This window comes from Serinus canaria (assembly GCF_022539315.1).
Source record: "Serinus canaria isolate serCan28SL12 chromosome 7 unlocalized genomic scaffold, serCan2020 HiC_scaffold_29, whole genome shotgun sequence".
Classification (NCBI taxonomy): Eukaryota; Metazoa; Chordata; class Aves; order Passeriformes; family Fringillidae; genus Serinus; species Serinus canaria.
In genome coordinates, this window is record NW_026108147.1 from 4104150 (window position 1) to 4245000 (window position 140851).

At 49.2% G+C, this 140851-nt stretch overlaps 1 protein-coding gene and 4 long non-coding RNA genes across 7 annotated transcripts; all 5 read left to right on the forward strand.

Annotated features, from left to right (window-relative positions):
• The first annotated feature begins 22279 nt into the window (after window positions 1–22279).
• Window positions 22280–33432, forward strand: SPP2 (secreted phosphoprotein 2). Of its 2 annotated transcripts, none has more exons than XM_018911895.3 (7): window positions 22280–22452; window positions 22548–22672; window positions 24006–24128; window positions 25202–25312; window positions 27058–27112; window positions 27607–27723; window positions 33174–33432. In XM_018911895.3, exons 1-6 carry the CDS (start codon window positions 22404–22406, stop codon window positions 27705–27707), a joined length of 564 nt encoding a protein of 187 aa, XP_018767440.1. In that variant the 5' UTR covers window positions 22280–22403; the 3' UTR covers window positions 27708–27723; window positions 33174–33432. The 2 variants fall into 2 exon arrangements, with proteins under 2 accessions (XP_018767440.1, XP_018767441.1); XM_018911896.3 differs by having other exon boundaries at window positions 22287–22452; window positions 33171–33432.
• A 10146-nt stretch (window positions 33433–43578) lies between these two features.
• Window positions 43579–48455, forward strand: LOC127061113 (uncharacterized). The gene is made up of 3 exons (XR_007780585.1): window positions 43579–43643; window positions 43724–43914; window positions 48371–48455. It is a non-coding gene; the product is annotated as an uncharacterized LOC127061113 (long non-coding RNA).
• A 9141-nt stretch (window positions 48456–57596) lies between these two features.
• LOC108961753 (uncharacterized) lies at window positions 57597–77021 on the forward strand. The gene is made up of 4 exons (XR_001990111.3): window positions 57597–57744; window positions 57837–57949; window positions 75599–75855; window positions 76764–77021. It is a non-coding gene; the product is annotated as an uncharacterized LOC108961753 (long non-coding RNA).
• A 144-nt stretch (window positions 77022–77165) lies between these two features.
• On the forward strand, window positions 77166–115874 carry LOC108961733 (uncharacterized). 2 transcript variants are annotated; one of them, XR_007780583.1, is made up of 8 exons: window positions 77166–77550; window positions 82141–82225; window positions 82545–82683; window positions 90231–90356; window positions 91642–91843; window positions 97822–98010; window positions 104434–104568; window positions 114601–115874. It is a non-coding gene; the product is annotated as an uncharacterized LOC108961733 (long non-coding RNA). The 2 variants fall into 2 exon arrangements; XR_007780584.1 differs by lacking the exon at window positions 114601–115874 and adding an exon at window positions 105597–106017.
• Window positions 115875–124231: 8357 nt separating this feature from the next.
• On the forward strand, window positions 124232–125950 carry LOC115484659 (uncharacterized). The gene is made up of 2 exons (XR_003945366.2): window positions 124232–125010; window positions 125534–125950. It is a non-coding gene; the product is annotated as an uncharacterized LOC115484659 (long non-coding RNA).
• Window positions 125951–140851: the final 14901 nt, after the last annotated feature.

The following is a 140851-nucleotide window of genomic DNA, read 5'->3' on the forward strand; positions in this document are numbered from 1 at the left end:
TCATTGGAAAGCTGTGCCTTTCTTACTCTCTCTCCTACATTATGGAAAAGAATCATTTGCCCCGCCTCTTCTATTCTAGGCTCCGGTCACTGCGTGTCTGGCTGTGGCAGTTTATGTCCAAACAAACATCGTCCCTGCTGAGCATGGCAATGGATGGCCACAAATCGGGAGGTTCCCCTGTGAACATCAAGGCAGACACATGGGGATGTGCAGTGGATAGGGATTACTCTGGGACGAGAAGCTGTTCTCTCTCTCTGATTATGGTGCTGATGTCTGAAAACTAGGCAAGAAAACAGCACTCCATAGTATAAGGCCTATGAGCAGGTATTTGTTTATTCAATGCTGGGAGTGAGGGGCATTGCTCCACTACAGTCACTCATCCATTCTTTGCACAGGTCTAGCTTTTATATGTTTTTTTCTTCATGTTCACAATATACTTTCCTCACCTTCATACTGCAACATATTTTCTAATCACACCATGATACAAGCCCTTATAGCACATGCGCGGTTTCTGCACAAGGTGGTCATCAGCCTCCTGCTTGTCATTTTGGATGAAGGCTCATAAGTCTTCCTTGGGCCTGGACTCTCCACACCTGCTTCTTGTGCGCGCTCTATAGGATTGTCTGCTCAAATAGCCAGTGGTTAGCTTTTGCAGTTAGCTAGTTATGCTAAATTTGCTGATTTCTAAAAGTTGCTTCATTCACATGCCGTGTTACAAAGCAGATACTCCTTTCTGCACAGCTACAGCTTTTTGTAGCTCAAGCATTATCTCATTGCATGGGCATCAAGTCCGCCCTTTCTTTTATCCTTTGCAAATTCTTTGGCAATATAGTCTTGTTGTGGTCTCAAAATGTTTACCTGCTTCGATCCTGTATCTCATTTTATTTTGCTTCCATTCGTTATATGTGGTGGCAGTTTTTTTTACAATACCATATGAAACATTGGCTCATCATGCGGGTTCCTAAGATTGGAATTCCAATTCTTAAAATTTCTACAAAAAGTTGTGCAGGACAGTTCAGATTAGATAGCCAAGATGTCATGCCTTGGGTTACTTCAGGGAATACTTTTGCCTGTTGCCAAATGGCAAGAATATCCATTGCTATTTGCCCTGATTGATCTATATAAGTGCAACAACTGTTGTTAATTAGAATACAAACTCCTCCCACTTGGCTGTTACCATATCTAACACCCTGAGGTTTTGAAAGACTACTTCTTTTAGTGAGTCTGTTTCTGTTTGTAGTCTTCCTAAGGCATCTGCTGTTGAATTAGCAATCAGTTCTATTTCAGCTGAGGTGTTTGAAATGGCCTTTTCCAGTTGTGCAATTCCTAAATTTGGGAGCAACGCCCTCACAAAACTGTGAAAACTGTTGCTGTATCACACCACTGGGTTACTGGGTGTTTTCTTAGTGAGCCTGTTCTTCCACAGTCCTTGAATAATACCTGTCATTTCATGAGTTTGATTTATAACTGTAACTAAGGGATAAGGGATCCCATGGTACATTGGCCAGTCCAGTCACTTGCTAATTGTTTTAATGCTACTCCATTCCAACAAAGGTACCAAGATGCATCAGGAAGATGGCAGTTGGTGTTAATTGTCACTGACTTGTTTCCCATATATCTGTCAAAAAGACAGTTTTTCCACTGATCACTCATTGGCTGAGTGCCACTGACCCACCCAGCTGTGTTACTGGAAAAGCTGCCGGGATTTGTTCCAGACTTGTTCAGCCCTGGGTATCTGTGACTGACTCCTTGAAAGGTAGTAATTGGAAAAGGGGCTTTCCCAAGCAGATCCTGCCTGTCTACATTGAGCACTAGCATTGTGGAAGCTGTAGGGGTTCAAATCTGACCAACTGCTTGATGGTAGCCCTGTTAAGGGAAGGTTGCATTGTTGCACCTCTCCACAAATTCTGCAATCCCTGAGTCCTGGATAATTAGCTATGGTTCCTATTACGCAGGTGTTAACATAAAAGGCACTGACAGTATAACCAATGAAAAAGACAATGAAATACAATATGAACTTAATGGTTTAGGTTTGAATTTCAGTTTTAGTCCATGATCTCCAACAGGTTTGGTCATCCAGGGTTTAGTTGGTGATTTCTTGAATCAAGAAGATTGAAGGGGTGTAGTGAATCCAGGCAGGTCTTTCCTTTACTCAAACAGATAAAGGTAGTCAGGAGCACTTGGAACAGTCCGTCCCACTTTTCCTGCAGAGGATCACCTGTAAAATTCTTAACATACACCCAGCCACCCGGATCAATTGTACTGATTGTTGGCTCTATTCCTTTCTTGTCTTCTAATCTTAAAGGGTATTGCTTTCTGACTACTGGCCTAACTCTTGTCTGTAGCTCAATTCTAACAGGGTCTGCTCGTTTTGATTTTCCTGGGCTCTCAGTATCCCATACTCTTGGGTACACCTGATTCAATACTTGCTCTATAAATAGTTATTATTGTTTGTTGGTCTTGTGTCAATGCTAAGTCCTAATGCTAAAACCAATTTGTCTTCAGGAACATTAAATTTCATTTTTCTTTATATAAACTGAACTGTCGCTTCTAAATTTTCAAGCAAATCCCTGCCTAGGACAGATTTGGGTGAGTTTGGTAAACAAAGAAACTGATATATTCCCATTTTCTTGATTTTTCATTTAAGTGGCTTCAGGGAGAAGGCATTTTCTGGCTGGCCAGTGACTCCTATTACTCGAAGATAGTTTTCACTTTTGGGTATCAGTGCTTGATTCAAGAGTGAAAATGTGTCTCCAGTATTTACTGAAAATTCAACTTATCATTCTTTAGCTGTATTTTAACCAGTGGGCCTGCTAGGGTAAGCATGGCCAGCCTCGGTCATTTCTTATCATCTAGAGTGACTACAAGAGTTTTGTGTACTTCGTCTGCTAACTCTGGGCACTGGCATTTCCAGTGTCCTTCTTTCTTACACTATGCACATTGATTTGGCCCCAGCTTGGTCTGTGACTGGTTTGAACCTCCTCTGCCTCTGGTATTTTCGTCCCTGCCTCTGCTTCATCCACACCCACATCCTCTCCCTGGTGCTGATCCAGAGCTGCCACCATGGCTGTAGGGAGTTCTTTTTCTCTGTCTTTATTATCATACACCTTCTATGCTTTTTTCATTAATGCCTTTAAGTCTCTCTTTATAGGCTCGCTCAGCTTCTGAAGTTTCTGCCTGACATCTGGGCTAGATTGCCCTAACATCAGGGAAACAAACTGCTGCTTTCCCATATCCAAAGAGGGATCCAGGGCTGTGTGTTTATGTGCATCTGCTCACAGCCTGTCCACAAAGTCAGTGGGTGACTCATGCTGTCCCTGTGTAACATTATATATTACTGACCAATTTATTGCTTTTGGAATGCCATTTTTTAATTCAAATTTGACTAGTTCCTTGTATCTGGTTAACATTGCACAGCTGCCTGCATCATTTGGGTCCCAAAAGGGGTTTACAATAGGAAACAATGCTCCACTGTACCTTGCAAGGCTCCACTAGCAATTTGTCCCTGCACATGGGCTCTGGCTATCTTTATCACCAACTCTTTTTCTGGTTTTCTTAGCTCTGTCAACATGAAATCAGCATCACCTCAATCTGGGTCTTCATTCTTGACTATGAACTCAAATCTTTTTGCTACTTTTGCTAGAGTTTTCTCTATAAATTTTAAGTTTTTCTTGCCAACGATTCAGGTCACTAGTAGAAAAGCAGATGTTCATGGCTTCTCCTGGGGGACCCAGTACTTGCCATAAGGGGGTGACTAAAGGCAAAGCTTTTATGGTTTTATTCCTTGTGTTGGTTGTCACTGGGGTCTCTGAAATTGTCGCCTCACCAGGATTATTCATCTCATTCTCACTGCCATTCAGGTTTAATTCAGGGGGTGGAGAGGTTGGGTGAGGGGCAGTGTACCCAAGCTGGCCTGGGGTAACTTGGCTGTAAGTCCTGGACATATAGAACACAATCTTCCTTGTGCTTTTTAGCCAATTTCAAACTCTGCCCTATGCTACATGCTGAACAACATCTCTTTATTTTCTGCCTGTTATCTCTTTCCAAAATTAGGACTAAAGGTCCTGTGGGGCCAAATGAAAGCCACATTCTTTCTACCACTCAGGTTTATTCTTCAGGGTAAAAAAACATGTCTGCATGTATCACTTGATCACATTTTTCTTCTTTTCTTAAAAACAACATCAACTGTAACAATGTATGAGAATATAAAGTTCCATTAGGGGGTCACTTTTCACTGCTTTCTAGTTGATACCAAGGCTACCATTGGGTAGGGTATTTAATCAGATTACCTTTCTTTGAAAAATTACTCTCTGGGATTCCTCCCAAATCTTTCTCCTGTGCTGAAATACATTCTAGTAGACTCTTTTTAATAACATCTTTACTTCTTGTGTTATTCATTCTTAATGTTATCTAAATTTCCAGACTTATGAGTATGTATTAGTACTTCTCTTTTCTTTATCTTTATCCCCTGTATACTACACTTAACACACACTGGGTGTCTCTGAGTCACTCAGCACCAATATTCTTTTTTATAGTCCTAACAAGCACTGAAAACAAAAGGATTACACATTCCACACAATCGACAAGGAACTGGGGTATGATTGGACATAAAACGAGTTTCTTAAACACTGCCTGAAGTAATACTCAGGAGTATATACTCATGTATACCTAGAGTTCACAACCCTTGACTTTTTATGTAGTATCTAAAAGCTTGGGTGACTGCTCAATGTTGTTCAAACACTTCTCAAACTCAGACGAGCTTGGTGCTGTGCCCATTTCCCTGGGGTGCTGCAGTTCATGTTTATTTATCAGTTATCACATAATAGTTTGTTTTAATGTACCCTGTGTTTTCCCCAAGTTGGTTTACCCCTAGGTTTTGCCCTCCCTCAAAGTTGTCCCTCATGCCATTCCCCACTCCTTGTTCCAGCTCCTTCCCTGCCCATCAAGCTTTTTGTTCCTGAGCATTCCCTGTCAGTTTTGCCTTGGACCAATCCCTGACTGCACCCCCCTTTGGAATTCCCCTGTTCCTGGAAGCCCCACTAGCCCATGTGACCTACCCTCTCCTCCCATCTGTCCTAATTCGTCCCAAGCAACTGATGTATTCCCCTTGCTCCTCCCCTGCAGATTCCTTATTGGTCATTTGTATCCACCTCCTGAGTTGTACCCCTATAAAATCCCGTGCACAGAGGTGCTCGCGGCTCTCTGCTTCTGAATCCTTCCCCTGGAATAAACCTTTGCCTGTGGAAATCGAGGATCCTCCTCCTTCTCTTTTGCCTGGTCTGTGCCGCAGTTATTAAATCCTGAACCACTGAGCAGTGGCTCATCAGGTTCAGCCGCAGGCAGAACCCACGCCTTGGCTGGCGCAGCGCCGGAGTTTTCCCAAGAGCCAGCCCGGGCTCTGGTGGGCTGTGCAATGGGGAACCTGTCCCAGTGCCTGACCATACCTTTTCCTGATATGGAAATGAAACTTGCCTTGTCCCAGCTCCCTGCCCTTTTCTCAAGTCCTGTCACTGGTCCCAACAGTCATGAGAGCTGCAGCAGCCCCTCTGATTCCCCTCAGGAGGATGATAAAGATGACAATGATGCTCTTTACTCTCCTCCAGGCTGAACAGTCTAAGTGGCCTCAGCTGCATCTAGGGCTTCCCCTCCAGACCACATTCCATCTTTGCAGTCCTCCTTTGCATTCTGGCTAATGGCTTCATATCTTTTTTTACTGTGGCGCCCAAAACTGCACCCGTCTGTTATGAACAAACAAGGCCAGATTTCAAAAAAGGATGAAAAAGGCTCTCGTTTATTTAAAAAAAAATAAACCAGAAGGAACAGAGGGTCCAAGATAGGCTTGGACCCCCTCACAACAGCTCAAAGTGACAACGTGTACAGAACATGCTGGGTTCTCTCCCTCACGAGCAGCTCTCTCTACTCGCAGAACAGAAAAGAGCCCCGCCCAACTGAAAACCCCTCCCTTTATAGCACACCTTGGCCCAGGATTGGTGGGATTTGGATCCTTGCCCTTATTGATGGAATTTTGGGGCCCTGATTGGCCCTTAACGGGGTTCATTCTGGGCCAGTCGTTTCCTCAGGGCGTCAAATGATTGGTTGGTGTCTTTGTACAATGACTCTTCGCCCTGGTTTGCCCATTTGGCCCCACCAAATCCTGGACCGTCCACATCAAACCCATCCACAACAAACACCCTCTTTTCCCAAAACTAACAAAACCAAGTCCATAACACATCTGCTTACAGCACTTCTCTTGGCTTCTGCTTCAGGATGCAGGCACCATAATCAGAGACACAGAACAGCTTCTCCTTCCAGAGTTATCCTTATCCTCTGCTCTTCCATGAGTCTGCTTGATGTTCACTGGGGAACCTCCCACTTTGTGTCCACCCATTGCTGTGCTCAGAAGGGACACAGTTTTGTTTGGACAAGAGCTGCCAGAGTGAGACATGCAGCAACTGAAGCCGAGGATGTCAGAGGCTGGGCAGATTCTATTTTTTCCAGAATGTGGGAAACAGAGTCAGAAAAGCACAAGGAAATTTCACAGTGTTCCTTTGCAATCTAATTGTCCTGGGAAACTCAGAAATGGATGGTGCTCTAGTGATATTGCCAACGCCTTCCATGAAAAGAATTCATTTCAGGAAGGAGCAATATCATCTGACAGAGACCAAGTGTCGCCAGCAGTTGCTGCAGGTGCTCCAGCCACCAGCCCCTGCAGGAAGGAGCACAGCCCCCAATGCACGTGGGCTTTGGCTCCCTCTGGCACAGAAGCCCCTCGGGGGCACAGGTGTTACAATGGTTTTCTGGGGTCCCAGGATGAGGGAAGAGACGAGACAGTAGACTCCATGCATCAGAAGGCTTGATTTATTATGATATGATATATATAAGATATAAAAACTATACTAAAAGAATAAAGCTAGAGATTTCACTACCAAGGCTATCCTAAGAATAGCAAAGAATGTGTTCTCCCAGCCCGAGACGCTGGGCAGGTGCCCTGTGATAGGCTCTCAACTGGAAACAGTCCGACGGGGCCAATCAGAGATTTTCCCGTGGCATTCCACAGCAGCAAATAAGAATCGTTTACAGTTGTTCCTGAGGCTCCTCAGCTCTCAGGAGAGGAAAATTCCTAAGTAAAGGATTTTTCATAAACTATGTCGGTGACATCTCACCCTTCTTATTTTAGTAAATTAAAAAGAAAATGCAATCAAAAGATAAAGCAAATGCTGGTGTGGAACCATCAGGGAAACCCTTCACCTGCAAAACACCAAATTCCCATCACATCACCAAAACAATCTTAAAATAGATGAAAATGCAAAAACAGTCCAAGGAAAGTTCATTGCTTCAAGTCCAAACCACTGAGTTTCCGGAAAAAGTCCAAACTGAAGATGTTCTTCTTTGACAGTGCTGAAAAGTCCTTTTTGGTCCTGAAACAGGCTTGCAAAATTTTCTGAGCTGCTAGCTCTTTCAACGCTTTTTATTTAATTTTAATTTTTTTTTTTTTTTTTTTTTTTTTTAAAGAGCTGTAGCAGAGAGTGGTCCACTGTGACCCCAAACAGGCAGGTCCACCTGCCTGTTTGGGGTCACCGTTTGCGGAGGCCCCGGCCCCCGTGGAGGGAACAGGGACTCCAAACCCGGCTCACAGAACGGTGGGCCAGGCCCAGGCAGGGGGAAGAAAGCCCCCAAACCCAACAGGCGCTGGCTGGGAGGCCCAGGCCCAGGGAACCGAGCCAAACGGCCCAGACCCGGCCCACGGAGCGGGCTCTGTGTTCTCTCAATCCGGCACACAGCTGCCGATATCCGGGCAGCCCGAGTGACCGAACGCTTCAGCCCCGCTGAACTGGTGCCGACCAGCAGCTGGGGAAGAGAAGCTTTCCCAGGGAACAACACCCCAGATCTGGGGGTGCTTTGTCCCCACAGCAAATGAGCGATGCGCACATTCCACTGTGTCTCCTGCCTCTGCAACGCGAACGCAAAGGACAATCCCTCTGTCTGCCCCTCGGCACCACCCCCTGCGGGCTGGGGACCGGAGGCAGAAGGCTCAGGAGCCCCCTCCCCCATGCCGCAAGGGCGCGCAGGGGGAGTCAGGCATTCCAACCCCCAGCGGGAAACCCTGAACCAGACCCAGGTCAGCCCGCGAAAAACACCGAGATTGAAAGCAAGCAGGCGGCCTGAGCCTGCGATCAGCTGCCTAGCCACACCCCCCCCACGGAGGGGCAGGCCTGAGTCCCCTTCCCCGGTCCCAGCTCCCCTCGCAGGGGCAGCCTCGGGACAGCCCGAAAAGCTCGGGGGAGGGTCCCAGGTGATTGCCGGCGCCGCGGCAGCCACCGCGGTCGGGTCCGATGACGGATCCGCTGGGAGACTCTCAAGCCCAGCCCCCTCCACCGGCGCGGCAGGCGAAGGTGAGGCCGCCGCGGTCGGAGCCCTCACTGGCTCTGCTGGAGGGTCGGACGCGGGAGGGACCGGCGCGGACGGCGTGGGACGGACCCCCGCCGGAGGCGGGCCTGCGGGAGGGGCTGCAGGTCCCGACTCCGGGACGGGCTGCCGTCGATCGTCGCTGCTGTTGAGTGTGTCGCCTAGCAACGCGGGCGAAGCCGCGGGAGGCGGTACTTTCGTCCCGGAACCACCGACAAGCTCTGTTGGAGGCATGGGTCCACCCCCGCCAGAGGTGGACCCGCGGGAGGGGCTGCAGGGGCTGGCCCCTCCTCCGGGGCGGGCAAGGGCGGGGCCCTTGGCCCCAGTTCAGGTGACAGAGCCAACCCACCTCCCCCCTGAGGGGGGGGAGGCAGGTCCGTCGGCTCCTGCTCCAAGGTTGTAGAAAAAAAACTTTCTTCTGCCGCAGGCAAAGCGTCACCCCCCTCACCCCGATTCGGGGGGGCTGGAGATTTCCGGGCAGCGGATTCGGACAGGCTTGCCTTTTTCCAGCTCCAGCGAGAAGGGAGACAAGCCCCGTGCATTTGCGATCCACTGGTATGCGAAAGCTTTACATTTCAAAACTGGGAAGAGAGTTCTGAAATGTGGGTATATCTGAGGAAAGCCGAATCCCCGGTAGAAAAGATCTCTGATAATAAATTCCATGCATTCCCAAACATATGAGTCAAAGGCATACAGCACATCAGAGAAAAAGCCATGGTGTTTTGCCCACCGGAAAAACTCATAGAAATGTGTCTTCAGAATAGGAATGCTGTCCTCATGACCCCATTTCCTCCAAAGGCCGATAAGTTTCTCCTCTGAGGGAGAGAATGGAACCTCCGCCTCCGTAGGCACTCTGGTCCATAACCGAATCTGCCTCACACGAAGGGCAGCATTTTCAGGAAGGGAACCGTAAGCAGTACCTTGCGACAGTGTCCTCTGGGCGTCAGCAGACTGCATTGTGCTGCGAAGACTCCCGGACGTCTTGTCTCGGAGACTTTTCAAAGGTTCTCTCTGTGGCCAGCCCTGGCTGTGAACTCTGCCCAATTTCAGGATCTCTGGTTCTTCAGCTTCTGGCTAGAAGCCACTTCTGTGACAATGCCCCTTTTTTCACTCAGGGTCACCATTTGTTACAATGGTTTTCTGGGGTCCCAGGATGAGGGAAGAGACGAGACAGTTGACTCCATGCATCAGAAGGCTTGATTTATTATGATATGATATATATAGGATATAAAAACTATACTAAAAGAATAAAGCTAGAGATTTCACTACCAAGGCTATCCTAAGAATAGCAAAGAATGTGTTCTCCCAGCCCGAGACGCTGGGCAGGTGCCCCGTGATAGGCTCTCAACTGGAAACAGTCCGACGGGGCCAATCAGAGATTTTCCCGTGGCATTCCACAGCAGCAGATAAGAATTGTTTACAGTTGTTCCTGAGGCTCCTCAGCTCTCAGGAGAGGAAAATTCCTAAGTAAAGGATTTTTCATAAACTATGTCGGTGAAACACAGGTCTCTGGGGCAGGATAAGAGCACCAGGGCTGCCAGGGCTCAGGGCATGGCAGGTCTGCTCTGGCAGGGACTCTGCCTCACCTGCTGATGTCAGCGCTCCCCGGGCCCCAGGGCTCAGAGCAGCATTAGTGCCCAGGCCCACCCGTTCCTTGTGCGTGTCACACCCACGGGTTTAGGATGGCCACCAGCCGGGACGTGTCCCAAGGAGGCCGTGCCACCTTCCCTAGAAGGCCCCAGGGCTGGGTCTTTCCCAGCATGGCTGCATCTGCAGCCCTGGAGGCTCCTTCTGCTGCCCTGAGCCTGCAGAGCAGGGCAGCGTTTGCTGATGCTCTGAGCCCTTCCTAAAGATCCTGTTGGGCTGGCTTAGACACCTGGGGCCAGGGATTCCTTCCAGCCTGGGCCACTTTGGGTGGGATGGGGGCGGCCCCAGGGCAGGTTGCAGTGTGTGCAAGGGCCTTTGTGAAACAGTACAGCATGGGACAGGGTGTCCAAGGGCTCTTCGTGACACGTGGTGACATAGGAGCTGGCGGTGACAAGAGCACACCACAGTGCTTTGAGCAGGCGAAGGGACAGGACGGGACAGAGCGGTGTCGTGAGAAGCCCCCGCACAGTGCGCTTGTTCGTGTCCCACCTGGAACATTTCCAAGGCATTGCTCCTGCAGCTGAGCTCAAGGCCAGAGCACGGGACTTGCTGACCTGTGGTCTTCCTGAGCTTTCTTTTCTGCAGGTGCCCTTGAGAGCAGAGTGAGGGACTTGGTGTCCCAGAGCTTTTCCAAAGCATCTCCCATCCCTGCTGCTGGTGCCCTCAAGGCCAAACCACAGTCCTTGACAGGAGTCTCCTATCCTTGTGGCAGGAGCCCTTGAGGTCGAGCGCAGGACTAGCAGTCCTGTAGCCTTCCTAAGGCTTCTGTCTGGAAGGTGCCTCCCAGGCACAACTGCAGGACTCATTAACTTAAAGTTTTTCCAAGGTATCTCTCCTGCAAATAGCCACAAATCCTGTCAGAGACATGGAGCAGAGACCACCAAGAGTGTCCAAGCTGGCCTGGGTGAAAGAGGAGAAAGAAGGCCCTGTTGATGTCCCTGCACAGGAGACTGAAGAGGTGGTGCAATTCCAGCCACCACAGGAGGGTGAGTGGCAGAGCTCGGTGACAGGAGGGGTGCCTGCAGCCACCTTGGCTGGGGCGTGTTCTCCGGCCTCTCCCGCAGCCCCTCAGCTCTGGCTGTGCTCTTTGCCAGATCCAGCCCTGGAGTGCGCACAAGAGCGGGAATCCAGCCATGGCCGTTTCCGCAGCACAGCACAGGTACCTGCAGCCACCCACAGCTGGGCTGGGCCTGCTGTCCCTGCTCAGCCGAGCACCTTGTGGGCAGCACTGCATGCAACATCCCTGGCTTCCTGCCCTTCTCCTACAGTTTGTCTGCAAATTCATAAAGAGGATTCAGGAGGAGGAGACCATGGCCATGGGCACTGGGCTTAGACCGTTCTCGCCCATCTTCCAAACCAAGACCAGTGCTGCCCTCCTGTGTATGCTGGTGGAGGAAGATTTTTACAGCCCAAAGCAAGTAAGCAGCCTGTGGGCAGGGTTTGATCCTCCCAGGAATTGCTTGCCCTCCCAAGCCACGCATGCTGGTCCCTGGGAGCCTTTGAGGCCACAAGGCAGTGTGGTGGGAAGGGAAGCACTTCTCTGGGGAAGCTGGGAACATTGCTCCCTCTGGCAGCTTTCCAAATCTCCCTGTGCCTTCTCCAGGTGCCCGCCATGGTGAGGTACATCCACCAGTGGCTCCTGGCCAATGATTCTGATGAGCACAGGCTGGACAAGCCCCTGCTGGATCTCACCGAAGCAGAGCCAAAGGATGCAGTCATGGCGCTCCTGCGTGTGGCCCCATCCTGTGACAGGTACGGGGCCCACCTGCCCAGAGGGCTCAGGGCTCCCCAGCCCATCACCCTGGACAGCCTGTCCCAGGTGTCTGACCAGCAGAGACTTCCAGGGCCCTCTGGCTGCTGCCTTTCTCAGCCCTGGCATGTCAGCCCCTGAGCCTGCTGCCATGCTCCCTCCCTGCCCCTCAGGGCTCTGTCCCCACAGGGCTGGGCTGCCTGGGCGCTGCTGGTGAGGGGCAATCAGCAGAGGCAGAACTGGCAGCCAGCTCAGCTCCCCCCAGTGCTGTGTCTGAGACCCCCTGAGACAGAGCTCTAACCCCACAGAGCTGCCATGGCCATGTGGAAGGCCATCATGGGCTCAGCCAGGACTGCAGAGCTGGCACAGCTGATCCTCCTGGACGTGCTGGGCAGCTGGCCAGAGCTCAGCACGTGCACCTCCGATGGGGACGAAACGGGTGTCTTTGCCCTGGCTGTGAGTTTCTGCAACTGGCCTTTGTTGGCCCCAAGGCCGCCTCTCCAGCAGCTCTCCCACCCTCCTTGCCCCACTGCATCTCCCTGCCTCAGGCCCTGGCCTGAAACCTGGCCCAGGGGCAGCTTCAGGCCCGCCAGGCCCCGTGCTCCCCCTGTGTCTCTCGGGGCCTCTCCCTGCCAAGCTCGGGCCCTGCCCCACGGACACCTCAGCACTGAGCGCTGTCTCGGGGGGCTTTGTCTTTTGCAGGCCACCGTGGTGATGTGGAAGATCCTCCAGGAGCCCTGTATCCCACGTATATTGAAGGTGTATTTCCCCCGGCTCTTTGTGCACCTGCTCTTCCAAGTGTTCTTCAGCACCCTGCATGTGCCAGAGGAGGTCGATATCTTCTGGATGGAGTGCCAGGAAGAGCACGGCCTTGCCACCAGTCCCAACAGGTGCTCCATCCCAGTCCTCCTGTCCCTGCCCCGTAGCCTGCGAAGGAGCCAGTGCTGCCAGTGTGACCTGCTGGGCTTTGCTCTGCACACAGGTTTGCGGTGCGGACCCTGAAGTCCCTGCTCTGCCTTCTGCGGTGTGAGGATGTGGTGCTGGCAATGGAACGGCCGGCCGGCCGGCTCCCCTTTCACCGGGCTCCCCTTTCAACCGGCCCAGCCCTGTGCGGTTCCTGTGGGCTCCTGCTGGCCGCCTCCCCTTTCACTGCCCTATGCCTTTCAGGTCCTCCAGTGCCTGGACTTGAGGGAATGCAGTGACAGTGTTCTGGAGATCATGTCACAGAACCTGCAGAGCGAGCACAGGGCGAGGCGTTACTTGGCACTCAGAGGCCTCGTAGTGCTGGGCAAGAATCCCATGATGGTGAGAAGGGGGCTGTGCCTGAAGCCGTGCAGGCAGCGTGGGGCTGGGCAACGCAATCACTTGGCCTCGCCTGGGCTTCGGGCCCTGGGGCAGCTGCTCCCAGCTCTCCTGCCTCCCGCTTCAGCTGCCCGAGTGCTTCGGGACAGGCCTTTGGCCTCTGGGCCCTGCAGCAGCAGGGTGGTGTTTCAAAACTTGTGATCCACACACAGGCTGAAAAAATGTGGAGCCTGAATGAAAGTCTTGTGGATCTCCTGGAGGAAAATGATAGCGACATGGTCAGGATGACCATTCTTCTACTCAGATACACTCTCCTGGATAGTGGTGGCCCCATACCCACCCCCATCGCCCTGCAGCTGGCTGAGGCGCTCCTACCACTCTTTGACTGCGTAAGGCTCTGTGCCCACAGTCACGGCCACTGGGTGCTGCCCGGACACTTGGTGCTCTGTGGAGATACAGCCCTGTGCCCTGGGGGGCAAGAAGCAGCTGATTCTGAGGTGTTTTGTCCTTCCTTTCACACAGGATGACAGCCAGGTGCAGCTGAGCTCCATGTGTGTCTTTCAAGAGATGCTGGACTTACTAACAGAAGATGGAAGAAAGGCCCTGAAGTCCCATGTGCGCCAGAGCCTGCTTCCACTGTCCTTCCATTGCCATGATGAGAATCAGCTTGTTGCTGAGGTGAGGACTTGTGGCCGGCTGCTGTCCCCCTGGGAGTGGGCTGGGCTGCCTCCTGCCCTGGTTACCTCTCAGGCTGCAGCTTCCTCCACGCTGTGGCACTGGGGTGTTCCTGTGCCCTGGGCTATCTGTGCATCTCTGCTGCTCTCCAGGCCTCCCGGGAAACACTGCATTCATCAGCCAGATTCCTGAAGAGGAGGGATGTCAAACAAATGCTACAGGTGGATCAGACATGGAGGTTTGGCGAAGGCCTGTTAAGAGCAATCTGGAAGCCCCAGCTTCAGGCGGGGCCAGGGCCAGCTGCAGGCAGCGTCCCGCCTAGGGGCTGAGCCCGCACCAACCCTTCCTTCCCCCCTGCCACTGTCTCCAGCTGGCAGAGGACAGCAGTCAAGCGGAAGAGCACCTGCGCCGGGCCCTGCCCTACCTGCAGAGCCCACAGGAGCCCCTGCGGGAGGCGGCCATCAGGTTCATGGGTGAGCCACGAGCCCGGGCTCCCTCCCCGGCCCGCCGCAGCTCGGCCCCATCCCTGCCTGCTGGCCTGGCAGCATCAGCCGGGCCCGGCGCCGTGGAGCCCCGGCTGGCCTCGGCACCGCTGCCGCCCTCTGGCAGCCGTGCCCTTGGGGCGGCAGCGTGCGGCCAGGACCGGGCTGAGCCCTGCCGGGCCAGCGGGCCGTGTGGGCACAGCGCCGCTGGCAGGGAGCTGTGCCGCTGGGGCCCTGACAGGCTCTGTGTTTGCAGGCATGGCTGGGCGGCACCTGAGGGGGCAGCAGCAAGAGCTCCAGCTGATCTGCAGTGGTGAGTGAGGGCAGCCGGCTGACAACGGGTGCTGCATGCCGTGCCCCGGCTGCCAAGGGCTCTCCAGTTGTGGGTAGAGCACACAAAGATTTCAGGGCCAAGTGTGCCATTTGTGGCCAGCAGGTTCAGGCTGATCCCCTGGGTCCCTGCTCCCTCCTGGCCATAGCAAGCACCAGCCGGGATGGCCTTGGCCGGGGGCCTTCCTCAGCTTTCCACAGATCCAGGATCTGACTGTGGCTCTGTTCCTCTTTCTTGCAGCCCTTGAAGAAATGGCATTTGACAGCAGTCCTGCCATCAGAAAGCTGGCAATTGAAACTGGGTTTGTTCTCCGGGCCATACAGAGAGCTCCCTACTCCACATGGCGTAAACTGCGAGATCGATTCCGCAGTGCATGGAAGAAACGGCCACGTCCCTGCAGCACTGCCTTGCTGTGCTGCTGGACCTCTGTGGAGAGCTGATCTGGAAGGCTCTCTCTCCTGAGGCCGTTTGAGCTAGCAGGGATTTTTTTTTTCATCAAGATTTTCGTTTTTGTAATTTCATTTCTGTTTCGTACATAAATAAAGAATATGTTGTAATAGACAGACTCCCAGGATCTTTCTTTTTGTGCCCGGGATCTATAGGGCACAGGGGAAGCAGGGAAATGGGTGCTTTGCTCAGCCAGCTGCCCAGGCGTGCACTGAAGGAGGGAAAATGGCCAGAATCCCCTTGGCCTTTGGTAGTTCCACTGAAGCCTTGGTGCAGCTGAAAGAGCGGCCGGGCAGGGGCTGGAGCTGCACGGATCTCAGGCATGAGAGCGGTGCCTGGAGATGGCCACAAGCCCTGTGCCAGGCAGGAAGCACCATCCGTGTCCTCCTGCCCATGTGCTGCTGGCTGTATTTCTGAGGGCTGCGAGGTGCCTCTGGATGGGGCTCCTCTGGAGCTGCTGTGGGGCTGGGGCGCTGCTGCCGGGCAGCTCGGCCGGGCTGGGGGAGACCCTGAGGAGACGGAGCCACAAATGGGATGAAGGGCTGTGTGAGCCCCGACGGGATGAGGCAGTGGGAAGGAAGCAGGGTGATGGCAGGAGGCTACAAGAGAACAGGAGGCCCCTGAGGAGCTGGGGCAGTGGGACTTCCTGAGGAATTTGGTGTCAGGTGCCACAAGCAGCCCCCAGGCAGCCGCCTTGTTCCTGGCACCAGGCTGCTCTGGCACTTCCCCAAAGTGTCTCCCAGGCCTTTGGCAGAAGCCCTCGAGGCTGGGACACCACCCCAGCAGGAGGGTGTGCACATCCCGGAGGTGCCCAGGCTGGGCTGTCTGGGGACAGGGAGGGCAGGGGGCTGCTGCCCGGGCACGCACTGGGTGCTGGCAATAAGGGGCGGGGGCAGAGGCAGGGCTGGCGGCCAGCCCGGGCCCTGGCAGCTGCCCAGGCCACGGTGCTGTGACCGAGGCCCCCTGACCCAGAGCTCTGGGCCCGCAGAGCTGCTGCCAGCATGGGGAGGGTGGCCATGTCTCCTCCAGCAGGGCTGCAGAGTCGCTGCTGCCCTGGCAGCTCTGGACCCCACAGAAACAGCACCAGAGCGGGCTCAGCACCAGCAGCACCCTGAATGGCGGCACCTGGTCAGCATCAGCCGGGATGCCAGACGGGGGGAGCCTGGGGGCACAATTGCCCCTGCTTTGGCCAAAGGCTCAGCAGAGTTGGCCACAGGCTTTCTCCTGACTTGCCAGCCTCACAGCAATGCTTGGCTGCTTCAGCTGCAGCCTGTGCCCCTGATTGACTTCCATGGCTGGGCTTGAGGGCAGACTCACCTTCCACAGGTGGCATCCCAAGGCAGCGGCATTGGTGCCATGGGGAGAGAGACACTCTGATGGGGCACCAGCCCTGCGCTGCAGCTGCCCTCCCTCTCCTCCATGCAGTCACCTTAAAGATACACGTGTCAGCTCTGAAATGAAGTCCTGGACTTGCTTGGACAAAAGAGGCACTGGATAAAAGCTGGGACTGCCAAGGCTCAGTTTTCCTCTCCACTTGGCAATCCCAGAATGCCAGAACACTTTGTGTTGCAAAGTATCATAAAGATCATCTGGTTCCCACCACCGTGCCATGGGCACAGGTGCTGTGCAGACACTGCTGTCACTAAAAGTGGAAGAACACTTTTTCACATTTACCTTTTCCTCTCCTGGATTTCAAGCTAACATGAAAAATGCAGCTGGTTATAGCTGAATTGTGTAGCTCACAGGACTTGGAATAGGAGTCTCCAGTGGCCATGGTATGCACATTCGGCCTTTGTTAGACCATCCAGATGGAGCTCAGCCCTGTGCAGCCCAGGCACAGGCAGCAGGCTGGTCCATTGCAGCATCCCAAAGTCTTTGTGGCTTCCTGTGCACCCTGAGGCTCCTGAACCCATTCTTGAATTCCCACTTTGTGCTGAGCAGGTCACTGAGAACACAGGAATCACCTCTTTGGCTCATTCTTGGGTTTGCTGCTCCTGCCTAAAGTAATCATTAGTAGTATATGCCGATTGTAAATGTACAGCTAAACACCAGGGACTTTTTCTGTAGTGTTCAAAACTACACCTTTGTGTGACTGTTCAGAGACTCTGAAATCCAGGGTGGAAACGACAGCTTTGCTATTTAAGAATCCCAGAAATGGCAGTGCCAGCAGCCAGAAATGTTGACATGTGATTCTTCAGGTCAAAGATTTGAATGCTAATGCAGCAATTACAAAACTGTTCAAAGTTGTTTTCTTTGCCAACCACTTTAAATGGCATCAGCACACTTATGGGGGACAAGGCATGACACAGGGGACAGTCCTTGGCACTTAATGGATTCAGATCTGGGAGAGAAAAGTTTTGCCCAGCTTCACCCAGGAGTTCAGGTTTTCCCAGGGCTTTCATTGACTGGTGATTGCAGGTAGCTTTCACTAAGTGCAAAAAGGATGTAACAGCAGAACTTCTGGAGAATGTGCCCTAGGGATAGGGAGAAAACCTTGAAAATGATCAGCAGGTTCTGGAAAACATTGGAAAAAAAAACCAAAAAGAGATGTAGCCCTGTGACTTTTCAGGCATGGCTCTGGGTCTGGAGGAAATATTTGCCCTGCATCAGCTACAATGTTGTGGCAATGACCCTGTAAGGTCTTTTCTTTCTGACAGGCACAGGAAGTCCTCTGGAACTTCAAATATTTGAAGTTTCAAAGGCTGAAAGCAATGAAGAGAGGCCTCTGAGATTCTGCTGCAGGCTGTGATGTTTCAGAATACCCGTCTGGGATGTGTTAATGTGGTTTTGTTTGCTTTAACCTGTGTTTTCTGTTGCTTCACTCTGAAAGTCTGTTTCCTGCAACACCAGTAGGAGTTGTGGAGGATGAGGTTGCGTCCATTGGATCCGAACTGGCAAGAGGATCAGTCACTGCACAGAATGACAGAATCATTTTAGTTCTACTTGGAAGGGGTCTCCAAGACCATTGAATCCAACCTGTGCCTGATGCCCACCTTGTCACCAGCCCAGGAAACTGTTTTCAAGTCCAAGAAAATGTCCAAGTTTTCCTTGGATGCCTCCTGGGATGGGGACTCCACACCACCCTGGGCAGCTCATTCCAATCCCTGAGCACCCTTTCCATGCAGAAATTCCTGCTGATGCCCACCCTGAGCCTGCCCTGGCCCAGCCTGAGGTCGCTCCCTCTCCTCCTGTCCCTGTTCCCTGGAGCACAGCCCGAACCCCCAGCTGTCCCCTCCTGTCAGAAGTTGTAGGAGGAGAAGGGTTCCTCTGAGCCTCCTTTTTTTTCCAGGCTGAGCCCCTTCCAACTCCCTCAGCCTCTCCTCATTTGACTTAAATGTGTGCCAGAAGGGACTTGCTTAGGACAGTGTGTGATCAGTTAGAGAAATTGGAATCTGAAAGGCTTCTTCGCCCTCCCAGGAGGTCAAGGGTTGGAGAATATTCAGCAGCCCACAGGCAGTGCCTGCATGGGTTGTATGAATTTCTGCCAATATCTCAAGGGACACACAGATGACTTAGGAAGAGAATCAAAGCTGAGACTGTTGTGTCTGTGAATTTTGAATCAGGTCTCAAATCCTCTGTTAGTCTGAGCAAAATTTAGAAGCCTTTCTCCTGCCTCTGACCAGCTGATGTCAACGTTAAGTCTCCTGCAGGTATGGTGAAGTTACTCAGAGAATCACTTTGGCTTGAAAGAGATCTGTAGGCCCATCTCCTTCTGATCTCCCCTGCCATGAGCCTTCCACTCTCCCAGGTTGCTCCAAGCCCCATCCAACCTGCCCTGGAACACTTCCCAGCATGGAGCAGCCACAGCTTCTCTGGGCAACCTGTGCCAGGGCCTCACCACCATCACAAGGAACAATTCCTTCTCAATATCCCATCTAATCCTGCTCCCTGGCAGTGGGAAGCCATTCCCCCTTGTTCTGCTGGGCCATGCCCATGGTGAAGAACTTCTCAGGGACCTTTTGGTTTTGCTGATGGCACGCCACAAAAGCTATGGGAAAACAGAGGAATGTACTGCTGTGAATTTACTTGGTTTTTATTTTATCAGAAGGGACACCATTAATTTTCATCTGTCATCTGAATGTCCATGAAACAAGAGATCAGGAATAGCTCTGTTTTCAACATACAGGCATGTGATGATGCTGGATGATTTACATTTTAGAGGAAATTACATCTTGTAATTACCAAAATTTCACTCACAAAGAGAAACTGTTGTTCCAGTTGTCTGGGAACAGAACTGACTTGATTGCTGGGAGTGAAAGGAGTCTGAAAATAGTCATCTAAGGGAGGCACTTTAATTTCCTCATTTCTTAACCAATGCCTGTTTGGTATGTAGATTAAATAGGATACAACTCCCTCTCTCTGCAGCCCCAAGCTGCCTTGGCATCTGGAAATTGCTGTTGGCAGAGTCCAAGTTTAGTCCTGAATATGCCAAGTCTCCATCTCACCTTTCATCACTTCTCTGTGTGCCATGGCACCACTCTCCACCTGGTGCTTCCTCCTTTTTGGCAAGTGCTGGAAGCTGGGCACAAAGAGAACGTGGAGAAAGTCTCAGACCTCCCCAGAAACCCAGAACTTGAGTCTGAAAATGTAAAATTGGCTCCACTGCCTAAATATACTGAAATCAGAGATTCAGGGAGCTGGGAGAGCAAACATCTCTGTTTTCCAGATGCTGTAAAGCCAGGGCTCTGCAGAGGAACTCTGATTTCATTAAACAATTTCCAAGTCACACTCAGCATTGCTACCATCCTGCTGGCAGCATTTTTAAGAGCTGCTCTAAGAGGGCAGTCTTTAAACTCTACAGTTGGATCAATATTTAAATTTTTTCTTGCACTGGCTACAACACTGTGCCTTTGTGGTGGGAAGGAATTTTATATATTCACCTCCTAGTGGTGTATTAACTGGTCCCAGCATACAAAAGGCAAATGGTTGCCTTTTTGGGGATGAAGTGGAAAGCTAAATGTTACCCAGACTGCTGCAGCAAGGTGAGAAACAAGAATCTTGGGCCTCTGAATGCCAAGGCCTTTCTGTTTGAGTGGTCTCATTCCACTGGGCAGACTTGCCTTCCTCAGTTTCTGAAACAGTAGTGCACAAAGAAGTGCAAACATCCATCCCAGAACCAAGATGGGAGGCAGAACACAAAATGCTCCTGCTCCTTTGGCAAGGAGTGTGGGGAGAAGGAAAACACTGAAAGGAGAATACTCCCTCATCTGTCACAGTCTCAGCACTCGCTTATTTCTGACAAAAGGTGCCTTGAGTTTGGAGCTCTCTGTCTCTAATTCCCAATCTTTCATAGGAAAGGAACTTGAGATATTGCTTTAAATGAGAAGGATGAGTTTTAAAAATCGAAACACATTTCTTTGATTAACATTCAGGAATCAAAATACTTTAATCACTCCATGACCCACCTTCAATAGCAAAACAAAACTACTCCTTCTTCCAAATGACGTTTGAGACACAGAAAACGTTTCAGCACAGAAAAATAATGTAAAAATATTAGAATATTGGATCACCTGAAATGCAGACACTGGTGAATGAAAATTATTACCATTTATCAACATTTTTGTGTCCGTTATAACAGTATGTACTTTATTCAATGTTGCCTTGGACTGATTGTAGAGAAACTGTGGCAGAAGCAGGTCAGAGAGCTCACCTGAAAGCTTTCCCTTGACCTGAGGCAGCCTGGTCTTGGCTCTGGCAGCAGGAAAGATGGGCAGGGCACAAAAGGCTGTTCCTGAGAGTCTCCAGCTCACTTTAAATCCTTGGCATGGTGGAGCTCTGGCATGGCCACAGCCACAGCAGAACATTCCTGGCTACAGGAGAGGGTGTCCAAAGTCGGAAAATCACCTTTTCTGACCCAGAGATGGGGCAACTGAGAGGTGTTTTAAAGACTTTTATTCCATTTTCAGTCTCATGCAAAAGATGGGACAAATAAAAGAATAGAAAGAATAATAAATACTGGAATGCTCTTCCCAGGGAGGCAGTAGAATCACCATCTCTGGATGTGTTTAAAACCACTGGCCATGGCCCTTGGTGCTATAGTCTAGCTGAGGTGTCAGGGCATTGGTTGGACTCGATGATCTTAGAGGTCTCTTCCAGCCTCATTATTCTGTGATTCTGTGATACAGATGTTATAATTCATGCCATCACAATCAGAAGCCAACTATTTCCTAATTACAAAACACTATAAGTGTTTCTTGGCCTGTCAGCTTTTTGCCACACCATGCTGTAAATGCCTTAAAACCAAAAATCTAAAATTACCCTCGTGGGTCCCACTACAATGCATCTTTCAGAGTTCTATCAGAGTATCCAGTCTTATTTGCAAAGCCACCCTTTGAAACTTGTTTCCAGTTCCATTTCCCTCTCACCAATATCTGTCCTGTTCCATGGCATTTCCAAGTCAACATTTCTCACCTCAAAGTTTTATATGGATGCACACTGTAGAGAACTCTCTGCAAATCCATTTCCCACAGTCCAAGAGCTGGGAGAGAACATCTTCAGCTGCGTGGAACAAGGAGAATGGATGTAGAGAGAGGCTGCAGCTTTTTTGCTGGGAAAAGTTTCAATCAGCATATTTGACCCCATTCCCAATGCTGAAATCCAAGCTGGCTGGCAAAAAGTGCCCACCCCTTTTCCTTTTTCTTACAAGCAGGAGGAACTTTATGGTTTCTCTTATCAAATTTGAGCCTCTTACAAGTTCTCCTGTTTGGGAAGTTCTTAAAATGGCCCCATGCCACAGAATTCAATTGCTGCAATTTGAAGGTTAATGGAGGAATTTGACTCATATGGAAGAATATTTTAATATTTTCACTATTTTCACTATTTTATAAATGTATATTTAAATAATGTATATTTTTAAAAAGTATTTCTATTTTACAATTTAAAATTGATATTTTAAATTTTAAAAATTTATTTAAATTTATATTTATTTTTTAACCAATTTTTATTGAAATATTTCATATTTTTACATATTTTCACATATCAAGACATGAAGGTCCTGTGTCCAGTGCTTGGACAGAGTTGACTGACCCCATGGAATGCTAGTGGTTAAAAGAGAACAAAATATCTAGGTTCTAGTAGCCTTTGGCTACAGACATATCAGGAATTCAGTGCTCCCCAGAGGGGAATTCAGTCCTGGGAAAAAGGCACTGCAGCCCATGGATTATCAGAGAATTACTGCTAAATGGAGAAAAGCTGACAACAAATATTTACTCTTGGATCAATTCTGTTTAAAGTGCAATGTTTGGAGCAGAGCTTGGACTCTGTGGGGAGGTCAGGCGTAGGATCAAGGCTGCATTTATATAAAGACAGAGGGATATCTTTGCTTGGAGAGGAAAAAAGACTGGGGGATTTTGGAGGACACACAATGAGGATCATAATTTTTCTCCTCACATTGAGTGTTTTCTCATGTTCAGGTAAGTTGGAGCCTTGTCCTCCTTTTTAGGGTGGTTTTGGGGGGGAAAGTATGATCCTACAGTGGATTTCTGATGGAACTGTGCCTCCCTCTCAGGGTTCCCAGTGTATGACTACGACCTCCCTGTCACAGAGGAGGCTCTCAATGCTTCCATTGCCCGGATCAATTCCCAGTCCTGGAGCAGAAACCTGTATGGTGTTGTCAGGAGCCGAGTCATGGGAGTAAGTACACAGACAACAGAGATCCTTCACCTGAAATGTGCTTTCCTGGCATGGAAAACTCTTTTTCACCCAGTCCTGGAAGCTCAGGTTTAGTTGGAGTTGGCTGATGCTGCTTGGAAGAGGGTGGGTTTGGGCCATTATCTGAAGTTACAGCTTCAGGAACCTAAATATCTTTTCTATGTGAGTTTGTAATTAAAATACTTTAGGAATTCAGATTTTTCACGCTTAGAGTAGAAGTCCTTGAGGGTGGTCCTGTAGGATTTTGTTGAAAAGTGATGTTTTGAAATACCTCCAGCAAACTGCTTTGCTTCAGGCATCAAGCATCCTGGTTCATCTGAAGCTCTTCACTGGTTAAATAGCCCCACAATTCAGGATTCTTTCTCTGATCTTTATTTATGTCATCTGTCTCTATGCACCAATTCTGGTTTCAATCTGCTAGAGTCTCAGTGCAAGCAAGAAACCCCTATCTGTTTTACCTTGTGGTGCTCAGAATTACACTGGATACTGCCCAAGTTAAGGAGGTAAAACTTCTTAATCCAAAGTTGTGATGTCCATGCTCCTGAACACCCTCAGATCCTTCCTTTCTGTTAAAACTTCTTAATCCAAAGTTGTGATGTCCATGCTCCTGAACACCCTCAGATCCTTCCTTTCTGTTAAAACTTCTTAATCCAAAGTTCTGATGTCCATGTTCCTGAAAACTCTCAGAACCTTTCTTTCTGTTATAACTTCTTAATCCAAAGTTATGACGTCCATGCTCCTGAACACCCTCAGAACCTTTCTGCTCCTGTAGGTGGCCTGTATCAAGTCTCTGTAAGAATGAATGTCAAGATGACATATGGATTTATACAATTTGGATTAAAACCCCCAAGTATTTAAAAGCAATGGGAATTTGTTGTTTGTTGGGGACTTTTTTGGGGGCATTGCTTTTTTATTTTCAAGTCTCCCATCTTGAGCTAAAGTGTCACTATAAGACACAAAATAACATGCACACGCTGCTGTTCTCAAGGTAAAAAGGGGAAGTTTATTTTCTGACTCCAACATTTATAGATTTCCAAAAGTGACAGTGGATTGGAGGGTGACAGTGCCACCTCTCCAATGACACTGGACAAACCAACAGCCCATCAAATTTCTCCTCCTCCATAAAAGATTGCAGACCAATAAGTTATTTACAGAAAGTGTGTGAGAAAGTTCGTTACAAAAATGTAAACATCAGAAGGCTTAGAAAATCTTAAAAAATCAGGGTGGCACTAAAGCACTGATTGAACTATGAGGAAAGGGAAAAGAATAATCAAAAAGGACTAATGCTGTGTTGTGTTGACCCTGCTCTCACCAGGTGGACACGTGGGACAGCGACACTTACGGGTTAGATCTGCGCTTCAGCATCCGCGAGACCGTGTGCGCCAAAGCTTCGGGGAGAGACCCCTCCACCTGTGACTTCCAAAGTGGCCCTTTCGTGGTAGGTGCCCCTGCTGGCATTGGGAACCCTCCCCTCCATGCAGGATCTTCTCAGGGGGGCTGAAGATGCTGAGAAGTGAGGAATGGCTGCCTGCTTTTGGTACAACCTGCAGCATGGAGTGGGTGTTGGGTGGGAAGGGTCAGTGGTGGGAAACTCTTCTGCCTGCTCAGTGGGGAGGGCAGGGAGCTGAAAAGAGGATTTGTGTCTGGGAGCAGTGTGAAGTGAAGGCATGTGTGCTTTTGGGGCCAAAGCCTAGAAGGAATGACTTATTCTCCAAGTTAAGAGCTGATGTTTCACTTGCTTTCACCTATCTGGGCACCACATGAAGGGTTGCCTTCCGTGTCGTGCAGATCCTCCCTCTGTGCTCACAGTGCTGATCTCTTTTGGATTTTTCACTCTCAGCCTGAAATAAAAATGCTCTTGATGCAGCTCTTGCTCTCCTCTGAGTCTGAAATCACCAGCTTTGGTGGAAACACGTTGTCTTTGAGTCTGTGCACAGAGTTGGGACTTCTCTGTGCACAGTTACTTGGGCCAAGTCACCTCTGCTCTGGAGCTAAGCAGCTCATGTTTGTGTAGATGGCACCACACAGAGTTGTTGGTTATTGCTTTGCTGCTTTCCTTTAAAAACTCAAAAGTTGGCTGCTGCAGTGTCATCCCTGTATCCTAAACTGACACCATCCCCCTCTTCTTCTTAGGGCAGTATGGTAATGTGAGGATGTGTTTTCCAAACTTGAGTGCAGGTTTTGCTGCAATTTTTTGTCCAACTGCAAAAACATCTTTAAGGGTAGTTTAACTTCCAGAGCTGGGGCTGCTGTTGGCATAGTCCTGCACTGTCCTTCTCTTTGTGCTGAGCTGTGGAAAGGAGCTGGAGGTTTACTCCTACCCCAAGCAGGCTCAGAAGTTTGTACAACAAACACATAGCTGGGGAGCCATAAAATGCTGTTGTATGATTGTTCTCAGGCTTCTTTCTCTTGGAATGGGTTTTTGAAATCCTTCTGCAGGTTCCCACCACCACTGAGGGTTGGTATTGGATGTTTGCTCTGTGAGATTGGCCCTGTTTTGTTCTGTTACAGCCCACTGCTTCCTGCAGGAGCGTTGTGGAAGTCTCTGGGGGGCTGATTGCCAACATCACCGTGCGGTGCCACCGCAGCACATTCAGCTCTGAATCCATGAGCAGCGAGGAGGTGAGGAAGGGGAAAACCCATTTTTGCTGCCTGGAGGAGTGAAAATTCTGCTTAGCCTCTTTTAAAGAGAAGTCCAGATGTCTGTGTGTGCTCCTGTTGCAGGAGGAGGTTTGGATCAGGAAAGTGGCTGCAGTTTGAAATCCAGCTGTCAGCTGTGGCACTTCCCTTTCCATCAGCTGAGGGCTCTGCCCTTGCCTGGCAGAGTGTGACACTCTGTGGCACTCTGGCACATCTGTCACCTCCAGCACTTCCTTCATGGAATAAGGGCCTGGAGAGCAGTGACTGGCACTTCCTGGACACACACACAGAGCCCTGTGGCTCTGGCTCTGTTGCCAAACCCAGCTCCCAGCTGAGCATGTCATCACAGCACAGCCCAAGGACATTTGGTCTGCTGAGATCTTTGTTCCCTTTTTGAGCTCTTTTTTGGTTTTAAGGGTCTTATTCAATGCTGACCTAACCTGGGAATTCCTACTGACTGTTTCCAAACTGGGTCCACTTTATCCACGAACTGACTCTTGAACTTGTGTGTCTGCACTTAGAACACAGCTCTACAGTGGGTGCTGTGCTTGAGGGAACACAATTTAACAAGCAAGGATATGGGGAGCTTTTATTGTTGGAAAATTCAGGGACCTAAATGAAGAAGTTGAACTGCAGAATCACAGAATGGTTTGGGTTGGAAAGGACTTTAAAGTCCATCCAGTGAAGAAGTTGAGCTGCAGAATCAAGGAATGGTTTGGGTTGGAAAGGACTTTAAAGTCCATCCAGTTCCACCCCCTACCATGGAACACCTTCCACTGTCCCAGGCTCTCCAAGCCCTGCTCAGCCTGCCCTGGAACACTTTCAGGGATCCAGAGGCAGCCACAGCTTCTCTGGGCACCCTGTGCCAGGGCCTCCCCACCCTCTCAGGGATGGATTTCTCCCCAATATCCAATCTCACCCTGCTTTCCTTCAGCTTAATGCCAGTCTTCCTTGTCCAGTCACTACAAGCCCTTGTAAAAAGTCCCTCTCCAGCCCCTTTGTAAGCAAATAGGATTCTTTGTTACTTTTCCTTGGTTTGAATTGCCAAATTAGCCCTTCATTTATTCTTTTTTTTTCCCTCAAAATCTCCATTCAGAGATGGCTAGTGAGTGCACCCCAGGCAGCCTGGCTCTGCAGAGCAGAGGGACTGCATGTGGAGCTCTGGAATGTGTAACACAGGCTGGGATGCTCAGTCAGTCCTCTGTGGCTTGACATAACCATTGTTTAACAGGGCACTCAGCACAAACTCTTGCTTTTACAAGCAGACATCTTCCCCCAAGTCTTCCTTAACCATCACTTAAAATTCAGTGCTGTTGCCATATTCCTGCTGGGGAATATATTTCCTGCAATGTTAATAAGGAATAAATGCCAAAGGGAATTACTGCACTTGAAAAGTAAAGTGTTTCCCTCTGCAGAGGGCTGCAGCAAGTGCACTGCAGCTCTTGCTGTGGAGCTGTGACTCTGCTCAGGGGATCTCAGCTTGGCTGAGGAGGTGTTGGTGCACCTGTGGTGCTGTTTGGATGGAGAAGGAATTGTGATTGACTGAGGCTGGCATCGCAGAGCACCCTGAGTTTGACGGGATCATGGAGTGCAACCCCTGGATTGCAGGAGCAGCCAAATTAAGAAGAAGGTTTGGAATTATTTAGTGACCACCTCGTGCCTGAGGGGATGGAGAGGTGGCACTTCTTGCCAGGTGAGGTTCTCAAAGAAATGTCTTTAATTTCCAGATGATGCACGTGCCCATGAGGACCCCTGACAGGTGGGGCAGCACTCACAGGGAAGGTAAGGCAGCTCTGCCATCCCGGAATGCCCTGACCTCTGTTCTCCTCTTGGAACCTCCCAAGGTCATCTGTCTGAGGGAGAAGGCACTGTGAAAGATCAGCTGCTTGCTCCTGGTCATGGGCAGCTGGTTTTTCCCTTGCAGAGGAGTGTCCAGTTTAGGGTGCACTGTCCTGCCAAGCCAGGCCGTGCTGAGGTTTATCCATTTTTTGAACTGCCAGATTTGTGCTCTCATGTGCAGTACTTGTGTGCAGAATGCAGTGCTGAATAATTTCTGTTCTAGAATCACAGAGGGGTTTGGGTTGGAAGGGATCTGAAAGATCATCTCATTCCATCCCCTGGTGTGGGCAGGGACACCTTCCACTATCCCAGGTTGTTCCAAGCCCCGTCCAGCCTGGCCCTGGACACTTGCAGGGATTCAGGGGCAGCCACAGTTTCTCTGGGCAGCAGTCAACACAAGTCTCATGCTTACAGAAGTCTCCATGTTCTTTTTTTAGATGATGCCTTTGCTCCTGAAGCCTTCCCTTCAAGAGGAAGAGGCAGCAGCCGTGGAGACTGGAACAAACCCAGCTACTTCAACCCTGACAAGATGGAATAACATGGCCTAGATGAGTGTGAGTGAGGGTTAGGGCTGAGAGAGTCAAAGAACCTACAGCTCCAGGAACACTGGGGCTGCTCCTACATCTTTCTGATCTGCACCACCAGTGGTGATGGGGTTCAGGTCAGGGTAGACTTAGGGTTGGCTTTTATTCACGCTGGGTCTGCAGGTTTTGTGGCAGGGTGGGAAATGACTGCTCAGGATGAAAGAGTTTTAGCTCCTTGGAAGACATCCCAGCTCCAGAGCTCGTGGCTGTGCCTCTCTTTTGAGTCATCCATCCTGTATGCTCCAACACACACCAGTGTCCTGGGGTACAGGCAGTGTGCAAAAGCATGCAGGAAAATCCTTCTGCAAAGTCAGAGTTTGAGTTCAGTGTAGGCTTCTAGCCTTTTAACCCTCATTTTCCTTGAGACAAGTGTGAAAAACGCCAATCACTTGGTTTTAAAATTTTAAAAGTTTAATAGTAATAAAATGGTTATAAAAATAGTAATATAATTAGAGTAATAAAAATTTGGACAATTGGGATTAGGACAATATAAGACAATAAAAACAAAGAGTTAAGGACAGTCTGGGTACCTTTTCTGGGCAAATAAGCCCCAAAAAGGACCCACCTTAACAGAGGATTAACCCTTAAAAGCCACAGCCTGTTGCATATTCATGACCTCATCCATGGTGCATCAATTCCATTCACACACAGGATTCTGGCTGGGCAGTGTCAGCTTCTGCCTCTGAATCCTGACGGCGTCTTCAGGGCTGAGTGAGGTGGGAAGAAGTTTGTTTCTTCCAATAACAGGGCAATAAATTCTCTTTCTCTGAAAGATTGAGGTGTCCTGTAGCTGCTGAGTGGGAGTACCTCATTCCTCTCTTAAAAAATAATATCTTATATAGCATAGTTTCTATTTTAACAATATATTATAACCTAAAACTCTATTTAACGCATTACTTAATGAAATTAATACAGCATCACTTCCTAACATAACACATATCATATTCATTTTAATATTTGCAAAAAGCCAATCATAAAAAATAATAAAATAGGCATTTTTCACATAAGGACAGTGAGGGCTGGAGCATGTCCAGAGAAGGGATCTGGAGGAATGGCCCTGTCTTTGTGCCACATCAAGTGCCCCAGGGCCACGCAGCTCCTCAAGCAAAAACTGAAGGGAATCTGTGAGAACCAGGGTGGGGAGGAGCACTTGGAGAATCCGTGAAGGAGATGTTTGGAAGCCAATTAACGGGAATGCTAATGAAAGGCAGCCGTGATTTATTGGAGCTGGCAGAGCCTATCCTACAGAAATCACCTTTGCTGACCTGCCTCTGCAGCTCTGTGTGGGAGCAGCTCTAATTGCTGCTGATGCTTTACCTGCCCTCTTAAGGCTTTAATCTAAAGGGAAGTGGTTTGAAAGAGTTTTAGCAACACGGGATGAGCTCATTCTTTGGCGTGCCAAGCAGGTTTGAAGTAGTTGGGAAGAGGAAATTACTTAGTGCTCTGTCTTTGTGATTAAAAAGGCTTCGGGTACATATCATTAGCAGGTCTGTGTCCCAGTGCAGTGCCAGAACTGAGTGCTCCCTGCGTGTGGAGCTCAGCTCCAGCCTGCTGCGTTGGGAACCAGGCAGTTTTAGATGGAATTTAGCACCGGTGACTCACCAAAAGCTAACACATGTTACTCATAAGCATATCCGTGGTAAACCTCGATGTGCTGGAGGAGACAAGCCTCCTGCTCTCCTGGAAACGAGATATCAAAGGAAAACCCAGGCACTCTGCTGTGTTTGTAAGAATTATTTCATTAAATCCATATGCAATTTTGGTTTATCCCCCAGCCACTAAAGCCAATAGGCCTTTTTAATCACTGCCTGTCTTCTTACAGGAATCTCTGACTTTTCTTTGCCCAAAGGCAGTGCTAGGTGTCTTTAATTCTCTGGCTCTGGAGAAGAGCTATCCCCTTTCAGCAGCACCCAGAAATGCTTTGTGTTCTTGTGCCTAACTTCTAACAAATCTCCAAACCAACAGCAAGATGTGAAACCTTCCTGAGAACAGAACGTGAAGCAAGCGGGGAGAAATTTATGGTTCTTGAAACCCAGAGCAGTTTGAAATTTAATACTTTCTGCTTGCTTTTAAAAATGGGTTGCAAGTGTCACTGATGGAGCTGTATTTCATTTTTTTTCCAAGGAGTTTCCTAGGTTTTGGACGTGTCAGAGGCAGATAGATCAGGAGATTTAAAGAGAATATCAACTCTACCCCCAAAGCCCCTTGTTTCTCTTGCTTTTATCAATTTGACTTATTAGTTGCAAAGTCTGGAGAGGAATCTTCCTGATTTTTGCTGGTATCCAGAATTAGAGGATTTCATTTGAAGCCAAAAATTAAACAGATTTTGTGTGTCTGAGGCCAGGAAAAGTTGTTCCCTGCTGGTTTTCCTGGGTTTTGGCATATGTGTGATCCTGGCTGGCATTATTACAAGCCATGCAGGGTTTGGTGGGGGCATGGGAAATGAGTGCTGAGCTCTGAAATGGCAGTAGGCTCGAGTGGCTTGGCTCAGCTGAGAAGATTTTGGGGGAGGCTGGGGAAACAGCAATTTAATAATAGAAGACTTTCATCTCTTACTGAAAGAACCTGGTGCTGACAGGCAAAGCTAGACAAGTCCAGGTAAGAAATGAAATGTGATTTTTTTTTTCTCTTACACACCAGAATGGGTAACTGACTGCTGCAAAAATTGCTCAGGCAAGTGGCTGACAGTTTTTCATGCTGGATTTTACATTTCTGAGCTAGGCCTTCTTATCTTTTTTGGCTTTAGGAATTATTTCAGGAAAATTCTGTGCCTGACTTTGTGCAAGAAGCTAGTCTAAATGAACTCACTTGTGCTTTGTAGCTCTTTTTATTTATTAGAATGTGCTAAATATTCAGGAGGGGGAAAAAAAAATCAGTGCCATTGTTATATAAAGAACATTTTCAAGTCTGCAGTCTTCAAGTCTTCAGACCCACCAGTCTGCTGGTGCCTGCAGGAATTAGAAATTGAATATGAAAAACCCCATCAATGATTAATGAGCTTACTTCAGTGACAAGTCCTAATCAGATTTTCTGGATTTATTTCCTCGTCCATCTCCAAACTGGGGAGATTGTGAAATTCCCGTGGCATGTTGTGAGGCCAGCCTTTCCCATAAATAGCTCAGGCACACAGGGAGGGACAGGAGGGGGGAAAACAAGAGCTGATCACCTGTTAACAACCTGAGCTGGAGTCTGCTGCTCTGAATTGCAAAGAGGAGCCTAAAAATGGCTCGAACTTGCCACCACCGTAATCCCCAGGGAGCAAAAGGACCCTGATGCTTTGCTGTTCCAAAATCACCTGCCTAAGGCAGCTTTTTCTTGTGCAGACCCTTAAGGGAATTATACCCGGAGTCTCCCCAGCAATGCTTCAACTCCTTGAACGGGAAAATCAAGGAGCAAGTTCCTGCCTTTGCAAAGTACAAGTAGATGGTGAATGCTGATTGTGTCTTACTCGTTAATCACACCAGGAAAGTGGTTTTTTAACAGGAAATCAGCTTCCTTCAGCATCGAGCCAAGGGGCTGTGATTTTCTCCTCGAGTTTTCTGTATTTTCCTTACAATTGCTCCCTGGCTGAGGACTCTGCCACCTGGCACAGCTCACTGCTGGCAGGAGGGGCTGGTGGCAGTCCTGATTAGCAGCACTGCACATGCACAAGTGGCATCTTTAAGTATCAGAGTGATTTTTTTTTCCAATGGAAGAGTATCAGGCAGCATTGGGCCTCTTCTCATGCCTAAGAAATCCAGGACCTGACCTTCAGAGTGAAATGGGTGCTTGTTTATCTGTCTCCTGTGAATACAACAGCAGAGCAGGCTTCACAGCTCTCCTGGGGTGTGGAAAACTGAGCTTTAATCCCCAGTGCCCTCATTAGGGAGCTGCTTGATTTCAGTTGGGGTTTTATATCCTCATCTCTTTGTTTTTGCCTCTCCCGTTCACCCACCCACTTTCTGTGGTCCTCATAAAGCTGCTTATTGCTTTCTGTGAGAGACAAAAAAAGGGGAAAAAAAGGAGAGTGAAGAAGCAGAGGGAAGGAGAATCCCTGCAGGGTGGGATCTGTTGCAGGCTGTGTGAGCTCCGTGGTGGATGAGCTTTGGGAGCAGTTTGGTGCTTGGGGAAATGTCAGGCTGCTGTTTCATCCCTCCTGGCCCTGGTGGCCGATCCTCGGTGTCACCTGGCAGCTGTGATGTGCTGTGGCAGGGGACAGCATGCTTTCATCTGTTCAGGGAGGGAAACAGAGCCAGGCAGGACCTTTGCTGCTGCAGGGGTCAGAGCGTGGCAGGGCTGGGGCAGAGGTGGTAGAGCAGAGAGGGAATTGCTGTGACAGCCTCCCAGTGCTGTGAGCAGCAGCAATTCTGGTCTTGCCCTTTGTCCTCCCCCTCTTCTCTGTTTTAAAGGATTAGACCCACAGCCACACGGAGGAAATTGTTCCTATTTAGGCAGAGCAGGAGTTTGGATGATCCCTTACACTTCACAGCCCCTTTGTCTAATTGCAGGAGAAAACCATCAGGGTTTCCTTCCCTGGAGGAACAGAAAGGGCTCTCAACCCATTGCTCAGTGCTGGGCTTTAGAAATGAGCTCATCAAAGGATCACACAGTCAGGAAGGCCCTCCCAAAGCAGGGCTGTGTGGCTGAGGTTGGAATACCGTGGGAGAGAGATCCCTCATCCTCTTTGAGCTACACACAGGAACCCTCTGGGGGGAAGGCTTTCTCCTTAAACTGAGCTGGAATTTCCTGTGTTCCCTCTGTTTCTCCTGCTGTCCCTTGGTCCCCAGCAATGGTTGCAGTGGCTGGTGTTGGCATCCCCCATCCCCAGGGCTGGGCAGGATTCAGTGGCTCCTGGACAAGCTGTTCTTAGAGAGTCACTAAATTTAATCCCTTCCACACGTGGGGACTCTCCTTTCTTGCCCGAATCTATCTCTAAAATTTTACTAACAAAATTGTCTCACAGAAAAATTTCAGGTTGCCATGGTGACCAACTTGCTGAAGACACAGTGTAGGCTACAGGGTGCTGGGGAAACTGTCACATGTTTCCTTGGAAAAGCACATCTCCCATTTCTTCTGAATGTTGTACTCTCCATTCAGATCCATTTCAGAGCAGACCATACATCAGCTTCTAGCCTCGACCATCTCTCTTTTGAGACTTGACAATACATGTTGATTTGTCTTATTTCATGGGTCTTATTTCACTGTTGTTAATTTTTCTAACAGTCTGCTTCTTTTTATTCCTTTTTTTAAACTCTAATTAGCCATTGCCACGACATTTGTGCACATATGAAATGTTTTGCATGTGCAGGTTTCTTTTTGCAAGATTCCACAGGCTGGGAAGCAAATTAATAAGCAACTTGTTGAAGCTGAATACACTTTTCCCAAGGAAGTTCTGAGACAAATTCTCAGGCATTTCTCCTTCCTCTCTGTTTTTAAAGTAGATTGGAGAATGAGAAGAGCCAAGATTCAAAGATCCAGCATGGGAAGAAAGAACCTGATGCCTTGGCCTTTCCTTTTTGGTGAAAAAACTGTTCTTCCGTGGAGTGAGAGTCTTTCCCCAAACTCCCTTTCTGCTCAGGAGGTGCTAAATACACCCTCATCCATCAATAGCCCTTCTGATGTGCTAGGTATCCCTGGGAGAACTCCACTTTAACTGTGTCCACCATCCCATAATGATGCTATTAAAACCTCATTATTCCATTTGTTCGTTCTGTGTTTCTTTCTGCTTGCTTGTAATTTTCTGTGATGCTCCCGGCTAATTATTGATTATTCAGATGAACACACCCACACTCCATTCCTGCCTCTCCGGACAGAGAAGCCTCTCCAAATCCAGAGGATGGAGTTGAAGCCCGCTAGGAATTTGGCTTTAATGGGTTCTTGGTGGCTAATGTGGAGAGCTGGGGGCTGCTAATGACGGTGATTGTCAGGTACTAATGGCTTTTGGAGGTTAGAGCACACCTCTGGAGTGTTCCTCACCTGGGGAAGGTCTCAGCACCCTGGTCCCCTTCTCTCCACCCCCTGCACAGAGCCCACCCTGCGGCTCTCCGGGAAATGGAAGGTTGCTGTGCAGCTTGGGGGTTCTTGGTTTTGTTTATTTTTTTTTTTAAGGCTTTATCATTAAAAATCAACTCATTTTTCTCTGTAAAGCCACCGTCCCACCCGATTTGACTCTCACCCATTTTCCCCTCCTGATTGCAGCGAGGTAACCTGATTTGTAGGAATTTCCACCTCAAAAGCTTGAGAAGAAGCAGTCAGAGCTACCCTCGATAACCACCGTGGTAGCAGGGAGCAGAGGCTGCTGACAAAGGTCTAACAGAGAAAGTGATGTTGATTTGCTTTGCTTGGATGAGCAGGACTGGGAATCTTCAAGGCCAGGCTGGATGGGGCTTGGAGCAGCCTGGGATGGTGGGAGGTGTCCGTGCCCATGGCAGGGGGGTGGGATGAGATGAGCTTTAAGGTCCCTTCCAACCCAAAATAGCCTGGCATCCCATGATTCCTTTGCTCTGAATGCCCTGTGCCACAGTCCTCCATGATCTGCCTCTCTTCCAAATTTTTGCTGAGCATCTTCTTTCCCAGTAGGGCTGATGTCACCCATCTGTGCTGATTTTAGCTAGAACCATGAACTCTTCATTGGACAGGAACAGCCTAGGTGCTTTCTGAAACTCCTGAGCTCAAGAGATTGTGGCTTAGGTCTTTTTATTACGTGTCCTTCTAGCCCAGGTGAGCAGAAGATCTTCGTGGCCTGATTCTCCAAGACCTGGCTTTCCTGGAAGGGATGAGGTGGATTGACAGAGGGAACAGCTCCAGCTGGGCTTGTACTCTTCCCTGTTTCACTCTTGCTTTTCCCAGTTTCCCACAGACAGTTCTCAGGGCCAGGAGCTGGATTCATCAATCCTTGTGGGCCCCTCTGACTCAGGATATTCTATGACTCTATATTTTTCTAATATGTGATAATTAAATGTTCACTTCTCTAGACACTCACACACACACACACACACACACAAAAAATCAAACCCACAAAAAACCCCACCTTTTTTGGTGTTTTCTTTTTTTCCCTTCTTTCTTCCCCCCCAGCCAAAATGATTGCAGTGTACTTTAAGCTCCTGGTGCATGAATGCAAATGCCTTCACACCTAGGAGGAGCTGATGTGGCATCTGCTGTGCAGATGTTTATCTGGCAGCAGGGAGCAATATTTCCTTTGTCCACATTACTTTCCTGAGCCCTTCCTGGTCCCAAATTGCTGACTCAAGCACTCAGTGCTCCAACATACCAATGACCCTTGCTAGGATGCTCCCTTCCAACTCCCCTGGCTGAGAGTTTGGGCTGTGTAAGCAGACCATGAGTTTTGTTGTTGGATTTTGCTTGGGGAGTGGAGATTTATGCAGCAGCAGGGACAGGGAGGGAGCTTTCCCCGCACCCTTAGAGGCACTACTTGCCCTGGAAGGAATGTGCAGAGTAGAAATTCTCTCCTCTTGCAGACTTTGAGGCTGTTCAGAAACTCTGAGGCAGCAAAAAAGGGAAAGGAGACAGCAAAGCCACAGGGGATGAGACTGAGGTCTCATCATTGCTGCATACAGGGACTTTGTTTGAGCTTTGCTGCCCGACCAGAAGGTGAAATGTTGTCACCCTATCGATGCAAAGCAGTTGTAGGATGAGGAAAGAAGTGAGAGTTTGGGTCTGTGTAGTGATTTGGGGAATGAACAGGAGCAACTGCAGCTGCCCACACGGGACAGGACACCCGGCCCCTGCCCTGACCTCCCGCACTGCAGTTTGTCCCCAGGGAAGGCTGGAAGGTGCTGACTTCCTGCTCTCTGAGAGAAGCAGTAAAACCTGCAGCCACGGCAGGATCACTCCTTTCATATTCATTTTCTCTGTTGGGTTTTTTGTACACCCCGACGCTTTTTATGCTGACAGTGTCTGGGCAGGAATTCCCATGGTGTGGGATGGATGAAGGACAACACCAGGCAGTGATACTGCAGAAAAACTGGGCTCAGTTCCCTTCTCTCCCTTCAGTCAGCACTTGTGGAACTTGTGCTCCAGGCTGCCACAGCACCTCATTTGCCAGACCCTCTTTTTGGCATCATGGCACAGATGCTCCGTGATGGACATGCCACCCCTGGAAGTGTTCAAGGCCAGGTTGCACAGTGCTTGGAGTAACCTGGTCTAGTGGAAGGTGCCCTGAGATGGTCTTTAAGGTCCCTTCCAGGCCAGTCTGTGACTCTGTGGTCACTGCCAGGCACTGGTGTGGTTTGTGCCACCACGGGACTGGCACTGATGTGTTGGTAGCCATACATCAAATTCTGCTCACATGGGCTAGCTGGGAATGGGTGCAGCTACCAGCAATAAAGAGGGGCCCAGTCCTGCATGGAACAAGCCAAAAAAAGTTCCCAAAGAGCAGAGATGATCAGCTGGATGGAGCCCAGCCCATGTCAGAGAGAAGGCTGTTGCTCATCCGGGAGGAATGTGGAGATTTCCGGGCGTACGCTCGGCTGTCAGCAACCTCAGCTCAGGCTGCTCGTCCAGCCTGACCCCTGGATGATCTCTCTGAAAGGAAGAAGAGGCATTAACTGCCAGATCCATGTCCTGATTCAGAGTGGGGAGCTGTTGGGAGCAGGACCTGAGTGATTTCACACCAGGAGCGTGGGGTTGGAGCAGGTCTGCAAGTCCAGCACGGACACTTGGGAGGGTCCCGAGGAGCCAGAGCTGGGCTGAGAGTGGGGAACATCCTCTGTGGCACAATGTACCAGGGGCTGATCCCAGGGCTGTCGAGGGTGGGGAAGATCCTCTGTGGCACAAAGAACCAGGGGCTGACCCCAGGGCTGTCGGTGAGCCTGGCTGGCCACTCCTGCTCCTGCTTCCCGCTGGTGTTGATGCCCACTAGATGTCAGAATTGAATAAATGCAAGGGGAGGCAGCAGCTCCGTTCTCAAATGATTGCCCTTTCCCTCCCTCCTTCTGATTTCTGGCCAGCTGTGTGATAAGATGACCAGATGACCTTTGTGCAAGGAGGGTCGGTGTGTTTAAGTGGTGAAGAGAACAGGGGATGCAGAGGAGAAATGACTGAGACAAAAACTCCTGGCCAGGTTGGAGTGCTTGTTTTGCCTGTGGCAGCCCAGAGCTTAAATTCTGCTCCAGGCACGAAGATGGTTTTGCTTTTTATTCCGTGGACAGTGGAATTTTCTTTCTCCTGCATGGCAGACTTATCCTTTTTGATAAAATGGCATTAAATCAGATTTCCCAGCCTTGGCTGTGCAGTGCCTTTGGTAAGAGGAAAGCTAGAGAAATAAATGCTGCTTGTCTCAGAGAGGGTTTGATTTCAGAGCTGAACTCTTCTACCTGTTCCCAGCTCTCATCTCAGCCCTTTCTCAGGAGCTCAGCTCATTCACTGCAGCTGCTAAACTTTAGCAAGAGCATCCTAATGCCTCTTAAAGATTAGGTGTGCTAATTAATGCTTCCACAACCAGGAAGAAATCTGCTGCTGTCTGACATTCACAGCTGCCACAGTGTTTGCTCCTTTCAAACCTCCTGCTGGCTTTAAAATCCTGATTTTCCCCCCCTGGTTTTTTCCCAGGACAAATTGTTGTCTCTGTCTCGTGGCACAGTGGGAATTCTCTGAAGGAAATGGAGTGCCAGCACTTGGCAATCATCACGTGCTGGAGGATTCTGAGAGGGTGGTGGTGATGTGTCTGTGGGCACTGCTTGTCCCCAGTGACAAACAAGGAGTCTGGGCTGGGAAACCAGTGTTAGAACTGGAAAGGGGAGCTTAAAACATGGATCCTAACTCCCCCAAGGAAGTAAAGCTCCTGGAAGTTATCTAGGTGTTTGTTGGAGATTAAATCAGGGGGAGATTAAGCTGGGAGAAACGTAGCCCAAGAAGGAAATTGGGATTTTGTGTTGGTCTCCAGAGACCAGACTGGTTTAGGACATTATTTATCTGTGAGACTTGAAGGAGGAGACCACCAGGAAAACCACAAAGCCTGGCAGAATCCCAGGGATTACAGGCCTTGATTAATGAGAGTTTAAAAAGAATCTTATGTGCTTGTGGAAAAGGAATTTTTTTTTTTCTGAGCAGAGGGAAGGTGATGCTGCTGGCTGAACCTCCTGATCTGGAATGAATAATGGAGAAGAAAAAAAAAACCCAGCATCCCAAATGGGAGGCTGTGGATTTAAAGAGTAGAGGAAGCCCCATAATCACATCAAGAAGAGGTCCTGTGCAGAAGAATGGGGGCCAGAAATGTTTCACCCTGGGGCTACATGCCACATGTGGGTTACTGGGATAGACTTGTTGAAACTTTCAGGTTGGAAAAGACCTTTGAAATCATCAAGTCCAACTGTCAGCCTAAAGATGTGGCAGCAAAACCCCAACAACTTTTTCTGTGCGTGTTTCAAAGGTCTTTGATTTCCTTTTGTGTTTGAATCCTGCAGGCAGTCTTGTTCAAGGGTGAGAAATCTCCATTAGGCAGGCTTGCCAGGGGCTTTGGGAGCAGATAGATTGGATAAAAAAGACAAAACAGAAAACTCTGGGGTGGTCTCTGATGCAGGGGCTGCTAAGGAATATTTTTATACCTCTCCTGCTTAGTGGAATGCTCTTCCAGGGTATTTTGAAGGGAAGAAGTTCTGACTACAGGTAATGCTAGAACTGATTGCAAAAGCCTTTGAGTTGTTTGGTTTTCTAAGCTGGTGTTTTATTAATTGCCAGCTTTTTATCCTCTTGGAGAGAACAGAAAAAAAACCCACTTGTCCATGCAATTTTTTCCAGCTTCTTGAGCTCTTTTAAAGCATTCACAGGTCCTGCTGGTGAATTCTCTGGAACAGGCCCCACACCACCTTTCCTAGCAGAGGGAAAGGGCCTCAAATACACGAGGTTTATGCAACAAGAAAGACACACCCCCCCTTTTCAAGGGTTGGAGCCGCAGATCTGTGCATCTGCAATGTGTTCAGTGAACCAAAACACAGCTTTTTGTCCTAAAAGCTTACATGCCAGAGTTTGAAAATACACCCCTTGAAGTGGAGGTGTCTGAGGAAAGACCAGGAGGGAGGGGTTGGGTGCTCTTTGGAGAGAGTGAGAGATTTCAGTTCACTGAGAGAGGATGGAACCAAAGCCTGGAGCTGAAATAACAGGCCCTGGTTTTCTGCCACGATTGTATGACTGTATCTTTCTTTAAAATGACTGTTCATTGTAGCTATTTCATCACGAAATGACTCTGTAGTTCCTCTCTGCTGTTGGGCAACAGGCCGTGTCCTGACACTTCTGCATTTCTCTCTGGCTGAAACAACTCTGCATGAAGATGCCAGCAATCCAGTCCCCCTAAAAACTCCTAGTTTTGAAGAGAATTTGCTGTTTATTGGAAACATTCCCTGGTGCCACGGTGAGCAGGAGCAGAGATTCTCAGCGTGGTGCTCGTGCCTGCCTTCCACTGACATTTGCAGTGTGGGCTCTGCTGGGGAAGGGCAGCACAGCTGGGAGCAGAGGGCTGGAATTCCACAGGGATGTGCTGGGAGGCTGGAGCCTGCCAGGGTTTGAATGTGAATGCTGCTGGTGCAGGAGGCTGCCCCTGGTTTGCATTCACAGCCACACTCTGATCCTGCAGGGCTCCAGATCTCAGGAACCTGCTTTGTAGGAGCTGGGTGGGATCTTTGGAATCCGCCCCTCTGAGCAACCAGAGAACCTGCAAGGCTCAGGTCTGGGGTTTAAAACTCGTTTTCTTTACTTGATGCCAGGGCTGTTCATTCTGTGGGACCTGGTGTGGGTGGTTTTCCTCCCATCCCCAAGCATTCCCAGACCTGCCACCCTTGGCACAGCCCAGTGGAAGGAGCTGGGCTGGTTTCACCTCGAAGCTCCCAGAGCCAAGGGCCAGTTTGCCAAAAGTTCCTCCTGCTTGTGCCTCCCCTTTGCTCCTAGAGAGAAGGAGAGACAGAAGAGATCTGTGTTTACATGGAAGAGATGCTTTTCAGCTCTCATCTAAGGGGAGACATTTCTGCCCATATGTGAGATTTGCCAAAGTGGGAAATTCACTCCTTAGCAGCCCATGACATATGGCAGAGCTCAGGAAAGGCTCAGCTGAAGGTCTTGTGAGCACTTTGCCTTGTCCTTCCTCGCATGTCTCGTCTCTTCCTCGCTGGGAGAGCAGAGAGTGATGTGACTGCTGTGCCAAAACCACACCTCCCATCCCCTAAAGTGTTAAAAATTGTGGCAACAGCTTCGTTCCAGAGCTGGTAAATGATGTTCTGAATGGCTGAGCCCAGCCTGGGCCAGAACTCCACGCCAGGCTCCCTTGCACTAATCCCAATTAATGTCACCACAGGACATGCTGCTGCATGGGGGCACAGAGCACAAATGTTCTGCCCTGATCACAGACCTGCAGGCACTTGCTAGCATGGAGTGCTGCCCACTTGGAGGTTACTTCCTCTTTTGAGTCCACTTTTAGAGGAGAATTAAACAAGTCAGCCACCATCTGGCTCCAAGGCATTGATTTTAGCACACAACAATCCCCAAAAGTCTGTCTTCCCCTCCTTTCTCCCCCCCCATCCTGCTCTTTGCTGATCAGGGACAGCCAGTTCAAGTGTGCGAGGGGAACACGAGCTGGGAACATGAAAGGCAGGGAGACAAGGCAGCTCTGAAACTAGGTTAGAGATGAAACGAGCCTGAAATTTGGCAGCTGCAGGCAAGGCTGGGTGGCCCAAGGGAAATGGCTGAAAATGATTGATGAGATAAATGATTAATGAAATAGTGAGGTTAGCCCGGCACGGGGCTGCATTTCTGTTTGGATCCAGCCAAAGACACAAGCCAAGAGGAGCTGGGTGGGTGTGAGGGATGCAGAGGAACAAGTGCAAGGGCAGCATATCCCTCAAGGCAAGGAGATCACTCAAGTCAGCCTCATGTTGGCTTTATTGCACCCCCTGGGGTCTAAAATATGCCCCCCTGTTTGGAGGGTTGACTCATCATTTGGTCCAGGATTTGCCATCTGCACAGCTCTCTCCCTGTTCAGGCAGCTCAAATAGAAAGAATTTCATTTGAATCTCATTTTACACATTGGTTTTTCTCTTACCTTCCTTGCCATCCACTGAACACCTGGGCAGAGCAGGTTTTTTTTGGGTTTCTTTTTGGTGTATCAGGAATTTTGTGTCTCCTGAGCTTCCAGGGGTTGTTTATTTGGAGATAGTAGTAACCTTGGGGTGGGAGGTGTGTGTTCAGGTCCCATTCTGCTTTTTCCTGGCAGATATTTCTTTCAGGACAGCAGGATGTTCCAATAACAGCTAATCTGTCACACTGATAGCTGTGTCAGTGGAGTCTAAATAAGAGCTCACTGTGTGTTTACCCCCTCCTCCCACCAACTCCTTGGAAGATTTTGGAACCAGGGGAGTGCTTGTGGCAACTGGTTGCATCTGCTGTTAGATTAATAGAGTCAGCCCTTGGAATGACACAACCATGCCCTGGAGGGTTTGGGGTTCTTTGCCAGCTCAGAAGACAAATGCATCATTGTGTGATTCCGTGTGATCCCTGTTGCTCAGACCCAAATGTGCTTGCAGCACACAGCAGTGCCAACTGTCCCAACCTGTCCATTAGGAGGTGGCTTGAAGAACCTTCCTCTCTGGACCCATCAGATGAACCTTTTTCTTTCCACAATGCAGGCACAGGTGTTGGCTTTCCATGGCCTAACAAGTGGCTATGCCCTCCAAAATAAAACACCAAGATTAGTGTGGGAAATAGTAAAGGTAAGAAGATTTTCAGAAAGCTGTAAAAGCAGGCCTTAGAAATAGAGAGAGCAGAGAAACTTAGAACTAGCTTCAGCTGCAAAGTCTGAAAGTAGAAAAAGTTGCAACAGTATAGCAAGGAAAGACATTAAACAATAGCTTGAGTTTTAGGCTTAGCTAAGATGGACATTAAAACTGCAGGAAAATATACTTAGCAAGATAGTAGAAGGTTTTAAGCTTAATAATGGAGCATTGTGTATTGTTAATAGAAAGAAGACAAGCAAGCATTGTGTGAAGTATGTATACTTTTAGTAATTAGCTAGAACAATTGTCTGTAAGCTTTAGCAATTGGCTAGAAAGTTTTTAAAGGGATTTCTGACAAAGAAATCTTTGGCTGCTGCTGGCTGTACGTGAGCTTTGCCATCTTCCCATTGTCTCAACCATGTGATGAGGCTGATGCTGCAAATAAAGCTCAAAGAACATACCCCAGCAGTCCTGTCCTGTTCGTGAGGAAAAGATAATCATGCCAACACAATTAGAGCAAAAGCTGCACCCAGGAGATGCTGTTTCTCCCAAAAATTACAGCATCTCCTGGTTACTCAATGCCAGCTGGCTGGGCTGGCTGGAGACTAAGTCTGGATGTGCACGTATCCATGTGTGTGTATTTATAGATATAAAAGTTTCTTCAATATCTACAGGATTTTCTTCTCCCCCTGCACTCTGCAGTTCTTCAGCTGTTGTTGATTAGGAGGATGTTGATGTATAGAAGCCATACAGTACAGAAATGCCATATTTCTTCACCTCTCCCTTTCCCTGAGTGACTGCTTTGAGAATCCTGGAAGCTGAGCTGATATTCTGAGTCACACCAGTCTGGGCTCTGTTCCTGCTTTTCCTGCTGCTAAATGGAGTCAGGGAGCTGCGCAGGGAAAACCAGCTCTGTGTCAAGGTCATTCATTTCCCCAAGGGCAATAAAATGCCATGAGGACTAAAGAGTTGGATTTTTAAGCAGTTCTGAATTTAGCCCTGTAACTATGTTGGTTACTCGCTAGGCTGGATGCAGGCTCTGGAATTACTTGGACAAAGGTTAAGGGGGAAAAAAATCCAACGTATTTCTGTGTTTTGGTCATTCTTTGCAGCTTCTTGGCAACATTAAAACCATGTTTTGGGGAGTGTGTGCTCTCTCAAGGCTGGGGTGGAGCCCTTAGGCTGCATACCACCACCCTTTGGTGGCTTTCAGGTGCTTGGCAGTCCCCTGAGCCCAAGGTCATCAACCAGTGGCTTTGGCTGACCTTCTGCAAGACCTTGACATCAGGAGATGAGGAGCTCTCAGGAAACCACAGGAGCCATCCTTTGCCTCACTCCTGCTGACAGCAAGGCTGTTGGGTGGCTCCTCCTGGGTCTCCTGGGAGCCATCACCCATCATACTTTGGCTTTGCCACGTGATGGTTAATTTGGCTTTGGGCTCTGGGATGGTTAAATGCCAGCGTGGCACAGCAGCTGTGCCTCTTTTTGGCTGAACATCAAGAGGCAGGCATCCAAATGTCAGGTTTTTGGGGTGGTTTTTTCCCTTCCTTTCTATGCCATCTAAACCTTTTTTAAATGAAGGGATTAAAACAAGAAAGCATAAATGGGATCTCTGTGTGATCATTGCGTGCTCTCCTTGAGGCTGCAGAGTTGTGTGAGCCCAGGAAAACCAGACCTTGCAGACTTTCCTTGGCTGCAGAGGTGGCTCCTGCTGAAATAACCAAAGATTTTTTTCTTCAGCTGAAGCCTCCAGGGCATGGAACACTACCAAGGGTCATGTTGGCAAAACCAGCCCCTCACAATGGATTGCTGCTGAGCTGGATGGGAAGCCTTTGAGAATAAAGATCTCTAAGATGTGTCATCCTCATGAGATGGAGAAAAAAGAGCTGCACAAGAGCCAGGTGCTCTGGTCTCTTCTGGATTGGGACTGGTTGAGATTTTGTGGTACAAGGAATTGATTTTTCTTGTTTTCATAGAAACATAAAATGGCTTGTGTTGAAAAGGACCTTGAAGAATATCCAGTTCAGGGACACCTTCCACTATCCTGGGTGGCTCCAAGCCCCATCCAGCCTCTCCTTGGGTACTGCCAGGGATCCAGGGGCAGGCACAGCTTCTCTGGGCACCCTGTGCCAGGGCCTGCCCACCCTCCCAGGGAGGAACTCCTTCCCAGTATCAAATCTAAACCTTCTTTGTGTAAGTCTAAAGCCATTACCCCAGTACCTGTCCTGGTACTCCAGGCCCTTATAAAAAGTCTCTCTCTGTCCTTCTTGCAGGTTCCCTTCAGGCACTGAAAGGCTGCAATTTCATCATCCCAGAGCCTTTTCTCCTCCAGGTGAACCCCCCCAGCTCTCCCAGTCTCTCTCCAGAGCAGAGGGCTCCATCCCTCAGATCATCCCTGTGGACTCTCTCCTCCAGCACCTCCATGTCCTTCCTGTGCTGGCAGCCCCAGAGCTCAGCACTCCAGGTGAGGTCTCACTGCTTTCCTGTAAGGTCTTGGGAGCTGAAAAGGCTCAGGAGAAATGTCACAGCCTCAGGAGAAATGTCACAGCCTTATTCCTCACCCTCAGACTGCTCTGCAGCCATTCCCTGGCTTCTGCAAGGGCACATCTTGCAGGCTCCCTGGGATGCTGGGAATACAGAGGATAACTCTCAGCTCTTGCCATGCTCTTTTCCCACCTGTCCTCCTTCCCTTCTGCTGGATGTGACACATGATTCTCAGGGTGTTGGGAATCTTGACAATTGCTGAAGTCTGTTTCAGAAGCCAGGTTGTATTTGTGATGATTTGAGGTTCCTTTGAGTCAAGTAGAGGAGAAGAAACAAATCATTAAAAAAAAAAAAAAAAAAAGATGGGCCAAAAGAAGAAAACGGTGCAGAACAAGATGAAAGGCTGAAAGGATTGACAGGGTGGTTTCATCAGCTGCTTGCTCTCACAGTAACCATATACTTTTTTATTAAAAAAAAAAAAAAACAAAGAGCAAAAATAAAAACAGAACCACAAAACCAAAAAAACCCCCCAAAAACCAAACCCCCCAAAAACCAAACCAAAACCAAACAAACAAAAAACTCCAAACCAACCCAAAAAATCCCACAAAAATCTCCACTTTTCCAAGTGTCTTCATGCTGCACCTTGTCTCCTCTTGGTGTGAGTGGAAGGCAGTGCTTGGTGCTCCTCTGCAAGTGGCAGCCAGTTTGCTGCAGGCACATTCCCAGGTAAAGGCATTGTGCAAATGTCAGAGGAGTGTCTCCAGACTTGAAAAATCAGCTGTCATTGCTTTCACCTTAATGTGAAATGAGATCCAAGGGGTGGGGAGAGGATAGGACAGCCAAAAACTGAACTCCAAGCCAAATTAGGTCTGCCTCTGAAAGCAGTTTTCTGTTCCAGAGGTCTCTCTCTCTCCACATGGGGTGGGCTGGCCTTGGGCAGCTGCCAGATGCCCTCCTGGATGCTCTCTCCCTGCTCCTCCTTGGCAGGACAGAGGGAGAAAATAAAGTGGAAAATCTCCTGGATCAAGACAAAGGCAGGGAGATCATTCATCAGTTACTGTCATGAGCAAAACAGACTTGCCTTGGGAGAAATTAATTTAATTTATTGCTAAAATTTGTGCAGCCTGGAGAGGAGGAGACTGGAGGGAGATCTGAGAGCAAAATTCAGCTTCCTCTCAAGGGACAGCCCTAATCTCTGCTCTCTGTGACAGGGACAGCACCTGAGGGAATGGCTGGAGCTGTGTCAGGGCAGGGTCAGGTGGGAGATCAGGAAAAGGTTCTTCCCCCAGAGGGTGCTGGGCACTGCCCATGCTCCCCAGGGAATGGGCACAGCCCCAGGCTGATAAAGCCCAAGGAACATTTGAACAACACTCTCAGGGATGCACAGGGTGGGGTTGTTGGAGTGTCTGTGCAGGGCCAGGGGTTGGACTCTCTGATCCTTGCAGGTCCCTTTCCAAGCCACATGATTCTGTGATTAAAATAGATTTGGATGGTGAAAAACAAAGCCAAAAATTAAACCAACACTTTCTCTCCAACCCTCTTTGCCCAAGCTGGGCTTTGCTCCTTCATTCCTAGCTCTTCTGTTCCTGTCCCATGAGGGACTGGGACTGTTTGCAGTCAGCCCATAACATCTCTCCTCTGCCATTCCTCCTTTTTCCCACTTTTCCCCAAGAAGTACTGGGCAGAGGCAACAGAGCAGCTACAGCAGTGGAGGACATGGGCCAAGACATCCAAGATCTGGGCTCTGGGCACATGGATTTATCCTTGGGGTTTTCCTTTCTAAGTCCAGTGCTGGAAACAGCACTGACCTTGTCTTGTGAAATATTTGGGGTTCAGTTGATGCCTGTGCTACTTGAGGGTGTAATGAGATTGCAAAGTTATCTCAAATTCCCACTTCCCTGTTTGTCCTGGCCTTGCAAGTGTAGTGTTTAATAAATCCTTTACAATGCTGAGCATTAAAGGCTGCTTAATAGCTTGTCACTTCAGGTTTGTGTTATTTCAGCATTTGCATAAGTGCATTCATGATTTTGGCACTTCACTGTGGTATTTGCTGGGTCCCCAGGATGAAGGAGGAATTGAGAATCTGACTCCATGTTCTTAGAAGGCTAATTTATTATTTTATCTACTGATATTATATTAAAGAATGCTATACTAAAACTATACTAAGGACTTGAGAAAGGATACAGACAGAAGGTTACAAAGAATGATAATGAAAACTCATGACTGATTCCAGAGTCCTGACACAGCTGGCTGTGATTGGTCATTAAGTCAAAACAATTCACATGGAACCAATCAAACATTCACCTGTTGGAGAAACAATGTCCAGACCACATTCCAAAACAGCAAAACAGGGAGAAGCAATCAGATAATTGTTGTTTTCATTTTTCTCTGAGGCTTCTCAGCTTCCCAGGAGAAGAAATCCTGGCAGAAGGGATTTTTCAGAAAACATGACAGTGACACTTCACTCCAAGCCACCACAGACATTTGAGCTCCTTGGCTCTCCCAGCAAGAGGAAGCAGGGCTGGGGGAAGATCACAAGGGCTGGCTTTCCTCTGGGGTGGGCAGGAATATTCTGGCAAAAATAGGCAGCTTCCAGTTGAGCCAGCCTAGAGCATCTGAAGTCTGTGGTCCTCCCACTTCTCTTTTTCTCTGGCACCTACTCCAGCAGCAGCAGCTGCTTCCTCAGCCCAGGCAGCTGAGCTCTTCTTCCAGAACAGAGAAGCCTGGGCCCAACTCATCATCTCTGCTAAATGCCCCCACGTCACGTCACTGCGAGCTGAGCTGGATGCCTCATTCAGCAAAACTCCCAAATCCCTGGAAGCTGCCAGGACTTCAGCTGGATATCTGGAGGAAAGGACCTTTCCACCCTTCTCCTGGTTTTGTTTTCCCCTGTGAAGCCATCACTTTTTTCTTGGGGAAATGTGTTTTGAGTGCCCAGCCTGCAATGTGTTGGATGTGGACCCAGCTTTTTGTTTAGAAGTTTTTTCTTGGCTACACCAGCCAGAACTGGCTGAGGTTCCTTTTCCAAGATACTTGTAAATAAGCAGGGTAACCAGGGCTGTGTAGCTGGGCTCCAGAAGAAGCTGAACTCCAAACAATGAGGCAGGAGCAGCTCACAGAGCTCCAGATGCTCCTGCCTGCTGAAAGATGATGGAATGTATGTTGAGCTCCTGGTTATATAGAAATTGTCACCTGTAACTGCACTGAAATGGTCTCTGTAATCCAGGTTCTGAATCTTAGAGGAGAACTTCTTCCCCAGGCCCCTGACTAACTGGCCATGATCTTTACAATTGTAAATAATGCTCTGTTTCCCCTTGTCCCTGTCATCTCTTCCTACCCTGCACTGCTAGTGATGTGTCAGGCCTCATCTGGATTGTTCTAAAATCCACATTAAGCATTTTTATTTGGTCTATCAATGTTAATATGTAGGTATTTTTCTTCTATGAGAGAAATTCCTTCAACTCTTCCAGTTACTGGCTTATTTCTAGGAAGCAGCCAAACATCATTGATAGAGCCCATTTGCAGTCTTGTTCTCTGATAATTCCCCCACCTTTGTAAAACCTTTCTGAGAGCTCTTTTAAAACTGCTGCTTTTATTTTTGGAGACCCTCTGCTTGAATATTGGACTTCAGAATATCTGGCTGTTGAGCCAATACCAAATCCAATACTCCACAAGTTTTGGGTGATTTGCTTTTTGTCACATGGGAAATTGACACTTCAACTTGGCAGGAGGTGTGGGGAAGGAGATTTCTTAGGATTTCTGTAGGAAAATGCTCTCTGATAATGCATAAGGAGGATGGGAACAGCTGCTGTGAGTTGGCAGTGCCCCTGGAAGCTCCTGGAGTTCAGAGAGCGAGGGCAGAGCGAGACAAGGGAAGGTGAAGCCAGCAGCTGTGGAGGATGAGAACAAGCTCAGAATACCCTTTAGTCACAGCCTGTAGTGGTGCCAAGTGGAAATGTGAGCACTCCATATCACTGGCATCCAGATAAAAAGCAGAAAGGAGGGAGCTGATGAGATGCTGGAGTTAATGGGTCATGCAGGAATGCCATAGTGGTGGATCCAGGGCAGCTCATGGGGCATTGGAATTGAAGTGAGCTGGGATTTCAGGAGCTGCTCCTCCCTGAACCTTTGAGCGTGGTCACAAAGCCATTGCTGCATTCAAGGGGCTTGGGGTGTGTGTCCTACCCTGCCTGTGCCTGTTTGCTGCTGTTTGTGTTCCCTGATTTTAAATTATTCAGGCAGAACAGGATGGCAGCTTGTTGAACCAGGAACCTGTTAGAGAGCAGGATCTGTGTGTGGAAGAGGCAAAGGGCTGCTCAAGCTGTGGGAGCTCCTTAAATGAGCTTTGTTCCTAACCTTGATACGAAGATGGGGTGGAAAAGTGGAAGTCCAAGTGTGGCCACATCCTTGACCCAGCCTTTTCCCATTTGGAACAGCCCTGCTGCAGTGCTGGCACTCCTGCACGTCCAGAAAGGCTCTGTTTCCTTACCCTGAGAATGACTTCAGCAGACACTAAAATTCACCCCATGGCACAGAAACTTGAGAAGTGAATGAGCTTAAAGGTGTGTATTTTAACCTGCCCTGCGCTCATCAGGGTGAAAAGCTGAACATTCTCTGCACGGAAGTGGGAAATTTGTTGATTGCCAGAGTCAGGAGTGGAGAAGAAGAAGCTCTCTCCCCCTCATCCTTCTGTAGCCGTCGATGACAGACTGTAAGTGTCACAGTGTGAGTGTTGGCACCTTCCACCAGGGCTGCTGGGGAGCCACATTTTCCAGCATTTAGCTCTTGTGTGACATGTGAGAGGAGAAGGGCTTTGCTGTGCTGGCAGCAGGAGCTGGGCCCTGCGGAGGGAGGGGGTCTCCACCCTTCAGCAGGAGCGGCTGACCTTGGTGGCACGAGGGGGTGGGATGTGACTCTGGAAAAGTGCCACCTGGTGAGGGTGGCAGATGGCACAGAGCATCAGGTGCTGGTCTCCTGCCTCACAGTGACAGCTTTTCCTATTCCTAGCCCTCTCACAGCAAATGTGGGCAGCAATGGATGATCTTGGGGCTGACCTATTGCACCCCCAAGAAGGTTCCTGCAGTAGCTGATCCTTCACAGCGTTCACAGTCTGTTTAAATGGTGTTTGTGTCTCAGATTTTTGGGGGTGGATGGTGATGCTGCTGGAGATCACGGAATCATTCAGCATGGAGAAGACCTTTGAAGTCCAACCACAAATGGTGTGACTTCAGCAAAGAGCTGGGACAGAGCAGGGCTGGATGCCAGAATTCCACTGGCGTTATCAAGCAGTCAGGTTGTCTGCCTTCAGCAACCTTCAGGATTATTATTTGGCCCCAAGATTAATTTTTATCTTGTAGAATGAATCAGCTGTGTCCTTAAAAAAAGCAAGCAAAGCCACAAAATCTGACTCATTGCTCTTTGGCTTCAGTCAGATCCTGGTGAGGCCAACACAAGTTCGGGGCAAAACATCACTTGGATCTACCAGTCCCTCTACACACTCCAGCTGGGAAGAAGGGGACACCGCTCCTATCCAGGGCTTCCTGCCTTCCAGGCAGGAACCTTTCTGTGAAGTGTTGAGATCATTTAGAACGTGACCATGCATACATAAGCTTCTGGCAATTCCTGTTTTACCCTTTAATAAGCTTGGTTCCCAGGAGTGTTTCTGCCACCCAGTCATGCACCAGTTTAAACTGACCTCTGCAAACCCCAGACTTGGTTCCCTGTATGGCACAGAATCACAGGATACTTTAGGTTGGAGATGACCTCCAAGACCACCAAGTCCAGCCTTGGTACCATGCAAGAAGAGCTATGACTTTTAAATGTAAATCAATGATGATGTGGTGGTGGTAGAGATGGAGTCCCAAACCTGTTTGGGTTGGAAGGAACCTTAAGGATCACCTGGTTCCAACCCCCTGCCATGGGCAGGGAATGTTTGAGGTTAATTCCCATGGGCAAACCCCACACCATGCCCTGCAGGCATTCCTGGCACCTGTCTGTGAGGAATGAGTCAAGCCAAGCTCCAGGACCTGTCATTACTCGTGCCACTGAGGAGTGACTGTCAAATGTCCTGTCACACCTACAGTCCCAATCCCACTTCAGCTTTTGGAAAGCAAACAGCTTTGTGTCACATGTAAACTCTATTTTGGGTTACGTGACTCCTGCTGGTTTTCCAGTAACTTGCAAAGAAAAAAAAGCAGAAAAAAACTTCCCTGAAGTTTCACACATTAAACTTCCCTGAAGTTTTACACATTAAACTTGACCAGGAGTTCCAAATTCAGGACCAGCTTTGCTGCCTGTCACTGCTCAGCCAAGGTGATAAAAATGCCTTTGGAGGAGGGTTTTGAAAGCTCTCTTTGCAGCAGTAATTGTGGGAACTTGGATTCTGCAGATGCTGAGCAGCCTGAAATGAGTCTTCAAATCACCTTTGGTATGGTTTGCAGCTGATTTCTGAGAGACACCGTGAAGGAAGGAGCAAAACTCAGCATCCCTGGCAGTCTGGGTGTCCCTTTAAATTATTTACCACCAAAATGACATTGTCTCATGGGCACCCCAAGGCCAGGCTGGATGGGTCTTGGAGTAACCTGATCTAGTTGAAGGTGTCCCTGCCCATGGCAAGGGTGGAACAGGAAGAGCTTTAATGTCCTTTCCAACCCAATCCATTCTGGGATTCTGGATTCCATGACTTGGGATGAGACTAATGTGGCCACCCCCTGTGTGCACCTGGAGAGTGATCCCCCACAACCCATGGAGCTGGAGGTGCTTTTCCACTTGCCAAATCCCTCTTTAATGCTCTGCCTCGCCACTCAAATTAGAGCTTTATATTAAGCACACCACTTATTAATTAGCAACAATAACCATTGCCTTGTAAGATAATTATTTTGCCTAATAACAAAACACTTGCCAGGAAGACTCCACTTTTCCAGCAGCTCCAGCTTGCCCCTGGCTTTCCTGCTGCTTCCTTTCAAAGCTGACAGCTCTCAGTGTCTTTGGAGAGGCTTTTCCTAGGCAGGGTTGTTGTCACTCTGCTCCAGTGATTGCTTTTCTGAGCTAGCACAACTCAAACTGCTCCCCAAAGGCTTTGCTCAGACCTCTTCATGCAGCTTACACCCTGTAGCTGTGGGCTATTTCAAATATGCATAAGCAATTGCTGTATTTCTGGGCTATTTATTTCCTACTCAACTGCCTGGTTTGTGATGGATTTTGTTTTTCTTTGTTGTCTTTCTCACTCTTTCTTTTTTTATTTTTAAATTTATTTGGAGGGTTTTTATATTTTTGGAGATAAATTCTCATTGGGAAGTGCAAGTGGAGAGCAGAGCTGAATTTCAATTCTGGCTTGATACGTGGGCTCTGATTGTCTAACCTGGCTGGGCTTGAGGCTGTGTCAACTGATTAAAAAGCACTAATTGAGACCTCTGTACTTAGAAAAATGTATCCTGGGACATTTTCCAGGATGTTTTAACAGCATTGCACCTTGTAGGAATAACTGCAAGACATCCTAGATTGAAAATAAGAGGTAAAACCTTTGTTATCTTACCCAAGCAGCAGCTGGGAGTGTTGCTGAGGGTTGGTAGCTCAGCTCTGGCCCTGCCTGTGCTGCCTCCCACCTGCTGGTTCCTCTGCTGAGGTTCCCTTCAAGGCCAGAAGATGCCAAGTGGGCATTTTTAGCTTCTTCATTGAACCCCTAGGAAGAGGATTTTTAAAAATTTGTATTTTAATTTGCACCTTTTCTGTGTCTTCCAGCACCAGAGCTCACACTGGGGGAACTGAAATGCAATCTCAGAGCTCTGTGCAAGGGCTGGAGCTGCCTGGGACATCTGTTAGTGCCATGGGCAGGCTCTGGAGCAGACAGGGCTGCTGACAGCAGACAGGAGAAGATCTGTCTGGACAGTGCTAATCACAGTCTCTGCCAGGCTGGCTCTGGGAGCCAGGCACAGATGGCTGCACTGCCTCCCTCCAAGTCCTTGTAGCTCGCTGGTATTTTGTGAATCTATCTCATTTTAGCACATTTTATGGCTTGTGCTCTCACCAGGCAGGGGCTGCTGGAGTTTTCCTCTGCAGTGACACCACGCTGGCTGCTCAGATTGGAGTCCTGCCATGCTGGGACAGCATTTGTTTCTCGGTGTTACCAAAAATTTGGTAAAACCAGTGGCCAGCATCTCCTGCTGTTTAAATGGCTTTTACCTGAAGGGGTTAACAGGAGAAATAGATCACTCTAGACTTGAGTAATATTTCTGTATCTCCTTTCATCCCAATCAAAAGATCACTGGGAACTTGATTAGGAGGAAATGTAATGCAGATCATTGATGAAAATACCCTCTAACTGCTTTGCATCTGGAAATGATCTGAGAAATACCATTGTTCACCGACAGCTGATTAACAGAAACTGTTCACGTAGTCATTAACATACCTGGCTGAGGCCTCTCTAATTACCAGCTGAGTTAATGCTTTCACCAGGGTGACAAAGGGGACAAGTCAGAGCTCATTTCCAGGGGCTCTGGTAACAGAAATAGAGCTGAAGGTCACCCGCAGTGTTGAGGATGTTGCTCTCACCTCAGCTGGGCACTTCGAGCTTCCCTGCTGCTAAGACTCAAAGTGGACTGTGAAGATCTCAGTCCCTGCACAACCCCCACATCTTTGTTCCCCAGGTTTATTTTAATTGCTGGGAGAACATCTCACGTCCTTCATTACTTCCCTGGTGGAAGCAGAGAGTTTTACTGGGGGAACATCTGATATCCTTCATTACTTCCCTGGTGGAAGGGAAATAATTGTGTGTTTTAGCCCAACAGCTGCTCTTTGAACATGCAGAAACGTGGAACCCCAGGCTGGTTTGGTTTAGGAGGGGCCTTGAAGAGCACCTAGCTCCAAAAAGCACAGACAAATCAGTTGTTGGTCCCTGTGTGCTGAGTGATGGATACTGGGGGCAGTGGTGTCTGTGCAGGGGCTCTCCTGGAGGTCCCAGGGAAGGTCCCAGCTGCTTCCAGTGGACTCTTCAGGAGGCAGAGTTGGGCCCATCAGCCACAGGTGGGGCAACTCTGCAAAAATGGTGTTTATGGAAGGCAAAGACTGAAGGGAGTAGTAGGGGGAGAGTTCCTGTTAGTGAAAGAGTGGTAGTGCAGAGTTTGTTGGGCTGGAAGGCTCAGTTCAAACCCAGTTCCTCCAGGAGCAGGGCTGTTTCTGCCTGTTCCCAAAGGTGTTGTTCTGTGGAGGATGATCCTCTTCCTCACCTCCAAACCACTGCTCTGCCTTTGCCAAGATAGGCCTGTGTGTGTGCATGTAAAATGAAATTAAGTCGAGAGGCTCTGCTTGCTGATTAAAATCAGTGTCTCTAAATAATTGTAATGTTAAGTGCTGCCTGTGCCCTGCAGAGCTGCCCTGCGATGTTTTCTCTTGGTTCAGCACTTAATGGGATCCTTGGGAGTGAATGTTTGAGTGGGGCTGACTCACTCTCTGAGCCCTGGAGGCTGTGGGGTGGTTGTTGCTTTTACTCCTCGTTTCACAACCCAGCTGAAGAGCAGAAAATATGCTTCAAACATGGGAGAGTTCAGTGACAAATTTCTTAAGCACCCTGTCAGGACCCCAGCAGTGCAAGCAGGAGAGCTCCTTCCTGTGCTCCACATTCATGTTTCACCCCATTATGCCCTTCAGCACTTTTTCCTGGCAATGAATGCCCTGCTGAGATGCTTGGAGAACCTCAAGGATTCTCCCAGCGTTGTAATTATTGTGGGACAAGTAAGGGATAGCTCCTGGAAAAGGAAGGATGTGGGTTATTTCATAGCTTGGCTTTTTCTCCTTTGAAAGCACTGCTTTTGCAGGCAGTTACACTGTGCTAGCAGAACAAATTTCAGTGAACAGTTGATAAAATTCATAATTAATGAGCTTTGGCTACCACAATGCTGATTCTGTTCAAAATAATCTCACATTCCATGCTTGCCTTTTTCCCAGATACAAACGAATCTGCCTTTCAGTGGAATCAAATGTCACTTAGACATATGTAGCCTGGGGAGAAAGTGCATTCTTCAGCTGTTTAGTACCTGTCCCAGTCTGTTTGCAGGGATGTGTTGATTTTGGCCTTCTGGGCACAAAGTAGGAAGAAGAGAAACTTTCTCCTCTATTCTCTCTAAAATGCTGTCTGCAGGGAAAGATGAATTTTTATGGGATGAATGCTGAAAGCATGAAATAGATGGAGATGCCTGAGTGAGCTGGCTGTATTCTTTGCTTTCCCTGTTTCCCTCTCATTGCCCTCCTCTCCCCTGGAGGGAACATCCAAGGACTTTTTCTCTGGCTGGCCTGGGGACATCTCTTTGTGAGATAGCAGTGCAAATGATGGGCTTGGAGGATGAGGAAGAAGTCACTGGGGGTGGTGGTTGTGCTTCTTCAACCAGGTGCTGCAAAGTTCCTGGCAGATATTACAGATATTTGTTTAGCTATTGATGTGCCTGTGTTGCCCCCTTCTCCCCAAAGCAACAGTTTTTTGTCCCCACAAATGGAGAAAACTGGGCTAGGAAAGAGGGAGCTGCAATGAGATGGAGTTCAAGGCCTCTTCCAGCCCAGCCTGTTCTGTGATTGTTCAGGCTGGCATCAGTGGATTAATTACCTGCAGAACATTATAAATCAGCCCTGGCTACTCAGGTAACCAGGAGAATTAAAGCTGAGTAAAGGTGATCTGGGGAAGCTTAATTGGTGGGAAATGAAGGAAAGCTCAGCAGCCAGCTGGAGTAGGTTAAGAATGGAGGTGTGATTAGATGCTCACACCTGACAAGCCAGAGCAGTAGTCATCAAACCAGCCTTAGATTAGCTCTGCCTGGCAGAGATGTTGTAGTCTATAAATTTTCATCTAATTGCATGAGATGTGGTGAGAAAGTATCCCCCAGGGATGTGTCCTGTCAGGGAGGCCACAGTGTTTTCCCTCCTCCTAGATCTTGGACACTGTGTCTCATAGGAAATTTAATATATGTCTAAGGAGGTTTAATTTTTGTAATAAATTAGAATTTTTTTTCTCAATTTTGTTTTCCTTACTGCAAACATTTGCCCTGCTGTTGGTTTGTTAAGAGAAGCTGGCTGTGAGTTTTGTGTGGTTGCCACAAAATTCAGGGTGGGGGGATGCAGGTGCCAGCTGATGCTGTGAAGACATCCATGGTCACTTAATTGCTGTGCCTGAGTCCAGGTAGGGTCAGGCCAGGACAGGGAGCTGAGCTCTCAGAGCTGGGAGGCCCTGGGGGCATCACACGTGGATCAGGGAAGTGGTGATTGGCTACAAACCCTGTTCAAAGTCAGAAACCCAGCTTTGCATGGCAGCAAAAGTGGAAAAGTAATGCTGATTTGGAGTTTTTAAAGACTTTTTAAACTTCTGGGTCTTGGAACTAGATTATCTTTAAGGTCCCTTGCAACCCAAACCATTCCAGAACATCCTGCTTTGGGATGTCAAACAAACCCAATTACTCTGAAACCCAGGAAACCTGCTTTTATTTTGCCTTTCAAATTTTCCTTTTCACCTGCTTTTTTTTTTTTTTTTTTTTTTTTTTTATCTTTATGAGCTTTAAACGATCTCTCAGGTGGAGTGGAGTGTGCAGTGTGGGCAGTGTTATGAGCATTTGGTACCTCCTACAGATTTTGGCATGTAGGCAAAGGGTTTAATATTCCTTTAGTATCCCAGTCCCTTTATAGCAGTTTGCAGGGCATGAAAGAAAATCCAACTCTGCACCAGAATTCAAAGGGGAAATAACGAATTGTGGTCTGTTTCAAATAATTAAAGCACGCAGCTATTTAGTGATCTATCAAGGGGAATGAGGGAGTAATAAGACACTCTGTCCAATTTGTTTTAGAGCTGGAGTTGGAGTGCTCTGGTATAAAATTATAACCTCTGTATTAATCACAAGAATGTTCACTGTATCTAGGTCAAATCCACACGTGAACCTCCACAAAACTTTTGCTTCATTCAGCTTTTTCATGATTACATTCTGGTGCCTTAGGGGAGGTAAAATACCTTTGATTTTAAAGAGGGGGGCATTTTTTATCCAGTTTCTCTTTAGCTTCTCCTTCCTGCCTCATTTTTTTTTTAAAGCAGCAAGGCTTTTCTTTTTAGAAAAGGAGGGAAGAAAAGGTTTGTTTTATGTATGTTTTTCACTGAAGGTTGCTCAAATTCAACCAGTTCTATTGCGCCTCTGAAGGAGCCATAAAATTTCATTACAGCTTTTCCACAGGAACCAATTTGAGTGTCCAAGGCTTGGTCTTGTGGTTTAAAGATCTCTCTCTAGAATCAGTGTGTGCCCCCCTCCCATCCCTGCGTGGCTGCCAGGTTCAGTTCATGTCTACTGAAGTATTTCTTTGGGGACTGAAACCAATTAAAACTGTGATGAATTAGAGGCTCTGCCTTTGGGTTAGCTCTAAATCTTGGCTTTGTGTGCATGAGCATCCCACTCTGCAGGTGACTGTGGGGGTTGGCTGTGCTCTTTCTTAGTCTGATTTATACAGAGAATGATGAAGAGGGAGCTCTGGGGCATCCAATAACCTGTTTTTAGCTAAAAATCTGAAGGGTAGTTGTTTTTTTAGGGTTTTGGTGCGGGTTTTGTTTCCCCCTTTTGTGGTAAATATTGCTAAAGAATCAAAGTGGCCATAAAAATAAGAAACAAATAACTCACTTTTAGCTCCTCTTTTCTCCTTTTATATTAATATCAAATTGCTCTGGAAATGAAACATCTCCTCAGGTTGGAGGCACCAGGAATAGCTCCTGCCTTGGATTTGGCAGCATTCCACCATGTGTGGTGTGACTTGCAGTGTAATGTACACATTGTTACCCAAAAATTGCCAAAAATACCCAGGGTGGGTCACACGCTCCTAGGCGTGCTCATGGCTGGGTTTTACTGAGCTTTACACAAATCCTAGAGCTGCATCTCCCATTTCTGCCAGTCAAAAGTACTGGGGCTCCAGGGCCAAGCTGGCATTGTTTGGGAGCATGGATCCTATTTCCAAATTATTCCACTGGATGGTTTGGGAGGATAGTGCTGTGTCTAGTTCTGGGCACCTCAGTTTGGGAAGGACGTTGAGATGCTTGAGGAGGGCAACAAGGCTGGTGAGGGGCTTGGAACACAAACCCTGTGAGGAATGTTTGAAGAAGCTGGGGTTGTTTAGCCTGGAGAAGAGGAGGCTCAGAGGTGACCTTATTGCTCTCTACACCTTCCTGAATGGAGGCTGTAGCCAGGTGGGGTTGGTCTCTCCCACAGGGCAGCACTGACAGAACCAGAGGACACAGTCTCCAGCTACGTCAGGGAAGGGATAGGTTGGATATAACGAAAAAATTTTTCACCAAAAGAATAATAAAGTACTGGAATGCTCTTCCCAGGGAGGCAGTAGAATCACCATCTCTGGATGTGTTTAAAAAAACACTGGACATGGCCCTTGGTGCTATAGTCTAGCTGAAGTGTCAGGGCACAGGCTGGACTCGATGATCTTAGAGGTCTCTTCCAATCTCATCATTCGGGGATTCTGTGATTCTGTTACATTAAAGCCCATTTCTTCCCAAGGTCAAGGACACCTTCCACTGTCCCAGGCTGCTCCAAGCCCCATCCAGACTGGCCTTGGACACTTCCAGGGGCAGCCACAGCTTCTCTGGGCACCCTGTGCCAGGGCCTGCCCACCCTCCCAGGGAACAATCCCTTCCCAATATCCCATCCATCCCTGCCCTCTGGCAGTGGGAGCCATTCCCTGTGTCCTGTCCCTCCATCCCTTGTCCCCAGTCCCTCTCCAGCTCTCCTGGAGCCCCTTCAGGCCCTGCAAGGGGCTCTGAGCTCTCCCTGGAGCTTCTCCTCTCCAGGTGAGCACCCCCAGCTCTCCCAGCCTGGCTCCAGAGCACAGGGGCCTGTGCTCATGTTAAAACACTGCCCTAAAACCTCTTTGTTCTTTTAGGGAGTGCAGTTTGACTCGGGATAGAAATCCATCCTGACTTGTGTTAACCTCCCTCCCTGCACCATCGTGCTGCAGCTGCTGAGCCCCACCATGAGGCCTGGTCCTTTCCCCCGGTAAGCACCGTCCTGTCCTGTCCCTGAGGGGTGGCCGGTGTCCCCAAGAGATGGCTTATGTCTTCGAGGGGTGGCCCATGTCCCTGAGAGGTGACCCATGTCCTTAAGGGATGGCCCATGTCCCCAAGGGGTGGCCTGTGCTCCTGAGAGGTGGCTCATGTCCCTGAGGGGTGGCCGGCATCCCCGAGGGATGGCCCATGTCCCCAAGGGGTGGCCCATGTTCTTGAGGGGAGGCTCATGTCCCTGAGGAACTGCTTGTGTCCCTGAAGGACTGCTCATGTGCTCCTGTCCCTGAGGGGTGGCCTGTGTCCCTGAGGGAGTGCTCCTATCCCCAAGGGGGTGGCCCATGTCCCCGAGGGGTGGCTCATGTCCCAAGGGGTGGCCTGTGTTCCTGAGGGGTGGCCATGTTCCTGAGGGATGGCCTGTGTCCCTGAGGGGTGGCTCATGTCCCTGAGGAGTGGCTCGTGTCCCTGAGGGAGTGCTCGTGTCCTTGAAGGAGTGCTCATGTCCCCAAGGGACTACTCATGTCCCTGTGGGAGTGCTCATGTCCCAGAGGGGTGGCCCGTGTCCCTGAGGGGTGGTCTGTGTCCCTGAGAGACTGCTCATGTGCTCCTATCCCCAAGGGTGGCCTGTGTCCCCAAGGGCTGGCCCGTTTCCCTGAGGAACTACTCATGTCCCTGAGGGAGTGCTCCTGTCCCCAAGGGGTGGCCTATGTCCCTGAAGGGTGGCTTGTGTCCCTGAGGGACTGTTCATGTCCCCAAGGGCTGGCCCGTGTCTCTGAGGGATGGCTTGTGTCCCTGAGGGGTGGCCTGTGTCCCCAAGGGAGTGCTCATGTCCCCGAGGGGGTCCCTCCTCTCCTCTGGAGCAGTGACACCATGGCAGGGTGGTTCTGACTGCTCCATTTTTCTGCTGAAGGCTCGATCAAACTCGACAGGACCCTGCTGCAATGGCTCCTTGCTTCCCCATGTAATTACAGGGGAACGCTGCCCGTGGAGAGCCTGGCACAGCCTTGCTGCCCTGCCCTGCTGGATCACACAGGTGGCACAGGATGCTCATCCCTTGGGTGTCCCCCGTGTCCCTGCTGGGCTGCTTCACCTGCTCCCAGTGCGGAATTCTTTGCTTTTCTCACCTGCCAGTTGCAGGTAGGGCTGCTCACCTTTCCCCCTGGGCAGCAAAACAGCCTTTGATCAGAACAGACCCTTCTGACAGCTGTAGTCTGAATAAATAACTTTGCTGCCTTTCCATTCTGATTTTGCTTTCCCTGGAGATTTGCACTCTCACCATCACCAAGAAAACACATTTATTTTTGAATGTGTAGCTAAGCTGGCAGCAATGTAACACCTTTTCAGCTCTCGCTTGGTGTAACTGCAAGAATAAATAGCTTCTTTCTCTTTCTAGTCTTGGGAATGTTTGAGCTTCCCGTGACTTTCCAGTAAAATTTGATTTAGGGGGAGTTGGAGCCACGTGTTGTTTGCATCTGACCCAAATCTAAAGGAGATTTTTATTGCTCTGGAGTGATAACTGCCAAGGGGAAATTGGAACCCCCAGAGTACAAATCCTTGTCACAGACACAAGGAAAGGCAGAGCTTGGGAAGCCAAGGGGAAATCACTGGGAAACCAAGAACTGGGGAGATGGGAATGGCCACAAGTGGCTTCATGAAGTGCAGAAGGCAAGGAAGGAGCAGCAACCTGCTGCTCTGAAAGGGCTTTGTCGTGCTGGAGGAGCAGGAACAGAGGTGCTCATAGTGGCTTTTCATTATTCAGAGGAAAAACTGGAGCTGGGGTGTCCCATCTGGGACTGGCCAGAGCCTGGGGCTGAGCCCTGGCAGCTGAAACTTTACATGACTGTGGTCAGTGGGGTGAAAACTGTGCAGCAGGGTTGGAAGAGAGGTGCCAAGAGGTGTTTCCACCTTACAGGAAGATGGTTTCAAGGTTAGTATCCAGCAGACCACCCCTTTCAGAACTTTCAGTCTCAACCCTCTCCCTGAAGTTACCTAATTCCCTAATTAATTCCCTGAAGGGCAATTAATGGTGCAAGGCTGGAAAGCCAGCACTCCCCTCTACCAGAGCCATTCCACGTGGACCACCTCTGCCTGCTGAAACAGGAGACAACTTGCCCTCTTGACTGCATTTCCTAGCAGGTTTCTGGGAATTTTTTCCCCCCTTTCTGTGGCCTCCCACGTGGAAAATAATCCTTTCAACATGCAGATGGCAGCTCCCTTCACGGAGGGGCAGGCGTGTGCAGAAGGCTGAATTTTTACTTTATTCATAGAGCATGTGTGTGTGTTGCTTGCAGGGTGTTACTCTCAGTATTATGTTAAAAATAGCTGGTGCTAAGCTTCTAATTCTTAACCTTTTTTTTTTTTTTTTCCCCTCAAGCTCCTGATTTCAGAGGCATTTGTGATTTATGATGTAAAACTTTCTTGTGGTTGAGAGAGCTGGTCTAATTTTCCATGAAATATCTACAGCTTGCTTATAAAACTGGGTTCTTGTGGTTTAAAAGATGAAAATGCTTGGGGTTTTTTATGTAAATCTGCCACAGTAGGCACTGGATTGCCATGTCCTGGTGCCTAAACCCACAGGATTCATAGAATATCTTGAGTTGGAAGAGATCCACAAAGGACCATTAGACCAGCTTTAGTTAGTCTGGAGAGAGCAGCAGTGCTGTTAGTGCATAACTGAACATTCTGGTCATGAGTGGGAAGAGTAAAATCCTCCAGTGCAGCTAAAAGATGCCATTAGTGGGGTGAAAAAAGTGCATTTTTTTATATCTCTTAGCCTTTCTCCCATTATTTGTGTGGAACAAGTGGCCTTTTGCACAGAATGCTGCAGCCCTCGTGGATGGGCTGCATTTCTGCTGCTCTGCAGGGAGAAAAGAAAGAAAAAGGAGGGGTTTGTTTGAAGCCTTCCTCCCGAGGTTGGTTCCACTTTGTCTGATGAGTATTAGGGGGCTCCTGCCCCTGCCTTTCCTTCTGCTGGAACTATGGAAAACAAAAAGAATCCCAAAGAGCAAATGGCCTGGAATGAGCTCCTCACAGGGGGGTGCTGATTCTACACTGGCCTAAAAGGGTTTGGGTTGGAAGGGACGTCAAAGCCCATCACATCCAACCCTCAGCAGTGGCCAGGGACACCTCCCACTAGCTCAGGCTGCTCCAACCTGTCCTTGGACAATTCCAGGGGTGGAGCAGACCAGAGCCTGCACATCCCTGAGGATGAGTGTGAGTGAAGGCCCTGTGGGTGACGCAGGGAGCAGTGCCTGGCACCTGCAGCAAGACCCCATGGCCCCAGTGTCATGCTTGTCCTGGGCCATGGATGGGGACACAGAACCCTCTGGAGCTGTGGCTATCATGTCAATGCACGTGTAAATTCCAGCATCATCTTCCCCATGAAGTTATTAATGAAAATCATCACCCTCATTTGGAAGCTGCCATCACTTAGTAGATTAACCTTTATCAAGCAACTTTGCTATGCCAGCTGCACAGCAAAGTAATTACTTTTAATAGAATCTGCCCTTGATTTGAAGCCACAGGGGAAGCAATTAAATTTAACAAAGGCAAAAGCCATGACTTATAAATGAAGATGGATGGCTTTTGCTATCTGTTTCATAAATTCTATTGTGTACAAGGATAAGAAAATACTCAGCTCCTCTCATGTTCTGGGGGGTTTGAAATGTGGCATTAGACTCTTGATCTCTGGGTGGATTGGATGTCATCAGAGCCAGCTCTGGGATTTGGCTTAGCATGGTTTACACATGGCTGAGTCAAAAATGACTTGCAGGGGGCTTTGAGCCCTTGAGCTCCTCAAAACCTTGACACTCATGTTCAGCATGAAGAGTTTGCTTAATGGTTTCTTGGACCACCTCATCTCTCTCCTCTGCCTCTCTGCTGGGGGAGTGTTTTGCTTGAAACCAAGATGTGCCTCAAACTGCTTTTTGTCTCTGTGAACTTGTCCAGTTCAGGCTCTACCAGTGACAAGGGGCTGAGCCATGAATGTCCCCTGTACCTGTGTGATGGCCCTGAGACAGAATCCCAGAATGGCTTTGGTTGGAAGGGACCTTAAAGATCATTTCATTCCATGGCAAGGGCACCTTCCACTATCCCAGGTTGCTCCAAGTCCCAGTGTCCAACCTGGCCTTGGACACTTCCAGGGGCAGCCACAGCTTCCCTGGGCACTCTGTGCCAGGGTCTGCCCACCCTCCTAGTGGGAAGGAACAATTCCTTCCCAGTATCCCATCCATCCCTGCTCTCTGCAGTGGGAACCATTCCCTGTGTCCCATCCCTCCACGCCAGTCCCTCTCCAGCTCTCCTGGAGCCCCTTCAGGCCCTGGAAGGAGCTCTGAGCTCTCCCTGAATCTTTTTCTTCTCCAGGTGAGCACCCCCAGCTCCTCCAGGCTGGCTCCAGAGCAGAGGGGCTCTGATCCCATTAAAACACTGCCCTAAAATACTCTGCTGTGGGGCTGGGCAGCATCGTGTGGCCCCTCCCAGACCTTGATGTCACAAGCCAAAAATACAAATGTACTTTCCTTCTTTGGTTCAAACCTGCCATTCTAGGCTTGGCTGAGGTGCAGAGAGAGCAGCTCCTCATTTTCCATCCCTCTGGACAGTGCTGCAGCTGCTCTTCTCTGTCCTGCCTTTTCCACCCCTGTGCTCACTGCCCTGAGGGATGCTGAGCTCCCAGGAATGCTGACTCTCCCGAGTGTTCCTGGAAATGCTCTGCCGGGTGAAGGGTGGGATGTGCTTGGCAAATGGGAAGTGAAAAGCAGTGACAGGCTGCGGGCTGGGGTTTCTCACAGCTGTGAGGAGCAATCCTGTGTCCTGGGTTGTGTGTCAGAGCAGTTCCTCTCCCCTTTGCAGTTTGTTGTAGCCAGGCTGTTTGGGCTCAGAGCCCTGGCTTGGCTCTCTTCCTCCACTCCAGCTGTTATCTGCTAAACCAGATCTGCTCTGTAATCAAATAGCTCTGTCTGAGACTGAAGTTTCTATTTCTTTTGTAAAGCAGAAGAAGCCAGTGATCTCTGACTGGCGTAGAGTAGCATCAAGTGTCCCAGCAGTCTTTCTGCTGATATTTTTTCCTATTTGTTCAGGCTGCTTGAGGTCTCTCCCTCAGTGTTTTCACCCTCTGGGGTGATCCCTGCATTCCAAACACTGCCCTTAAACAGCTGCTGTGCAAAAGTGCACATGCAGCATCACAGCCCCTGTGTCAGCAGATTTCCCTCTTGTGAATTGTCAGCACAAAATTCTGGATATTGGTCCCAAAGGAGGCAAATCCTTCATGGTGTCACATTTGACTTCCCGGGGTTATTTGGAGGAAAGGAGATCTAGGGAGGAAGGGGAGGGTCTGTTACTGCCATTGAGTGTCCTGAAAGGTGTGTGGAAGTCTTTGGTATATTAACTTTTAACATGATGATTCAGCCTGGAGAAGAGAAGGATCCAGAGAGAGCTCAGAGCCCCTTCCAGTGCCTGAAGGGGCTCCAGAAGAGCTGGAGAGGGACTGGGGACAGGGGATGGAGGGACAGGACACAGGGAATGGCTCCCACTGCCAGAGAGCAGGGCTGGATGGGAGATTGGGAAGGGATTCCTCCCTGTGAGGGTGGGCAGGCCCTGGCACAGAGTGCCCAGAGAAGCTGTGGCTGCCCCTGGATCCCTGGAAGTGTCCAAGGCCAGGCTGGAGCACTCTGGAACAGTGGAAGATGTCCCTGTCCATGGCAAGGGTGGCATGGGCGGCACTTTAAGGTCCCTCCTAACCCAAACCGTTCCAGTACAGTGAGTGCAGGTGGCTGAAGGCTGAGCTCACACAGAATGGGATGGAGATAAGGTGAGCTCTGCAGGGGTGGTGACCCAGCCAAGCTCCCTGGCCATGCCTGACCTTGGCTCCCCTGGGAACTGATGTTTTAGGCAGTGCAGCCAGCACAGGGAGAGGTGTGCCAGCTGCTGGGAAGGGAACAGCTCGTTAAGAGCAAATGCTCCCATGATTTGCTCGGCAGCTCTGATTGCTCTCCTGGGAGCTTTGCTCCATCTCTCCCCCGCTCCTGCCGGCAGATCCAAACCAGGGGCTTCACTGCCTGTGTGCTCCTCCTGTCACAGTGACCCCACCTGGGAGAGGCTGCTCCCTGGCTCTGGGTGCAGGACGCAGCGTTAACCTCTCCCTGGGAAAGATATCCCGTTGGTTGTGACCCTCCTGGAGGGAGGGAGCAGAGCTGAGCTTTTGTGTCGCTGCTTTTGTCTCTGCCACAAAGGCGCCGGCGTTCAGAGCCTTTCCTTTCCATCCAGGGGTTTTATTCCCCTTTAGGGAGGTGGATTGCAATGGAGGGGATGTTCTTTGGCTGGTGGAGTCAGTTGTTTCAAACACAACAGAAAAAGAGAAGCATCCAAAGCTGCTTCCACTTTCTTTTGTGGAGAAGAGTCTGTACATGTTTCTGAGCAGCTCCAGTCTGGCAGGGAGCAGCTGCCTGTGCACGTGAGAGGCCCATTAAGATTCAGTGCTGCTTCAAACCTCCCAATCTATGCTCAAAACAGCTTTCTAAAAAGCAGGAGGAGGAAAAAAAAAAAAAAAACCCAACCCCACCAACTGCATTAAAAAGCAGCTTCCAAATTAGAATTGTTTGTTTCTCTCAGGAGAAAAGGGAGCTGTTTTCCTGCATCCCTACAGAGCATCCTAATCCTGCTGCAAGTCTCTCCTGCTGCCACGTGGCTTGGTCTGCTGGGAAATTGGTTGGATGTGTGGTAGGGAAGAGATTGGAGTCACCTTACAGGCAGGAAAGGCTTAAATGTGATGTGGCTACAGGAAAAAAATGCTACAGAAATAAAGATCTTCAGCTGGGGCAGTACACTGACGTGAGAATACTGTATTTTCTGTGTGCAGTAGAAATTAATCTGGATTAATTTAAGAGAATAAACACAATGACAGTCAGTCCTTTTGGAAGCAGAGGAGCTTTGTGTTTGTTCTGGTTTAATTGGCTGACACAGAGGCTGCTCTCTGAAGGGTGTTGGTGCCCACGCTGTCTGCGGAAGCGTGTGCTCCCAGCAAACCCTTCCCTCTGCATTTGGGTTTGCCTGGGAATGGGGCAGTTCTGTTGGCACTGTTATTCGATGGAAACGGAGAGAACTGTGAGGGAGAAGGCTCCAACACCATCAGGGAGAAAAGGGAAAACAGCCCCGTGTTTGCACTCCCTTCTGCCAGGAGAACAAAGAGGGAACAAACACCACTTCACGCTGGCATTTGCCCCATGATCAGAAGCACGTCTGTGTTTTATAACCAGCTCCAGGGATTTATCACCAAGACTTCAGGATTCCCAAGGGGATTATGTGCACAGACGACAAAATTCCCTGGAGTACATAAAGTTGAAGTGGAGTTTTGAAAAGGATATAAACCTTCTTGTCTGAGGCTCTGCCAGCTTTAACTGCTTGTGCTTTGGCAGACCCATGGGTGCCTGGGGACTGCAGTGCAGAGATCCTGGCAGGGAAAACTGCTTTTGGCCAAGGTGTACATCACCTGCAAAGCCCCTAACAAAGGCAGATTCCCTCCTGGGAATGGGTTTGACAGGCAGCTCCCAGAACAGGGAGGAGGAATCGCTGATGGTGCTGCAGCACCAAATGCAGCAGAGCACTGAGGATGCAGCTCTGCACTGAAAATCTCCCCAGGGAGGGCAGGTGCACAGGTTTGCCTTTAAAAATCACCTTGCTGCAGTCTGTCTGCACTGCTGTGGCTCTGTCTTGGTGTCACTCTTGATTCTAAGTCACTTAGATTTTTTTCTAAATTATTTTTTCCCCTAGAAAAGCTTTAAATGGGTCTATATTTAGAGCAGGCTGCTTAAAGACTCTGACAGCAAATAATGATCTTAATAGGGCCCCCTGATACAGATCAGGAGTCTTCTACTTCTGATGCTCTGGAGTTTGAAACTTGAGGGTGTTTGGGTTTTGGGGATTATTTTAATTTTTCTCCCAAGTGCTGTGACCACCTTTTGATGCAGTGCAATTGAATCTGAGACAAACTGTGTCTTCTTCAGGATGGGTTTGCTACAAAAATTGCGGCACAGTGCTGGGGGAGTTGAACTTTTCACTCTCCCTAAATCTGTACCAGAGAGGAGCCAGTGGTGGAGATGCCACAGGTCCAAGCACTGCTTAGTTTGGCAACCTGGCTGAGGTGGAAAGTTCTGTAAAATGTTATGGTGGAGCAAAATTCCTCCCCATGGGATGCAGCTGGGAGTCTGCCCCAAAAGGCTCTGCCCTTTGTAGCTTCTCTCCTTCTTCCCCAAGGAATTATGGCTGGTTTGCATTTCTTACCAAATTTCAGGGTTCTGCTCTGAGCTTGGGGAAGAGAATTTCTGCCAGAAATGGTGGTTTTGGTGTCTCCTGTCAGCTCTCCCTGGATGCACTGAGCATGGTGATGCCCTCCTGCCTCCCACATCTGCTCTGGCTGGCTGTGTGGAAAGCTGCCTCCTTCCCCAAAAGCAGACTCAGTGTTCTTGGTCCTTAACAGCTCCCAGATGAGCTGGTTCTCCACTGAGGCTTCTCCTGTGGCAGCAGAATTTCTGTTTTCTATATTTAATTTTTTTCCCCTGTGCCTGTGCTCTGACACTTGCCCATCATTCCAGCCCCTGAGTTCCACGGGTTACACAGCTTCAGCTTAGCTCTGGAGCAGCACAGGCTGATTTTTTAGGAGCTTTTCTCAGTGGCCCATTAGCTGTTTGCTGTGTGGAAATAGTTGTTGAGTTAAGCTGACAACAGGAGCTTCTTGCAAACGAGGGGAAGACAAAATTGATGCTTTAAGCAGCGTTGTTGGAATGTTTATCTGCTTGAGAACATTATTGCAGCTGCTGCTGCTTTCCCAGCACACGTGGAAGGCTGCAAGAATCCCTCTGTTCTCTGCTGAGTGCTTCCCTTTGCATCTGGAAGAGGGAGATGCCATGGTGGGCAGAATTAATAGCATCAATTGTTGAATGCTGCAGTTCTAACACGGTGCAGATTATGGCATTTAAGTAGGTAGGATAAATATTAATTAAAATACGTGGTCTGAAAGACTTGGAAAATCAATTGCATTCCTCTAAGGTGCTTTCTTGTTGAGACTTTATTTTTTAATTCTTTCTAAGCCTTGCTGTCTTGCTGTGCTTGCTGAACTTCTGGGGGTTCCACGCTTCTCTAAGCAAGTGCCCCAAAAACCCCCACAGTGGTGGGGATGGGGAGCTGTGAATGTCAGGGAGGAACTTTTAACATGCCTTAAATACAGCATGGAATAGTGATGTTTAAAGATACCTCAAGGGAGATGGGAATCTGCACATCTTTTGTGCAGGATTCTCAGGGAATGAATTTGACTTGCTGCCTAAAGGCTGTAATAAGAACTTGCCTTGTCCCTGTGGCTGTTCTGAGTTGCTGGCAGAAGGCATCAGTGTAGCTGTGTGTTTATTTACCTGTCAGGCCCTGAGCAGCCAGGATGCTGATGATAAACTGCCAGGCTGAGGGTTCTGTCTGCAGGGATTGTAAACTACTCCCAGGACAAGCAGGGCAGCAGGGACAGTAGTTCAGGTTCCATCCTCTTTGCTGTCTTTCTGGTCCAATCTCCACAAAAAGCTGCTGCTCTCTTGGAATTGCTGCTCTTTGTTGCCTTGAGGGAGCTGCCACAACCAAGGATGAAGTTGACTGGGAGCAGGGATGGGAAGAGCCAGTGTTTCCCTCCCCCCCAAAAAAACCACCAAAAGGTGTGCTTGCCTCAAAACCTCCCTCTTGAAGCACCTGTTGGGCTTTCCCAAGGCTCTGCCCTTCCCACTGGGACCTTTCCAACCTCTGCCTCTTCCTCAAGGACCTGCTCAAATGTGGGTGGGCTTGTGCTTCCCAAGGGTTTAATGGGATTCCTCCAGCTGCTGTGGCTCCTGTGCTGTTTCTGAGTGCACTGGGGATGCTGTGCAATTAGCTGGCAGCTGATTGCATCTCAGGGTGTGTGTGTCACTGGTATGAGATAATTACAGCAGGGCCCTCAAACCCATCAGCTGAATCCTTCCTGCCAGGTGCCCGGGCCGAGGCGTGCTGGATGTGCTGCAGGCTCCAGGACAGCTGGACCCTGCCTCCAGAGATGAGATCAGGTGCTGGCCCTGAGCAGTGGTCACAGGAAACCTTGCTCTGCTCTTGCCTTACAGCTGGACTTTGGTCTAAATAAAAACTGAGCTTGGGTGAGCAGGGTTATGTTCCTCCTGCCAGAGGTGTTTGATCTTTCTCTTGGCAAAGCACTCTTGAAAACAACTCTTTAGGGAATCATAGGATCCTAAAGTGATCTGGGTTGGAAGGAAACCTTTAAGTTCATTTTGTTTCGTTCCACCCCTGCCATGGCAGGGACACCTTCCACTGTCCCAGGCTGCTCCAAGCCACATGCAACATGGCCTTGGACACTGCCAGGGATCCAGGGGCAGCCACAGCTGCTCTGGGCACCTGTGCCAGGGCCTGCCCACCATCACAGGGAAGGATTTCTTCCCAATATCCAGTCTAAATCTACCCTCCTTCATCTTAAAGCCATTGGGAAGGAGCCATCTTAAAGCCATAGGAAGGAGCAGGCTGTTCTTGGGAAGTTTGCTGTAGGTAAAGCTCCTTGGTGATCATTTTATGGCTCTCTGGACCTTCTACCTAAAGCCACTCTGTATCCTGAGTGGTTTTGGTTTTCTGTTCCCTCTCTGCTGTGGTTTACTTTTAGTTTTGGGGTTTTTTTTTTGCCCATTTTGTTAGTCAGTGTAGCCTTAATTGCAGCTCATGAGCAGCATGGATTTCTTGTTACCTCCTGGCTGCCCTGGTGCTGCAGCTCATGAGGCACTTGATGTGGCATTGCTGACGCCTTTAATCAGAGCTGTTACAGCCTTGACAAGCTCACTGCACTGAATCAGTTGCCTCAAGCTTTGGGGTTTCTGTGCCACAAGTCAGCTCCCAGTGACTCTGTGTTTCCACTTGAAATCCTGTGTCATCCTCTGGCTGCCCTGCAGCCTCCTGCCCAGGGCTGGTCACAGGATCCCAGCATGTCCTGGGTGGGAAGGGACCTTAAACTCATCCAATTCCCACCCCCTGGCCTGGGCTGGGACACCTCCCACTGTCCCAGGCTGCTCCAAGCCTTTCCATCCTGGCCTTGGACACTTGCAGGGATCCAGGAGCAGCCACAGCTTCTCTGGGCTCTTTCTCAATGTTACTGAAATAGAATTTAAAAAAAAATGTGAGAAAGAGATAAGAGCACTTTAAAAAATCTTATAGCTGAAAGAAATGATCATGTTCATGGACAACTTGCATCAAGCAAATTGAGTAGTCAAGTGCATGTGCAGTAACTTTTTTTCTGCAAGTGATTAGAGTAATAAACCTCCTCCTGTCATCAGCTCTTTATGTGAAGAGACAGCAGGTAGTGCTTCTGGAGGTGAACAATGCAGCACTGAACCCTGAAGCTGCATTAACAGGATCATGAGGGAAGAATAAAGAAAAAGAAGACAAAAAAGTCTCTTCTTTAAAGTCAAAGTTATTTCCAGGCCAGGAGGATGTTTAGGTTGCAGCTTTGAAGTCATCTGGTGTAATCCCCTGGACCACAGGAGGTGCAGAGCTGCTGTCACCAAGCAAAGCCTGCAGTGAGGGATCCTCAGGAGTGTTGGGGCTGAGAGAGACCTTAAGTAGGCTCCAAAATCTGCTGGGTTTGGAGTGTTGGAATCCTAGAGGCTGAGAATTTTAAACTTTCTGTGCTCAAAGGCACAGACCCACAAGAGAACACTGCATTGGCCCCGAGACTGTGGAGAAGGCTTCCAAAATTGATTGATAGCACTGAGATTACAGGTGTGTAGTTAGAAGTGTGTAATATCACAGGGTGGAAAACTTAAAGTTTGGGATTTTAGAATATAGCAATAAATATGAAGCAAGATGGAGGTTTTAGGGCAGAGGCAGGTTGTTCTTCTTCACCTTCTTCCTTCTTCTTCATGGGTTTGGGTGGCATTTTGTAATTGGATAGAAAAGTTCCCATTGCTGCTCTGTGGGATCAGCTATTGGGTTAGAAGGGAAAATAATCTGGGTGTCAGTTCTTAATTGGATGGTTTAGCTTTAAAAGACCTTGTACCAAGAGATTGCTGGCCATTTTGTGCCTTGCTGATGAAATGCTGCAGAACTCATGGCTGTGAGACTGTTTTACTGATAAGAAATAAACACCTGAGTCTGAACATGAATTACTGTCTCAAGTGCCTTCAGTCCAGACCCATGGAAACCCACATTGGAGGGCAAATGTGTTTGCCTGTGCTTGTGGTGAACCCTGTTCCAGGATGACATGGACAACATGGCCATGGCTGCTGGAAGTGCTTGGCTGAGAGACAGGATAACCTTCTCCACTACACTGTACAAGCTTGGTGCCTTTATTAGCCTTAATATCCCTTCTTAAATTTTTTTATACTCTGACATCCAGGACTTCAGCTTTCTCTTCAAGATGTTGATTCTTTGAGCTTCTGTAGTCATCTTCTCTTAAGCTGCTGCTACTTGTGTTCACTTCTGCACCTTTAAATCAGCTGGCAAGTGTCTTTTCATAAAGCTGGAGCCTCTCTCCAGATCAGCAGTATTTAGAGATTAGATACTATCTGCTGATCAGTTGACTGATAGTGTGTGGAGTGGGCTCTTTTTTTAGCTAAAGCCAGCACTTCTCTAAAAATATTCCAACTTGAGCATTAAGCATCAAAGGATTTCTGATCACTGGGATTATTTAAGCATGGCACAGTGTTATCTTGCTGGGGTTTCTCTTCAACTTCAGAGGCAGCTTCACAGGGGTGTTTGTAGTTAAAAAGTTGATGCTGCACGTGGCAAGCTCCAAGGCTGAAGCCCCCTGTGGCAGTGATGGGTTTCCCTGATCTGCTGCCCTGGATTTAGTGAAAATCTGGGAAGCTGCACATTCGTGTGGTGAATGCACAAGTCCTTCCTTCAGTGAATTTGTTTCTTGGTGGATTTTGCCCAAACTTTTGGGACAGTTATGAGTTGTGCTCAAAAAAAAGAGGACTGTCTCCTCACTGTGCTGAGGTTAAGCATGAAATGACTGAAAATTTTCTTAGCTAGAAAGTGCTTTTAGCTGACAGTCTGTATCTTGCTCATTCCTCTGTTAGAATGGCTGGGACAGTCTCATTTTGTGGGTCTGACCTGCTTTCCTGGTTCCTGGATGTGACTTTATTTGGCTCTATTTGGACATGTCTCTGTCCAACAGCCTGATCTCCTTGAGATTTTATTTAGCCTTCTCCAACAGTTTCCATTACCTGCAAATTTAATCATAGCTTTGTTTCAGTTATCATAAAACAGTTTAGTCTCAAAATATTGGCATATCAGATTTGGATAAACAACCCTCAGATTTCTTGGAAATGTCCAAGGCCAGGCTGGACAGGGCTTGGAGCAACCTGGGATAGTGGAATGAGATGAGCTTTAAAGTTCCTTCCAACCCAAACCACTTCATGATTCTGTGATTCCCTGGACATTACCCCTTCAAATGCTGGTTCCCTGTTGATAATGAAACTTTGAGAGCTATTAATAAACCAATTTAAGCTTGTTTTATAGCTTATGTTAATGCTATTATAACAAATCACCTGAAATGGTGGCACCTGACTCTGTTGCTTCCCAAGACCTCTGGTGCTCTGAACAACTGAGATCTCTCAATCCAACTTATAAATAAAACCCATATTATCCTAATGAAACCCCACATAATTAGTATCAATAAATACTGCCATCCTTTAAATATTCCTTAATTTGGTTTCACCCTGACCTCTGCAGTGCATCTAGGATTGATTATGATGGTCTGTAAAATATTGAGCTGGAGACTGGATGAAAAGTGGGAGATTTCTGTGGGGAGATAAGAGATCACTGGAGAGCTGCAAGGGTTTTAGAGGGGTGTGGAGCTGGAGCAGACTTGCCTGGTGACCTTTGAGAGGCAGCAGATGGCATGGGTGTATCTAAAAGCTGATGTGGCATCTGGGGGCACAATTTAGTGGTGGCATTGGAGGTGCTGGGGCAATGGTTGGGCTCTGATTTTAGGGGCCTTTTCCAGCCTAAGTAATTCCAAGAGGAGGTGGTTTGCTGACATTTAAGCCACAGCAAAGACTGAGATAAGATATTGTTGGGACACCCTTCCAGCTGTTTTTTTCTGTATAAAATGGAGGGGGAAAATAAATTAAAATAAATTGGAGCTTCAGTGGCCAGAAAAGTCACCTTTGTAGTGAAGACATTTGGGTGGTTCTGATGGAGATAGCAGTGAAATGTTGGGAATTAGGGCTTTGATGGAGGGCTTGAGACACAGCCCTGTCAATACTGGGGAGTTTCCCAGTGGAATTCATGGAAATGGCTGCTGGGGGTGAAAGATCTGGGAGGGTTTATGTGATGTGCCTGCTGCTGGAGCAGTTTGACTCCCAAGAAGATCCTGCATGTTATTTGAAATGAATGGCCCCCAAAAGAAGTGGAAAATCCATGACTCTTTCTTTGGAGGTGCAAAGGAGCACAGAGGATATTCCCAGGGCTGTCAGCCCCAAGGAGGTAAGGTGGAAGGCAGTGCCTGTGCCTGCCTAAACCCAGAAGAAATAATTAATCTCTGGATTATTCCTGGCATACCAGAAATAGCAAGGCTCTTGCAAAGATTCCTTAAGCTCTTGTGAAGTTGTCTGGATGTTGAATTATTGGAGTCACCCCCCCTCCCTTCCCATTGAATACAAACTAGGAATGATAGAGCTGATTTGCATCAAATCCCTCCTTGCTTTTCCTTCTCCCCTTGGTGAAGATTACACTGCTCACATCACTCACTCTGGGCTTTCATCCCCAGGCCCTTCAAAAGAGCCTTAAGAGCCTTCCTTGAATCATGGTATTTGTGGTTGTCTAGCACTTGCTTTTTTTTTTTTTTTTTTTTTTTTTTTTTTTTTTTTTTTTTTTTTTTTTTGTTTGGGGAAAATATTCTTGCCCTGACTTTTGTTAACTTCTGGTAACTTTGTTCCCTTGGCTCTGCTGGGTCTGAAATGTTCCCCTTTGAAGGCATAAGCCGGTATTTCATTAGTTTGGCATTTGCTTTGTCTGTGCATTAAAAGATTAGTGGGATTGCTTGCTCTGAAGCAGAGGCTGCCTTCCAGTTCAGCTGTCGCTCCTGATTTCCCTGCCCAGACAAAAGTCTGTGCACGGGGAGGGGGAAGCAGCTTTAGAGCCATTTTGGGTAAATTCTGACCAAAAAAAAAAAAAATTCAGATAAGACTTTGCTGGGGAAGCTTTGGAAATGTCAGTGTGGATGTCTGGCACTGCTCCCCTGGTGAGGGTTTAGTGGGGAAGGAGCTTAGTGACAATCCCAAAGCTCAGGAGCACTCACTGGAGGTACTCTCCTTCCAGGCCATGCCAGGGCTTCCCCCCCTTCCCACACAGGTTATGAGCACTGACTCTTCCTTACACATTCCAATCATGCAAATGCCTCCCAGAAGGTTTCTGTGATACCAACTAGGTCAAATTTATGCTCTGTAAATGAGCAATTCCCATTTCTCTTGTTTATTACCCAGGTTTCTCACATCAGGGTAGAGGCAATTACAGAATTTTGTCTCATCCCTCGGTGACTTGATTAATGTTGTTCTTGACATCTTGGTTTCTTTGTGCTAAATGAAGAGTCATTTGTTGTCTCTTCCATTCCTCCTCCTTCCACTCCCCTCTTTCTCCTTTCATTTTTGTTTCTCCTGTTTGAAATCTTCCCTTTTCCCTCCCACAGGCTCCCAGAGGAGCCACTAACCCAGCCTGTTCCCCATGACCCCTTTCTGCAGCAGCAGGTTGTCTGAAACTTCCTCCTTTTTTTCTTTTTTTCTTTTTCTTTTTTTCCTTGCCCAGATCACTTTCCAGGATGTTCCATGTGGGATGGGGTACCCTGCAGTGATTATCACAGAGCCATGGAATGGTTTGGGATGCAAGGGACCTTTCAGGATCATAAATCCAACCCCATCCATGAGCAGGGACACTTTCCTCTAGATCCAGAGACATCTTGACCAATATTGGAGTTCTTTCTGTTGCTTGTTGCTGTTTACAACTCAGATTTTTTTTTTCTCTTTGTAACTTAGTGGTGGAGGTTTTTTTTGGTTTTTTATAAGTTTTAATACCTGAGTTGGCTCCTGACCCAGGTGAGCTTTTAAAAGCTCCCCCTGGGTAAAATTTCTCTCTCTCTAAATGCACACAGGTAGTCAGAGCAGCCTTGATCTTAATGCACCACAGAATTATGACCAGCAACTAGGGCAGGCGTGGAAATAGGAGCTGTGCCTCCAGCCAGGGAATGCAGAGCCCAGCTGGAGGCTGCCTTGCTTGGAATGCTGGGCAGGTCTGAGTGCAGAGATGAGAATCCTGCTGAGTGATGCCTGAAGGGCCTCTCTGGTGCCCCACTGTGAGCAGGGATCACTGCCAGGCAGGGGCTGCAGATCCCTTGGTCTGCTGGTTTCCAGTTCATGTATTCCCTGTTCAGGGAAGGGCAGATTTGTGAGGGAAGGGAGGTGGAAGCATTCCCATCCAAGGTGAAAGAGCCTAACATAGCCCCTGTTAATGCATGGATTTGTTTAGGTAGATGAACATTTTCTTAAGATTTGTCTGGGGGAGATGAAAAACTCTGACAGATCCTGGCTCCAGAGCCCTCAGGAAGGGGAATATATCTCAGGCTCCATAGGGGATGAATCAGTTTTGCTGGTTTTCCCATGCAAGGAATGCTTGTCAGAAGAGAAAGACTATTTTTTGCTGATACCTGACCTTTTCTTCTGCTTGCTTTTCTCTCTGGAGCTGGAATTTTTCTAGAGTTCAGTGTCTTTGGCAGAAAACCAAATGCGGTGGGCTTGGGATGGTTGTGTAGGTCCTGTGGGCTGAAAAACTTTCAGGCAGCCCTAAAACAAACCCTTCTAGGCCTCCTGAAGATGCAGGTGAAGAGCTTGTATCCTTGAGTCTGGAATTCTGGTCCTCCACCTCAGTGGGCAAAGTGGTTCTTCCTATACCATAGAAAAGCCTGGTACAGCTGCTCTTGTCCCTCCCAAAAATTTGGGATTGGGAATCTGCAAATGCTGCTGTGCCCAGGGGATCTCTGCTCTGTTCCTGCTGTCTGAAGTAGCCATGTGCAGGGGATGGAGCCCTGGAAGGCTGCTCAAAACATGGAGTGGCTCCTTTAGTGGAGGTGCCTGGGATACTTTTTCATGGAAGACTTCATAAAAACGAAGATTTTCTCTTCTGCAAATGACTCCAGCCAGAGCAGCAGTAAGAGAATCTAGCCCCAGAGTGGAAAAATTGCTCTTTTCCCCTCAGACTTTGACAGATGGTGCAGATTAGTCTTGAGTTAATACAAGGCTTGTCAGCTGCCCTGGATCTCAACATCTGGGTGTGAATGTCAGGCACATGCACTGAGTAAGTCTGGACACCCCCTGAACTGGTTTCTTCTGAGCTAAACCCATGAATTTCAAAAGTCCCTCTCCAGATATTCCACCTCAGATTGTCCTTCTCACCAGTGGGAAAAAGTCAGTGGCTGCAATTTCTGCTTTTATGGCCTTGTGTCCATCAGAAGGCTGGAGTCAGCATCCTGCTGCATTGCAGATTCCTTGGAGATATCCCTGATCCTTTTCCAGCCTTGCTGCCTCTGGAGAGGACCCAACTAGTCCAACACAATCCCTTCTGTATCTTTAAAGTCTGTTTTTTTTCCTAGCTGGTGCTCTGGCAGTCAGAGCCTTCCTGGCACAGGGATCTGGGGACATAAATTCCAGATGAGCACCTTTGATTCCCTCAGACAATGATAATGCAGAGATGATTGACACCTACAGCTTGGGAAGAGATGTGCTCAGCACTGATCCCAGAGGATGTGCCTTTCAGCAGGAAGCAGGAGAAGCAGAGCAGATCCATGTGCAGCCCCAGGTGTGTTCCAGGAGTTCTGGGAGCTGGGAAGAGCATCTGTCTTTGAGCCAGGTACCTCTTGACTATCACCTTGTTCATGCCCACCTTGGTGTCCAGCTCCAGGCAGGATGGAGAAGCTCCAGGAGCAACACCATGTGGAATATTCTGAGTTAGAAGGATTGAAACCCAGCTTCTGGCCCTGCACAGGACACCCCCAATATTGTAAACAAGGTGCCCTGATGAAGGCAGGAATGATGAATCTGATTCCATCTTATGAGAAGGCTAATTTATTACTTTATTAACTATATTATATTAAAGAATGCTATACTGTACTAAAGAATACAGAAAGGACACTTACAGAATGCTAAAAGATAACAATGAAAACTGGTGACTCTCTCCAGAGCCCTGACACAGCCTGGCCCTGGTTGGCCAAAGAACCAAAACAACTCCCACAGAATGCAATGGAACAATCACCTGTGGGTGAACAATCTCCAAACACATTCCACATGTGAGCACAGCACAGGAGAAGCAAATGAGATAAGAATTGTTTTCCTTTTCTCTGAGGCTTCTCAGCTTCCCAGGAGAGAAACCCTGGGTGAAGGGATTTTATCAGAGAATGTGAATGCCACAACCCAAGAATTCCCACAGCGTGCCTGCAGGCCTGGGAAGGCTGTGCAGGACTGACTCAGGGCTTTATCCTGAGTCTTGAACACCAGTCCAGTGCATTTCACAGCTGAAAGAGTTGGAATAAACCAGCTCACTACAAACATGCTGCTTGTCTTAGCCATGCTTGAATAAATCCTTCCCTGACTTCCTTCTGCCTCCACTCTTCCCACAACTCCATGCAGATGAGGGGTCAGGAGCACCCCATCCCCATGGAGCTGTAATCAGCCATGAAAACCCCTCTATCAGAGCCCAAATTTCATTTTCAGCTCTCAGCTCACAGAACTTTTACCTGCCCTCACCTTGCCCTGTTGCAGGTCTGCTCCCAGAGGAGGTGGAGGACACGGCAGTGAAACTGGATGTTGTGTTCTCACCATATAAGAGAGACTAAAAATAGCTTGGAGGAGTTGTGGAAAATCCTGTGTTCCTGAAGTATCTTTTGGTGTCTCTTTATCTCAGGATAGGATGGGTTTTTTTGGTTGGGATTTTTTTTTTGTTTTGTTTTGGTTTTGTTTGGTTTGGTTTGTTTTTTGGGGAGGGGTGTTTGGTTTTTTTCTTAATTTTTAGGGTGGGTTTTTTTTGCTTTTTTGGGGGTATTTTGTTGTTTTTGGGGGGGGGTTGTTTGGGTTTTTTTGGGGGTTGGGGTTTTTGGTTTTTTTTTTTTGTGGTTTTTTGGTGTTTTTTTTTTTTTCCTTTTTTAAATTTTTGGGGTGGGGTTTTTTGTTGTTTTTTGGGGGGTTTTGTTTGGGTTCTTTGGGATGGATTGGTGGGTTTTTTGGGGGGGGGGTTGCTGTTGTATGGTTTTGTGGTTTTTTTTTGTTTTGTTGGGGTTTTTTGTTTGTTTGTTTGTTTTTTGGGTTTTTTTTCCCCTTGTTGAGAATTCTTTCTGCTGAGACCTCAGGCAATGTTGGAGCAGTGACCTCAGGGGCAGGAAATCAATCATCCCACTGAAGAAGCATTCCCAGAGCTTCAGTGGATGCAGGAATGTCCATCCCTGTTGACTATGGAGGCACAGGAGATGGGATATCCCAACATCCTGGGCTCCAGCTCTGCCTGATCACCACACCCTGCCCTTGGATCTGAGCCCTCCAGCTTTTTTCCCAGGTGACAGGGATCTAGTGCAGTGTTTTGACAGCTGAAACAGCCTGGAAATAACGAGCTGGAAGCAATGTTTTCTCTCCTGTCCTCTTCCCATTTGGAGAAGAAGATGTATCACGGAGTAGGGCAAGGCTGGGGCTGTTTGCTCAGGGCTGCTGTTTAATCAGGGAGCTCTTCCCAGGGTCCTTTCCCAGCTTTGTCACACCCTGACAGCTCTGGATATGGTTTTCCCTCTTGCCTTTGGCTCAACAGAAGGACAAGCACCCAGTAAATGTGGCTCAGGTTGGACTGGTGCAACCATTTGCATGGCAATATTTATTTTATTTTTGTTTCTAAAGTTGCTTTAATGCTTCCAGAGCTCTCTTATGCAGGGTTTTCTGCTCTGCAGCTGTAATTCTGCTGTCTTTATTTCTGTTCTACCAGGCCTGCAGCAGGATTTTCCATTTGAATGGCTGCAGTTTTAAATTCATTTATCATTTTTATGGGAGTTCAGAGATATCTCATGGAAATCATTGCCAGGGAGAGCAGGGAATTTCCCTTTACATCCATTCACACGTGGGTTTGCCTCGAGTCAACACCAAGAGTTGACAAGAACTGGAATGTAAAACTGTGTTGGCCATGGATAGCATAGTAAATGCCTGGGGAATTAGAATAATAGTAGGGAAAAAATACAGGATCTGGGATTTGTTGTGGTTCTTCCTCATGATAGCACATTTGTCTGTCTTTTCAACATCCAGATCATTTTGAGTTAGGAGGGACCTAAAAGCTCATCAGTGGACAGCAAGTGATGCTTGGCTTGTCCCACAATAATCCCCATGGAGGGAATCCTGCTGAGCTTCTCCTCTTCCAACAAAAACCTTGGGTGGGGGAGTAAAGGAAGAGGCTGGATGTGGGGAACCAAAAAGTCACTGAAAACCCCAGCCCAGTATAAGTTACAGTCCTGGAATATCCTAAAGTGGAGTTCTGAATTATCTCTGTAGGATCACAGTTGAAATATTCAGGATAACCAGGAGAAGCAGCATGACTGCCCTTTTTCTTCCTCTTCCTTTCAGTGTGACATTTCAAAGGTGTTTTGTTCCTGAAACACCCGTTCCCAAAGGGAAGATGTGTGTGTTTTGGTGTTCTCTCAGGCTGTTTTGGTTAATTGCAGAGATTGAATATCCCAGGATTTCTGTCTGGCTCAGACCCCTGTGTGTAATGGTGCAGAATGTTCTGTATCTGCACTGTGCACTTAATTCTGAGTGTCACCCTCAAAGAAAATACAAATAAGTGCAGTTACTTTGGGTGGAAAGCAGCTTTGGCTGGGGCAGGGAAGTGCCAGGTTGTGGTTTAACTCCCCCTCTGTGCAGAACAGCAGCTCAGTGATAATTCCACCCCACCCTCAGGCTGTTTCTGGCTGAGCACAGGGTTTGGGTTTTTTCATCTTTTGCTCCTGCAATCATCCAGCAGAGAGGTGGTGGATGTCCCATTCCTGGAAGTGTTCAAGGCCAGGCTGGGCTTGGGGCAACCTGGGCTAGCAGAAGGTGTCCCTGCTCATGGCAGGGGTGGATTGAGATGGGATTTAAGGTCTCTTCCTATCCAAACTATTCTGGGATTCTCTGGAGGGATCAGACTTGTGCCTTCCAAAGCAGCAATTATGTCCTGCTGCTCTTCTTCCCAATTAATGATGAGCTGATTTTCAAATGAATGAAATCGAGATCTCGCCGAGCCTGATGAAATAGCTGAGCCAAAATCACTGGGATTTGGGGTTCCTGTGTGGGATTTCTTTAACCTGCTGGGACTCCCCTGTGGCCCTGCTCCCATCTGCTGTTGGGTGCTCTGCACCACAGGGCTGTGGTGGACATGGATCCACAGCAGGTGAGCCTCAGCTGCTGGAAAGCTGCTTTGGAATGGGCTTATTCCTGGGAAATCCTGGAGCTGTGCTGCACCCGGGCCGTGTCTCAGGATGTGCCTGACTCCCTGACCCTGGGTGGCAGCTGCCCAGCCTGTGAGGAGCTGGCTCCTGGAGAGAATGCCAGCAGATGGTGCTGGACATGCAGGAACCAGGATGTGGAGAGGCAGGAAAAGCCTTTGGCCTGTGCCTCCAGCAGTGCCCGTTTGCCTGGAGTGCAGGGATGGGGCTGGAGCTGAGCTCCATCTCTTTGGGGATGGTTCTCTGCAAGTTCTTGTCTTTCCAGGAGCAGGAATCTCTCACAGAGCCACCAGCTGCATCTTGGCAATTCCTTAGGTGCCCTAAGACCTTTTGCCTGATGGAAAAAATCACTTGGAGCTTGCTTGTTTGGGTTTTTAAATTTTTTTTATTGTTGTTGTTTTTTGGGGGGGGGGGTTGTGTGGGTTTTTTTGTGTGTTGTTTTTTTGTTTGTTTTGGTTTTTTTGGTTTTGGGGAAGTTTTGATTTTTTGTGGGTTTTTTTTTTTTTGTTGTTCTGGTTTGGTTTTGGGCAGTTTTGGGGGGATTTTTTGGGGGTTTGGTTTTATTTGGAGTTTTTTTGGGGGGAGTGTTTTGTTTGTTTGTTTGGGGTTTTTTGTGTTTTGCTTGGTTTGGGTATTCATTTTTTATTTAGAGGAGTGAAAAATGAGCTGTGCTTAAAGAAGCATGAGTCAGACTGGTAGTGCAAGCAATTTGCAGGATTGTTTGCTTATCAGCAACCCAAATCTGCCCCAGCTCTGGGCTTTTTGCTGCTCTTACAAGTGTTTAGGAGTCAGATCCTGTGACTTATGCTCAGATAGTCACCCAAGACTTGAGATAATGAAGCAACCATGACAACAGCAGAGCTTTGCCTCAGAGAGGAGCCTGTGGAGCAGCTCTGGTGTAACATCTGCACAGCCACTGCTGGAGAATGTCAGGGTATTTCTGTAATCGATGACTTCCATGCAGTAATTTTGGCTGATGATCACTTATTCTGTAATATCATCCTCAGAGGGGATGATTTCACAGCAGATATTTTTCTGGGGACTATTAAGACTTTTTTCTTTTTTCTTTTTTTGCCCAGAGGCTCTGTGAAAGTGATGCTGTTGTGATGTGATCCATGCAACCACATTTATTTCTGGGACAAATCATGGGACCACAGACTGGTTTGGGTTGGAAAGGACTTTAAAACCCATTTTATTCCCCCCCCTGCCATGGGCAGGGACACCTTCCACTGTCCCAGGCTGCTCCAAGCCCCATCCAGCCTGGCCTTGGACACTTCCAGGGATCCAGAGGCAGCCACATCTTCTCTGGGCACCCTGTGCCAAGGCCTGCCCACCCTCAGAGGGAAGAATTTCTTCCTAATCCTTAGTGTATGGTGGGACAACTTTTCCAACTGCAGAACTGAGAAGTTGTTTTTGTTTCCAAAGCAATCCACTGCCCTTGTTGGGGCTATAAAATCCTTACTGTAAATTTTTCCTTTTGGAGTGTTGCGTTGTCACTTTGGGGCAGGGAGAGAGGTGTAAATGGGGGGCAGAGCCTGTGCATCAGCAATTTTTGGCTTTATAGGGCCTCAGCTTGTATCTCTTTTCCTGTCTAAGGCTGATTTCTCCAGGTCAGCTTTCCTGTCCCCACACATGTGCTTAACTTGACTACCAGTAATGGCTGATGGGACACATCCTGGTTTTTCACCCTCTGGAGTGGATTTGCCCTAGAAAGGGGCTCCTTTGTCACCCATGAAGTGTGGATGGGTGATGCCAAACCCTTTGGAGAGCCCCTTGAAGAGGGAATCACTCTTTCCTGGACACCAGTGGGATGGTGTCTTGGTTTGAAAAGCCAGGTGTCTGCTAAGGAAGGCAGGAGCCTCCCCTGAAATGGAAAATGTGAACCCCCTCCCTCCAAATTGTTATAAATTTGAAATTAAGGGGCTCTCAGGCAAAGATATGGGAGCAGGAATAACAGTTCTTTAGTAGGAAAATTAAGAATACAAATGTAATAGTACAAACAACAAAAACCAACAGTGACAGAGTCAGGATATGGCCTGAGTCCCTGTGTGCCAGGCTGTTGGTAGCAGTCCCATTAAATGGTGGCTGCAGCCCTCCTGCAGAGACAGGGGTGGCTCTGCTGGAGCAGTGATCCTGTAGAAGGATGGAGTTCTCCTCTGAAGATCCAGTGGTGGTATAGGCTGGTCTGCTCTCCCTTTGGGAATGCAGTGGGAAAGGTGCTGTGGTGCTCCGCCTGTCCGATTATATCCAGGAAGGAATGCTTGGCTCCTCCCCCTGGGCGGAGCTTCTCCCAGTGGGATGATGGAATTTTATCACTCAATGGCCCATGAACAGAAGATATTTCCCCCAGGGAGGACTGGTTTGTGGGAGAGATAAAGAAAACTGCCCATTGAACAGCAGAGAACTGCCCCAGCTCTGACAGATGGGGATAGAACACACACCCCAGCCACATCTTCCAGCCTAAGACAGAGGGGAGGGAGCTGCCTGGCTCACTAGGTGAATTCCAGAGGCTAGAGTTGATTCCCAGTGAGAAGCCTCCCCTGTGGCCTGGGAAGCCTTGGTTCTTGTGGAGTGTTTTGCCTGTGCAGGGCTGAATGCATCAGATCCGTTTGAACGTGCTTGATCCCACAAATCAGCACCTGCTCGGCAGTGAGCCTTGGCATGTGTTCTATTTTTGGGTGCAGAATAAGGGAGCCATTCATCTCGAGCTGATTTGCAAGGATAAACTGGAGTGGGAGAACAGCAGTGACTCAGCTCAGCGTTCCTGGGGTGAGTTCAGCACTAACCTCTATTAATGATTTAGCACAGCCATTGAAAACGTGGGAAATCAGCTGCTCAGGGGAATTCTGATGTCCTGGCTGACTCCAGTCTCCAGGCATGAAGTGTCACCTCTGTTTTGTATATTTTTGTCTCTTTATTGGTGGCAATGGACAAATGTACACCTGGTTGGCTTAAGCATTCCTTGATCTGATCCTCTCCCATCAAGGATACATATTCCTTGCTCCAACCCTTTCCTGCTCTCTGGGACACTTATCTGGAAGGACACATCCTGGCATGGATCTGACTTGTCTGTTTTTCTTTCTGGCAGGCATGGTGAGGCCCTGGCACAGGTTTCCCTGAGGAGCTGTGGCTGCCTCATCCCTGGAAATATCCAAGGCTGAATTGGACAGGGCTTGGAGCAGCCTGGGATAGTGGAAGGTGTCCCTGCCTGTGGCAGGGAGTTGGAAGTAGGTGGTCTTTCAGATCCCTTCCAATTCCAGTCAGGTTGGAATTTCTATGGATTCCTCTAGAAACTTGTCTTGCACCACTGGGAATTGTGAGAATTGCCCAAATTTGTTGCTGCTGTGAGTTCTGTCCAACTTGCTGCTTCTCAAGTGCCTTCTTGAGAAGGGTGTGTGTGGCCTCTGGAAGGAAATCAGGGGATTTGCCTTGGCCTGGGGAGTGGCATCTCTTCCTGGAGAGGAAAGGGAGACAGTCTGAGGCTTCCTCCCAGAGGGAATTTTGACTTTTTGGGAATGCATGGTGGTGCAGGGAGGAGGATCGCTGGCAAGGTGTCCCTGTAGCCTAGAGAAGGGCAGGGGCACTGGCATCAGCCAAGGCATGGATCCACAGCCAGATCCTCCAGAGCCAGCCTCTTCCTCCCCCAGAAGCAGCTCTGTGTTCCCTCAGGATAACAGATTTCCACACATCCCAGTTTTACATCCCCAGGGATTGCAGTGCTTGAGAGGATCGCTTGCTGCCGTGTGCGTTCTGTGAGCCAGTCACGAGCAGGGTGGTGGTTTATTTTCTGAATTTTAAAGGGTGTTTATGCACTGGAGAATTCAAAATGAATAATTCTGGCTGCTCTAAAGCAATTAGCTTCTTTCAGCGAGCAGCCTTCAAAGAAAACGTTGCTGCAGACAAGCCATTAGGGAAGCAGATGAAATACTCTGGGGCTCAGATAGCTGGGAAGGGACCAATCCTGCAATTCCTCTTCCACAGGGAAATCAAGTTTTCCTATAAAATTGCCCATCAGGTGTCAGAAGCTGGCATTTGTGCCTTTCTGGAGCAGCTGGGGTAGATTGGAAACTCTCCTTGAAGCAGGGCTCCAAGGTTTGTTGGTTGGAAATGCACCTGGGTGCATCCAATTGGAGCTGCTGAGGCCAGGTGGAGACCTGGCTCTCTGTTTGCCATGGTGTTCCAACATTTCACCCCAAATTTTGGCCTGACCTTGAAAAGGAGCATGATTTTCCCCCCTTGATTGTGCCTATGAGGGTGAGCAGTGACAGGGATGTGGGATGGAGAGGATTGAACCTGCTGGCTCTGGAGAGAGGGGTTCCCCTGCCTGTGCCTCAGGAGGGATACTGAGGCATTAAGCAGCTGACTGGGTTTATAAAAAAGCCCAAAAAAGCAATAACAAAAAAGCTGTTTAAAGCTTTGTTGTGCCTTGCCTGTCCTTGCACCAAGCTTTGCACATCTGTTTGGCTGCAGGGCTGAGCTCTGGTCCTCCATGGACCCTCAGGATTGGGTTTCTTTACACCCTGTGCTGCCAAATCCGACTCTGTTTGGTCTCTCTGGGCTGCCATGATCTATTAGAGTCAGGATGAGCACCGGCCTGGGTGCTGGTGGCTGCTCTGGTATATCAGAGCTCTCTGGATGCAGAGTCACAGCCAGGAGCATCACACTCCATGTTTAGTGTGAGTTATTCCCTGTGGACACCATCCTGTCTGGGCAAAAGAGGTTTGCTTGTAATTCTGTGTGAGATGCACCTCACAGCTGGCTGCAAAATCAGCTATGCCTTGTACTTGGAAAGGAAACACAGCTGGAAATGCCCAAGGCCAGGCTGGATGGAGGTTGGAGCAACCTGGGATAGTGGAAGGTGTCCCTGCCCATGGCAGGGGGTGGGATGGGACGAACTTTTAGGTCCCTTCCAACACAAAAAATTCTGTGATTCTACTCTCCTGAAGGTGCTGTTGGACAGATTTGTCTCTTAGCCCTTGTCCCATGGCAGCAGATCCTCCTAAAAAATTTATCCCCATCTTTCAGGCACTCCCACAGCAGGGGTGAAGTTGCCTCCACTGGGACACCCAGCTGTGCTTCTCTCACCTGGCTCAGGAGGTACAGCTTGCAAACCCTCCTGACAGGAGCATCCATTACATGGGGATTTAATCCCAAATCCTCTTTGGGGACAGGTGTGGGGCACAGCCTGACAGCAGCAGCCTGGCTCTGTTGGTGTGACACAGCAGAGAGGAACAGTTCAGGGGCTGGCTGGAGTGTGTAAAACACATTTGGGGGAGGAATTGTGATTTATGATGAAGCCTCACAGCCCAGTGTGGCTGCAGCATTTGGCTGCCTCTCTGGGTTTCTTTGTAACTTCTCCATGTTTTATTTCACATTCCACCTCCCCCTGTTGAGCCTGGCAGTCTGGAAACAAGGCTCTGAGAGGGCTTGGCCAACCAGAGTCATCTGGTGCCATTCCTGGGTCATTTTGGGTATTCTGCTGATCACTACACTCTTACTGCAGCCCTCCAGCTGGGTCTGAGCCTGCAGCAGCCTGTGAGGGTGGGATATCCCTTCCCTGGGCTTGGAGTTCAGGGAATGAGCCCATCTCTGTGCACCTGACCTGGCTGGGGCCACTGGGAAGGCCAAACTCCAGCACTGCTTTGGCTCATTCTGCTTCTCACTGCGTCATGTCCTTGCTTTGGCAGCCTCCCTGTCTGGTTATCCAGCCTGAAATTCTCAGGGGCCAACTTCTCCTAATGGAGATCAGGAATCTGGGTCACTGCTGATGGGCTGAAGGGTGGAATTAAGCAGCACTTGTTTGATAAGCTTGCTCCCTGTAATGAGAAAACATCCTGGTGTGATGCTGAAGGTGCCTTTGAAGCCTCAAGAGATCCTGGAAAAAGGCAAAATGGGGGGTGGGGGAGAATCTAATCCCAAATTTAATTGGCATGAAGGAATTGCCATATGTGTGTGAGGATTCTGTGCCAGCCTGGTGGCTGTGCTGTGATTGTGGCAGGACTGAGTGACACTGGCTCTGTGTTCCCTTTGCCATGGGCCACTGTCACTTCCCTCTCGTCCTGCAGATCAGTGTTTTCCTCTGGAATCACATTTCAGATTTTCCTTGGATCACATTTCAGCACAGAGGTTCTCAAAGTGCATGGATGACAATTTGCCTGTAAACTGACGTGGCCTTGGCCAGCATGATGCCTCAGGTTTTAGCTTTTCTATTTTTCAGATTCTGTGCTGCTTTAGTGGGTACTTCTGAGCTTCACATTAAGTGGTGGTAAACTCTCTTAACAGAGCAGGGAGACAAAACAATTCCTGCTCTAGCTGGGCACCAAGGACAAATGATCCAAATCTCAGGCCCAAGAGCACAAACAACGTGGGCTGGAGAGAGAAAAACAAGCAGGATGGGACTTCATAACCTAAAGCTGTAATTGAACAATTAACTCCAATGTGCAAATGGAGCAGAACAGATCAAAGTGAGAGACACTGTGACCAGTTGTCCATTTTGTGACCATTTTGGGTTCATCTTGGTGATGAGATCCTTTTCATAAATCCCTACTTTATTCTTTAACTCTGCCCAGCCTCTCTTCTAGCTTAGCCTTCACAAGGCATCAAGAAGGAGCACCATCAGCTGAATTGAATTTCTGCCTGTCTGTGGGTCTCAGTGCATTGAATCCTAGAGTATTTTGGGTTGGAAGGACCCTTAAAGCTCATTTTTTTCTAACTCTCTGCCATGGACAGGGACAATTTCCACTATCCCAGGTGGCTCCAAGCCCTACCCAGCCTGGCCTTGGACACTTCCAGGGATCCAGGGGCAGCCACAGCTTCTCTGGACACCCTGTGCCAGGGCCTCCCTCAGCACTCTCACAGGGAACAATTCCTTCCCAATATCCCATCCATCCCTGCCCTCTGGCACTGCCTCTCCTTGCCCAAGGTCCAGATTGGCCAGCAGACCTTCTGACTGTTCATTAGAGTCAACATCCTGCAGACTGAGCCCTTGCAATCTGCCCCATTCTTGTTTCTTTGTAAGAGCTTGGAGTTTCAGGTAAGGTGAATGTACCTTTTTAAAAGTTTTGAGCAGTACTCTGTCGAGAGGAATGAATAAGGAATGTGCACAGTGTGAGTTCACCAGAGTTCATAAAATATTTGTAATTCCCCCGTTGTCCCTGGAGTTCACACTGACTCAGGAACCTAAACCAGGGGCCAGGTTTTAAAAGCTTTTGTGTTTACAAAAACCAGTGCTTGTCTTTGGTCATCATATCTGACAGCTGAACTGTTTTCCCAGTGGAAAGAAAGGGTCATTTTTATAGCCAGATATAGCAAATGTGAACTCTGACCACAGGCAGGGCAGCTTGAAGGCACCAGAAGTTTTATTTCTGGGTTTCAAGTTGAGAGGAGTTATGGAGGTGAGTGGGTTCTCAGACCTGCTGCAGCAGCAGGTATGGCTCTTGAGGGGACAGGTGGGTGAATGCAGGTGGTGGAGCTGATACAGAGCACTGAGAGGAAGAAGTGAACACCTGGGTGTGCAGTTCCTGACCCTGCTGGTGGAAGGGAGAGCTGGCCACGGTGTCTGCTGATGGTGGCACCAGCATCCCTCTCTGCCACCTCCTTGGCCAAGTGCTGCAGCTCTTGCTAGCATTTTAGGCTGCCCTGGCCAACCTCAACCCTGATTTATTTTCTGTGCCCAAGTTCAGCTTCCATGAGTTCATTTGGGTACAGTTCTTGTGAGTGTTGCACTTTCTTGCCTGGGTTTTTCTGTGTGTTTTATCAGGACACACTTCAGACTGCAGCACTCTGTAAAATCCAGTTTTTGAAGGCAGAGGAAGATGTGCACATCTTAATTTGACATCTCTTTAATTGCTGTCTGCTGGCAGAGGGCTGGGCTTGGGTGCAGGACCTCAGCTCTTCACATGGGTGGTGTGAGGGCTCCCAGTGAATGTCCCCAATACCTACCCCTTATCACCCTGTACAGAATTCACACAGAATCACAGAACTATTGGGTTGGAAGGGACCTTCAAACTGGAGTCCAACCCAGCCCCAACACCTCAGCTAAACCCTGGCATGGAATGTGACATCCAGGCTTTGCTAAACACATCCAGAGATGGTGACTCCACCACCTCCCTGGGCAGCCAATCCAGAACTTCATCACTCTTTCAGTAAAAGATTTTTTCCTAATATCCAATCTAAATTTCCCTTGGTTCAGCTTGAGGCTGTGTGCTCTGGTTCTGTCAGTGCTGCCTGGAGAAAGAGCCCAGCCCCACCTGACTACAACCATCTTTCAGGGAGCTGCAGAGAGTGATGAGGTCACCTCTGAGTCTCCTTTTCTCCAGGCTGAGCACCCCCAGCTCCCTCAGTGGTTCCTCACAGGGTTTGTGTTCCCAGCCCCTCTCCAGCTTCGTAGCCTCCTCTGGACATGCTCAGTGTCCCAACGTCCTTCCCAACCTGAGGGACCAGAGCTGGACACTGCACTCCAGGTGTGGCCTCCCCAGTGCCCAGTGCAGGGGAAGGATGATCTCCCTGCTCCTGCTGGCCACACCATTTCTGATGCAGGCCAGGAGCCATTGGCCTTCTTGGCCATGTGGGCACACTGCTGGCTCATGTCCAGTCAGTCCCCCCAGGTCCCTTTGTGCCTGGGCACTGTCCAACCACACCATCCCCAGCCCAGAGCATTGCAGGGGTTATTGTGGCCAAAACTGCAGGGCTGGGCACTTGGACTTATTAAACTTCATCCTGTTAGACTCAGCCCATCCCTCCAACCATTCCAGGTCTCCCTGCAGAGCCCTCCTTCCTTCCAAAAGATGGACACACACTCCCAGCTCAGTGTTGTCTGCAAATTTACCAATGACACACTCAACCCCCTCATCCCTGTGGTCAATAAAAACATTGAACAGAGCTGGCCCCAGCACAGAGCCCTGAGGGACACCCCTGGTGCCTGGCCCCAGCTGGATGGAGCTCTGTTCCCCACCACCCCCTGGGCTGCCCATCCAGCCAGCTCTGAACCAGCCCAGAGTGCTCCTGTGTAGGAATAACTCCTGTTGATGGAGTGACAACATTATATTTTGTCTCTTTGAAAAGGAAAGAAGCTTAGAAGTTTTTCTTTCCAATTAGGCAAAAAAAAAGACACTTCATAGGCTTAAGGGACTTCACCTCAGACTTAAGGATAGCCAATTGGAGAGAAGCCAAAAAGTCCTGCCTGAGCAATTTATTAGAAAAGGACAAAGAACCAAATCACTTTTGTAAAGTGTTTTACCAGGAGCAAGAACATCTGGCACCTGGCTCGGTTTTTCTGTTTGTCATTTTGCCTTTTGTTAAACCTTTTTGCTCCCAACACTCCAACAGAAGCCATCCTGCTGATTTTTATGCCTCCAAGGGTAGCTGAGCTATCTTGGGTGTGTTATAGACCTCTGAGGGCTTGTTAGACCTGGCTCAAAGAAGTTCCTGTAACACTCCTGTCCCAGCCCTGGGCAGCTGAACCCAAATCGAGAGCAGCCTGCTGCACTGGGAGCTCCCTGGCATTCCTCCACAACTTCTCCTCCTCTCCCTCACTGCTGGCTGCCTCCCTGAGGGACCAAACCAGGCTGGGTGTCCATTGCCAAGCAGAAATCCCTTTTTCCTTCCCTTTTCCTCCCCCTGCCCAGTCCCTCTGCCTCTCCTGCTCCGCTGTTCCTGCCCAGCCTTTCAGCTTCAAACAAAAACCCCTCTGTGTCTGTGTCTCGTGCTGGATGTGACACTGGTATTTACTGCTTTGTGTGTAATTGTAGTAGGTATTGTAATGGCTGGGGTTCATTCTGTTTTTGTAGGAATTGTTAGTGATGTTTGGGTTAAAATTGGTTTTTTTATGGTAATTTGCTGAAATAATTGTTGGGTAAATTATAAGATTTATGATGTGATGTGTGTTTTTTTGATTTAATTTAAAAATTTTGTCCTTTTTTTGGTTGTTGTAGTAACTTTTGTAGATATTGTACAATCAAAGTTATAAAATATGTTATAAAATATATGAATTGGGAATTAATTAATTTGTTAAGGTGTAGAATGACTTGGGGGATAAGAGGTTGGGGTTACTTGGGAGGTGTTGAATAATTTTTTTGATTGTGTGTGGTTTTGGTTCCTAAAGGATTTTTGGGTAGTTGTTACTACTTGTTTTGTCATGTGGTGGTGTTTTGTGTTGGTAAATCTGGTTTTTGGAAGTATATTTTTATTTATGTTCTATCTGGAATGGTATTGACTGGTGTAGTGGTTTTTTTTTTTTTACATTTGGGATAATGATTGTTTTAACAGGTACTGGACAGTTCTTTATTGCATGTTTATGTTTTAGTATATTATATTATTTATAATATAAAGTATATTATAATGATGCTATATAGATTATTATATAATAATATTATTATATTATAGTTTATTATATAATGGTATTATAATTATGTTTAAACTATTATGTTATAATTATTATAATATAAATGATATTATTCATAATATAAAGTATATTATAATTATTATATTTAAAATTATTATTATATAATATTATAATTATATTATAGTTTATTATATAATGATATTATAATTATATTTAAACTATTATGTTAAAATTTTTATAATATAACTTATTTATAATACAAAGTATATTACATTATTTGCATTTGCTTGTGGTATTGTTTTGGGACAGTTTATAGTAAAAGTATTGAATGTTTTTGTAAGTTTGTTACTTAGTACTTCTGTTTGTGTAGCAAATCTTGTGTCCTAATTTTAACAAAAATTTTAACAAAACTTTGTTCTGCCCATGCTGCAGTCAGGGGACAAAGGAAGAGTGAGCACAGTAAGAGCAGAGGGGCCAGGTCATCCTGGAGCAAAACCTGAGTGGGCTTGGAAGTTTTGTTACTTCTGAGGGGCTCTGAGGCAGCAAGATCCTCAGTTGGTGAGTAACAGGCTCATATTTTCCACTAAAAGTCACATTTATTTTGTGGGGCTTTTTGCCTGGCTTAAAATCAATTGGGCTGAGCTGGTTTTTAAAGCCTGGCAGAGTCACCAGAGTGCCTTTGAGGAGGCTTGAAGGTAACATCCCAGAACCTTCAAGGCTGGAAAAGCCCTCCAGGATCACAGAATCTGACCCAGCAATGCCAAGCCCAGCACTAAACCATGGGTTAAAACCCAGCCTTAAACCATGGGTTAAAACCCAGCTATCACCAAAGGGATTTTTGGGACAGACAAAGGTGATACAGAGACTCCATCATCAGAAGGCATGAAAAGACACTTTGTTATTAGAAATCTACAGTTCTTGTAGAAACAATGGTGGACCTAAGACCTGATTGGCCTTTTGGAATCTTCTCTCATCCTGTTGGTGAATTATGAATAGCACACTCTGGAGAGCCACATCTATAAACTATGGTTACAGAAGGAGAGATAATGATTGTTTGAATTCTTTCCTCTAAGTTACCCAGCCTTGGCCTGGGAGAAATTGTCTCTGTTCTTTCTTCAACTGAACTGAGAATATCCACACCCAGCATTAAACCCAGCATTAAACCATTAAACCATCCACCAGGATTTTCAAATCCTGCTCTCAAAACACCTGGAACTGGCCTGGATCAGAGCATATTTTAGACTTTTTCTGGCGGGTTTTGACCTCCTGTCTGTGCTTCAGTAGGCAGTTTACTCCCAGGTGTTTATGGGGTAAACTTCTCAAGGGAGATGAAATGCAGGTGAGCTGTTGTTAGAGCAGCTCATTTAAACTTTTGCACCAAATATTGAGCTGTAAAGTGCTGCTGCACTGTTACATCCCATGTTTGTGAGCTCTGTCCCCAGTGAGGGATGCTGGAATTGGATCAATAGAAGGGGAAAAGTGCACTCTGAGTAAAGCAAGAATTGTTGGCAGCTTGCTGTAACAAAGAGAGGAGGATGCCTGAGGAGTTCAGAGGGATCAGGGCTGGGCAAGTTGGAGAAAGTTCAGCAGGTGAAACATTTTGTGGCTGGAGGCATGACCAGCCAGAGTGGCCACCAAATTTTCAGGCAGAAGAAGCTAAAAGGTAGCAAAGCACCCTGCTGAAAGGTGAGGAGTGCTTCAGAAGGGAAGTTAAATCCCTCTGATCCTGTGTTTTGGCTTGGCACCTGTCAGTGCTTTCTTTGTGCTGCCAGTGAGCAAATTTTATCAATTAATTTTATCAATCAATCAATCCCTTTTGTTTCTCCTGTGCCTTACAATGCAGCCTGCTCAGTAATTGTGGAGCTGCTCTGCTTCCTTCAGATGGAATGGATAATCCTTCCCAACTCCAAGCACCTTGTTCCAGACCTTTCCCCCTGCCATGAGTGGAGAGGAGACATGTGGCTCCTGCTTGAGGAAAGCAGAAGAGGCATTTCCATCCTGAAGGCAATGGCTGGAAGGGCTGCCTGGGCTCTGACCTGCTGCAGGTTTGTGTGTCTTAGGGAAAGAGGCTGAAATCTGGGCTTGTTCTGGGAAAAAAAAATGTAAATGTGGGCTCCTCAGCTTCCACATCTTCCTGCTTGGGAACACAAGGACACAAAAGAAGCATTTTGTGGCTAGGAAAATCTCCGCTGTGATGCTTCCAATTTCTTCTGGAGGAGGCAGTCTCATGTCATGGATAGGTTTGCTGCAGGAAGAGTGGGACAAAGCTTGAGAAACTCCCCTTGGTTCCTCCCATCCTTTGTGAAATGGGGATGCACTGGGATCCAGCTCTGCATTGAGGTGGTCCATGTCCAGCAGCATGTGGGAGCCTACAGATAACTGAGCTCTGGGCTGTGAGGTTTTCTATCCTGTGTCCATGTCCTGTCCATTGGTGCTCCTGGATGTGTATGGTTAGTGGGAATTTTTGTGGTGATGTGAATTTAATGAAATCCTTTTGGTAGTGAGAATTCTAGGTGGTCCAAGGAGAGCTCAGACTTAGACATTTCTTTTTTTTTTTTATCTTGATGCATCCAGTGAGCCAACACAGCAGCTCAGGGACACATCAAGCCAAAAAATCTTGTACTGGAGTAAAGAGTGGGCGAGGTTTGACATGGGTTTTTTAAGTAAAACCACTTCAAATGGTGCTGGGAGAAAAAAAAAAAAAAAAAAAAAGATTAACAGCTCCTTTGCAGTCTGAAATTATGGACTTTGTGCTGGAGAGCAGGCTCCCAGACCACCCTTTTCTATTTATTGCCCATAGCAATTTTCTTGGCCTTCAGGATCTTCAGGGCAAACTGAGCACTGTAATTACCCTGGATGTTACCAGGGCACTTTCTCCACCCCTCTGGAAACTCTTGTGAAGTTTCTGCTGTAACTGAAACTTCTCCTGCAAAAGGCAGGACAGAAAAAATGCTTTTAGAGGTGTCTACCATGTTTATGTGTGAAGGACAGCTGCCTCCAAGAGAGCCAGGCTGCAGTTAAGCCATGTCTTTATGGGGAGCTTTGTATTTCTTTTTTGCCTTCCTCCCAGCCCTTTATTCCCAGAGTATTCCCATGGGACAGGTGTTTAATAATTTTGTTGATTGTATGTGCTTTTGGTTCCTAAAGGATTTTTGGGTAGATGTTACCACTTGTTTTGTCATGTGGTGGTGTTTTGTGTTGGTAAATTTGTTTTTTGGAACTATATTTTTCTTTATATTCTATCTGGAATGTTATTGACTGGTATAGTGTCTTTTTTTTTTTTTTTTTTTTTTTTTTTTTTTACATTTGGGATAACAATTGATTGTTTTAACAGGTACTGGACAGATCTTTATTGCATGTTTAGGTTTGTTATACTGAAAGTATATGATATTATTTGTATTGGTCTGTGGTATTGTTTTGGGATGGTTTATAGTGACAGTAGTGAATGTTTGCCCCAGCCCTGGAAGTGTTCCAGGCTGGGTTGGAAGGGGCTTGGAGCAATCTGGGCTAGTGGAAGGTGGTGGGAATGAGATGAACTTTGTGATCCTTTCCCACCCAAACCATTCTGGGATTGATTCCAATGCCAAAACCATTTCTGCACCATTGCAGCTGTAATTTATGCCTCACCTGAGCGTGTCAGTGCTGTATTTACCATTTGTGCCAGATTTGGGAGCATCCCACCATCTGCATGTCATGGAAGAGCCCTCCCTGATGGGAGGAGCAGAGTTTGGTAGCTCAGAGTCAGGCAGGGAAAGTTCCTTTCATCTGCTCCAGGGCAGGTTTAGGTGGGATAGTAGGAAAAAGGTGAAGAGGTGGTCAGGCCTGGGAGCAGGCTGTCCAGGGCAGTGGTGGACTCAGCATCCCTGTGTGTCCAAAGGATGTCCCACTGTGTTCTGCTCTCCGTGGGTAACGCTGCACACACAGAGCCTGGAGCAGGTGTGGGCTTGTGAACAGCCTGAAGGGCCTTCTGAAAAACAAGGTTCACTCTCCTGTAAAAATTTAGAAAGCCTAATAAAGTACAATAGGAGACAAAGACAATAAAGCAAAAATTTATTACCTGGTGCCTCCTGGCATTCGGCCAAGAGCATCCTGGCTATTTTGGAAACACCCTTGATATACCATTTCTATTGTATCAGCCTGCTACATATTCAGAAACAATTATGCATATTAAACTTTTCCCCTGTTGGGAAGGATGAGAGTTTGACAAGGAAGTCTCACAGATGTGTGTGCTTGGCAGAAAGATTTTTGAATGTAGAATCTGAAGAAGGAATAGAGATGGCAGCAAGTTTTGATAGAGAAGGGAAGAATTGCTGAGCCAGTCTCACTGGATAACCAAGGAGGCAAAGGGTGTGTTAGTTAGAAGGGGTTTTATGGCTTAGAGCAAAGGATAAACCCACCCCAAACAAGAAGATGTTTTTACCAAGCACAAAGAGAGCACAGGCAAACAAGCCTGCTGATGTGGCAAGCAGAAAAAAGCTCTCAGAATTTTCCACTGCAAGAAAACTGAAAAACAACTTCTAGCTGAAACTGTGATGTACTGACTGTGAGTGACTGGAGAGCAGTGCCATGAATATGGTAATTAGTTATGATAGGCTGTAGGTAATAGTTCAGGTATAGATTGGTTCTGCTGTATGAAGATGCTCAGCAAAGAAAAGTAAATAATGCATTGTAACCAAAACCAAAGGGTCTCCAGGCCTGCCTGCAGCTGGAGCTGACAGCTGTGGGCACAGGCTCTGTCACCCACCACCCTGGACTGCTGTGACACCTTGGATACAATAAACTGCATTTTGGAGAGCCCCTGGAGTCCCACATCCCTGATTTCAGCTCTTACATTCCCCACACCACTTTACATGTTCCAAGAACTGTTTGGCATGGCTCCTCCTCGGGTCTGCCTTTTTAGAGTTGTGGTTTTAGTCCATTCTTATCATCACCTCCAGTTTGGGCCTTGGTCCATATTTCCTTCAGACCATCAGTGCTGATAGTTGGCACATCTGTACAGGTGTCCTCATCACATGTTCACTGATGTTATCCCATCCAAGCAGGCATTTTAACACAACCATACTCTATCAGCTGTTTCTAAGTTTTAGTTAACAACAGAAATAAAAATGATATCTTTATAGGAAAGTTACTTTAACACCACACACATAGAATCCATTTTAATATTTGCAAAAAGCCAATATTATATGTATGTATAGCAGCAGGGACTGAGTGTCCCAGGTGGAAAGCTGGGAGTGCAGCTGTGTCTGGAGGCACAAACCAACACTTTGGAAGCCCTGGCTGCTGAGGAGGCAACCTGAGGTCCTGTGGCTGGAACCCAGGTCAGACCCTGCTGGGTGCTGACCCAAGGGTGTTTGGGGGAACACGAGCTGAGGCCAGCTGTCCTTGTCCCCAGCAGAAAGGTGCCTTCATCCTCTGCCAAAGGCAACTGTCCCCCAGGCTGCCTGGAGTGCTGGTGGAGCAGATAACTCCACATCTGCTCTGCTTCAAAGCCTGGGCTGGGCCAGCTCCGTGCTCAGACACACGTGGCATGAATTAGGGGGTGGATTAGTGGGAATGTCTGTGTGCAATGAGGTGCCCAGCACATCCCTGCAGCACAGGGTGCAGCTGCCTCTCTGCTGTGCTGCTGCTCCAGAGGGGAAAGTGTGTTTTTCCCTTTCCTTTGCAGCTTCTGAGATGTGTTTTTGGTGGGGATTCGACCCACCAGGCAGGGAGCAAAGTTAATCCAAAGGGGAGCTTGGTGGGGAGGGAGACCACATCTCATTAAAAGTCAGCTGGAAAAAAACTCTCCAGGATTACACATCTATTTTGCAGAGCAGCTCCTCGTGTTGCTCAGCCTGCTGGAAGCCAAAGCACAGGCAAAGATTTCCCTCAGCCCCAGAGGATCCTGTAAATTGCCCAGAGCTGAGCTCTGCACCTCTGTGAATACTCAGATCATCTTGGAGGTTGATCCTGGTACTTGACCCTCACTAGAAATCATTTGGGGTGGTGGAAGGGCAGGAGCCAGCTGAAGCCTGATTTAACAGCTTCCCAAAAAAAGGCTTCCAGGGCAGGGCTGAGGCATGGGCACGAGGGAGGCAGGAGGGCAGGGAGCATCTCTGTGGCACTGTGTCCTGCTCCTGTGGTGCCACAGTGGGAGGACAGCAGGACAAAGCTTCAAGTGGCAGCTTGAATGCAAGGGCTGCCATCAGTGCAGGCTTCAAATAGAGAGGGCAGTTTTTATTTCCTTCACTGCCCCAAACCCTTCTCTTCCTCTTCCCTGCTGGGATGGATGCATTCAGCAGCGGGAGACTGGTGGCACAGGCTAGCAGGAAATCTCATGGACCAATTTTCCTGCCTTTCCAGGTTCCTGTTAAATTGCAGGAGCCCACGTTTTAGCCCAGTCCCCACAGCTGTGCCCCAGCTCCAGCAGCAGAGCTGAGAGCAGAGCTGCCATCCTGTCCTGCTTTGTGCTGTGCTTTCCTTCCACAGGTGAGAGATGTGGGGTGGAAGGAACCCAAAATTCCATCTCATTCCACCCCTTTCTCATGGGCAAGGACACTTTCCACTGTCCCAGGCTGCTCCAAACCCTGTCCAGCCTGGCCTTGGGCACTTCCAGGGGTGAGGAATCTGAGGCTTCTCTGGGCACCCTGTGCCAGGGCCTCCCCACCCTGCCAGGGAACAATTCCTTCCCAATATCCCATCCATCCCTTCCATCTGGCAGTGGGAGCCATTCCCTGTGTCCTGTCCCTCCATCCCTTGTCCCCAGTCCCTCTCCAGCTCTCCTGGAGCCCCTTCAGGCCCTGGCCGGGGCTCTGAGCTCTGCCTGGAGCCTTCTCCAGGTGAACACATCCAGTTTCAGCCTGCCTGCAGAGCAGAGGGATTCCAGCCCTTGGAGCATCTTTGTGAGGCTCCACTCAGTCCCTTGAGCTAGGCTGGGAAGAGCCTTTTCAGTTACTGGGTTATTCCTTGGGCTAAATGGGATGTGCAGAGATCTGAGCCATCCTGGGGGCTGTCAGTCCTGGGTTGCTGTGTGGGACCTGGATGTGTCAGGGTTAGAGTCCCCTAACTTTGGTGCTGTGCTGCTGCTGTGGCTCAGCCTTTCCTGGCTGGTTTATCTACCAGGGTTCAGACTCCCTTTGAGATCTTTGGGCAGAAGAAGTGTTCTGCTGTTACTCATTTCTGGAAAATGTGAAGTTGTGGGTAGGGACTAAGCTGTGCTTAGATACAGGCAGCACTTGAATGGAGAGCTGGAGCCATTTATATTATTCTATTCTATTCTATTCTATTCTATTCTATTCTATTCTATTCTATTCTATTCTATTCTATTCTATTCTATTCTATTCTATTCTATTCTATTTTGTATTATATTATATTATATTACATTACATCATATCATATCATATATTATATATCATCTCATACTATATCATACCATACTATATTATACTATATCATATCATATCATAGAATGCTATACTAAAACTATACTAGAGAAGGAGAAAGGGTACATTGGGAGGCTTAACAAGAATGAATAATAAAAACTCCTGACTGACTCAGAGTCTGACCCAGCTGGCTGTGATTGGTCATTAATTAATAACAATTCACATGGAACCAATCAAACATTCACCTGCTGGTAAACAATGTCCAGACCACATCCCAAAGCAGCAAACACAGGAGAAGCAATCAGATAATTGTTGTTTTCATTTCTCTCTGAGGCTTCTCAGCTTCCCGGGAAAAAATCCTGGGCAAAGAGGATTTTTCAGAAAATATCATGGTGACACAATCCCATAATAAACACCCTGCTGGGCAGCCAAGAACCCTCTCCCTGTGCTAAAAACCTTTAAGCAGTGCCCGACACAGTCTCCCAGCAATGCAGAGAAAAAGGTGAAGTCACTAAGGTTTGACATTTATACTGAGAGAGAGAAAAGAAAATGACTCATTCCCCACAGCCTAAGGGCAAATTCAGTGGCTTCTGCATCTCAGCGGCTCTGTTGGTTAACTTGAAAAGAATCCCTTTAATTTCCCATTCCCTTTCTCAATGCAGTGTTTCTTCTCTGCTGATTGACTCATTTCCTGGAAATCTCTGAGCCAACACAGCCTTCCTGGCGCTGTGGATTCAAGACTATTGTGTGGTGGAAATGTGTTTTACCTGAAGGTGTTCTTCACCACCAGCCTTGGAAAACAGGGGAAAATCGTGGTGCTCAACGTGTCTGGGAACTCCGAGGAGCCATAGGTGCTGTTTGTAACCCTCCCTTTGGGTTCTGGGGTGGGTTTGGTTTTTCATTTGTTGTCAAAGCTCTCTGTTGGCCTTTGAGGTTTGTTTAGGAGAGTGGGATAGAGGTGGGGTGCTGTAGTTTTGTCCTGGATGCAAAAAAAGCCATTTTTAGTTCAATGTAAGAAAAGGGTTGAGATGAGTTCATCCTTTAAAGATGACTGGAACCTCTGCAGCCATGGAATTCCTACCTCATTTTTCCATCAAAGCCAGGTCTGCAGGGGATGCAGCAGCGGCTGTGTGGAAAAATTAAGTTTATTATACTGTAAGGTCTCACTTGCATCTGGATTTGGTGGCAGATTCCCATTTTGTGGGAGAAAAGAGCATCTTGGATTTCCCTCCACCGTGTAGAGGACATGAAGGCTGCTCAAGAACAGTCTGGAAACCCCAAACTTTTTGTGCTAGGAATGGACTCGTGGGAGGAGTAATTCTGTGTAAGGGTGGCATTCTGGAGGTAAAGAGAGGCAGGACTGGGAGCTGGGCTGGCACCATTTCCCTGTGTTGTCCTGTTGATAACAGAATGCAGAATTCTGTCGCAGGATTCCTTGCAGAATGCAGGCATTCCCCCTCTCAGAGCTCACAGCCAAAGAGCAGCTGGTTTCTGCTGCAGGGGATGACACAGGATGTTTGGATTTGGGATGCAGATGATCCCGGGTGCTGCAGGATTCCATTTCAAGCTGTCACAGCAGCCACGTGGTGATGAAATATCTCCAGTTTGGAAATTCGTCCTCCCAGCTGGGGTAAAGCAGCCTGGATTCCTCCAAGGCTGTGATGACTTGTGAGCCGCTTCCTTGTGGGATTTTTGTAGTTTGGTTGGTTTTTTGGTTGTTTTTTTTTTTTTTTTTGTTTGGTTCGTTGGTTTTTTTGGGGTTTTTTGGGGTTTTTTTTGGGTTTTTTTTTAAAGTTGGGGTTAAATCTGTGAGATGGCATTTTTTGTTTGGATTTAGATGTTTATTAGGTTTTTTTGTTATATATTATAGTTTTACAAATGGTGAGTTTTACAGTACTTTAATAAGTTTAAAATGGAGTTGTGTCTTTTTCTTTATAAGGATAAACTGTCTAATTAAGAGAAGACAAATTATTTTTACTTTTAACTTAATGACTAGCTACTAGTGGTCTGCAATGTCAACTTTTAATTTAATTACACAATACTTCTCAAACATATGAAGAAGAAGGAATAGCTACTGCCCTAAAACCTCTATCTTGTTTTATATATTACTATATTCTAAAACCTTAAACTCTAAGTTTTCCACCCTGTGATATTACACACTTCTATTCAAACTCCACACCCATAATTTTAGTTCTACCATTCAATTTTGGAAGCCTTCTCCACAGTCTCAGGTCAAATGCAGTGTTCTCTTGGGTGTTAGTGCCTGTCAGCACAGAAAGTCTGAAATTCTCAGCAGCCAGGGTCCCAACACTTCCTTTGTACAGGGAAAAATGGAAAAATACACATTTTGGAGGGAAAATGTTCTCTGCAGCCATGGAGGAGCCCCTCTGCCAGGAGTTCTTGTGCTGCTAAATGAGAGCAGTGGAGATTTGGGTGAGGTGTGTGCCTCACCCAAGCCATAGGATGTGCCCACCTCCCCTCCCCTTCCAGTGTAGCCCATCTTGGTTTATGTTTAGGTTGGATTTTAGGAAAAATTTCTTCATGGAAAGAAGCTGCCCAGAGCAATGATGGAGTCCCATCCCTAGAGGGATTTCACCCACGTAGATGTGGCACTTGGGGATGTGGGTTAGTGGTGGGCTTGGCAGTGCTGGACTGGATGACCTTGGGGGCTTTTCCACCCCAAATGATGCCATGATTGATCCCTCCCCCTCCTCTGAGCTGCAGACTGGAGACCTGCAGCCAAGTGTGTCACTTCTGGTGCAGTGCTAATGGGAATTGAGAGCAGTGGGAACCTCTTTACATGGAAAAACCTCCATTTCATAGCCTGCCTGCAAAAACTCTAGACCTCCAACCTGTGCTTCCCTTCCTGCTTCTCCCCATCCCTGCCTCCCTCTCCCTGCAGAGGTGAAGCCACTCCACTGTAAATCTATTCAAATATTCATGCAGGAGACTGAAGCCCTGCACTAAAAAGCGTGGCCCAGAGAGAGAGAGAGGTCATTTGTCTGCAGAGAGTTGAATCAATACCCTGCTGAATCTCCCTGCCAGTTTGGATCCCTGCTGGGGAGAGGGAGCTCTGGGCAGCTGCTGGGATCTCTCCATCCTTGCTGCTGGAGCAGGCAGTGCCCATCTGCAGATGGCCAGCTCCTCTGGGGACACCACGCTGGGAGAAAAGCCAGGAGAGCCCCAGCCCTGTGGTGTGACCCTTAGCTGGATGACAGCCCTGTTTCTGTGGGAAAGGCAGCCTTTCCAAGCCTTCCTGAGGGGTTCATGCAGCCCCTCTGGGATCACAGAGCAGGTCCTCCCCTTCACCATGGAGCTGCTTTGTCCTTTGTGTCACCCTCTGCCCCATGGGTGCTGCTGCAGCATCCTCAGTCCTGGGCAAGCCCAGGCCTCTCCTTTTCCTTATCTCCACACTTCCAGGTCCTCCCTCACAGGGGAAGGGATTTTTAGGGTTTTTTTAAGTATTTTGTGGGCTGTTATCTCCTTTTACCATGACTTGGCTGAGCAAGGCTTGCTGAACCCCGCCAACCCCCCCACTCAAACAAGACCTGTGTTGTTAATTGTTAATTGTTGATCAGCTTGCTCCAGGTTTCAGCTTTTCTGGGAATGATCTGCCATGAGCTCAGTGAAATCCAGATGCAGGTCCTGTGGAGAGGAAAGGAAAGGAAAAATTCCTTCCCTGCTCCACGTGCTGAGGGCTGCCTCTTGCCTTGCTGTGTGCCACCTCCAGGCCCAGCCATCAGTTTGTTTTGAGGAGCAGAAGGGATGCTCAGGGCTGGATCAGAGGGAAGGGACACTCTGCCTCACACAGACAGGGTTCTCCTGGCTGAGGTTGGTGCTTGGAAGCCTTGGAAGCACAATTTGGGGCTGCTTTCCTGCACCTGGAACAGGCTCCCCAGGGAATGCTCACGCTCCCAAGGCTGCCAGAACTCAGGGAGCTTTAGGGCCATGTCTCAGGGATGGGATTGTTGGGGTTGACTCCATCCTTGTTGGTCCTTCCCAGGAAGGATTGCCCTGGTTGAGCAGGTGGAACTTGGGCCTTGAGCTCAGCTAAGCTGGGCTGGTGGCACTGAAGGATGTGAGAGTCCCTAATTTTTCCTCTCCTTTCAAGGAAAGCAGCCTAATTAAGCTTCCTATCATCTAATTAGTTTTCACAGATTTCTCACAAGTAGTTATCAGTGGTGCAGAGGGCTGTTAAGTCCTTCCCTGCTCCAAGGCTTGTGGAAGGGGGTAGGAACCTCTCTGCTCCCTTCAGCAGGACCTTCCCAAGCCATGGCATCCTCACTGTCAACTCTGTTCAAGGATTTGTCCCCCTCACTTTACAAAACTGGGATGGATATCACCCCAAAAAAGCTTTTTTGGGGGGGGCTATTAATCTTTCCTAATAGGAGAAAGGTTTTGAACCAGCTTCTAAAACCTGGCTTTACAACCAGAGGCTGAGAGAGCAAAGCCAGACCTGGAGCTCCTCCTCCCTGCCTGGGTGGGGAGGCAGCAGGGATTGATCCCTTTAAACTGCATCTAAAAATGTGCCTGTGTGCATCATGGGGCAGGGTTGGGAGGTTTTGGAGCAGCTGAGGGAGCTGGGAAAGGGCTCAGCCTGGAGAAAAGAAGGCTCAGGGGGGACCTTGTGGCTCTGCACAGCTCCTGACAGGAGGGGGATGGTTGGGCTCTGCTCCCAGGGAACAGGGACAGGAGGAGGGGGAATGGGCTCAAGATGGGCCAGGGGAGGTTTAGGTTGGGCAGCAGGAAGGATTTCCCCATGGAAAGGGTGCTCAGGCCTTGGCAGGGGCTGTCCAGAGTAGTGGAATCCCCATCCCTGGAGGTGCTCAAGAGGCATTTGGATGTTGCCATGGGGATGTGGTTTTGTGATGGCCTTGGCAGGGCTTGGGGAACAGTTGGACTTGATGATCTTGGAGGTCTTTTCCAACCTTAACAATTCCATATTTCCTTACTGGTTTAAGAGAAAAGCAGAACTTGTGTCACGATGTGCTCCTAAGCACAGGACAATCCTTTTCCAGCTTTGGAGGTACCTGGGCTCCCTCCTGCACCTGACACCTCTCTGGGCTGTGCTGATTCAAACAGGGAACTTGTTCTCCTGGCAAGTCACTGTGGCATGAACCAGCTGCCTGCTCCCCTGCCTGGGCATCACCTCCTTCCCAGAGCCTGGAATGCTCAGCCACTGTGAGACACTGCCCTGGCAGGCACAGCCCTGCTCCCAGGAGGATGCCTGGCAGTGTGAGTGTCTTTGCTGTCTCCTCGGATTAGGCACCGAGGACAGGAGCTGGATGCAGACACCCTGCTGGCAGAGAGGCAAACTGAGCTGGCTCTCCCTGCTTTTGGGGCTGCAGCTTCCCTGCATGGCCCTGAGCCCTGGAGATTTTATATCCCTGTCCTTTATGGGTCTCACTAGCCTAGAGGCTGTGACAAACCCAGCCATGGCCACGGGCTGCTAGCAGCAGGGAAAATCCCCTCTGCCATAATCTCACACCCCCCTGGCTGCCCTAACAAAGCCCGTGCTCAGGGGAGCACAAACCCACCCTTTCCTGGGGTTGCTTGGACTTGCTTTCCTCAATCCCTTCTTTGTTTTTCATTCCTGAACTGTAACACAGGCAAGAAAGGAGCTGGAACCAGGATCCCTGGAGGCAAGGAAGCATTGTCCTAAAAACAAAGGGACTTTTCCTCACGTGCACCAGCAACAATAGGAAGTGCCCCAGAGCCTTTACTTCATCCTGGACTGGGTTTCCTAATGTTTTCCAGGATGCTTGTCTGGTCTGGTGTAGCCAGGAATGGCAAATTGTGTAATACCTCTCACCAATCCTAAAAAAGTGCTGCTCCTCCTCAGGAGCAGGAAAGCAGAGCTGGTGCAGCAGGTTTCTCCCCAACAGGTGAGAAATGGTGCCACAGTCTTCTGGAATTTGGAGAAATCTTTCAGGACTTCCCTCTGCCCTCACCAGCACTTTTAGAAACTGCTGTGTTTCATTTTTTGGGGGGAGAGGAGCAGGAGGAAAGGAAAGCAAACAAGTTAAAACCCCAGAGGAATGTTTTTCCATTCAGTGTCACCTACTCAGCTCCTCCCTCATGCACAGAGATGCCCAAGGGGGCTGGAGACCACCTTCACTTGGCAGCAGACACAGGCTGAGAGCTGCTGGAAGCCCTCTGGGATGCTCCAGAGTAGGAATTGAAAATGGACACGGGCATTGCCAGTGCCTGCTCACGTTTTCCCAGCAATCCCAAACTGAAGAGAAGTTTTTTTTTCCCCTTTCCTAGGAGGTATTGGCATTCCTCCAAGCACGGAGGGACCAGATGGAGCAGTAATACAGCTAAAACTGGGGGGGGAGGAGGGGAAGGGAGTATCTGTTAAGGAGTTGGCTTGAAAATAAGATCATGGAAACCAGCTGTTGCTTCAAGAAAGGGTTTTGCTGCTGATTCTAGAAGAGGACAGGATAGGGGCTGATGTAAGAAGCCAGTCCTGAAGACCAGATGTGTTTGGGCTGCATTTGGGGAGGTTAGGAGGTCAAATGCAGAGACACTGAGCAGTGCATGGGGGAGATCTCTCTGCTACAAAGCACAACATCTCGCTGGCTTTCTCTTCTGGGCTGCTTTGGGGGGGCTCAGAGAGGCAACACTTCCACCTCCAAAACCTCCAGCACTCAGGACCACTAATTCCTCCCAAGACATCTTCGCTGATGTGTCTCTGGAGCCGCCCTCCTGTGGATCAGCTCCCTGTGATGCAGATCTGGGGAGACACAGCCATTTATGTAAGTGGCTTTGTGTTGAGGTTCCACAGCTCTGAGAGCCCCCAGGCACCTCTGACCCATGGCAAACACCCAGTTTGTCCCCTGGCCCAGCATCCTGCAGTGGACACTGCCCTACCCTCCTTGCAGCAGCTCTGCCTCCTATTTTCCATCAAGTGCTGGATTTTCGGGATTGCCATGGAGATGGAGGCCAGTGTGACAGGCATCAGGCAAACAACATGAGACAGTCTGTGTCCTGGGGGATAAACTTGGCACTCTGAAAGGCATCCCGGGCACAGAATTCCCATTAACACCATCCCGTGTAGTGCTTTGAAAACTGATCTCACACTTAGGAGTGGGGTTGAGAGGGGGGAGGGACAAAAACCAGGGTTAGGGCACAGAGAGGGGCATTGCTGCTCCATGAGGACAGGAAATGGCCTGGCAGCAGAGGTGTTTTCTGAATTCCTGCCTCAGCTGCTGTTGCAGGAGCAGCCCAGGAATTCTTCTCCTTTCCCTGATGCCCTGCTGTGTTTTATGCAGGATTCTCTACATGGATACCAGCGAGTGATTCCAGGTGACCCTGGGCCATGATGCCAGGAGGGATTTGGGCTTGGAGCAGACCTGGAGGATGTCATGTTCCCCTTTGGATGGCCAGAAAACCCCAGCAGACCACAGGTACAGGGATCAAAGCCCCAGCTCAGCACACAACACGTTCCTTATATAATTGTGCTGTGATGGCCATTGGCACAGGAGCTGGGATTTATGTCTGAAACAGCGAGTGTAGGAATTCCGTCTCCTTGGTGATGGAACCGACCAATGGAAAACACACACACACACACAAAAAGGACTCTAAACCCATCCTTGGACCTGGCTTTCATTTTCAGAGTGGAGGAGAGTGAATTAGGCTGGCCTGTGGCTAAGAGCACGATGTAAATGTGCCTGGCGTGGCTCTGGCCTCCACCTGAGTCATCCCAAAGCAGGCTCAGCTATCCCAGGAGCTTCTGTGGAGAGAATCAGGATTAAAAAGTCATGTACCTGTAATGACAGACCTTCCTGGCACCCTGTGCACTGTCCTTACCACACAGTCTCCCCCTCCAACCTCCCAAAACTGGTGCTGAGTTTGGGTATAAGTAATTCCTGCCTTCCCTGCTGAGCCCTGGATTAAACCCAGCATTAATAAAAATTAAACTGCCTGTGTTTAACACACCAGGTGGGGAAAAACTGCCCATGAGAACCACAGCAAAGAGGGAGCTGCTCTCCTTTGAAGCCCTCTGAGCCTCTCAGGGAGGAGTCAGAGTTTAGGACAGCAGAAACATCATCATCTCCCCAGCATGGTGCTGGGGGTCAGGCCACCCTGGCTTTGGGCAGTTGCAGGAGAGGGTAGATGGCAAATCCATGGTTTTATGGAGTGGTGCTGGTGGTCTCTTACCAGCACAGGGTTTGACAAGTGGCAGTGAGAGGTGTTGGATATTTCCATGGTGGTTGGGAGCATCTCAGGGTGAGGGTTTGGCTCGTGGTGCTGCTGGTTGGACACAGAGGGGACCACAGAGAGCAAGGGGCAGGTTTTGGAGCAGAGCACTTCAACAACATCTCTGCCATGCTGGATGTTGTTTATCCTTGGATCTGGTGCTCTTGATTTAGAGGCTGGAAGAGCCAGGAAGGCTCACTGTATTCCAGAAGTGGCCACATCTTCCTTCCCACAGCTGCTGGGATGAGAGTCACCCGTGTGCCTGGGGAGCAGCACCGTGTCCCCAGCCGGCTCTCCTGCCTTGACAACACCAAACCAAACATCACCTGCCTCAGCTGAGCGGGCTGCAGAGGAAGATCAGGCTGCCCAGGTGGAAAGTTTCCCAGGGAAAATATCAGAGCCCTGTTTTCTTTCTGCTTAATGAACGCTGTGACCCTCGCTCCCCAAGTTATTCCAGCAATGCCCCAGGATCCTAATTAAGGCTGAGCCCAGCAGCTCTTGGCATTGTGTAAACACATGGGAAGACTCTAGGAAGCTTCTCATCCAGTTTGGTTTAGGCAAATGCATCCATTGAAACTCTCCTCTTTTTTTTTTTTCCCCCTTAACTTTTTCAGCAGCCCCACAATGGAGGCTTTCATCTCCACCTCTTGTGTGTATTCCAGTGTCATGCCCTCTGCTTTCAAAGGCTTAGGTTTGCCTTTAATTGTGTCGAGAGCCTTTGTCTCTAAGCCTTTAATAATGGATTTTTTTCCCTCCTCTGCCAAAAGAGGAATTTTGTTTCTTTGCTGGCTTTTCTTCTAAAGCTGAAGTGACAGTTCCCTCTTCTTGGTGAGATTTACAAAGCTTATCTTTTAATTTTCAAGAGCCAAACAGCAGAGGGAGGGGGGAGCAATGAAACGTCATCGTGGCTTTTAAACGCTGTCTGTCGCTAGGAGAAGGCTTAATGATCTGGAAATAAATAAACTGCAAACTCAGGGGCTGCTTCCATTTACTGACACCAAACTGCTGCTCCTGCTGGGGACAAGGATGGGGCCAAAGCTGGCACGTCCTGATAGCTCCTTTCCTCTGGGCACAGCCAGGATGGAATCCTGGCATGGTTTGGGTTGGAAGGCACCTTAAAGATCATCCAGTTCCACCCCCCTGTCATGGAACATCTTCCACCATCCCAGGGTGCTCCAGGCCCCAATATCCAGCCTGGCCTTGGACACTTCCAGGGATCCAGGGGCAGCCACAGCTTCTCTGGGAATTCCAGCCCAGCCCATCCCCACCCTCCCAGGGAACAATCCTTTCCCATAACTGTGGCAGGAAGCTGAGGCACGAGGAAGGAAATAACCTGTGTCCAGCTTGAGGGATGATTGGAGCTCATCTCCAAGGATTTGAAATGAGAAAGCCAAGAGGAATATCGTGTTCCTTCTCCCCTGAACTCACTGTCAAATCCTGCCCACCTGTTACACCTCATGGCTGGCAGGGTTTGCCTCAGCTCCGGGGTGGGGACAGCCCTGGGGTTGCCATCAGGGCTCTGGGGGATGAGGTGGGACAGGAGGATCTTCCAATATTTCCTGCCTATCCCCCAGCCCATGGTGGTTGTGCAGGAAACACAGGTCTGGGGAGGGGTTGTGTTCCCACTGAACAAGGCACAAATGGATTAAACTGCTTTGTGTTGTTTGAACACTGATTTACCCCAGCTGGGCTGGTGCTAGAGCAGGTCTGAAGTTGAGAGTGGGATTTGCTCCATGGGATTTTATTTTTTATTTTGAGTGTGACAACTCAGAGCAATGTGACAACAGCAAATGTCCTGGAGAGGGGTTGTCTTCCCCCAGGTCTGGGGAGGGGTTGTGTTCCCACTGAACAAGGCATAAATGGATTAAACTGTTTTTTGTTGGTTGAACACTGACTTAGCCCAGCTGGGCTGGTGCTAGAGTACTGGGTCTGAAGTTGAGAGTGGGATTTGCTCCGTGGGATTTTATTTTTTTTTTACTTTGAGTGTGACAACTCAGAGCTGGTTTGCGGTGACTGCAGTGGGACAGCCAGGGTTGAAATGAGTTCCAGCAGAGAGAAATTGTGTTTTCCAGCTGCTTCCAGGGGTTGTGTGCTTCATCCCTCGGGACTGCCATCCTCAGCCTCAGCGATGAAGGATTGGTGGAGCAGGGAACTCCAGGTCTCTCACAAGGATCCCAGGGATCCTGAAGGCATAAATCCTTGGGCACACCACTGACTGTTGTGATTATTGAGGGAAATGGGCTTCCCAGAAGATGCCTTTCACTTTAATTATGAAATAAATAAGGAAGAAACCTTCTGCCTGGCTGAGCTGGCAGCTCAGGAACAGATCCAAGGGAAGCCAACAGAGCTGTCAGTTTTCCAGCCTGTTTGCCCCTTCTCTGGAGCACCCTGGAATGTGTCTGGGAGCTGGGCTCTGTGCAGGAAGCAGAGGGACAGGCACTGCTGAGTGCCCTGCTTGTCCTTGGATGGGCACAGCACGGCCCAGACCCCCCCAGAGTGTGCTCTGCCATCAGAAGCTGGGGCTTCTTGCTGCCCAGGAGATTTCTCCAGGCTCAGGTCACTCCCACTCATGCAGAATTTGTGGAAAATGAGCTCTGGATCACCTGGTGAGAGGTTCCTCATTTCAGGAGCAAACAGGCAGAGGATGCAGGCAGGGGATGGGAGGTGCAAGGCACAAAGTGTTGTTAGAGGACACAGCCTCAAGCTACGTCAGGGAAGGGATAGGTTGGATATTAGGAAAAAATTTTTCACCAAAAGAATAATAAAGTACTGGAATGCTCTTCCCAGGGAGGCAGTAGAATCACCATCTCTGGATGTGTTTAAAAAACCACTGGCCATGGCCCTTGGTGCTATAGTCTAGCTGAGGTGTCAGGGCATAGGCTGGACTCGATGATCTTAGAGGTCCATTCCAACCTCATCATTCTGGGATTCTGTGTTCTGTCCTGGCAGGAGCAGTCCCTGGGAGCTGGAGCTGTGCTGGAAGGGCAGCCAGCCATGACAGACCAGCTGGGGGTGCTAACAGGCCACAGGACACCCCACCCTCCTGCCAAGCCATTCACAGCTTTATTCGGGTGCCTTCAGCTCTTTATTCCACCTCCCTTCCCGAGGCTGCGTGGCAGAGCTGTGCTGTCCCTCTGGCTCGGTGGCACTGCAGCCACAGGGCTGTTCCTGCTGAGCTCGGGGTCCTCTCACTTGCTGGGGCACCAAACTGCTTCCAGGCCTCTGGGAAAGGGGATGGATGAGAGCTGGGGTGGCTTGGAGGGGAACCTCACCCTCCCAACCACTGCTTTATGCAGCACAGAATCCCCTCTGTCCTGGAAAGACCGAAGGGTTTAATCCCAAAATAGACATCTCAACAAAATTCCTTTTTTTGAAAGCATCTGAAAGCTGCTGCTGTCATTTCAGGCAGAGGGAACTCCTTCTGAAACCTCAGGAGCTGCTGTGTGAAATGGGATCATCTCCTGCCAGGGAGATCCAGCACCCACGTGCTGTTGGATTCAGCTCCTCTCTGACTCAGAGATGGGGTAACTGAGAGGTGTTTTAAAAACTTTTATTCCATTTTCAGTCTCCAGTGAAGGGTGAGACAATTCAGATGTTATAATCCACAGCCTTACTATTAGAAGTTAACTATTTCCTAATTACAAAACACTGTAGGTGTTTCTTGGCCCATCAGCTTTGTTGTAAACCTAAATTTAATAATCTAATAATCTAAAATTACTCTTCATGGGCCCTAATACAATGCATCTTTCATAGTTCTATTTCTCCAAAGTATCCAGTCTTATTTGCAAGGCCACACTTTGAAACTTGTTTCTAGTTCAGTTTCTCTCTCAACAATGTTTGTCTAATTCTATGGTATTTTAAAGTCATTTTTAAGTTATTTTTTAATCTCAAGGTTTGCATACAAATGTGTAGTATGTGAGCCTCCTGGCAGGTTTTGAGGATTTCCTACAAATCCATTTCTCACAATGTGCTTTCCCAGATTCTCATTCCTCATCCCAGACCCTCATTCCCATCCCAGCTCCTGATCCCATCCTGGCCCCTGAGTGATGCAGTGCCTCTCCTGAGCACTGGGAATTTGGCTGAAATCCCAGTTTAGCAGCACAGGCAGCTCTGTGATGGCTCTGTGGTGGTTTTAGTGCTCAGGTTCGTGGCTCTAAACCTGGACAGCAACACATGGCAAATAACTCACAAGGCCTGGCTTGTTTCAGCTCATTTTTAACACTTTATTTATTTATTTTTATTTAATTATATATTACTTTTTTTTTTTTTAATTCTTTCTTTTTTCAACCTGCCTCCCTTTGCATTTGAATTTCATTCCCCTGCCCACAAAACCCAGCCCAAACCTCCAGGTTCTCCAGCAGCCATTCCAGATCCAGGCTTTGAAGGGGGGATGGTTTCCCATTGCCAGAGGGCAGGGTTAGAGTTAGATGGGATATTGGGAAGGAATTAATCCCTGTGAGGGTGGGCAGGCCCAGAGCAGCTGTGGCTGTCCCTGGCTCCCTGGAAGTGTCCAAGGCCAGGTTGGATGGAGCTTGGAGCAGCCTGGGATAGTGGAAGGTGTCCCCAGAATGGCAGGGAGTGGAATGGGATGGGCTTTAAGTCCCTTCCAGCCCAACCCATTCAATGATACTATGAAATTAATAAGATTGCTCCTTTCCACAATCATTTTTCACACTTTTGGGGGTTCTGCCCTCCTTGCAGACCCAGTTCTAGGTCATGAGGAGGAGGATGGAGCTCTCGTGGGCAGCCCAGGCAGGCTCATCCCAAACCAGCGCCTTCCTCCTGCTGCCCACCAGCTGACCAGACAAAGAGCTGTGCCTGAGCCAAGCAGCCTGTACTGCTGCAGGCTGCCAGCTTTGGAAACTGCAAAAATCTCCCTGAGATGAAAGGATCAGGAACCTCCAGCTGCTGGAATTCCTCTGCTCTTTGATCCGCTCCGCTTCCCAGCGCCTTCGCTCCCTGAGCTCCCGGCAGCTGGACAGGCTGGTTCCCACAGAGGGAATTCCAGCGTGAATGGAACCTTCCAGACCTTTTCCCCTTGCCCTTCCCTGGCTGAGAGCCTAGAGGAAGCCCAGTCAGTGTCCAGGCATGCAGCATGCCAGGGCTTTGGAGGAGTGCATGGGCTCAGGTGGATGCATAAGGAATTAGGTGGCATTTTTAGGAGAAGGCATCCTGAAAGGAGGAAAAGGAGGAGCAGGAGGAGCACTCCCAGTGCCTGGGACCAGCACAACCAGTTCAAAGGGAGCTGTGTGACCACTAGGAAATGCCTGTCGTGCTGGGAATTGTCATAATGCCACACATTAAATGAAGCAACCACTCACTGAAAGGAAAAAAACAAACAAGTGGAAGGGAACTGGAGAGGGTGTTTGGGTTTCTTTTAAGAGGGAAAGAATTATTAGGAGTCCAAGGAGGTTGTAGAGCCCCTTCCAGTGCTTAAAGAGATTCTGAGAGACCTGGAGAGGGACTCACAACAAGGGCCTGCAGTGACAGCACAAGGGGGAATGGCTTCCCACTGCCAGAGGGCAGGACTGGATGGGATATTGGGAAGAAATCTTCCCTGTGAGGGTGGGCAGGCCCTGGCACAGGCTGAAGAGAAGCTGTGGCTGCCCCTGGATCCCTGGAGGTGGTCAAGGTCAGGCTGGATAGGGCTTGGACCAGCCTGAGATGGTGGAAGGTGTCCCTGCCCATGGAACAAGATGATCTTTAAGGTCTCTTCCAACCCCAACCATTCAGTGACTCTGATTTGGTGTTTTAATTGTTATTGACAGTCAGCTTGTTAGGAAAGCAACATCTCCCTACTGCATAGAAGTTATCCATTCAAACCACACTGTTTTTCCTGCTGTACCCCTTTTCCCCACCTTTCCAGAGCAGCAGGCTGCTCACTCCCAGCCCTGGTGTTTTGCCATGGTGGGTGCAGCTGATGGGGTCGAGGCCACCACGATTTCCTGAACCTTGCCCTGAACAGCCTCTGGGACAGGGTGTAGACTGTGATGCTCCCTGTCCTGGCAGGCAAACCCTCAAATCCCCAAAATGTAAGGCTCGTAATCACCTTTCAGGTGGGACTGAGGGCTCTGAGGGTGGGATGCCCTGTCCTGTTTGAATGACACTCATGTCACACCGGAGGGCACCGCGCTGGGGTGCAGGGCCAGCAGCCCCCCAGCTGTGCTGAACACAGGGGATATGTCATTTCTATGGTGACACAGCCTCCAGAGCACCTAATCTGGATTTATTGAGGTCATAAGAGTGACTTAGCACGGCGCTCCCCAGACTGCAGGATAAATAGAAGTCTTCTATTTATAAAGCTGCCAATCTGGCACCGCTCGCACTGAGCACTAAAAATAAGACTTTGTGCAAAGCGAGCTGGATTGATGGGTGCTCTCCTGGCATTGTCTGTGAAGCAGCCCCTCATCCTGTGGCACACTCAGTGCTTGGCAGGGATCCTGCAGAGCTTTGCTGAGCTCTCCGTGGGGCTGAGTCTGGCTCTCACCTGCATGGCAGAGGTTCCTCCTTCCTCTTTGGGTGGTCTGACCACATCCCCACAATCTCTGTGAGCTTGGGGCAGGAATGATGAGTTCTGGTATTGCAGCTGGATGAGCAGAGCCCAGGGAGAAGGGAGTTGGTTGAGCTGGAGCTGCTTGGGGCAGGTTTCTGTTCCGCCCAAGTCACATCCTTCTCTCCAGAGCAGGAGGATGTGTCAGACAGCGAGGCTGGCACAGCAGCACAGGCAGCCCCAGCCTGGCACAGTCACTGCAGTAGCCCCAGGTACCCCAGGAAATGGAGCTGGGTTAATCTGTGAAGTGATCTGTTTGTTTAAGCTGCAGATAAACCCACTGTGCAAAGATCCACCGAGGATCTTCCCTCCTGGGAGTGAAGTGAACTCACCTTCCAACTTTACCGAGTTCAACTCCAAAGGTGATTTTTGCTTTAATATGAAATCTTATTGCTGTTTAACTCACCCATGTTAAAATCTTAGTTTCCCCCTGCCAGCCCACCTAGACCCTGTTCTTTGTAATGTGAGTGGCTCCAATAGTTGTTCTTTTTGACAACAAAGCAGAAACCTGGATTTTATCATTACCACTGTTGTGTAAAAGATCTTAAAGCAGATACCTGCTGTTGTGATTTAACACCTGCCTGGCTTCTCTTACAACATTTCCTGAGGTTGAATTTATGTTCAGAGCCCTTCAGGCTCCCCTTTCCTGCTGTTTCCTGCTGCTGAGGTCTGTGACCATCCCTGTTGGATCTGTCTGCCCCACACACAGCTCTGCTGGCAGGAACAGAATCACAGAATGTCCAGAGCTGGAAGGGACCCACAGGGATCATCAGCTCCAATTCCTGATCCTGCACAGGACACCCATGGTGGGAGGTGCCAAAGGGGCTCCTCACAGGTCTCCTCTCAGCAGAGCTGGCTGCAGGAGGTGACCCAGAGGAGAGGAGCAGCTTCTGCTCCATCAGCTGCTGCCCAGGAGCCCCGTGGCCACTTTGTTGTGCTCCTGGGGCAGAGGAGAGCACGGTGCCCATCCCATGGTTTGAGCTGGAATGTGGGATCAGACCTGACACAGAACTGCCAGATGTTGGTGTTCCCCTAAACTCCCCTAAACTCAGGTTTGTTGGGTTTTCCTTTTTCTGCCTGGGATTTCACTCATTTTGGAGAGGGTAGAAGCCACACAGAGGAAAAGTCATTCTCAAGCCTCCTGACCCAAAGGAGACAACAAGAATTCATGATGGGGTCTGAAAAGGAAGAGGAGGAGGAGGAGGAGGAGGAGGAGCTGGTCTTGAATGCTGGCTCACAGAGCATGGGGAGGCTGTGACCTGGAGGGGACCAGCAGGGACACACCTGCCTACACCATGGTGCTGTGGGTGGTCACACCAGGCTAGACCACTCAAAATCCAAGACTGGGAATGAACTGCAGCCCTCCAGAGCTGCCTGCAGAAGTCTGGAGCCCGGGGAGGGGGACAGTGAGTGCTAGGCAGGCAGGTGGCAGCTTGGTGGCAATTGCACAGTTGGGCAGCCTTGGAGAAGAGAGCCAGAAGGCCAAGCCATTCCAGCACAGTGAGTGCAGTTAAGTGCTGCCATATGGCTCCTTTTGCAGAGGAAGAAGCACACAGGGAGTGAGGGATCCCACTGCTTTTCCTTGGAAATGAACTTTCTGTTTCTCCTGCAAGCGCTGGGAAAGCTTGGTGGCCAAAGGAGTTGGCAATTTCAGAGCCATGGGGGATGCAGGAATTCCTCATGGATATTCTCTTGTTCTGCCTCAGCCACCCTGGAGGGCATTCCTAAGGGTGGAAAACCTGAGGTCGGATCAGGCAGAGGGAGGAAAAAGTGTTGCTCAGTGATGGGGGTTAAACCCCTGCCATGCCAGGTGTGGAGGGAGGGGGAGGAGGAGGTTGCTGCTGGCTAAAAAGTGCTTTGACCTGTTAGAAACCACTGCAGCCAGAAAAGCAGATTTCAACAGTTTGATTTCCTGCAGGGCTTTTGATGGAAGTTGGGAGGAGAGTAGGCAAATGTTTTCCAGCAAGGGCAGGAAAGAAAACAGTGGGATTTTCTGCTTCATTTACTAAATCCATTGCTTTTGTCCCCAGCCTGCCTTAACCCTTTCATCTCCACCAACATCTCTGGGGTTACCAACACAGGCAGAAAACTGACCTGCTGGCAAAACTTTTGCTTCAGTGCTTCTCTTGTTGCAGATGGAGAATGAAAGGCAACAAATGGGCAAAAATCAGAGCCTGGGTAGCAGGGTTAAGTCATGAATTTTGGCAGTGCAAGGCTGGACTCGGTGATCTTAGAGGCCTTTTCCAACTTTGGTGATCCCAAGAGGTTGGGAAAACAGCAGCTGTGGTGTCAGAGCAATCCTGAGCAGAGAGGAGAGTGCTCCTTTTGGGGAAGAGCATCCTTGGCTGAGCAGCCCCTGGGGAAAGGCTGGGAGCTGCAGCAGGGACAGCCGGTGGGTGGGAGGAGGGAGGATGTGGAGCTTTGCAGCAGGGCAGCCAGAACCACGAGTGCTGGGGGGCTGGGGATCTCTGGGGGCTGGAGGCTGGGCTTTGCTTACTTGTGGATTGCACTGGTAGGGGAAGATTTCTTCTCCCACATACCAGGCCTGTTCCAGAGCAAACCCCACAGCTCCCAGTCTGCAGCTCTGTCTGTTTGCTTGGGTTTTAAATCCCAGCTCTGAAATCACAGCAGTGCACAGAATATCTGCTTTTAGCCCTTGCAAAAGGGCCTTTTTTTTTTTTTCCAAAAGGTTTGCCACCAGGTCTGCTGGTGAAGAAGGAAGCTTTCAAACCATGGAAGCCTAGAAAACAGAAGGAAACAAACACCTGGGACCAATTAAAACATCTCCAGCAAGCCACCAGGGTTTGGGGACATTCCCAATGCTGCAGTGCATGTGGCTGGCAGGATCAAAACTCCAAACCACAGCTCCCACCATGGCCTCTGCCACAGTCAGGCTTAGGGACCACAGAATCCCAGAATGGTTTGGGGTGGAAGAGACTTAAAGCCCATCTTATTCCACCCCCTGCCATGGCAAGGATGCCTCCCACTGTCCAAGGGTGCTCTAAGTCCTGTCCAGCCTGGCTTTGGACACTGCCGAGGATTCAGGGGCAGCCACAGTTCCTCTGGGCACCTGTGCCAGGGCCTGCCCACCCTCCCAGGGAAGATTTCTTCCCAATCCATCCCTGCCCTCTGGCAGTGGGAGCCATTCCCTGTGTCCTGTCCCTCCATCCCTTGTCCCCAGTCCCTCTCCAGCTCTCCTGGAGCCCCTTCAGGCCCTGGAAGGGGTTTTGGGGTCTCCTTGGAGCCTTCCCCTCTCCAGGTGAGCCCCCCCAGCTCTGCCAGCCTGGCTCCAGCCCTTGAGCATCCCCATGGACTCTCTCCATGTCCTTCCTGTGCACTTGTTCTCCCTTCAAGCCAATGCTGGTGCCTGAGCTGTGCTTTTCCTGCTGCATGTCCAGCTGGCCTCTCCTGGCCTGGCCATGGCTCCACTGCCACCAGTGTCCCCTGCCAGGTGCCTTTGCACAGCTCTGACTCCCCAGCAGGTTTCCTCACGCACCCTCTCCACACCCAGCTCTCCCTCTTTGCATTATTAACTCCCACAGCATGCAGCTCCTCTCCCACAGAGTCTGTCTTTTCCCTCTGCCTTCCCCCAGCTCCACAGGCTCCCCTGTAATTATTGCAGCCACCACTGGCCCAGCCAGTGGCACAGAAAGCCACCGAGCCCTTGGCAGGCCCATGCAGTCCACGTCGGCAGGGTGTGGATTCACAGAGGTCTCACAGACAAATTTTACGGAAAATCCTTTTGCCAGCATCTTTTCTCCTGAGAAGCTTCAGCTTCTCCATGTTTTGCTGCTTTGGAATGTGATTTGGGGAATTGTTTACCCAGCATGTGAAATTGTTTTTACTTGATGACCAATGACAGTCACCTGTGTCAAGGCTGTGAGAGGTCACAAGATTTTATTATCATTCCTTTCTATTCCTTGCTAGCCTTCTGATGAAATAATTTCTTCTATTCTTTTACTCTAGTTTTAATACATCATTTTCTTTTAATATAATATGTATAATAAAATAATAAATCAGCCTTCTGAAACATGGAGTCAAGGTTCTCATCTCTTCCCTCGTCCTGGGACCCCTGTGAACACCAGCACACAGAGGCTCTCTGCACCAGCTCAGCTTGGTTTGAGATCCAGGAGAAAATTCCAAGGCTGGCAGGGTGGGAGGCATCCATGAACATGGGAGGGAGGCAGGCAGGTGCCATGCAGGCTGTGCATCCCAGCTGGAGTTTGCCTGGCTGGGCACATGGACAATCTGCACTGCTTGCATTCATCCCAGTCCTGGTTCTCACCTGAACAAAACATGTTCAGGACCCCGTGGGGATTTAAAAACAATTAGCAGCACAAATGTTGGGTTTAATCCTGCTGGATGCTTCTTTTTTCCTGTCCCCATCCATCTCAGTATGTCTCATATGTAATTTTTTTTTTTAAAAAGAGGGGATGCTCCACCTTGGAGGTTGGATGGGGCTTGGAGCCACCTGGGCTAGTGGAAGGTGTCAGGGGGTGTGCAAACCCAGAGCACTGGGAATATTTCTGTGTCTGCTCTGGGGTGCCCTGACCCCCAGGGGAGCACTGACTTTGACCCTCATCCATGGAGAAAGTTTCCTAGAGCTCAAGACAGACTGGAATCCACCAAAGTGTGAAATTGATTATAGAGAGCAGTGTAGGTGTATCACTGGGTGAGAAATTGAGGGTTTGGGGTTTTTAGTATCTCGTGGATGGAAGCAAGATGGATGGCACAGGTGTTGTCCTGGGTTTCTTCTTCATCTTCTTCTTCCTCCTTCTCCATGGGTTTGGGTGGCATTTTGTAATTGGGCAGAAAAGTTCCCATTGCAGCTCTGTGGGATCAGTTATTGGGTTAAAAGAGAAAATAATCCAGGTGTCAGTTCTTAATTGGATGGTTTAGCTTTAAAAGACCTTGGAACAAGAGGGTGTTGGCCATTTTTACGGCGTGCTGAGCCTGGTGTGGACAGTGTGCAAAACTTTAGATAAGATAACAATAAACAAGAACCTGAAGACCGAAAAAATCCAGTGCATCTCTTTCCTGACCCAAGACTGCTCCAGGAGGGTCTCCCCAGACAGGGGAGCCCCCTGGCAGGGCCCAGCCTGAGCCCCAGAAATCAGGAAATTGGCAACAGGTACCCTGGCAAGGGGGTGGAATGGGATGGGCTGTAAGTGCCCTTCCAACTCCAACATTCTGTGATGATCCCATGACCTGGGAGCTCTCCCCTCTGCCCTGGTGGCACCCAAAGCCATGCTTCAGTGGCTGGGAGTGGCTCTGTGATCCGTGGGTCGCTGAGCACTCATGGGAAGAGATCCCACAGATTATCTCCTTCCATGGCGGAAATATTCCACTTATTTTTATCCTCATTTCCTGCCTGCCAGCCAGTTAATTATCCCTCAGAGGACTTTCTCTGCAAGTCTTTTTTGGGAAGGAAACTTGGCAAGTGCTGCCTGAATGTCCTTGTCCATTTAAATGAGAACAGTGGAGTCAATTTTAGTACCTTCTGGAGAAAAAGACTTTTTTCTCTTTCCATGCCCCCCCCCTTTTTTTTTTTGGTGGTTTTTTGGGTTTTTTTGGTTGGTTTTTTTTTTTTTTTTTTTGGGGAGGCTGTGGTTGTTTTTCCCTGTTTGTGTCAAGCTGCCAGGAGCCGTTTTCCTGCCTGGATCTTCTCTTCCATGATGCACATGCAGGCAGCCTTCTCTGCAGGGAGAGGGTGAAGAGGAGTCCTTGCACTCCAGAATATCCATGGATGGACTCCTGGGCTCGCTCCAGACCTGCTCATCCAGGGCTGGGGCCATCCCTCTGCCCTCCTGATCATCAGCCTCCTCCATGGATGTCCTTGAGGAAGCATTTAAAAATGCAAACCATCTTTGTTGCCGTAGCAACCACTCCTCTGGAAATTGGGATGATGGGTGGCTCTGGGAGGTCAGAGCTGCCTTCTGAGAGGTGCTGGGTGCTGGTGGCAGCAGCACAGGGCACAGCTGCCTTTCCCTGGCTTTCCCTGGCTGCTGGAATCCCACTGCCAGGCCTTGGTGATTCCCAATCACCTTTCACAGATATTTCTTGTAGCCACCAGCACGAGCTCTAGTGGAAGGTGTCCCTGCCCACGGCAGGAGGGTGGAATGAGATGGGCTTCAAGGTCCCTCCCAACTCAAATCATTCTGGAATTCCACAATCCCTCAGGCTCCTGCAGTCCCCAACTGGGTTTTAGTGCCAGCCCAATCTGCAGCCAAAGGAGCTCTCTAGATGGGCACCCAAGGCTGAATTGTCTCAAGGCTGCCATGTGAAACCACAGAAGGTGGTGGCTGCCTCCTCCCTGCTGTCACCTGTCCCTTTGCCTTGCAGGGACCAGACCCTGCAGTCCCCAGCTCTTGCAGAGACAGGGGGCTCACACAGGGCTCTCCCTGCTGTGCCTGGGGTGAGACACCTCAGCTCTCTTGTTCAGCATTCCCATCATGGCAGGGGGAGCCTGCCCAGCCTCCTGAAGCTGCAGAGCAGAGTGGGAAGACAGCAAAGTGCTGGCAGCAAACCCACTGCTACCCTCCCCTGCTTCCAGAGCTGCAGCTGGTTGAGATCACTGGATTATTCCCAATTTGTGGAGTCTATTTTCATGGAGACAGATAGGGAAGGTTGGGTTATCCTCTTTGGATGCTGGCTTTTGGCAGTCAAAGATGGATTCTGGAATTGTGTGCTAGAAGGGACCAGGGAGGGACTGAGTGTTTCAACACCTCCAGAAGCCCACGCCAAACGAGATGGGTGCTTTGTAATACACCATCCCTGCAGTCTCTGTATCCTGAACTCAAATGGGCTCTGGATCAAACCCCAAGGAAAGGGTGCCAGGGTTGGCATTGTGCTGCTGGAATTGCCCTCCTGGGTCTTACCTTTATGAGACGGTGTGTAAGAGCCTGAATGAGGGATGTGGGACTCCAGGGGCTCTCCAAAATGCAGTTTATTGTATCCAAGGTGTCACAGCAGCCCAGGGCCGTGGGTGACAGAGCTGTGCCCACAGCTGTCAGCTCCAGCTGCAGGCAGGCCTGGAGACCCTTTGGTTTTGGTTACATTGCATTATTTACTTTTCTTTGCTGAGCATCTTCATACAGCAGAACCAATCTATACCTGAACTATTACCTACAGCCTATCATAACTAATTACCATATTCATGTTACTGCTCTCCAGTCACTCACAGTCAGTACATCACAGTTTCAGCTAGAAGTTGTTTTTCAGTTTTCTTGCAGTGGAAAATTCTGAGACCTTTTTTCTGCTTGCCACATCAGCAGGCTTGTTTGCCTGTGCTCTCTTCCTGCTTGGTAAAAACATCTTCTTGTTTGGGGTGGGTTTATCCTTTGCTCTAAGCCATGAAACCCCTTCTAACCAACACACCCTTTGCCTCCTTAGTTATCCAGTCAGGCTGGCTCAGCAATTCTTTCCTTCTATATCAAAACTTGCTTCCATCTCTATTCCTTCTTCAGATTCTACATGTAAAAATCTTTCTGCCAAGCACACACATCTGTGAGAGTTCCTTGTCAAATTCTCATCCTTCCCAACAATGGTGTCTCCTGGTCTGGGCATTGCTTCAGGCTGCAGTGATTTCTGCTCATCTTTAAAACCATCGAACAAAGCAATTGTCGTAGTTTGAGAGGAAGTGAGATTTTTGGGATGCTGCTTTCTTCTCTGAGGCACCTCGGACATTTGGGGCTTCTCTCCTCCATGCTGACTCCTGTATCACCTCCTAAGAAGACAGTTTTCCTAGTGCAGGTTGGTGGAAATTCCCATAAAGCTGAGGAAGGGCATCAGGTCTCGACTCATAATTGATTTGGCTTCCGTCTCTCACGGGGCTTCACCAGACATTTAATGCACCAAAATTTTGCCTGGAGCAGCTCTTTCCCCGTCTCCAGGAATCACTTCCAGCCCGCTGTGATGCCGAGGCACAGCCAGGCAGAGCCTGGAAGGCGCCCAAGCACTCGCACCTTGGCAGGGTGGGGGGTGTGGGTGAATCACGGCGCTGTCTGGCCGTGGGAGGTGAGGCACAAAACGCTCCTGCTCCTTCCTTTGCAACACCCAGGGAACTCCTGCAGACACCGTGGGCCTTTCCAAAGGGTCAGCAGCTCCCCTTTGCCTCCAAGGAGCTGGGATGGTGTCTCTGTGTCCAGCAGGAATTCCTGCTGGGAGCTGTGAGCGCTCGGGAAGCGGTGCCCGAGGAAGGAGCCGCCTCTGAGATGCTGCTGGAGTGGCAGCATCCACGTCCCACGATGCATTCCTGGGAAATTCTCTCTCAGGACACTTGGATCTGCTTGCTCTTGAGTGAAATCTCCCGTCCTGCGCTGTCCAGCCACGCCCTTATCCCTGCCCTTTTCCTAGGGATGGCTGCAGAGGCCCCGAGGGCTCACAGGGATTTGTCCTTGGCAGCTTTTTTGGCCACGTTCTGTGTTGGAGCCCTGGCTGCTGAGAATTTCAGACCTTCTGTGCTGGCCCCCAAGAGAACACTGCATTTGACCTGAGGCCGTGGAGAGGACTTCCAAAATGGAATGACAGAACTAAAATTATGGGTGTGGAGTTTGAATGGAAGTGTTTAATATCACAGGGTGGAAAATTTAGTTTAAGGTTTTAGAATATATTAATATAGATAAAGCAAGATGGAGGTTTTAGGGCAGAGGTTAGTCCTTCTTCACCTTCTTCTTTTTCTGCTTCTTCACCTTCTTCTTCTCCTGCTTCTTCACCTTCTTCTTCACCTTCTTCTCCATGGGTTTGGGTGGTTTTGTGTAATTGGATAAAAAGTTCCCATTGCAGGGCATGGGTGGTTGGATATTGGGTTAAGATTGAATGATAGCACTGGGATTGTGGGTGTGGAGTTTAAATAGAAGTGTGTACCATCACATGGTAGAAAAATTAGAGTTTAATGTTTTAGAATATAGTAATATATATATAGAGCAAGATGGAGGTTTTAGGGCTGAGGTTAGTCCTTCTTCTCCTTCTTCTTCTTCTTCTTCTTCTTCTTCTTCTTCTTCTTCTTCTTCTTCTTTCTTCTTCTTCTTCTTCTTCTTCTTCTTCTTCTTCTTCTTCTTCTTCTTCTTCTTCTCCTTCTTCTTCTCTTCTTCTTCTTCTCTTCTTCTTCTTCTCCTTCTTCTTCTCCTTCTTCTTCTTCTTCTCCTTCTTCTCCTCCACGGGTTTGGGTGGTTTTGTGTAATTGGATAAAAAACTCCACATTGCGGGACATGGGTGGTTGGTTATTGGGTTAAAAGTAAAAATAACTGAAGTGTCATTTCTTAATTGGACAGTCCTTAAAAGAAGTAAAAACTCAACAGTTCTGGATGAGCCTGTGGGCTTTAACCAATGTTCCTGTGGTTAAATATACCCTGATTCGATGTCATCGTTCTGTCTTGGAGGGTTTGGGGTGAGGAATTTTTGTTCTGTGGCAATCACAGAATCATTGAAGTTGGAAAAGCTCTCCAAGTCCACCAAGTCCAGCCCAGCACTGCCAAACCCACTACCAAACCATGTCCCCAGGTGTCACATCCACAGATTCCTGGACAGGAATCATCAGTGCTGCTGACTTCCAAGCAGTCAAGATCCCAGATTTTCCCCCTGAAACACGTGAGTCTCCTTTCCTTGCAGGACAGGGCTAGTTTTCTCTTGGCAGCAGCAATCCATGTTGTTGGTTGTTATTGCCAGCATGGGGGAGATTTGGTTTGACTTTTAGCACAGTTTTGGACCTGTTCTGGTTTGGATGGGGTAACCTTGGCTCTGCCAGGGATGATCACACAAAAACTCATCTTTGGGAGCTCATGCCTAAATGGGGCACAATTAATGTCCCCAATAATTGATTCTCTGTTTATAGACCCAGCTTCAGGCTCATCTTTAAAAAGCAAAAAGCTCATTCATGGGGAATTTTCTTGCCCAAATCATCACTGACTCCTACAGAGAGGTGCCACCCCCAGCCAAAGCCATGGTACTGATGTGCAGCTTGAGCCTCTAGCCCTGGCTTTGGCTCCTCTGGCCTCCTCCTCAGACAGAAGGACTGATTTTAGTCAAGGTGAGTTGTGACACTGTTTTGAACAAGTGAAGAGCTCAATAAACATCTAACTGATATCACAAGCTTGAGTAGATAGAGCCAAAATGCATTTTATTGATAAGGGATTTTTTTTTTCTTTCCAATGAAGGGAGCCAACCTGAGGGTTGCTGTAGGAATTTCAGGTGGGCTGGAAGCAGGATGAAGAACAGGATGTGCTCAGAGGTGAACAGAAGTGCTCAGGGACTCAGTTTGGAACTGACTCCATTAATGGAACTGACCTCATTAACATCTTTCCTAATCAGCTGGGCTCACATGGAGGAGCACATGGATCACTTCTGCAGCTGAGGCAGTGGAGAGCAGGGGGGAGAGGATCTGGATGTCCCACAGGGAGTAGGGAGTGACCTTGGGGCCCTTCAGGAGAAGCAGAGCGAGGTGATGTCATGCAGGTAGTGTGTTTGCATCTTTTATCTGCTAACAAGGTCTCTTTAATCCCTATTAATAAAACTTGCCCCATGTGCTGGGCTCTGGTCCGTGTGAATGGCCACAGGAAGAGGAAGTGGGGAAGAAGCTGATTGCAGGATGGCTGCAGGCACAGGAGGATGTTGCTAGTGCAGTGCTGGGAGATGGATTTAGCAGACAGGAAGGTTCTGCTGCCTCCCTTCGAGGCTTTGGTTACAGCTTGTCCAGCAAACAGCTCAGGGAGAGCAACTGGAAGAGGTGAGGAGGAGCACAGGGGGATGATGGAATGGAAGGCTGATTGTGGGTACAGTTTGCAGAGCTTGGTGTGTTAGGACACCGTGCCACAGGCTGGGCTTGGAGCAGGCTGGGAACCCATGGGAGCACTGCCCTGGTGTGAGGGCACGCCTGGGGCAGGCTGGAGGCTGGCAGGGAGGAGCTGATGGCACCCTGCTGGTTCCCTTTGCCAGCCTGGCTGACATCTGTGCCCACGCCACACCTGTCTGCCCGCACCGACATCTCCTCCAACCATCTCTGCTGGCTCCAGCCTCTCCAAACCTGGAATCTCCCTGCTTCCTCCCTTCCCAGCTTGCCACACAGGAGCATCATTAAGGCTGCCCGGGCAAGGAAATTATCCTGCTGGTTTTTGTGGAGTTGGGGTAATACTGGAGTAATTAATTCGTGTAACTCAGTGCTCCCAGTGCCAGCAGTAATGCTGGAGCAACCCTGCACTGGTGGGATTGCTCTCTGCAGGAGGTTCAGGATCAGGACTGCTCACCCTTTGCCTCTGGGGTGAGAAGTGCACTCTCAGCACTGCTTGGCAATTCCCTCTGCCCCGTGGGCTTTCCCACAAAGTGGGAAATTGTGATTCCCACAATTGTGATTCCCACAATTGTGATTCCTGTTGCTTCCAAGTGCTTGGAGGGAGGGTCTAATTTTTGCAACATGCAGGCACCAGATATTGTGTTCAGCTCAAAGGTGGTCATGTAAATATCTCTTCTTTTTTGCACCAGGGTTATTACCTTAATCAAATATTTATTTACAGCACACGTTGGCAAATTCAGGCTTGACATAAAGCAATTCACTCCTGGTGTGTAGTGTTTAATGGGATTATTCTTCAGAGTAACTGAGCCTCTTTGCCCAAATTGTTCTGGATGCCCCTGGATCCCTGGAAGTGCCCAAAGCAAGGCTGGACAGGGCTTGGAGCAACCTGGGGTAGTGGAAGGTGCCCCTGCCCATGGCAGGCAATCATTTTTAAGGCTCCTTCCAACCCAGACCATGCTGTGGTTCCATGATCCAGCCTGAGATGGGAGGATCAGGATGTAGCTGGGTCTGTGTGGCCAGTGGACACATCCAGGTAGAGAACTTCAGGCACTGGGAGAGGCAGAAGCAGCAGGAGCCTCTTTTCTTAGGAAAACATTCCATAGCAACTTCTGGAAGCAAATGGGGGATTGCTCCAGGATGCACAGCTCAAGGATGCACTGCTCCAAAACACAGATTATCCCTCTGTTTAAGGCAAAGCATGGGGGAAAAAACCCAAGAGTTGCAATCTGCCCTGGATGGACAAAGTGCCTGTACAGTCAGCAGGTCTGAGTTTTTGGAGGCCTCATGTTTATCCCTTCAGGTCCTGACCCAGGAGAGTGGAAGGAAATCTGGCAATGGCAGTGTCTGGGTTCTGTGCTTGGGATGACACAGCTGCACAGCTGTGGTCAGCCTGCACGCCAAGGCACAGGAATGAGGGGAAAGCTGTGCTCCCTGAGCTCTCCCTGGCCCATGCTTGCTCTAAAGCCCACCTCCTGGCAATGGATCCCTTCCTCCTGGCCAGGGGATAACATTTGGGGAGATAACATTTCCCCACAGGGAAGCTGACCAATGTGCCCACACCTCGCTGGCTGAGCTGGGTGGTTTGTGGCTTCCCCACGCTCAGGAATTTTGGTCTCCCCCCAGCTCCTGTGCCAAAGATGGTCTCCATGGCCTCATCTTCATCTTCTCCCATAAGGATCCCTCTCCCTGGCACTGTGAGCAACAGAGAGCCTGGATAATCTGGTGCCCTCTCAGCGATGGGTCCAGCACGTGGGACAGCACCAGAATCATCTGGATGAGTCCCCAGGGACACAGAGCTGCTGTTGGCAGCCAGCCACCTCTTCCCCCACTGCTCCTGGGCCACGTGGACACTGCTTCTCCAATTTCCCAGCTGAAGGGGAAGTGCCACAGCAGTGCTGGGTGCAGAGGAGCAGCCTTGTGACCATGACACATCTCGTGAGTCAGCTCCAGGGGAGAGCAGGATGGGTTTGCAGGAGGATTTCAGCTCCACGGGAGCTGGACACCAGTGGAGAGCAGGGATTAGATCATGGAGACGTGATCCCACTCTGGCTGCACTTATTCTCCACGGTGCTGACTAATGTGTGCTAAAGGATCCAGCAGGAATCCTGGCCCCAGTGTGTGCTTTTCCATGGCGTCCCAGCCTTGTGGGCACCACCACAAAGCACCGGAGTGTCCCAGGGACTTGGCAGTGATTTCTCATCCTCGGTCTCCTCGCTGGACACCTTGGCCCATTTCCCTTCCTGAGGTTCCTCACCTGCTGCCAGGGATGTCTTTGAGACCTGCAGGTCACAGCCTCTGTGCCATTCCCACCAGGTGAGGGTGGTTCCTTTGTGTCCTTCCTTTTCCCTCGTTTTCCTCAGTGGGATCTCTGACTGCTCAGAGCTGAGGCTTTGAGGGTGGTGGAGGAGAGGAGGCAGCAGCAGAGCACAAACTGATTTGTGCTGTCCCACATCTCTGGCCCAAGAGCATTCCTGCAGGGAACTGCTCCACAGAGGAGTCTGCAGGACTGGTGCCTTGTGGGATGGGAGGGAATTGTCTGTCCCTGGATAGGGAAGGAATATAACAGGGAATACAGCAGGGAACAAGGCTGACTCCAAGCCCAGATGAACGGTGGAATCACAGAGTGAGGGACACGAGGCCATGGTGTTACCTGCTGGGAAATGTTCATCCTGATCCCCTGCTGAGCTGCTGGGAAATGTTCATCCTGAGCCCCTGCTGAGCTGCTGTCTTAGGCTGGAAGATGTGGCTGGGGTGTGTGTTCTATCCCCATCTGTCAGAGCTGGGGCAGTTCTCTGCTGTTCAATGGGCAGTTTTCTTTATCTCTCCCACAAACCAGCCCTCCCTGGGGGAAATATCTTCTGTTCATGGGCCATTGAGTGATAAAATTCCATCATCCCACTGGGAGAAGCTCCGCCCAGGGGGAGGAGCCAAGCATTCCTTCCTGGATATAATCGGACAGGCGGAGCACCACAGCACCTTTCCCACTGCATTCCCAAAGGGAGAGCAGACCAGCCTACACCACCACTGGATCTTCAGAGGAGAACTCCACCCTTCTACAGGATCACTGCTCCAGCAGAGCCACCCCTGTCTCTGCAGGAGGGCTGCAGCCACCATTTAATGGGACTGCTACCAACAGCCTGGCACACAGGGACTCAGGCCATATCCTGACTCTGTCACTGTTGGTTCTTGTTGTTTGTACTATTACATTTGTATTCTTATTTTTCCTACTAAAGAACTGTTATTCCTGCTCCCATATCTTTGCCTGAGAGCCCCTTAATTTCAAATTTATAACAATTCAGAGGGAGGGGGTTCACATTTTCCATTTCAGGGGAGGCTCCTGCCTTCCTTAGCACACACCTGGCTTTTCAATCCCAGGCAGCTGCCAAGCAGGAAAAGCCCATGCCAGCTCTCACAGCCCTCCCCTGCTCAGCCTGTTGGGATCCCTGTCTCCAGCCCTTGGCTTCCAGCTGGGATGTTCTCCCCAGCAGACCTGATGTCTCTGCTGTGAGTTTATCCAGCTGTTATCAGCAGATGCCCTTCCTTGGTGACTCATGCCCTGCTCCCTGACCACATCCCCTTCTCCCATTGCCCCCACCCACCACAACTGAGTCACTTGGCCTCCTGTCACAAGCCAGGAGCCGTGGAGACACTTCTGGCCCAGCCTGATGTAAGCTCCTCCTGAGTTCCTTTTCCCAGCAGGCTCTGGAGTGGGAATTTGCTGCCTCATAACCAGGCTGGCCTGCACACTGCCCAGACCAGACTCTTTTTCTCCCTGAGTGCATTCCCCACAGGGACCAGTCCAGCCCAGTGCTACTGGAGGTCACCCAGCAGCCCAGCAGTCCCCAGCCTTGGCTGGTTTGTGTTTAAGATGGGACTTGTGAAGGTGGGAGCTATGAAAACCCAGTGCTCAAAAACCTTTCCCTTTCTGAGCCTCCTGGAGCTGCAGGAAGCCACTTTCTGGTGTCAGCCCATAAAAACAGCATTTTCAGCTGCTAAAGGAGGGAATTTTAGCATGAGAGCAACACTGAAAATTTAGGGGTCTATTTCTTTGCACCCAGTTTAGGGCTATCCCTGTCCCTCTCTACCCCATTAAATGCTGGTGCAATTTCATATTCCCAGTCTCTTTTGGAAGCCCTGTGGTGGAACTTCCTGGCACGGGATGGCCACACTGAATAAAAACATCAACCTCTCTGCACAACTGTAAAACAAAACAAGGTCACTTCTCACATGGGTGTCACTGCCCTTGATCTGGGGGAAGAGGAGCTGCCAAAATCCACCCCCCAGCCCTCTCCTTGGAGAAGGAGCATGGTGTGTGTGCAATCCTGGGCTGGGAGAAGCTGGATCAACCCTTGCTTTAGTCATCCTGAGTGAGCAGGCACAGCCCCTGCCTCTGCTGAGGTCAGGCCCGGTGAAGGGGGAAGATGGATATCAGCTTAGCCTGGAATGTGAGAACATCCCTGCACACCCTCCCAGGTCCTGCAGGCAAGCCTGGAAACCCTGGGCTGTTTCTTGTCCCGACAGGATTTGTTGTTTCTCCCGAGCTGGGCTGGCCCCAGCCCCTGTCCCCTCCCTGTCCCCTCCCTCAGGGTGCAGAGCTCCCTGCAGGAAAGCTCTGCCAGGGCACAGAGCTGGAGCTCAGTTGCCCAAGCAGCCTCCCCAGTGGCCCATCTTGTTCTGGGAGCCCCAGTTAGGAGCTCTGGGCTTGGATGGACGCCTTGTGCCATCCCTGATTGATGCCAGGAGGAAATCCTCCTGATGGAAACACCTTTCCACTGGGAAAGACAGGCCAATTACCACATCTGCCTCATCTGCTTGGTGCTGGCATGCTCCCTTCCCTACCTCCCTCTTCCTCCTCCTCCTCCATGATTTTCATAGCTGCCTCTCTCCTCCCTGGATCTCCCATTTCACCTTTTCAGTGCCCAGCTGCATCCCAGAGGATTGAGCTCCTTTCCTGGCAGGTCTCCCCGTGGGTTTGGCTGCTCCCTGGGCCTGGAAGGGCTTTGCAGATGTGTGTGAACACCTCCTCACTGCTGCCAGGAACCACTGCACTGTGTCTCCTGCAGGAAAGGACAGGATAAATCCCCTGCTTTGCTTTCCTGCTGGAGCAGGACAGGGCAGTCTCCCTGCCAGAAGCAGCTGTTTAGCTCCAGAAGCTACAAAAGATGACCCAGGAGTGGGATTGTTCCAGAGTTTCTGGAGGCTGGATGGCAATGCAGTTGAGGTAAAGCAATCATTGCTCAGAAATGTCCTTTGTTTTCCTGGTGGGTTTTGTTTTTCCCCTCTTTCTCCTCAGCTTCCCTTAGAATTAGGTGCTTCAGGATCCAGAGGCTCTGCTTGCCTTCCCCAGGAGTGGATTCTGGAATGCCCACTGAGCTCAAGTCCATCTCATGGCTGCTGCAGGCTCCTGCAGGGGTTTCTTCCCAAATTCCCACCCCTGGTACCATCAGGGGACAACACTCAGAAGAGAACAGTGAGGGCCACAAAGGGCCAAAGTCACCTCAGCTGTTCAGCTGCCCTGGGTCTCAAGGCCTCTTGTGATTCACCCAAAGCCTGAAGCACAGCAGGACAGTAAATCTCATTTTCTCCATCCCTGCCTGGTGCTGTGACCTCTCCTGAACTCCCTCCTCACCCTGCATTCCCTGGAGAGAGGAGGGAATGCACGTGGGGGGATGCTCCACACTGAGGGCTCTCCAGAAAGGGACATCCCAGCACTGCTCCAGCTGGCTGCCTCTCCAGGTGGGAAGGAGGGGCAGAATGCAGGGGATAGGGCTGGGAATCCTGCATCCCTCACTCCTGCTGCTTGTTTCGTGGCAGGAAGAAGGAATTTACAGCCCAGTGCTGCACAGCTCAGTGAGAAGCAGAAATACAGGAATACAGAAATATATACAGAAATACAGAAGAACAGGAATACAGGAATAGAGAAATACAGGAATACAGAAGTACAGGAATACAGGAATACAGGAATCCAGAATACAGGAGAACAGGAATAGAGAACTACAGAAATACAGGAATGCAGAAATACAGAAATAATACAGAAATACAGGAATACAGGGATACAGAAACACAGGAATACAGGAATAGAGAAATACAGGAATACAGAAGTACATGAATACAGGAATACAGAAATACAGGAGTACAGGAATAGAGAAATACAGGAATACAAGAATACAGAAATACAGAAATACAGAAATACTGAAATACAGAAATAGAGAAATACAGAAATACAGAAATAATTCAGAAATTCAGAAATACAGGAATACAGAAATAATACAGAAATCCAGGAATACAGGAAGAGAGGCTGGGTGGGGAATGGAGGAGAGCAGCCCTGAGGAGAAGGACTTGCTCAGAAGCTCAGCAGGACCCAGCCACTGCAGCCCAGAAAATTCCCATGTGCTGGGCTGATCCCACAGCCTGGGCACCAGGGAAAGGGGAATTCTCCCTCTCTACCCTGCTCAGGCGAGACCCCACCTGCAGAGCTGTGTCCAAGCAGGAGGATGCGGAGCTATCCTAGGGCTCCAAGGGCTGGAGCCAGGCTGGCAGAGCTGGGGGTGCTCACCTGGAGAGGAGAAGCTCCAGGGAGAGCTCAGAGCCCCCTTCCAGGGCCTGAAGGGGCTCCAGGAGAGCTGGAGAGGGACTGGGGACAAGGGATGGAGGGACAGGACCCAGGGAATGGCTCCCACTGCCAGAGGGCAGGGATGGATGGGAGATTGGGAATGAGGAATTGTTCCCTGGCAGGGTGGGGAGGGGCTGGGATGGAATTCCCAGAGCAGCTGTGGCTGCCCCTGCATCCCTGACAGTGCCCAAGGCCAGGCTGGACAGGGCTTGGAGCACCCTGGGACAGTAGAAGGTGTCCCTGCTGATGGCAGGGGTGGCACTGGATGATCTTTAAGGTCCTTTCCAACCCACACCATTCTGTGATTTTATGGGATCAAAACTTTTGCCTGCAGGGTGAACTGGGGGGACTTTGGGGACTGGGAAGTTGCAGCTGCTCCGTGTCTGCTGGGCGCAGCTGCACTCAGAGCTCTCTGCAGAAGAGGAAGCTGGTGGGAAGAGCCCTGCCTGGTGCTCTGCAGAGCAGCTGGGGGAGGTCTGGGTTCCCCTGGAGCACTGGCCACCCTTAGAGTCTCTCCTCACCCAGGAGTCCCTTGGGAACCAACAGTGGGATCAAAACATACTGGGGTGGTTTCCTACAGCTGCACTGGCCAGGCTCGCTTTGCTGCTAGACCAGGCCACTGAACTCACCAAAAGTGCAGAACCTTGGCTAAATAAGAGCAATTTCCTCCTGCCTGGGATAGCAAACAAACTTTGCCCAAATTGTGTGACAAGGAAGGAAGTGAGAAGCAGAAGGGCAATCCTTGGGGGAAATGTGCTATAAGTGATGATGGTCCTCCAGGAGCACCCAGAAATTCAGGGGATGGCAGGAGAGCAGCTCTGTTCCAGGCTTTGCCCTGGCACAGCAAGGGCTGGCTGTGCCTGGTGCTGATTTTCCAGGCTGGAAATTTTCCAGGCAGAATTTTCCTGCCCCAGCTGGGGCAGGGCTGGGCTGTGGGAGTCAGACTGCTTCAGGTACAGCCCAGAGCATCACCACACCTGAGCCACAGGTGCTGACCCTAGATTCACAAACCTTCATCATTCCTTTTTTCTGTCTGCAACAGCCAAGTTTTCCCAGCTCCCTCTGCCCCTCAGGGTCTTTTCCTGCCTGTTTTCTGCTTCCTCTGAAGATCCCAAAGGCTGGAGAGGCTCCAGTCCCTCACACAGCTGCAGGTGAGCCAAGGGTGGGCTCTGCAGCAGGGGAATCCCTGCCCAACCATACCCAGGCAGCCTCCTGTGTGTGTGGGGGGGGGGGATTCCTCAGGGAATGCTCCCTCCAAGCTGGACCACAGACCTCATCCTGCTCAGGAGCATCAGTAAAAGGCTGCCAGTCCAGCAGCAAAACCTTGAGTCTTGAAAAACCAGCAGCCTCCAGCTTAGAAGAAGAGGTGGGAGATTCCCAGAGCTGGGAGATTCCCAGAGCTGGGAATTTCCTATGGGTTTCTCTCAGAAGCTGCCTGCAGAGGAGCTGGGGTGACAACCAGCTGGGGACCTGCTGGCCTGGCCCCCATGGATCACCATCCCTGCTGTGCTGGGGTCCTCCCGTGCCAGGGGAGGGGGACTGCAGCTGCTTGTGGTGATGGCACTGGGATGGTGGCATCTCCTGGGGTGTTCCTGTGGCACTGGGATGGTGGCATCTCCTGGGGCTGTTCCTGTGGCACTGGGATGGTGGCATCTCCTGGGGTGTTCCTGTGGCACTGGGATGGTTGGCATCTCCTGGGGCTGTTCCTGTGGCACTGGGATGGTGGCATCTCCTGGGGTGTTCCTGTGGCACTGGGATGGTTGGCATCTCCTGGGGTGTTCCTGTGGCACTGGGATGGTGGCATCTCCTGGGGACATTTAACTGAGTTTGTCCTCAGAGCTCACCTTGAGATTACTGTTGAAATCAGACTTGTAGGTGAATATTGGAGCTACAAGAAGGAGTTCAGCAGGTCACAAAGAGGTTTGGAAATTCCAGATCCTATGGCACCAAGAAGTTTGCTGATAGGAGCACGGTTCAGAATGGGAGAGTTATGAACAGGGAGAAGGATTCCTAAAAACCAGCAAGAACAGGGGATAATGTTATGATGCATTTCCAGGGGGTGTCTCCAGGGACAGGACTTGCAGTGAGATACCAGAATTCCCTCCTTCCCCTTGCAGCTGGGAGCTGGCCAAGGCTTTGAGGAGCAGAGTGGGATGCCCAGCCCTGCCTTTGTCCTGGACTTTGTGCAGGAGGAGCTGCTTGCCAGCTTGAGGCATCCCTGGCTCTGGCAGGGCCCTGGGACAAAGCTCCCTTTCACCTTGGAGCATCCGGAGCACAAAATGGGGCAGCAATTCCTGCTGCAAGCTGGGGCCTGCTGCATGGGTGGCCAGCAGCCAGGGATTGTTAATTTGTTCATCAGGCATTTTGCTGCTGTGCAGGAATTTGTTGGCACCAGGGGGGCTTTGTGTCTGGCTGAGCCCCTGGGAGGCTGCTGGGAGCTGTGGTACCAGGAATGTGTGGGGCAGGAACCAGCCAGAATCCAGGGAAAACCTCCTGCTGAACTGATCCTGATCCCTGATCCTGGTCCTGATCCTGATCCTGATCCTGCCAGAATCCAGGGAAAACCTCCTGCTGAAATGATCCTGATCCCTGATCCTGATCCCCCCAGAATCCAGGGAAAACCTCCTGCTGAACTGATCCTGATCCCTGATCCTGATCCTGATCCCTGATCCTGATCCTGCCAGAATCCAGGGAAATCCTCCTGCTGAACTGATCCTGATCCCTGATCCTGATCCTGCAAGAATCCAGGCAAAACCTCCTGCTGAACTGATCCTGATCCCTGATCCTCATCCTGCCAGAATCCAGGGAAATCCTCCTGCTGAACTGATCCTGATCCTGCTGCTGATCCTGGTCCTGATCCCTGATCCTGATGCTGCCAGAATCCAGGCAAAACCTCCTGCTGAACTGATCCCCTGTGGGTTTTGGGTCAGGATGAGCTCTTCCCTGAGGCAGGGAGGAGGCAGGAGCAGGCTGCTCCCTCTTGGAGGGATGGGTTTGTGCATTCCTGCCTTTGCCAAGCGGTCCCCCAGGCTGCAGGTCCCTCCCTCCCTTCCTCCCACATCCTTCTGCTCCATCACACTTTGGGTTGGAAAGGACCTTAAAGCTCATCATGTTCCAGCCCTTCCCTCAGCAGGGACCTTCCACCAGACCAGGCTGCTCCAAGCTCCTTCCAGCACTTCCAGGGATGGGGCAGCTCCTCTGGGCAGCCTTTCCCAGGCCCTCTCCCCCCAGGGGCACTCACAGGCCATGGAGGGGCAGCTGGGCACCAGAGCCAGGTCTGACTGTGCCCCAAAGCTGTGCCCAGGCCCTGCCATCCCTGCCTGTTCTCAGTTTATCTGGGAGCTGCTCCGTGGGATGATCAGGAAGGGCTGTTTGGAGCTCCCCAGCAGCTGGGGAGATCCTGCAGGAGATTCCTGCTCCTGGGATGGTGTCAGAGGGGGTCAGGGCACATGGGATCTGTCCCCCCAGCATCCTCCTTCTGCAGCAGATCCTTGGCTTGTCCTGGCCAACACTCTTTGCTCGTGAGAGGAACAGTGGATTTGTCTTTCCAAACCAGCTGTGGGTCTGCTGGTGGATAAAACCAGCACTGGGAGAGAAAAGAAACAACAGGAAGGATTCCACTGATTGATGAATGGGAAAATGACATTTGCTTTTAAAAACAAACTTTAGGTTTGCTGATAAATTAAATTGGACATTGAGAGATGAAAGAAGCAATGGGGAAGGAAAACCCCATAATTCTGTAAGAATTAACAATTAAAGCGAGGGTTGTACATTAGAGGGGAATCTCTGGGATCAGGTGTTTTGGGAAGTCTGAACCTCTCAAGTACCTCAGAAATGGGGAAAGAGAGAAGGGAAATGAGGCTGGGAATTGGGATAAAAAGGAGGCAGCATCCTCCAAAAATTGGAAAGATCCCAGGGGAATGCCCCATGGCCTCTCCCTTTATGTTAATAAAGTTACAGGACTGCTCTGTCTCCTTTTTGGACACAAACCTCTGGTGTTTGTGGGTTCATTTTCCTGACACTCATTTGCAAAACTGGAGGCCTGAAACTTCTCCCACACGGAAGGAGACCTGGAGCTTAGATTTCCACGGCCACCTCCTGCCTCTGTGGGATGGAAGCGTGACTCCTGCCCTTCCCCTCCCCAGCAGACCTCTCCAGCTGGGGGTGGAGAGCTGGGGGGAGCTGGGGGAGGGTCCCAGACACCCGGGGCACTGCAGCCTGCTCAGGAAATGGGCTTTTCCTTAGGCACTTCCACACAGCCCTAATTAAATTATGGGATTGCAGCCATCTCATTCCTCACTCATCTGCTGCCAAGTGCTCCTTCCTAGGGAGTGCCCTCCATGAAAGGGAAAAGTGCCCCTGGATTGCCAGGGAGTCCCTCCCTGATGGCACTGCACTGCAGATGGGCTGGCTGGAGCTGCCATCCATCCCCCTGATCCCCAGGGAGATTCCAGCATGGATAATCCTCTCCTGGCCCGCTCTGGGCAAGGCCTTCAAAGGGGCTTTGGCACAGAGGGTAAAGCTGACAGGATTTTCTAAGGGGAGGAAGATCACAGAGTCATCACTGAGGCTGGCAAAGCCCTCTGAGCTCGAGTGCAGCCACTAAACCGTGTCCCCAAGGTGCCCTGAAATGATCACAGCCCACAGAAAGGGGGGAGAAAGTGCAGGGAACAAGACTTTACCCTCTAGGAAGCACAACCAAAATTTTTATTCTTAACATGAAAATATATCCCAGCAGCAGAGGAAACTGCAGAGTGCAAAATGCAGTTCCCTTTTTTGTTGGCAGGTGATACAAATTTCCCATCCCATGGCAGACCTGGGCTGGGTTAACCCATGGGATGGGGAGAGATTTGGGAGGTTTCTCTGTTACTGATATGTTTTATGAAAAATCCTTTCCTTAGGATTTTTCCTCCTGAGAGGCTGAGAGGCCTCAGGAACAAACTGCAAACAATTCTTATCTGCTGCTGTGGGATGCAGCAGGTGGAGCTGGGATTGGGCTCTGTGGTTGTTTCTAATTAATGGCCAATCCCAGCCCAGCTGTCCAGACTGTCTCAGTCAGACACAAACCTTTGTTATTGATTCCTTTTCTATTCTCAGCCAGCCTTCTGATGAAATCCTTTCTTCTATTCTTTTAGTGTAGTTTTTAATATAATATATATCATAAAATAATAAATCAGACTTCTGAACATGGAGTCAAGATTCTCTTCTCTTCTCTCATCCTGGGACCCCTGTGAACACCATCACATTTCTCAGCTTACGTTTTGTCACTGGTTTTCCTTCTGTTGCTTCACAGAGAAGTTTCCAGGGAGATCTGGAGCTGAGGGAGAAGGTTTCTGTCCTGCCACCACGATGCTGTGAGTTATGACCACGCTCTGGGGAGCTGGGTAACCTGCTTGGGTGAGAAAAGGTCCCTTTGCTGTGGCCCATGGGCAGGAAAACCCCCAGGAGAGCTGGAGAGGGACTGGGGACAAGGGATGGGGGTCAGGACCCAGGGAATGGCTCCCACTGCCAGAGGGCAGGGATGGATGGGATATTGGGAATTGGGAATTGTTCCCTGGCAGGGTGGGCAGGCCCTGGCACTGCCCAGGGGAGCTGTGGCTGCCCCTGCATCCCTGGCAGTGCCCAAGGCCAGGCTGGACAGGGCTTGGAGGACTCTGGGACAGTGGGAGGTGTCCCTGCCATGGCAGGGGTGGAATGGGACAGTCCTGAAGGTCCCTCCCACCCCAAACCATTCTGTGACCCCATGAGCAGAGCTCTTTGAAACCCTCCTGCTCTGTTATCTGCCAATTCCCACTTCCCAGTCACTGGAGCAGCTGACACTCGGGTTTCCCTTGCTTGTTCTCCAGTGGGAAAGCCCACAAAGCTTTTCCAGGTGCTGCTGCTTCCACAGGATCCATGGCATGGATTTAACTCTGCTCTCTGCCCCATTCAGTCACTCTGCTGCATAATTACACTTGGAGAAGCTGTTTTACCCCTTTTCTGCTTTCCTGGCTGGAGGCATAGGATGTCTTAGCTTTAATTTACTCCTGGACAAACTCTCAGTGCCTCCTGCTTGTGCAGAGCTGAAGAGAACCTGAGAAAATCCTCCTTGAGAAGCCACATCTTCCTGCAATTCCACTTTGTCCTTGGAGGAACTTAAACCCCAAACAGGGGTTTGGAGCAGTGGCCTCCAGGGATCTTTTCCCATGGAATTGCTCTGGGTTGGTGATCCCAGTGTCCTGCAGAGTTCCTGTGAAAAACACCAATCACTTGGTTGTAAAATTTTTAAAAGTTTAATAGTAATAAAATGGTTATAAAAATGTAATATAATTAGAGTAATAAAAATTTGGACAGTTAGGATTTAGGAGAGTACGAGACAATAGAACCAAAGAGTTAAGGACAGTCCGGGTACCTTTTCTGGGCAAAATAAGCCCCAAAAAGGACACACATTAACAGAGGATTAACCCTTAAAAGCAACAGCGTGTTGCATATTCATACACCTCATCCATGGTGCATCAATTCCATTCACACACAGGATTCTGGCTGGGCAGTGTCAGCTTCTTCCTCTGAATCCTGACGGTGTCTTCAGGGCTGAGCAAGGCAGGAAGAAGTTTGTTTGTTCTGATAATGGAGCAATAAATTCTCTTTCTCTAAAAGATTTGGGTATCCTGTGGCTGCCATCTCACTGTAAGTCCTTTCTTAAGGGAAAAAAAATCTTACATAGCATAATTTCTATTTTAACCTTATGTTATAACCTAAACCTATATTTAACACACTACTTAAAAAAATGAATACAGCATAACTTCCTGACATAACACACATCATAGTCATTTTGATATTTGCAAAAAGCCAATCATAAAATAGGCATTTTTCACAGTTCCCATTTCCCCTCCTCCCCAGCTCTGTTGGTCCTCAGCAACCCCACAGCATGGGAAAGGGCATCCCTAACCCTGCCCAGATCCCCCCACCGAGAGGGAAGCCTTAAAGCTTTGGAGCCAGGACCAAATATTTACCTTCCCCAGGGTTTGCCTGAGGGAATTCAGGCAGCAGAGCCAGGGGGGATGGTCAGGGGAGCTGTTTGGAGCTGTTTGCTTTCCAAACCGGACCAGCAAGTGCCTACGGAATTACCTGGATGCCAGAGAATGCTCAGCCATAAATCTCATTAACAGTGCAGCAATGCAGATGGGAGGGAAGGGAAATAAAAGGAGACAAATGAGGAGGGGGACGGGTCTGGAATGATAAATAAAGGAGAGGGGTGAAGGCTGGTTTGTAACCCGAGGTTTTTATGGGCAGGGCTTCAGCTCTGGGAGGGAATCAGCTGGAACAGGTCTGGCAGGATGGCTCTCCAAGAGAGAGCTCTTCTTGCAGAACAACAATGATTTGCATCCCAAATAAAAGGCTCGGGAGCAGCTGTTTCAGGAGCTCTCCCCGTGCTAGGGAAGGAGAGGGGAGGTGGAGGGAGCAGAACACAAAACAGCACCTACCTTGGAGAAGGGAAGGGATCCAAAAGCTTGGAGAGCACATTTCCATACCTGCTCCCCTCTGAGGCAGCACAGCCAGGCTTGGTTTGCCATGGAATCCCAGAATGGTTTGGGTTGGAATGGACCTTAAAGCCCATCCCATCCCACCCCTGCCATTCCAGGGACACCTTCCACCATCCCAGGCTGCTCCAAGCCCTGTCCAGCCTGGCCTGGGACACTGCCAGAATCCAGGGGCAGCCCCAGCTGCTCTGGGCACCTGTGCCAGGGCCTGCCCACCCTTTCATTTGTTGCTTTTCTTGCCTGTTTTGCCCTGTCTGTGATGCAGGGACAGTGTGCTGTCCCCACGTCCCAAACGGAGCCACTCTGACCCTGGAAATTGCTCTGGGAAGGGCTGGGAGCTCTGAGAAAGGGACACACCTCTGTTTGCAGAGTGAGGGTGGGTTCCAAGCTGCCTGTTCCCACTCCAGGCTCTCCCAGCCCCATGCCAAGGCTCGAAAACTCTTCCTGCTCTTCCAGGAGCATCTAATGGCAAGTGGAGCAGGGACAGAGGGCCAGCAGGGATTGCAGCCTCACAGGAGGATGCTCCCAGCACTTCCCTTCCTCTGGAGGACTGGCACTGGCTTTATCAGGTGCCTGGGCCACCCTGCAGCCCTTGCAGCCCTGCGAGGTGCCAGCATGCCCAATTTTCCAGGCAGCTCCAGCTGCAGTCTGTGCCTTTCCCCTCCCCGGGCTGGTGAGGTGAGAAATCCGCCTGGGGCAGGCTGTTTCCCTGAGGAGGAGGTGGGAGAAGCCTTTCAGACAGCCAGGCTGTGCCCCAGGCACGTTTCCAGCACTCCAAAATCCACTTCCCTGCCATGCTGATGCCCAGGCTCCATCCTTGCTTCCATGGGGATCCCACATGTAATAGATGGATAATGATGTTGGCTCTCCCAATTAAAGGATAACTATTGTGTGAATATTAAGAAAAGCTTTGGTGAAATATAGTTATGTTATTGTAGTTTAGATATCCTCTGTTCTCCCCACAGTTCCCTTTTCCCCCCTGTATTGTTGCCATCAGACAGCCTGGGTTATCTAGGACAGGTAAAAAGAAGGCTGCACACTTGCCCCTTGCATGGGGCAGTTCGGAATGGAAAAGCTTGGTGCTTATGGGGTGAGGCATGGCAACACTTGACCTCCAATCCATTTACAAGAAAGCAGTCTCCACCGGTAAATGGCAAAGAAGAGCTGGCTGACAGACTTTGGGAGGGGCCAGGCCTGGCTGATGCAACCCCCAGGGGTATAAAAGACTCAGATCGTGAAGACAAACCGGCCACATAGTATCCAGAAGAGCAATTCCCAGCGCTGAGAATTTTCCCCTATGTAAAAAAATGTGCATTTTATGGTTGGCTTTTTGCAAATATTCAAATGAATATGATATGTGTTATGTTAGAAAGTGATGCTGTATTAATTTTCTTAAGTAGTGTGTTAAATATAGTTTTAGGTTATAACATAAGGTTAAAATAGAAATTATGCTATGTAAGTTTTTTTTTAAAGAGAGGAAATGGGGTACTTGCACTGAGATAGCAGCCACAGGACACCTGAATCTTTCAGAGAAAGAGAATTTATTGCTCCATTATCAGAACAAACAAACTTTTTCCTGCCTTGCTCAGCCCTGAAGATGCCGTCAGGATTCAGAGGAAGAAGTTGACACTGCCCAGACAGAATCCTGTGTGTGAATGGAATTGATGCATCATGGATGAGGTGTATGAATATGCAACAGGCTGTGGCTTTTAAGGGTTAATCCTCTGTTAATGTGGGGCCTTTTTGGGGCTTATTTTGCCCAGAAAAGGTACCCAGACTGTCCTTAACTCTTTGGTTTTATTGTCTCGAATTGTCCTAATCCCAATTGTCCAAATTATGATTACTCTCATTATATTGCTATTTTTATAACCATTTTATTACTATTAAACTTTTAAAAATTTAAAACCAAATGACTGGCGTTATGTAGTCCTTTGTTGTATTTTGGTTTTAATAAACATTTTTAAATTTTCCAAGTGTGAGCACTTGTCTCTCACACAGGAAACGGAACCGCAGCTCCCCCGCTCCTGGTTTTTACCTGAATGGGGAAGAAGGGACCGTGCAAAGCTGCTGCAGAGCTGCTGCTGGGTGGGAAATGGGTCCATTCATGCCAGGAGAGGGCTTGGACATGGAGTGCCTTGAGCAAGCCGAGGTGGTGCCCGGATCCAGGCTGCCATCTGCTCCCTGCAGGACAGGCTGGCGTTCCAGGGCACCGCTGCCACATCCAGCCCTTGGCTCCTTGGTTATCAGCTGGTGACAAGGGCTGCTGGCAGGAGCAGGGCCAGGATTTAAAAGCTGTGATCCAAACCCTGCTCTGCTGCTTGTTCTGGGTCACCTGCAAGGCCAGGCAGAGCTTATTTTCAGAGTCTGGCTGAAACCTGATGGATTTATAGCCAGGAGAGCCAGGGAGTGTGGCAGTCACTGCTTCAGCTCCCCGGGAATTCAGAGGGGAGGAGGGGGGCAGCAGAGAAGGGGACAGGTCTGCCTTGCTCTTGATTTTTCTTCCCTGGTGCAGTGACATTGTGCTGAAACATCAGTGTCACCATCATATTTTCTGAAAAATCCCTTCGGCGGGAATTTCTTCTCCTGGGAAGCTGAGAAGCCTCAGAGAGGAATGAAAACAACAATTACCTGATTGCTGCTCCTGTGTTTGCTGCTTTGGAATGTGGTGTGGACTTTGTTTACCAACAGGTGAATGTTTGATTGGTTTCATGTGAATTGTTTTAGCTTAATGACCAATCTCAGCCAGCTGTGTCAAGGCTCTGGAGAGAATCATGAGATTTTCGTTATCATCTTTTAGCCTTCTGTCTGTGTCCTTTCTGTATTCTTTAGTATAGTTTAGTGTAGTATTCTTTTATATAATATAGATCATAAAATAATAAATCAACCTTCTAAGAACATGGAGTCAGATTCATCCTTCCTGCCACGGGGGACCCCAGAAAATACCACATACCAACTTTTTTTTTTTTTTTAAATAGCAAGTGCTAGAAAATATTTCAGAAACCTTTCCTTGCTGGTCTTTTCTGAACCTTGTGCCTTCCAGACCTCCCAAAATAAACTGCTGTGGCCACAGGCAGCCACTGCTTTGGTAGCCCAAGCTGCTGTGGATGAAAACACGCTGGAGCATCAGTCAGGCTGCTCCTGGCTACCAAAAAGCCCTTAGGGCTGGCAGCATCCAATGCTGATGGTTTCTGTGACAGGACACAGGGAATGGCTTCCCACTGCCAGAGGGCAGGGATGGATGGGATATTGGGAAGGAATTCCTCCCTGGGAGGGATGAAACGTGGGCAGCACCTCCAGAGAGGCTGGGCTGGGTGGGAAGGTGTTTGGTGGAAAGGTGTTTGTTTGGGTGGGAAGATGTTTGGTGTGAAGGTGTTTGGTGGGAAGATGTTTGGTGGGAAGATGTTGTTTGGTGGGAAGATGTTGTGTGGGAAAGTGTTTGTTTGGTGGGAAGGTGTTTGGTGGGAAGGTGTTTGGTGGTGGGAAGGTGTTTGGTGGGAAGGTGTTTGGTGGGAAGGTGTTTGATGGGAAGGTGTTGGGTGGGAAGGTGTTTGGTGGGAAGATGATGTTTTGGTGGGAAGGTGTTTGGTTCCAGAGTCTGCAGGGAAAACAGGCAGAGGATGACTTCATCCCATCCTTGGCACCCCATTCCCAGTCTGAGCCACCCTGGAGCTGCTGGCAGTCCCAGAAGGAGCACAGCAGCCCCAGGGCTGGGCTGAGGCAGCAGGAGTCTCCCCAGCTCTCTGGGACCACCAGGGGCTGCCCCTGGGCCATTCCTGGGAGAGAAGGAATGTCCAGGAGCACAGGGAAGGCTGAAGGCCATTTGTTCTGGAGATGTGGGTGGGGAACAACCAGCACAGGCTCCAATGGGAAACTGAGGAAGGAATTCCTGGCTGGGAGGGCAGTGAGGCCCTGGCACAGGGTGCCAGAGCAGCTGTGGCTGCCCCTGGATCTCTGGCAGTGCCCAAGGCCAGGCTGGATGGGACTTGGAGCAACCTGGGACAGTGGGAGGTGTCCCTGCCCA

Excerpts from the sequence above, each read along its gene's own strand:
- SPP2 (XM_018911895.3), top strand. The coding sequence starts at position 22,404 with ATGAGGATCATAATTTTTCTCCTCACATTGAGTGTTTTCTCATGTTCA. Across the intron at positions 22,453-22,547 it reads GAGTGTTTTCTCATGTTCAG|GGTTCCCAGTGTATGACTAC; the intron begins GTAAGTTGGAGC and ends CCTCCCTCTCAG. Across the intron at positions 27,113-27,606 it reads GGGCAGCACTCACAGGGAAG|ATGATGCCTTTGCTCCTGAA; the intron begins GTAAGGCAGCTC and ends TTCTTTTTTTAG.